At 40.9% G+C, this 116,783-nt stretch overlaps 5 protein-coding genes across 5 annotated transcripts; 4 read left to right on the plus strand and 1 right to left on the minus strand.

Moving 5' to 3' along the window:
• Positions 1-3,825: 3,825 nt before the first annotated feature.
• On the plus strand, positions 3,826-4,613 carry LOC125377851 (cuticle collagen 34-like). The gene has a single exon (XM_048391905.1). It carries the CDS (start codon positions 3,826-3,828, stop codon positions 4,237-4,239), a length of 414 nt encoding a protein of 137 aa, XP_048247862.1. The 3' UTR covers positions 4,240-4,613.
• A 1,870-nt stretch (positions 4,614-6,483) lies between these two features.
• On the plus strand, positions 6,484-8,527 carry LOC125377852 (collagen alpha-1(IV) chain-like). Its single transcript, XM_048391906.1, has 2 exons — positions 6,484-6,490; positions 7,320-8,527. The coding sequence occupies exons 1-2, from the start codon at positions 6,484-6,486 to the stop codon at positions 8,525-8,527; spliced, it is 1,215 nt and encodes a 404-aa protein (XP_048247863.1).
• A 23,091-nt stretch (positions 8,528-31,618) lies between these two features.
• LOC125377843 lies at positions 31,619-70,913 on the plus strand. Its single transcript, XM_048391886.1, has 3 exons — positions 31,619-31,761; positions 68,718-69,425; positions 70,361-70,913. The coding sequence occupies exons 1-3, from the start codon at positions 31,746-31,748 to the stop codon at positions 70,909-70,911; spliced, it is 1,275 nt and encodes a 424-aa protein (XP_048247843.1). The 5' UTR covers positions 31,619-31,745; the 3' UTR covers positions 70,912-70,913.
• A 4,601-nt stretch (positions 70,914-75,514) lies between these two features.
• On the plus strand, positions 75,515-83,481 carry LOC125377845 (carbonic anhydrase 13-like). Its single transcript, XM_048391888.1, has 7 exons — positions 75,515-75,806; positions 78,705-78,860; positions 79,680-79,843; positions 80,862-80,954; positions 81,181-81,250; positions 81,777-81,928; positions 82,775-83,481. The coding sequence occupies exons 1-7, from the start codon at positions 75,524-75,526 to the stop codon at positions 82,925-82,927; spliced, it is 1,071 nt and encodes a 356-aa protein (XP_048247845.1). The 5' UTR covers positions 75,515-75,523; the 3' UTR covers positions 82,928-83,481.
• Positions 83,482-83,596: 115 nt separating this feature from the next.
• LOC125377844 (L-lactate transporter-like) lies at positions 83,597-97,244 on the minus strand. The gene is made up of 11 exons (XM_048391887.1): positions 96,907-97,244; positions 94,229-94,418; positions 93,924-94,050; positions 92,437-92,576; positions 91,794-91,917; positions 91,291-91,421; positions 88,223-88,340; positions 87,967-88,089; positions 86,354-86,563; positions 85,735-85,834; positions 83,597-85,311 (listed from the first exon to the last, which is right to left on the minus strand). The coding sequence occupies exons 1-11, from the start codon at positions 97,130-97,132 to the stop codon at positions 85,256-85,258; spliced, it is 1,545 nt and encodes a 514-aa protein (XP_048247844.1). The 5' UTR covers positions 97,133-97,244; the 3' UTR covers positions 83,597-85,255.
• Between the last annotated feature and the right edge of the window lie 19,539 nt (positions 97,245-116,783).

Consider the following 116,783-nt stretch of genomic DNA (forward strand, 5'->3'; position numbering starts at 1 on the left):
GTTATCGTAATTCAGATGAAAGTCTCCTAATGTCTGCACATCTTCTGCATGACTAGCGTTAATCACAATCAAGTCATTTCTTAAACGTACATTCTGTTTTACAAGGGTCTCAACTGTTCGTTGGGTTTCATTAATCTGTGCGTGCACGTCAGCACTCTGTCGTATGGCGAGTAACACGTCATTTTTTACTAAACTCACATCCTTTTCAACATGGGTCACGTGATGGCGTGTCAGGTTCAACTCTGTCTTTAGTTCACTCACCTGCTGTTCACATGCATCTTTGTCTTTCACAGTGTCCAGTGGTTGTCTTGTTTTAGTCTGTCCGACCTCCCTCAACTGTCTAGTGAGACTCAGTGTCTGTCGCTTCATCTGCTGATATCCACGCTTGAGGTGTCTAATCTGGGACATTACGTGACTGTTTACCGTGTCATCCAACGACTCTATTTGACTACGCATATAGGAAGGTACAATCTTCTCCGTCAAATCCGATCTCAGCAGTAACTCCAAAATGTCCATCTTGTTGATGACTCTCGTCTCCATTCCTGGAACGTCAGATTTCAAGTGGTTCAATTCCACTTTCAGGTGGTTAATTTCTTTCTCAAGCAAACTCATCTGATTGACAACTGCTGCGATATTTTCGTGTCCATGAACCACAGATGAGGCTGCTACAAGCAGCACCAACACACACAAACTCGCCATGTCAGCTGGTAATTGTATAACTGTGTCAGAGTCGTGTAGTCCGGAGCTAATTGTCACGTGACTATCGCATTACATCTAACCTGGCAGCGGGCCAAACGGAAACACTTGAATCTAACATGGCAACAGTCTCAGAGCAGTGTTCACTTGAGTTTCCCATCACGTGACTACACGGGTAATATCCATGAAGTCAGCTCACTGCCATTTGATCAATCAGTGGTGGGTGTACAGGATGGATCGATCCAATAATACATTCATCTCAATGTGTGACCTGACAAATTTAAAGTTGATAATTTCAAAACTTAGAAATACCACATGTTCTACAAATATATATATATATATATATATATATATATATATATATATATATATATATATATATATATATATATATATATATGTACGGATTATTAGTTAAAGTATGCATACTATTACACAACTTCATGTGTTTAAAGTAATTTGTCAATTCCCATTATATCAGGAAAGATATAACTTCTAACACATGAGAGTGTGAGTTGTTTAATCTGCAATGTCACCATAGCACAGGTCAGCGAAACAGTTCAGTATCAATTACGAAATACGTGAGTACGTTTTCCTCTTTGCATAATTTCAGAGACATGTGTATTGACAAAACCAGCCACTTACTCACAGGTTGCATGGAAAACAATTCTTTGATCGAAACCTTAGAATTATACTATATTTTGTTTTAAAAACAAACTATTGTGACACGTTCCTCTTCCTTGTCACTGGCAGCTCACTAACACCGCAATCAATCAATCAATCAATCAATCAATCAATCAATCAATCAATCAATCACATTATTTCTTTAAACAACGGGGGCACAGGTGGCCACATCGTCTGAGGCGCCGCCATTCGCCGTGCACTGTTGCGTCACTTTGGTATGCCAGAAACCTATGAATGTGGGTTTAAATGCCTGTTCGCCCCATGTTTCTAGGTTTGATAGTTTCACCCAAGTGGTAAATGTCTGAGACCTGCATCACTTCGGTCTTCTTTCCTCCCACATTAAGCTGACACACTATAGCAATTATCTATTTCCAAAATTGACCCAAACCCCCAGACGTTTACCACTTCGGTGAAACCCACGAGCGCGGGTATGGTGCTGACAAACCTAGAAACCTAATCGGGGCGAACCTGGATTCGAACCCATAATCATAGGTTTCTGGCGGGCCTAAGGGACGCAAATCTGCACAGCGAATTGCGGTGCCTTACATGACTGAGCTCCCCCGTGCCCCCGTGCCCCCGTGCCCCCCAAAACGACTATATGTCCCCCATTACTTCGGGATTTCCTCCCACATTAAGCTAACAAGCTGTGATGCCAAAAACTACTGTTCAAACCGACGTTAAACCCAATTTACCATCCGACTAAGAATCGTCAGTCAGGTGACTGCAAGCGACTATATTTTGCAGCGTGTTCAGTGTACGTACATTACCAGCACGAAGTGTAAGAAAAGTGTGTGCAGATGTAGTATTTAAAAAAACCTCCGACCAAGATCACTGCTAAATATGACCGCTTGCAGTCACCTGACCATGGACCCTTACCCGGATTGTAACCACGTGATCAAAGGGATGTTTATCCCAACTTGGCTTGTTTCCATTTTATGAGCGGTAGACATCAATAGAAAGTTTCTGAGAACTGATTACAATTCATCTGCTTTGTTTATTTGTTGTTTAACGCCACACTCAGATATAAACATACTATATGACGCCGGTCTGTAAATAAATCAAGTCTGGACCAGACAATCCAGTGACTAACACCATGAACATCGACATGCATCAACCAAGTCAGCGAGTCTGACCACCCGAGTGGCCTCTTTCGACAAGCATGGGTTGTTGAAGGACTATTCTAACCCGCATCTTCAGCTGACCTACTTTATAAGTATCAGCACAAAGGCTTCCCTCATTGTCAATTAATCATCGCGATATTTCGTGATTCTAACATTCGGGATTCCTTAACATGGGCATCTTGTCTGTTATTTACGTGCAATATGTCATGATTGTTCAGAACAAATACCATAACCCCACAACAAAGTCCCCGTTGATCCTGGTCTCCGTGATATCCTGAAATGTCCAGAAGATGTGTCCCGTTACAAACGAACTGGACAGGTTTAAAACGTGGAAGGATCTCCGTTCTTTAATGAGGTCGATTTTTGGGTGCGGTTGGTTTAAACGCGGCTTTGAACAATATTTCAAATTTTGCCATTTCATTTTCAAGAAGGTAGGGTGTGTGGGGGGAGTTCTATTTTAATAATCAAGCCCTTATTTTACCCAAAATATGTTATGTGCCCATCTGTTGACGTATCGAGAAGTCAGTGTATTGGAAAGAGTACTTGAACTCCTAAACATTAAACAAAATGATGGTCGTTTATCGTTTCGTTCTCTCGCAATTTGCAAAATATCATTCTCATTCTGTATCAGCAATCATCCTCTTTTCCGGATCGCGTGCCGTGGCGCAGCAGGTTCAACCGCCATCTCAGAGAGACCAGGTTCCCCCGCCATCTCAAGGAGCATAGATTCCCCCGCCGCTCCAGGGACTGCAGGTTCCCCTGCGACCTCAGGGAGCCCAGGTTCCCCCGCGAAACTAGGGAGCCCATGTTCCCCGCCACCCAAGGGACCACCGATTCCAACGCCATCCCAGGGAGTCCAGATTCCCCCGCCACCCAAGGGAGCCAAGGTTCCCCCGCCATCTCAAGGAGCACAGATTCCCCCCGCCGCTCCAGGGACTGCAGGTTCCCCTGCGACCTCAGGGAGCCCAGGTTCCCCCGCCAAACTAGGGAGCCCATGTTCCCCGCCACCCAAGGGACCACCGATTCCAACGCCATCCCAGGGAGTCCAGATTCCCCCGCCACCCAAGGGAGCCAAGGTTCCCCCGCCATCTCAAGGAGCACAGATTCCCCCCGCCGCTCCAGGGACTGCAGGTTCCCCTCCGACCTCAACTAGGGAGTCCAGATTCCCCCGCCACCCAAGGGAGCCCATGTTGCCCCGCCTCCCGAGGGTGCCAAGGTTACCCAGCCTCCCCAGGGAGCCCAGGTTTTCCTCCCACCTCAGGGAACACAGGTTCCCCCACCATCCCAGGGAGTCCAGATTCTCCCGCCGACCCAGGAAGCCCAGATGACCCCGGCTCTCCAGGGAGCCCATGTTGCCCTGCCGCCTCAGGGAGCCCAAGTTCCACCACCGACCCTGTTAGCCGAAGTTTCCCCGCCGACCCAGGGAGCCCAGGTTCCCCAGGGAGCCAGGGAGCCCCTGTTGCCCCGCCGCTCCAGGGGCCCTGGTTACCCCACCTCCCCATGGAACCAATGTTCCCCAGGGAGAAGAGATTCTCCCGCTTCCCCATGGAGCCCAGGTTCCCCCGCCGTCCCATGGAGTCAAGGTTCCCCCGCCATCTCAAGGACCACAGATTCCTCCGCCGCTCCAGGCAGCCCAGGTTCCCCCGCCACCTCAGGGAAACCACGTTCACCTGCTACCCCAGGGAGCCAAGGTTCCCCCGCCATCCAAGGACCACAGATTCCCCCACCACCCCAGTAAGCCCAGGGTCCCCCACCAACCCAGGGACCACAGATTTACCCGCCGCTCCAGGGACCACAGATTCCAACGTCATCCCAATGGAGCCGAGGCCACCCGTAAAACCCTTAAAAACATATTATGTATATAATGTTGTTACAGCAGGTTACAAAAAGAATGTTCGTATTTAAAGCAATTAGATTAATCTTTGAAGAGATAAAAATCAGGTAAACATATATTAATGTTCAGGTCTCCATATTTCCTATAATCCCCGTCAGCATGTATTTACAACGTGTGGGCGATTGATAAAATGTTACTTTTGGAACCAACTTGACCCGTGAAGATCCGGGTAGAGAATAGGTCTTCAGCAACCAATGTTTGCGGTAAAAGACGACTTTCCTTGTCGCCGTCATGTAGCTGGAATATTGCTGAGTGCGGCGTTAAACAAAACACAAACAAACAAATAATTACGGTTAGGTAGTATTAAACTGAAAATGCCACTGAAAATATTGATATGTTATCTATCACCTGTATTTTCCATGTTTTTTACTTGTATTTTGCAAATTGTATTCATCAGCTATCAATAGGGATCGCGAAACAAGCCTTTATTAAAGTCTAGTAAACCATACAAGCTCTGTAAATATACTATTGCAAATTAGTAAATACTGAGAAGAGGATTCTTTGAAAAGCGGATAGTAATCTTTAATAACTGATAAGTAAACTGCACTAGTCTACGATAGACCACATGTACTAGTCTAGTTAGCAAATATTTACTTACTGATCGGTAAAATCTCGTAACAACCTTGAGTCTGATTGGGCAGTGAATTTCGCTAAGTAACTTGGTAACTGTTTCTGTCAGTGAGTAGTTATTTGGAGAACGTTCATTGACACTCACTACACAGCAGGGGCGGTTTAATGATGTGACGGTGGCCAAGCAGCAATTATTCCAGATTATTCATTTTATATCAACATTCTATCGCGAACAATTCGCCGAAGTGAAGAGATAATTCGTCTGGAATCAAAAGATTCAGGCGACTTCATGGGCGGTGGGGTAGCCTAGTAGGCCTTCACTCGTCATATCGAAGACCCGGGTTCGATTCCCCACATAGATACAATGTGTGAAGCCCATTCTGGTGTCCCCAGTCGTGATTTTGCTAAATATTGTTAAAAGCAGCGTAAATAGAGGTTATCACGCGAGTGTGTTTGGGGATGGTAAATATCCTGCATTAGGAATACATAGTGTTTATTCCTAATACAAGATATTTACCATCCCCAAACACACAAGCGTGATAACCTCTTTATCATATAATGTCATTCTTTAATTCTGCGCTTCAAAATCGCTTTCCCTCTCACAAACATTACCGAAACATTGCGAGTTTCCCTGGAATGCGCGCATTAATATGTATTACGTCACAGGGTAAGTGATGTGTCAGTCGGACAGTGACAGTAGCCAATATAGTTCCAACTGAAATCTGTTTCTTATACAGTGGCGAAGCAACATATACGCAAAACAACAATTGTTTTTAATTGCCTTTCGCGGCAATCCATCGGTCTGTCCGCTAGAGTAACTGCCCTTTGTCAAAGGGAAGCTACTCTAACCCTAGTCTATGAGACGTCACGGCCATGGTCAGACGTTGTTGGCAGTCGGTCTGTCCTGTCATAACGTTAAGAAGTGTAGTCAGATGTACACAGAGCGAAAAAACGAAACAAGGTAACAATTCAAACATATTTCGGCCAAATCCAACCATTTCAATTTGTGGAGAAGGTTTCAAGCCGCAGAGGTCTACCAGTCATGGCTACTGATCTCGCTTGGCTAGGCCTCGTGCCCTCGCAAAATTGTTTCGAAATTTATATCTCCGAAGTTGCCAAAACTTATAAAATGCCTTAGCTGCGTCACAGTAAGACACTGATTTTCAGTATATTAGACTGTCCTTTTGATAATGAAAGCAATTATCTCTGTAGTTTATCCAGATTCACGATGGTTAAATCTGACTCGATCGTCGAATGACGAGGGCGACGCCATGTTTGTTTATAAACAGGTAAAGTAGTCCCTACTTGACCTTTGATATTTGCATCTCTATCCGCATATGACCCCAACGGATATCGTTTTTATCCGTTGGCTTTATCCTGCCGAGAAACCTACCCATTATATGATAAAACCATATTCACTCACGCTCTGATTTAAACCATGTTTTGATTGAAACATAATTCCTCTATAATTTTGTATAAAGACATGTAGTTGCGTCAGTTTCAAAATGCACGTTCAGAATGACCCGTAAAAGCAGAATCAACTGCAAGAACAATGGCGTGATGTCATCATAATAGATTAAGGAAAGGGTTTGTCGTTTTTATTTACACTTGAGTCATCAAACACCGATAACCAATCACAGTTCTCGTCGGTATGTGTTTAAGTGAATGTTTATGGTCATGTATGCTGCAGTGGCATCACAGTTTTCCAAGGATCTCTGTGCCTTAATTAGGTCTGTTTTGGGTGCGGTCGGTTTTGACGCGGCTTTGAACAATATTTCAAATACAATGTATACCCATTTGATTTTCAATGAGGTGTGTGTGTGTTGGGGGGTTGGGGGTGGGGGTTGGGGGTTGGGGGGTGGTGGTTGGTGGCCGGGGAGAGTTCTAATATAATAATCAAGCCCTTATTTTGCCGAAAATATGTATTGTGCCCTTTTCTTGAATAATCGAGAAAGAAATCAAAATCCACCCACCCCTCTTTGAAAATCAAATGGTTGCTCTCTAATAACTCAATATAAATCAGGATACTTCCAAAGTAGTCACGAATGTCGTTTCTCGCAAATTATCATTCTCATTCTGTATTAGCAATTAATTCTCTTTTTTGGATCGCCTGTGTACAGTATTATTATGACCCTCGCCACCTTAGAGAGCCCAGCTTACCCCGCAACCTCAGGGAGCCCAGGTTCCCCCGCCACCTCAGGGAAGCCAAGGTTCCCCCGCCGCCCCAGCTTCCCCCGCTAACTCAGGGAGCCCAGGTTCACCCGCCACCCCAGGCACCCCAGTTTAACCCGCCTCCCTTGGTTCACCCGCCACCCAAGGTACCCCAGGCACCCCAGGTTCACCCGCCTGCTCAGGCACCCCAGGATCACCCGCCTCCCCAGGTTCACCCGCCACCCCAGGCACCCGAGGTTCACCCGCCACCTCAGGGAGCCCAGGTTCCCCCGTCTGCCCAGGTTCACCAGACACCCCAGACACCCCAGGTTCACCCACCACCCCAGGCACCCCAGGTTCACCCGCCTCCCCAGGTTCACCCGCCACCCCAGGCACCCCAGGTTCACCCGCCACCCCAGGAACCCCAGGTTCACCCGCCTCCCCAGGCGCCCCAGGCACCCTAGGTTCACCCGCCACCCCAGGCACCCTAGGCACCCCAGGTTCACCCGCCACCCCAGGTACCCCAGGTTCAGCCGCCTCCCCAGGCGCCCCAGGCACCCCAGGTTCACCCGCCACCCCAGGCACCCCAGGTTCACCCGCCACTTCAGGGAGCCCAGGTTCACCCGCCACCCCAGGTTCCTCCGCCACCCCAGGGAGCCCAGGTTCACCCGCCACCCCAGGTTCCTCCGCCACCCCAGGGAGCCCAGGTTCCCCCGCCTCCCCAGGTTCACCCGCCACCTCAGGGAACCCAGCTTTTCCCACATCCCAGGGAGCCCAGGATCCCACGCCACCTCAGGGACCCTTGGGTTCACCCGCCACCTTAGGGAGCCCATCTTTCCCCAAACCTCTTAGGGAGCCCAGCTTTCTCAGCCACCACAGGCACCCTTGGTTCACCCGCCACTTCAGGGAACCTAGGTTTTCCCACATCCCGGGGAGCCCAGGATCCCACGCCACCTCAGGGACCCTTGGGTTCCCCCGCCACCTCAGGGAGCAAAGCTTTCTCAGCCACCTCAGGGAGCCTAGGTTCCCCCGCCACCTCAGGGAGACCAGCTTCCTCAGCCGCCCAGGCACCCCAGGCTTCCCCGCCACCTCAGGGAGCCTATACTTCCCCCGCCACCTCAGGGGGCCCAGCTTTCTCAGCCACCTCAGGGAGACCAGATTTCTCCGCCACCCCAGATTTCCACGCCACTACAGGGAGCCCAGCTTTTTCTGCCACCCCAGCTTTCCCTGCCACCTCAGGGAGCCAAGCTTTGTCCGCCATCTCAGGGACACAAGGTTCACCCGCCACTTCAGGGTCCCTTGCTTTTGCCTCGCCACCCCAGGGAGCCCAGGTCCTGCAAGCTCCCCAGGCAAAACAGGTTCCCCCGCCACCTCAAGGATCCCAGCTTTTCCCGCCACCCCGGTTCCCTAACTATGGGTAATCATTCAGCAGAAGGAAATTCGGTAGACCAATACTACAACATGCATTACACATTACATTTCAATAATCATATGACATAGATACAAACTAAGACTAAAAGTAATTCGGTTCTGGTGGCAGCGGTGTTAAGGCTGCTAGGCACGAGCGCCCCCTGAAGTGTTCAACATACGTCCTACACTCTGTGTAACAGTATTATTATCAAAATAATGATCGCTCTATCTAAAAACTTGTGGCCATCTGTGTAACTGGTTGTGAGAATATTTCCATTTTCCTACGATGTCCCTGTGCTAAAGTATCGTGTAGGAGTCTCTTTTAAGACAGATGTGATCACGGAATCAAACACATTACATTGTAACTATACTTCATTGTCTTCAGGTTGAAATGTACGTCGTTTTCCAGGTATATGACATCAATATTCTTTCCACTTATGTACAGGCTGTTGTTGTAGTAGACAAGGCTTCTTATCCTATCACTGAATTCCAACATTTCCGTTGTAGTATTAGTTGATAAAGATCGCTTTATCACCTTCTTGTTGTCGCTGAAATATAGGACATCGTGAATAGTGTCAATAGTAGCAGCATAAACGTAACGTCTCATGTCTATCTGATGCAGCCTATTCCCATTATAATCAACAGACCACAATCCATCATCATCTTTACAGAAATAGATCATCTTCTTCCTGGAGTCTACAGCAATGCCACGGGGATTGTCTGTTCCGTGATTACGCAAGTCCACAATGCCCTGAAAGTTTCTCCCAAATGTTGACATACGACTGATTGTCTTCGTCGGATGGTATGTGGTAAGGAAGATGAGTCGTCTGTCAACATCGACTGTCATTCCGTACGACGTGATTCCCTCTCGTAGTGTTGTGACACCCGACACGTCCAGCCTTGAAGAGAAGATGCCATTTGGTGAATATCTACTGAATATCAGTCTCCTGGACACAGGCTCGTATGTTACAGCAACAACGTGTGATGTATGCAGATAAGGATACGTCTTCATGTCGTTTTTATCTATGGTAATCTGATGGGGATGCTGTAAGGAGCCAGATATATATTGTACAACCAATATTCTCGTCTTGTCTTGAAACTGTCGTGTTGTAGGTGTTGTGGCCACTGACGTGAAGGGACGTCCAGATGGAGTCGTGGGTGTGTAATGTTGGGTGGGTTGTGTACTGTCAGCATTGGTCTGAAGGTCACGTGTCTTGTTATCGTAATTCAGATGAAAGTCTCCCAATGTCTGCATATCTTCTGCATGACTAGCGTTAATCACAATCAAGTCATTTCTTAAACGTACATTCTGTTTTACAAGGGTCTCAACTGTTCGTTGGGTTTCATTAATCTGTGCGTGCACGTCAGCACTCTGTCGTATGGCGAGTAACACGTCATTTTTTACTAAACTCACATCCTTTTCAACATGGGTCACGTGATGGCGTGTCAGGTTCAACTCTGTCTTTAGTTCACTCACCTGCTGTTCACATGCATCTTTGTCTTTCACAGTGTCCAGTGGTTGTCTTGTTTTAGTCTGTCCGACCTCCCTCAACTGTCTAGTGAGACTCAGTGTCTGTCGCTTCATCTGCTGATATCCACGCTTGAGGTGTCTAATCTGGGACATCACGTGACTGTTTACCGTGGCATCAAACGACTCTATTTGACTACGTATATAGGAAGGTACAATCTTCTCTGTCAAATCCGATCTCAGCAGTAACTCCAAAATGTCCATCTTGTTTATGACTCTCGTCTCCATTCCTGGAACATCAGATTTCAAGTGGTTCAGTTCCACTTTCAGGTGGTTAATTTCTTTCTCAAGCAAACTCATCTGATTGACAACTGCTGCAATATTTTCGTGTCCATGAACCACAGGTGAGGCTGCTACAAGCAGCACCAACACACACAAACTCGCCGTGTCAGCTGGTAATTGTATAACTGTGTCACAGTCGTGTAGTCCGGAGCTAAGAGTCACGTGACTATCGCATTACATCTAACCTGGCAGCGGGCGAAACGGAAACACTTGAATCTAACATGGCAACAGTCTCAGAGCTGTGTTCACTTCAGGTTCCCATCACGTGACTACACGGGTAATATCCATGACGTCAGCTCACTGCCATTTGATCAATCGGTGGTGGGTGTACAGGATCGATCGATCCAATAATACATTCATCTCAATGTGTGACCTGACAAATTTAAAGTTGATTATTTCATAACTTTAAAGATACCATGTGTTCTACAAATGCATGTATGTACGGATTATTAGTTAAATGATACATAATATTACATAACTTCATTTGTTTAAAGTAATTAGTCATTTCACATTATATCAGGAAATATAGGACTTCGAACACATGAGTGTGTGAGTTGTTTAATCTACAATGTCACCACAGCACGGGTCAGCGAAACGGGTTCAGTGTCAATTCCGAAATAAGTGAGTACGCTAAGTTTTCATCTTCGCATAATTTCAGAGACATGTGTATTGACAAAACCAGCCACTTACTGACAGGTTGCATCGAAAACAATTCTTTGAGCGAAACTTTAGAATTAAACTATATTTTGTTTTAAAAACAAACTGTTATGACACGCTCCTTTTCAATGGTGCTACACCCTTCATTGGCAGCTCACTAACACCGCTACCAATCAATCAATCAATCAATCACATTATTTCTGAGGGACTGGTGGCCAAGTCGTGTAAGGCGCCGCGATTCGCCATGCAGAGTTGCGTCCCTTGGGCACACCAGAAACCTATGATTGTGGGTTCGAATCCCGGTTTGCCCCGATTATGTTTCTAAGCTTGTCAGCACCATACCCATACCCGTGCTCGTGGGTTTTACCGAAGTGGTAAACGTCTGAGACCTGGATCACTTCGGGCTTTCCTCCTACATTAAGCTGACACGCCGCGATATACCCGGAATACTGTTAAAAGCGGTGTTATACACTCATACCCAAAGGTAGTTTTTGCAAAGTATTTGATGATTTTTGCAAGGTTCTTGATTTCTTTAACATTTCTGGTACAAACCATTTGATCATGCTTGGAAATATATCTTTGAGATAAATTAGGATTTTGATTCAAGGAAAGCTTCATATTTATAACATATACGTAAAAAGTCAGAGACTGGTAGTGGTATATACTGCATAAAACTATATACCTTTCCTCACATGAAAGTTTAAAATCATCTACTGACGTATTAATGAATAAATCATTGATGCGCGATGGCGAGATAGCGTATGATAAACGGTTTGGGCAACGTTGAAACGTGTTTCAATTGCCATTATAAATCCGCATTTCTGTTATTAGTTAAACGATAGTATTTGTAAAACAAACAACATATTCAAGGTCAGAGGAATGCATGGGTGAGTGAGTGAGTTTGGTTTAACTCCGCTTTTAACAGTATTGCAGTCATATCGAGGCGTGTCAGCTTAATGTGGGAGAAAAGCCCAAAGTGATGCAGATCTCAGACGTTTACCACCGGTGAAACCCACGAGCACGGATATAGTGCTGACAAACCTAGAAACATAATCGGGGCGAACCGGGATTTTATTGTATGTATGTGCGTGTGTATACATATATATGTGAGTCAAGGCCGTGTTCGCAAGCCGGGAGGAGTGAAACAGATGACGCTGGGAGGAGGAACGACCGGGGAAGTTGACCGCAATGTGTGTTTTCATGTCACTGTGCCCTAGTTCCAACATTTAATAAGGGAGGTAATCAATACATCCTCCAAATCTACTGGGTAAGTCTAGTGTTTCACCCGCTGGCTTGTCACACACAACTTGTGTTACGTTATCCCATGCGTTGAACCCATTCTTGTCCCCCGCCCTGATATTGGTGGAATAATGTTATACATGCACAACACCCCAGTCACTTGTCCACATTTTGCCCAGTGAATATCCGGGTCAGAATTGGTCTCCAACGAACGGTACTCAGCAATATTCCAGCTGTGTGACTGCTGTAAATAATAAAGTCTGGACCAGACAATCCCGTGATTGACATCATGAGCATCGATCTACGCAATTGGGATACGATGGCAATCTTTCCGAGGCAAGGGAGTTAAATAAAATAAAACATGCAACTGTTATCAAATTTCATAAATAACAATGAGTAAACTTTCTATTGAAATTTATATTTTGTTTTCATTTAAATCCGTCTAAAAAATAATCTCATTATAACTAGACCCGTAAAGATCCGGGGTAGAATACGTCTTCAGCAACCTATGCTTGCCGTTAAAAGCTACTATGCTTAACGTAAGAGGCTACTAACAGGTTGATGCATGTCACCGTATCCCAATTGTGTGGATTGATGCTCATGATATCAATCACCGGATTGTCTGGTCCAGACTCGATTATTGTGAGACCGCCGTCATATAGATGGAATGCTGATGAGTGCGGCGTTAAACAACAAACAACAAACATACAAACAAACAAACAAACATATTAACTGACAATATATTAACAATATCCATGTTGCGAATAAAAAAATACGAGCGAAATGCTTTAAAAACTAGGTGACCTGTGCAATCCTGAAACGCAATACCATTACAATGGATGTCACGACTTGCTCATATGTAGCAGCGTCGCTCGTTTCCTGTTCTGGTGTTAGCGGAAGTGACAGCTTCCTCAACTGTCACTCCAAACACTTTACATGATTACATCAACACTCAGCCACGTGTATAGGTCAGGGATATGTCGCAGGTTCGTCCGACACTGAGCCTTGCTGATGTCCTGGGTAATGTCGCCAATGCAGGTTCGTCCGACACTGAGCCTTGCTGACGTCCTGGGTAATGTCGCCAATGCAGGTTCGTCCGACACTGAGCCTTGCTGACGTCCTGGGTAATGTCGCCAATGCAGGTTCGTCCGACAATGAATCTTGCTGACGTCATGGGTTGTGTCGCCAATGCAGGTTCGCCCGACACTGAGCCTTGCTGACGTCCTGGGTAATGTCGCCAATGCAGGTTCGTCCGACACTGAGCCTTGCTGACGTCCTGTGTTGTGTCACCGAGGCAGGGTCATCCGACACTGAGCCTTACTGACGTCCTTGGTTGTGTCCCCGATGCAGGTTTGTCCGACACTTAGCCTTGCTGACGTCCTGTGTTGTGTCACCGAGGCAGGATCGTCCGACACTGAGCCTTGCTGACGTCCTGGGTAATGTCGCCAATGCAGGTTCGTCCGACACTGAGCCTTGCTGACGTCCTGGGTAATGTCGCCAATGCAGGTTCATCCGACAATGAATCTTGCTGACGTCATGGGTTGTGTCGCCAATGCAGGTTCGTCCGACACTGAGCCTTGCTGACGTCCTGGGTAATGTCGCCAATGCTGGTTCGTCCGACACTGAGTCTTGCTGACGTCCTGGGTAATGTCGCCAATGCAGGTTCATCCGACAATGAATCTTGCTGACGTCATGGGTTGTGTCGCCAATGCAGGTTCGTCCGAGACTTAGCCTTGCTGATGTCCTGGGTAATGTCGCCAATGCAGGTTCGTCCGACACTGAGCCTTGCTGACGTCCTGGGTAATGTCGCCAATGCAGGTTCGTCCGACACTGAGCCTTGCTGACGTCCTGGGTAATGTCGCCAATGCAGGTTCGTCCGACAATGAATCTTGCTGACGTCATGGGTTGTGTCGCCAATGCAGGTTCGCCCGACACTGAGCCTTGCTGACGTCCTGGGTAATGTCGCCAATGCAGGTTCGTCCGACACTGAGCCTTGCTGACGTCCTGTGTTGTGTCACCGAGGCAGGGTCATCCGACACTGAGCCTTACTGACGTCCTTGGTTGTGTCCCCGATGCAGGTTCGTCCGACACTTAGCCTTGCTGACGTCCTGTGTTGTGTCACCGAGGCAGGATCGTCCGACACTGAGCCTTGCTGACGTCCTGGGTAATGTCGCCAATGCAGGTTCGTCCGACACTGAGCCTTGCTGACGTCCTGGGTAATGTCGCCAATGCAGGTTCATCCGACAATGAATCTTGCTGACGTCATGGGTTGTGTCGCCAATGCAGGTTCGCCCGACACTGAGCCTTGCTGACGTCCTGGGTAATGTCGCCAATGCAGGTTCGTCCGACACTGAGCCTTGCTGACGTCATGGGTAATGTCGCCAATGCAGGTTCGTCCGACACTGAGCCTTGCTGACGTCCTGGGTAATGTCGCCAATGCAGGTTCGTCCGACACTGAGCCTTGCTGACGTCCTGGGTAATGTCTCCAATGCAGGTTCGTCCGACACTGAGTCTTGCTGACGTCCTGGGTAATGTCGCCAATGCAGGTTTGTCCGACAATGAATCTTGCTGACGTCATGGGTTGTGTCGCCAATGCAGGTTCGCCCGACACTGAGCCTTGCTGACGTCCTGGGTAATGTCGCCAATGCAGGTTCGTCCGACACTGAGCCTTGCTGACGTCCTGTGTTGTGTCACCGAGGCAGGGTCATCCGACACTGAGCCTTACTGACGTCCTTGGTTGTGTCCCCGATGCAGGTTCGTCCGACACTTAGCCTTGCTGACGTCCTGTGTTGTGTCACCGAGGCAGGATCGTCCGACACTGAGCCTTGCTGACGTCCTGGGTAATGTCGCCAATGCAGGTTCGTCCGACACTGAGCCTTGCTGACGTCCTGGGTAATGTCGCCAATGCAGGTTCGTCCGACACTGAGCCTTGCTGACGTCCTGGGTGATGTCGCCAATGCAGGTTCGTACGACACTTAGCCTTACTGACGTCCTGGGTAATGTCGCCAATGCAGGTTCGTACGACACTGAATCTTGCTGACGTCCTGGGTAATGTCGCCAATGCAGGTTCGTCCGACACTGAGCCTTGCTGACGTCCTGGGTTGTGTCATGGATGCAGGTTCGTCCGACACTAAGCCTTGCTGACGGCCTGGGTTGTGTCATGGATGCAGGTTCGTCCGACACTTAGCCTTGCTGACGTCCTGGGTTGTGTCACCAATGCAGGTTCGTCCGACACTTAGCCTTGCTGACGTCCTGGTTTGTGTCATGGATGCAGGTTCGTCCGACACTTAGCCTTACTGACGTCCTGGAATGTGGCACCAATGCAGGCTCGTCCGTCACTGAGCCTTGCTGACGTCCTGGGTTGTGTCATGGATGCAGGTTCGTCCGACACTTAGCCTTGCTGACGTCCTGGGTTGTGTCACCGGTGCCGGTTCGTCCGACACTGAATCTTGCTGACGTCCTGGGTTGTGTCACCAATGCAGGTTCGTCCGACACTTAGCGTTACTGACGTCCTGGAATGTGTCACCAATGCAGGTTCGTCCGTCACTGAGCCTTGCTGACGTCCTGGGTTGTGTCACCACTACAGGTTCGTCCGACACTTAGCCTTGCTGACGTCCTGGGTGATGTCACCAATGCAGGATCGTCCGACACTTAGCCTTGCTGACGTCCTGGGTTGTGTCACCAATGCAGGATCGTCCGACACTTAGCCTTGCTGACGTCCTGGGTTGTGTCACCAATGCAGGATCGTCCGACACTGAGCCTTGCTGACGTCCTGGGTAATGTCACCATTGTTACTGAACCAAACTAATGCTTTCAGTGGGATTGTTACTGAACTAAACTAATGCCTTCAGTGGGATTGTTACTGAACTTAACTAATGAATTTAGTGGGATTGTTACTGAACTAAACTAATGCATTTAGTGGGATTGTTACTGAACTAAACTAATGCATTTAGTGGAATTGTTACTTAACTAAACTAATGCATTTAGTGGAATTGTTACTGAACCAAACTAATGCATTTAGTGGGATTGTTACTGATTTAAACTAATGCATTTAGTGGGATTGTTACTGAACTAAACTAATGCATTTAGTGGGATTGTTACTGAACTAAACTAATGCATTTAGTGGGATTGTTACTGAACTAAACTAATGCATTTAGTGGGATTGTTACTGAACTAAACTAATGCATTTAGTGGGATTGTTACTGGACCAAACTAATGCATTTAGTGGGATTGTTACTTCACTAAACTAATGCATTTAGTGGGATTGTTACTGAACCAAACTAATGCATTTAGTGGGATTATTACTGATCTAAACTAATGCATTGAGCAAGATTGTTACTGATCTAAACTTATGCATTTAGTGGGATTGTTACTTCACTAAACTAATGCATTTAGTTGGATTGTTACTGAACCAAACTAATGCTTTCAGTGGGATTGTTACTGAACTAATCTAATAAATTTAGTGGGATTGTTACTGAACTAAACTAAGGCATTTAGTGGGATTGTTACTGATTTAAACTAATGCATTTAGTGGGATTGTTACTGAACTAAACTAATGCATTTAGTGGGATTGTTACTGGTCTAAACTAATGCATTTAGTGGGATTGTTACTGAACTAAACTAATGCATTTAATGGGATTGTTACTTAACTAAACTAAGGCATTTAGTGGGATTGTTACTGAACTAAACTAATGCATTTAGTGGGATTGTTACTGAACTAAACTAATGCATTTAGTGGGATTGTTACTTCACTAAACTAATGCATTTAGTGGGATTGTTACTTAACTAAACTAATGCATTTAGTGGGATTGTTACTGATTTAAACTAATTCGTTTAGTGGGATTGTTACTGAACTTAACTAATGCATTTAGTGGGATTGTTACTGGTCTAAACTAATGCATTTAGTGGGATTGTTACTGAACTAAACTAATGCATTTAGTGGGATTGTTACTGAACTAAACTAATGCATTTAGTGGGATTGTTACTGAACTAAACTAATGCATTTAGTGAAATTGTTACTGAACCAAACTAAGGCATTTAGTGGGATTGTTACTTAACTAAACTAATGCATTTAGTGGGATTGTTACTGATTTAAACTAATGCATTTAGTGGGATTGTTACTGAACTAAACTAATGCATTTAGTGGGATTGTTACTGGTCTAAACTAATGCATTTAGTGGGATTGTTACTGAACTAAACTAAGGCATTTAGTGGGATTGTTACTGAACCAAACTAATGCATTTAGTGGGATTGTTACTTAACTAAACTAATGCATTTAGTGGGATTGTTACTGAACTAAACTAATGCATTTAGTGGGATTGTTACTTAACTAAACTAATGCATTTAGTGGGATTGTTACTGATTTAAACTAATTCATTTAGTGGGATTGTTACTGAACTTAACTAATGCATTTAGTGGGATTGTTACTGGTCTAAACTAATGCATTTAGTGGGATTGTTACTGAACTAAACTAATGCATTTAGTGGGATTGTTACTGAACTAAACTAATGCATTTAGTGGGATTGTTACTTCACTAAACTAATGCATTTAGTGGGATTGTTACTTAACTAAACTAATGCATTTAGTGGGATTGTTACTTAACTAAACTAATGCATTTAGTGGGATTGTTACTGATTTAAACTAATGCATTTAGTGGGATTGTTACTGAACTAAACTAATGCATTTAGTGGGATTGTTACTGAACCAAACTAATGCATTTAGTGGGATTGCTACTTCACTAAACTAATGCATTTAGTGGGATTGTTACTGAACCAAACTAATGCATTTAGTGGGATTATAACTGATCTAAACTAATGCATTGAGCGAGATTGTTACTGATCTAAACTAATGCATTTAGTGGGATTTTACTGAGCTAAACTAATGCATTTAGTGGGATTGTTACTGAACTAAACTAATGCATTTAGTGGGATTGTTACTGAACTAATTTAATGCATTTAGTGGGATTGTTACTGAACCAAACTAATGCATTTAGTGGGATTGTTACTAAAATAAACTAATGCATTTAGTGGGATTGTTGCTGAACCAAACTAATGCATTTAGTGAGATTGTTACTGAACTAAACTAATGCATTTAGAGGGATTGTTACTGAACTTAACTAATGCATGTAGTGGGATTGTTACTGAACTAAACTAATGCATTTTGTGGGATTGTTACTGAACCAAGCTAATGCATTTAGTGGGATTGTTACTGAACTAAACTAATGCATTTAGTGGGATTGTTACTGAACCAAACTTATGCATTTAGTGGGATTGTTACTGAACTAAAGTAATGCATTTAGCGAGATTGTTACTGATCTAAACTAATGCATTTAGCGAGATTGTTACTGATCTCAACTAATGCAATTTGTGGGATTGTTACTGAACTAAACTAATGCATTTAGTGGGATTGTTACTGAACCAAACTAATGCATTTAGCGAGATTGTTACTGATCTAAACTAATGCATTTAGTGGGATTGTTACTGATTGAAACTAATGCATTTAGTGGGATTGTTACTGAACTAAACTAATCCATTAAGTGGGATTGTTACTGAATCAAACTAATGCATTTAGCGAGATTGTTACTGATTTAAACTAATGCATTTAGTGGGATTGTTACTGATTTAAACTAATGCATTTAGTGGGATTGTTACTGAACTAAACTAATGCATTTAGTGGGATTGTTACTGAACTAAACTAATGCATTTAGTGGGATTGTTACTGAACTAAACTAATGCATTTAGTGGGATTGTTACTTCACTAAACTAATGCATTTAGTGGGATTGTTACTGATTTAAACTAATGCATTTAGTGGGATTGTTACTGAACTAAACTAATGCATTTAGTGGGATTTTACCAGGATAGATAGCAAATGTTCTGTTGTGGTGGTTTCTTTGTTACATATGCGCAGACAGATAAAGATAGAATGAAATCTTTTACTACTGTAGCTCAGCTGCCCTCATATCATTGGCCACAAAGACATTCTTAACATCTGAATCATGTGTAGTCAAATAAAGACTGTATCGATTGACATGCTTAAGAGGTTAATCTGGAATTAGGTTAAGGTCTAAAGCTGCAATGGAAAAAAAACTGGCTAGTTCAAGAAACACTGCCTTAATGATTTAAAAAAACATTCATTTCTTTATGGCCAACCAACTTGTTAATTAATATTAATGACCCACAATAATTAACACTCATCAGATATTGCAACAATCTGCATCTTTAGCCACAAGTCCAAACCTGACTGTGGTTTATTTGTTATTAAACGCATTCCAAAATTTCACGTATATGATGGGAGACAGTAATCATTGAGTCTGAACCAGACAATCAAGTGATTGATATTGTGAGCAAACGATCCACAGTGTCGTGGTACGATGACACAGAATCAATTAAGTCACTGAACCTAACCACCCGATCCTTTTGGTCGCCTCTTTGGCTAAAAAAATAATAGTATTGGTTCTCAGGCACCGCCTGCATCATCATAAAGTTTGCCCCAAGTTTTGTTTTTATTTCCATTTAATTTTTTTTTTAAAAAATCCTAAAATATTCCAAGACCAACGGCACTCAAACACTGTATTCCAGTATTTTACATCAAGGAATACATTTATGTAGAGAGGCCCTTTCCCTGCATGATTGTACACAATGTTTATTTGGTTACACAACTGTTTATTTGGTTACACAACTGTTTATTTGATTACATAACTGTTTATTTGGTTACATAATTGTTTATTTGGTTACATAACTGTTTATTTGGTTACACAATTGTTTATTTGGTTACATGACTGTTTATTTGGTTACACAATTGTTCATTTGGTTACACAACTGTTTATTTGGTTACATAACTGTTAATTTGGTTACACAATTGTTTATTTGGTTACACAACTGTTTATTTGGTTACATAACTGTTTATTTGGTTACACAAGTGTTTATTTGGTTACACAATTGTTTATTTGGCTTCATAACTGTTTATTTGGTTACACGACTGTTTATTTGGTTACATAACTGTTTATTTGGTTACACAACTGTTCATTTGGTTACATAACTGTTTATTTGGTTACACAATTGTTTATTTGGTTACACAACTGTTTATTTGGTTACATAACTGTTTATTTGGTTACACAATTGTTTATTTGGTTACACAACTGTTTATTTGGCTACATAATTGTTTATTTGGTTACACGACTGTTTATTTGGTTACATAACTGTTTATTTGGTTACACGACTGTTTATTTGGTTGCACAACTGTTTATTTGGTTGCACAACTGGTTATTTGGTTGCACAACTGTTTATTTGGTTACATAACTGTTTTTTTGGTTACACAACTGTTTATTTGGTTACACAACTGTTTATTTAGTTACATAACTGTTTATTTGGTTACACAATTGTTTATTTGGTAACATAAATGTTTATTTGGTTACACAATTGTTTATTTGGTTACACAACTGTTTATTTGGTTACACAATTGCTTTTTTGGTTACACAACTGTTTATTTGGTCACACAACTGTTTATTTGGTTACACGACTGTTTATTTGGTTACACAACTGTTTATTTGGTTACACAACTGTTTATTTGGTTACGCAACTGTTTATTTGGTTACATACTAATTTGAAAAAAAGGACAAAAAAAGACACTCTTTTATTTTTTTTTAGCCTTAGGACCAGCATTGGTTGATGTTGACCTTTCCTAACCCAGAACCTGCACGGGTACTTTTGGTTTGACAAGATCAGTTGATAAGAATCCATATGCTCAGACTAAAATCTACTGAACACAAAGCTAAGATGGAAGCTCGAACCAGAATATTCAAATATTCAAAAGTAAAGAACGATGACAACAGGTTACGTGTTTTATTCAGAAACACAAGACTTGTAGAATTTTTCCTATTCGGAATATTCTATAAGTAATACGTTACCACTGTTATACCGAGGCTGTTGTCTCCCACAACTGCTGGTATAGCGAAATCTACCACAGAGATCTCAATTACCTCATGCAGCACGTGCGTAGCCACCTAGCTGCCATGTGACACCCTTCACTCTTGTCTCGTGCGAGAGCAAGTGCTCGGGGGACGGACGGACGGACGGACGGGCGGGCAGCAGCCCAGTGGTAACGTATTACTTATAGAATATTCCGAATAGGAAAATTCTACAAATTACATTAAGTAATACGTTACCACTGTTATACCGAGGCTGACTACCACAGTAGGCGGTGGGGAGCACCTACAACCCGAATCCTGACTGCTAGCGTTCCTTCCGATCAGCGGAAGTAAACACCAATGCGGAAGCACTCGATGCGCATGCACCTAGCTAGGCGTTACCCTATAGGAATACCAAAGCACTGTATAGCGCATACCTTAAGGCTCAATCGTCATTGCCAAAACGATTGGTGACTCCAAACGGCCCCACTGGATAGGTATTTCATCGCCGCAGCGGATGAGAACACTGTATCCGCGTGAGCTAAATCTTAGATCAGGTTAAACAGTCGAAAAGAGGGAAATTAATTTCATTCAGGCCGTATATCCCAGAGCAAGCCTACTTCAAGTATGCATTAGGCGCGTGACCTAATTCCAGTATTTATAAGCATGCATCACAAGGTTGGGATACACGACAGACAATTAAATACATAATTGTCAAAATACAAATAAGGACAAAGCACACAAAAAGCCGCCCTCACCTGTGGTGTGAGTGCGCTGGTTTGCGGGACCCCAACTCCTGTACCCACGGCAGTGGGAACACTGGAGTCGACCCAGATTGACCACCGTGCAAGGTCTGACGCCTGAGGAGTTCGGAATTGCGCTGGGCACACCCCTTAGGTGACCGCTTGCGCCGCGATCAGCGGCCCAAGACGGTGCACACTCTCCACGTCGTCATCAGCGACCTGTTTGAGGTAATGATTGGCAAAAACCGAGTCAGAACGCCAGTAACAACCTCGTAATATTCTGCGAACAGAGATATTCGAGTGTATGGCAAATGTTGCCGCTAGCGCCCAGATCTCGTGCGGGTTTGACCCCGCTACCGGTAACCCCCGAGACCGGTACGCCAGATTGACGACAGAACGAAGCCATAACGCAATCGAGTTGCGAGTTATGTCAGCAGTGCGATTAGGGTTACACGATATGAACAGACGGTCACGCCCTTGTCTGCGTTCATTCGAAGCCTTAAGATAATACTTAAGGGCCCTAACCGGACACAGCGATCTGTCCTCAGTATCAGCAGGATGTAAGATTTCCTTGAGTGATCTTACAGTGAATTCTCTCTCCGTTTGGCCCATGTCAAAGGAGAGGAGAAATGCTGTTTACCAAGTCACATGCCGGAATGAAGCACTACTCAAGGGTTCATACGGAGCTTCCGTAAGTGATTTCAACACTAAGGAAAGATCCCAGGCCGGTGCCCGAAGGCGGCCTTTCTGAAGATCTTGCTGTTTGAAACCCTTGATAATACCCCGAATCACCGGCTCTTATGAGAGGCTGGTACCCATAGCAACGTCCCCTACCGTAGCAACGGAAGAGACATAGTTGGCAATGGAACCCCCGGAGAGTTTCCGGGTCACTCGCAAGTGAGACATGAAACGAGCAATATCCTGCACAGATACCTTATCTGGCGAATGAATGTGATGTTTACAACACCACTTCGTGAAAATAACCCAACGTGCATTATACACCTTCTGGGTAGAATCACGATGCATACTAACGTATGCCCGAGACGCCCGACGAGAAAAACCTTTACTTCTCAGACGCTCGGTGACAACATCCACGCGTGCAGATTGAACTGCCCTGCGTTTGGATGAAGCTGACGGGTGTGAGGGTGGATCAGGAGATCCGGTCTCACAGGCAGTGGGAGTGGCGACTGCGTGACCTTGGTCAGCAAGTCGGGATACCACGATCTGTTCGGCCACAAGGGCGCGATCAGTAACATTCGACAGCGAACTCCTCGGAGCCGGCTTAGAATGAGTGGTATCAACGCCGTCGGTGGGTAAGCATAAGCGTCCATGCCCGTCCAGTCTAACGCGAGAGCATCGTGATCGATGGCCCTCGGGTCCGGGACTGGTGATACAAACAACGGGAGTTGATTGTTGAACCCGGTTGCGAACAGGTCGACCATCGGACGACCAAAACGTTCGCACAGCCACTGAAACACTACTGGGTTGAGCATCCACTCTACATGTGGGGCTCGGATCCCGAGGCCTCGATAGAGCGTCGGCCAGTACGTTCCGCACACCTGGGATGTGACGGGCGCGTAGCTGGCACGGGACACTGTCCACCAGAGCGTAAAGCTCGAACGTGAGATCGAGTAGCGAGTGACAGTGGGTTCCCCCCAGTTTGTTCACATAGGACACTACCGTCGTGTTGTCGGTCGCCAGCATGAGCCGGGCGTCGACGAGACGATGCTTCCAGTGATTGACTGCGTTTATCACTGCCTTGAACTCGAGACAATTGATGTGAAGACCTAGTTCGTCTACGCACCACAGCCCCGAGTTCACCTCCCCCTCTAGAGGCGTCTGTATACAGGTTCAACCCTGCCCGGTAGGGCCGCATAGAGAATCCTGATAAGACATTGTAAGGGACCGTCCACCACTCCAGATGCGGGCGGAGCCGATCTACGAGGGCGACGGTCGCACTGTTCTCCTCCTGTGCTAACAACTGGATTGGAAACCGTTGCAGCGGGCGGAGTTGGAGACGACCCCGATCGGTGCAGTCCAGGGCGGACACAAGTAGCCCTAACAGCTGTTCCCAAAAGTGAACAGTCTGTGGCACTGCTAAGACTTTGGCAATCATCGCCTGAATCTTGTGCCACCGGTCTGGGGGGACAAAGAGGCGATGGGTCACCGTGTCGAACCGACCTCCGAAGAACTTCAAGTTCTGTGAGGGGGTTAACTCGCTCTTGGGGAGATTGACAATCCACCCCAATTGCTCCAAGAGCCAAAGTGCAAAATCGAGCTGACGAGACAGCACGTCCGTCATTCAATTTGCAACAAGCGAGTCGTCCAGTTACGCGAAGTACCTGACACCCCTCCTGTGGAGGAATCCCACTATGGGGGTGGCGAACCGGGTGAACAGCCAGGGAGCGGACGTGTGAATCATTCTGAGTTCGGCACTGTCCTACTTGGGAACGAGAAATATCCTGGAGTAAAACCCCGGTGTTATTTCTGGTAGAGCTAACTCCCGTACTGCCCCTTCTCCACCAACCTGCCGATGGCATCGGCGAGGATGGGAAGATCGGTTTCCGAATCGAAACCTGCCAACGGGGCAACGGTGAGCGGCGGATTCGCTTTGAGATCTAGCCGATAGCCAACCGAATCGTGTTGACCACCCACGGGTCGTCGAAGCGCCTTTGTCGTCTAAGGCGCTGGATTCGCTGTGCAAAGTTGCGTCGCTTGGACACGCCAGAAACCTATGATTGTGGGTTCGAATCCCGGTTCGCCCCGATTATGTGTCTAGGTTTGTCGGCACCATACCCGTGCTCGTGTGTTTCACCGAAGTGGTAAACGTCTGAGACCTGCATCACTTCGGGCTTTCCTCCCACATTAAGCTGACACGCCGCGATATAACTGGAATTCTGTTAAAAGCGGCGTTAAACCCAACTCACCTCATACCTAATTTCTTACCTCCCGGGCTGATGTCGATATTGGGATACGATGACATGAATCAACCAAGTCAGCGAGCCTGACCACCCGATCCCGTTAGACGCCCTTTACGACAAGCGTCGCCTGTTATGGCAAGCATGGGTTGCTGAAGATCTATTCTACCCCGGATCTTCACGGGCGATGGGCTGATATCAATTGCCCTTTCAAAGTGCACAGACAAGGCATACCAGTCCGACAGGGGGTGTAAATACAGGTCACGTTATGTACTCCCTGTGATATGACCGTCCTCGTGCTGGTTCTGTCACACAAACAAAATGCCTTACCGCCTCATATCATTGATTATTATATGATAGGACCCTTCTCATACCTCCATGTCAGAATAATAGGTGATAAATGTTCTTTAGCTCGCCATGAGCAATTCAGGCTTCGAGAGGCAGAATAAATCCTTCATACAACGATCTAAAGCAAACAGCTGCACGCTTTTTCCCCCCAGAGTCAGTGGAAGTCACGTGACATCAACCTCAACCTCAACCTCAGCTCAATCGAACAGCTGTTTTCTAACAATTTTGAATTACTTTGAATAGATTTACAATGTCATTAAATCATGTCGGAAAGATTAATTCGTTGTTGGAGGATCACTCGGTGTACAAAGGGTATTATGCGTCCCACTTTGAATAGTTTTACAATGTCATATTAAATCATGTCGGAAAGATTAATTCGTTGTAGGAGGATCACTCGGTGTACAAAGGGTATTATGCCTCCCACTATATACCACTCCGGCTCGTGGTTTAAAAACTACAGACTAACTGTTTGATTGGCATCCAGAAGTTGGCAAAAGAGTAAGAAAAACATACAACTTCTGGTTTACCCGCATCAAAGAACACAAGACTTCACCAGCCAAAGCAGACATCAAATCAGCCCTCTCAGACCACCAGCAATAATTCCCTAGCCTCCAAATTCAGTTTGACAAAGTCCAAAATCCTCTCAACAAAACATCAGGACTTCACCAAACGAAAACACTCAGAAGTGGTAGAAAACGGCCGTCACAACAGAGATCAAGGGTATTATATCTAGAATGCCTTCGAAGATCTAATTAAGCAATATTCTATTTTAATTAGGACCCAATCAGCTTGTCACAACTGTATATCCCTTTAATCCTTATCCTCACTGTATATCTGGCTTAACTACCCGTGTGCCAATTGTTATTCGTACTGTTCATAAGTCTTCTTTCAATCATGTGCTTGTGATCTATCACCGTTGTTGTCTATGTTAATCTGCTGCTTATCACAACATATCATGCATATATACCTCCCATCACATGGTTGGTGTCACTCCAGCTTGATAACGGTGTAAGAATGTACATCAAAACGTCGCTATATGCAGTAAACCAGAAGTTGTTATCCATAAAGAGTACGCTTTCCTTATTGAACATTAACATGAACGGTTTGATGTTTTAATTACAGTCGTGCCCCGCTTATACGGACTTCAGATATCCGGAAACCTCGGTTCCCGGACGATTTTCATTCAAAACGAAATAATTACTATACACTGTGTATACTTTCCAATAATATAATACCTTCTCTGTACCCCATATACGTCATGTCTCACCACGACGAGGCATTTTATGGATCGGGTGGTCAAGTTGGGTGACTTCCCTGTCGTGTACCCAGACGGCGTGGTTCGATGCTCATAATATCAATCACTAAATTTATTTACAGACCGACGCCATATTACTGGAGTATGGCTTTAAACAACACCGATCACCGTTTTACACGGCCACTGAGCTCGTTGTCTGAGTGGTACGTCTGATTTTTCTCCGAATTGAGCTGTGTTGACTAGAACATGTTATATAACAACGGATCATGGACTGGATAACAGAATATATAATAACTAAATGGATTTCAAATTGTATTGGCGCAGACCGAGCATAATCAATGTCACAAAGGAAAATGTATAATAAATAATTCAGAAGAGGTATTCCAATAGCATATTATCTCAGACACACACATCTCACAATGACACAGGCCTATCTCAGACGTTTACCACTTCGGTGAAACCCACGAGCACGGGTATGGTATTGACAAACCTAGAAACATAATGGGGATTCGAACCCACAAATAGGTTTCTGGCGTGCCTAAGGGACGCAACTCTGCATAGCGAATCACGACGCCTTAGACGACTGGGCCACCCGTGCCACCTGTGAATAATGAATAGAGGATATCTACGACAATCGCCACAAACCATTGCGTTAGATGTGTTGATTGTTAAACCAAGAAATCTTTAAAATGCACTCAAGGGAACCTTTTTGATATCATTGAAGTGTTGTAATCCCCATATTTCAGCACCGTACATTAAGATTGGGTTAATTTTAAATTAGAAATTCTAAAAGAATGACTTGTAACTTATATCTCCAAGAATGTTTATATGATTCATTATACCAAATAAAACTCTCTTGGCCTGGGTTGATATTTCTCTTGCATGACTGTGAAGACCAATTCAGATTGTTACTGACATAAACACCCAAAGATTTATAGTGTGTAGTTACATCCAAAGTTTCAGTTTTAAAGGACTATTTTCTTCTTTTTTGGTACGTTTACGGCTATTTTTTAACACAATCATGCTAGTTTTGACACTATAAGCAGCGAGTTTCCATTTTCCACAGTCATTTTCCAATACATATTTTTGCTTTTGCAAGTCAACAACTGTGCTTGAGAACACAGGTACCACAGATCCCTACTTCTCGTAATGACACGACTACGCCGGTGTCAAAAACGTTGTTAACACAAAGCAGTGATTATCGTATGTAAGTGTTGGTATTGATTCATGAATACGGAATATGGTGATACAACTGTATCTATTTATAACTAATAATTACCCACGCTAAACTTTACCAGGGAACTATAGGTAGCGTGTCTCCTTACTTACCGCGTATGGTAAAGAACGCAGTTGATTTGAATTCTGTATTTCAACTTCCTACTCCTATGGCAATCTGACTCCCAATTCGAGGTCCAGTCGGCCAAGGCGCTGCAATTGGCTGTGATTTGTGTTCCTTAGAAACCTATGATGATGGGTTTAAATCCCTTATCTTGTTTCTTGGTTAGTAAGCACCACATCCGTGCTTGTGCTTTTCACCAAAGTGGTAAACATGTATCACCTCAGACGTTCCTCTCATATCAAACCGTGATATAAGGGAAATACTTTTCAAAACACATTCTCTCACACACGCCCTATTCCTTGAGAAAACAGCCATGCCCTGAGGCAACGCTGAAGCGCTGCTTGAGGGCGAAAGCAAAAATATACTGAACAGCATTGAAAACGCACCACAATGAAAATGGATGTATGTTTATCCGGGCGTAAGTCATATGAAAATATATAAGTGAATGAGTTAAATACGACGTTCTGGACGAAGCATGAAGAAGAACAGATCGTCAAAACACATTCCTAATTTTTTTTGTGAGCGAAATCGCCAAAACGCTACAAATTGCGTGCACATCATTGAAAACGTGTTTTGTTTCACGGGAAGCATGCAGAATAGGGCTATAAAAGACAGACTTTTAAAAGCGACATCACTTGTTGCTGCAGACGTAAAGGGTACTGCCACAAGAAATGCCAAGATTAACAGAAAAGGAACGTGAACGTGCCTTGGGCATGCTTCAAGTTGATACGTCAAGTAGAGTCGTTGCAGAACGGTTTCAATGCCGTGGAGAACGTTACCACACTGACTGCGTTGTACAGACAGGTCGATGGGGGTGGGGGGTTGGGGTGGGGGGGGGGGGGGGGGGTGGGGGGGTGGGGGGGGTGGGGGGGGTAATGTCGTGGTGTGGGGCGGCATCAGTCATAACCATCGAACAGAGCTCCATGTTTGTCATGGAAGAGTTAATGCCCCTTACTACAGGAATAACATTGGCAAAGCACGTCTTCCCATTCTTTCATCAGCACCAGGATATGCACACCTTCCAGAAAGATAATGCAAGAGTGCCCACAGTACCTAGCGAACAATAATGTGCCTCTGCTTCCATGGCCAGCCCTCTCACCCGATCTATCGCCAATTGAACATCTGTGGGATTACCTGGGTCAACGCCTCTCACGTCGTCCGCAAGTACAGAACCTGAGAGAACTGGAAGATACACTACGTCAAGAGTGGAATGCCCCAGAACACTATTCGCAGACTAATTCGATCAATGAGAAGACGTTGCATGGCCTGTGTTGCTGTCAATGGCGGACATACCAGATATTGACTTTTCATTTTGACCCTATGTGTCTTCCTTACACTGATGACGTAATCGTAATTACTGTGTGGTATTCCTGTTTCCTTTGTCGTCTTTCTTAATAATCCGTCTATGTCTGTTCTAATCAAAATCGGTCATTGCTCAAGTTGTTTTTGTAATATTTCAAGATTTATTGCTGGTGCGTTTTCAATGCTGTTCAGTATATTGACGTTACTTTCAAGATAATGAAAGGACTTGGTCGCGCTTGTCCCAGGGGTCATGACATCACACTGGCATTACGACAATCATAAACACTACAGGCCATGTTCATGATCATAAGTCGGGTGTATTTAAAAGCCACGTTGACAGTTTCTTCAGTGATCCGTTCTCATTATTCTCACCACTATATTGACTTTTCAGCATAGTGGATTCTATTTCGGCGGATAGCATTGTGTGCTGTATAAAGTCGACCTTAATGCTGGTCCACCATTTTCCGGTCTAAGTAACTGCAGGTACTGCTGACAGATATGCTTCACATTTATGATGTGGTAGGTCTTTCTATTCAAAACTCTTTAGAATCTATGATAAAGATACTAATATGAATCTACACGCGATATCAACAATAGATCAACCATAACTAACTTGCAGCATCTAATACATTGGAATTGCAAAGGTATTATTATGATAATTATAATGACTATTTACCAACCATAAGCCATCAGCATTTTGTCTTAAAAATACATATAAAATATATAGATTCGGATTCAAAGTTTGAAATCAACACTGCTGCATGGGAACACAAGGCATCTCCAAACCCAAAGCAATACCTTCAACAAGAAATGTCCTTATTATTGTGTCAGTTTCTTAATGATAGATCCATTAATGTTTTCATTATGAAATATTAACCAAAGATGATTTCAGTTGTCCTTTCATTTTAAAAAAAAAAAAATTATATCTGAGTAAACAATACACTTGTATTACCTTCATAATTTTTTTTGCCATGGTGCCATTATATGTTACAATAAATTATCTGAAGGTTTAGCTTGACAATTGAAAGAGGCATATGTCAGTTGCCGCCATCATATACCTGTTAGAAGATATTATTCACTTTCTTTAAGATGTTTTCATAAACATGTCTTAATGATGTTTCTCTTCACTAAATGTATACAGAAAGAAAATGTAGTGTCACACATGCAGAGAATTGCTGCAAGAGATGCGCCGTGAGTTTTGTTAGCAGATAACTTGGAATGACTTTCAATCCAGATATAGCAATAACTGGGTTTTTATTCCAGTTGCTTTCCCATAGTGTTTGATTTACTGCTAACCTGTATTTGTGGGTTTCACCAAAACAAAACAAACTAAAACAATGGATTATTGAAGTACCATTAAAACACGATTAACTTATTGCAATCCTGAATGGACTCTAGGTTAGAACTAGTCCCTAGCAACCTATGCTTGACTTTATGGATGCTGGCCTATGTTGACATTGGATTGATCTAGACTTGCCCATTATGAGTATAGAATTAATTTACGTCCATGGACTTTTCTTTCAGTACATCCTTGGAGCAAGGCAAGAAGCCTGTATACAATACTTCGCATGCATACCAAAAATGCAAAACTCAATTCCAGCTTATTGATTAAAAAACATAATACTTTATCTGACCCTAACATGAACACCAAAACATAAACACTAGTTCCAACTGGGAAGACCTGCAAACAAAACTAAAACGAATTTAATTTATTTGTTATGGATTTACAAAACTTATATTGATCAATCATCTTGTGTGTGGGTGACACATAACTTTCTCTTCCTCTTTCATATGAGCATTACTGGCCTGGATTAGAATTTGAAATTTTGAATTTAATGTTGTACTGGATAATTTTTGAGAAAGTTATTGTGTCCATATTTACCCCATCTAAACACACCACAACAGAAAATGTTGAAGGAAACGGGCAGTGCATGACAAGTAGTTGATATGGATATGGATATATACGTTCCTATACGGGAGTTATGACATACTGCTAACGAGAAGGAATATTTCCTATTTTGATGCCCAATTCCCAGTATTTATTTTCCATGACACAATGGCAAAGTGGAAGGTGATACTGAGAATAAAATTCCTTAAAATACCACACTTGCTTACAAAATACACGAACGTTTTACAAACATTTTTAGATCATTTTTATTTTGTTATTGCATACATAAGCCACGCCCACTCATGAATATTGTGGACTTAAGACCATTGTAGGTTTAAGGGCACAACACACGTTCCTATAATTCAACCATCTGGATGAAATTAATTGTTTTCGTTTAGGAAACCATCAAGTGAGCAATCCACTGCTAAAACTTGATTTATCCCCCTCGCTAACCCCATCCCCACCCCCCACCCCCCACCCAACCCACCCCCCTCGCTACTTCCAACTTGTGTGCGACAGGTGTGGACGATGTTACAACACGTCAATGACACAAAAAAGCGACTAAATATATTTGTTGGTACATTCAAACTGACCATGTTGTAAATGTTAAACTGATTGAAGGTTTTCTAGGATATGTTAAACATCAGATTTCATTACAATTCCTCTGACTGATATGTGCTCACGGTGTCTTTTGTTTGACCTGCATTACACAGTAATAACACCCATTGTACAAGGAAGTGCAGATATTTGTCCAATGATAAGCTGATACTGCACACGTGGTCAGGATTCGTCTCAGGTATAGTCGCTCGACTGAATGTCTGGAGTTGAAGGTAGGTAGTTTGTGATTATTACAAGCGACAAGTCTGATGTCAGCATAATCCGCGTTGATATGTAGAGGATACATACATATTTGTCTCATTTAATGATCTGAGAGAGGTTATTGTGGGATACGTTTGACAAGCCGTTGCCACAATATGACACATCAAACTTCGGAATCCGCCATTGTGTTATTATAGTCACCTACTGAGTATTCTGCATTTACACAAAGGACTGCCTGATTATTATAAACGAGTCCATCCAGGACAATGATGATACAGAGAACCGAGTCTCCTCTGATAATATCATAATTTTGTGTCACTTGTTGGTATTAAATAGGCTGGAACAGTCTCAATTTATTAAATCACCTGACTGAAAATCATCTGAGTTTATCCGTTTGTCCAGTGATGCTGAATCTTCATTGATCCACTGAATTCAATTCATTGATTCAATTTGACCGCCATGGCAATCATATTAATAAATCTATGTATGACCACTATTCAGCCATTACTTGCCTTCAAAATGGAAAGTTGAACATGTATTCTTAACATATATTCTTCGTGTTCTGCAATATTTAAAAATTTAGCATTGATTTGACCTTTCACTTGACCACACTGAAAACAGAAACTTGATATGGCCATAGCTCAGCTATTTCTGCTCAATCCGTGAAGATTTCCAAATTTGACGCATCAGTGACAAAAATGATATCCGATACAATTCCATATTTCGAGTTGTGACATATATTCCCGTGTTTCAGGTGAACAATTACTTTTTCTTTGCATCTGTTTACGATGGGTGCTAGTGGTTGGGCAAGATACAATGTACGCTCACCTTTTCATGAAAACCTGATATCATCACTATTTGAAAGTGATTCATTAACACATGCTTATGACATGGTGGGAATCGTACAATGGACTCTGCTTTAGGTAGAGATATCTTCAGGTTATGGAAATGTTTTTTGTCGCCTTTTATTTAAGAAATTAGCAGAACCTTTTGACATCGTTCTGAAAGATGCTTTTAAATGAAATAGACAATGCTCATTTTAACACCTGCATGTATTTCGGACTATACTATGACAAACTAAATATATAAATAATTCTAAACGTGTCTGAAAAGGCTTTTTGGAAAGGCTTAACATTTGAACTTTAGCAAGTCAGTAGCTTAACGTTTCCAACTGTACAGTAAACTACGGTTATAACGAACTCGATGGGACCACTTATATTAGTTCGTAATAACCGTAGTTCCTTATGAGCAGACATACAGCATATATACAACAACTGGTCGGGACTAAAATATAAGTTCGTTGTATCGGTCAGTTCATTATAAGTGTGTTCGTTATAAACGTAGATTACTGTATTTGGATTACTTGCTTAGTAATTATCATTTGATTTCCATTTCCCTTTTATTCCTTAAGATAAACACCTGTACCTAAAATACAGAAAGCTGGACACTGGAACATGCTTCGAGTATTTATGTTCATGGTATTCCTGAAGTAATTACTATGTTTCAGTTCCGTCAGTATTGACTCAATATCTGTAAATGTAAGTATTTGCGTTCAAAGTAACTGCCCATGTACGGAAGTTCATGAAATCAGTAGTTCACCTCCTCCGATATATTATTTCAATTTTAACTGATTCAATAACTGATTGCAGAATAGTTCGGATACAAAATTAGATACAATCCTATTCAAAGGTAACCCCTACATTCGTTTATCGACAATACGGATATCACCCTAGCGATAATGGTATGTTCTTAGAATTTGTCAATCGATTCAGACACAAAGTACACAATGCAGTGTTCCCTTCGGTTTCAACGTGACCTCAAATGTTTGATAAGCCACAGACCTGTACAAACATTACAAGCCTTTTGCTGGGCGTTCTGGTTAAAGCGTTAAAACGGGGTGTTCTCACTTTGCCAGCAGCTATTGTTCTAGTTTAAAGATCAGTAGCCCGTGATAATCCCTACAACAATGTTTAGACTGTTTCACTTTCACTGACTAACTAATGCCAGACTACAGCCTGTCTAGGAAGATATAACACAAAAATGTTTGTAGTAGTATAGGTTTTTATTTATTATTAATTAAAAATTGCATTTATGTACACATGTACACATTTTCAGGACAATATAATACAGTAGTATTCATTATTAATTCAAAATTCCATTTATGTTCAGATGTGCAAATTTTCAAGACAATCTAATACAGTATAACTTGCAAAATTTATGTTTGGCTACAGCAAAATCACTTAGAGTCTGATAAGGTGAGATACAGTATCACCATACTCGATGTGAGATTTAAAACGTAGCTTGCCATGATTCCCAGGGTTTTCCAGAGTCCAACAGCCGGAATAACGCTAATTGTGACGCAAACCTCGACTTAATCACTCTGTCTAACCTGTATTGTATTGTCTTGAACGCACATACAATTCACAGGTAAAATTATTAAACGCGTCACTGGCTATTAGAAGCTGAGTGAAAGTTGCTTCATGTACCCCTCTTCACTTTACTTTAGAATATTGTCACATGTACAGATTGGGGTCTTGATAATAATTTCCATTCCTTCAAATGTCTATTGACTCTTTGCTCTGGCTACAACACCGAGTTGTGTGCAGCTTTTACAAGTGATGAGATAATTCAGATAGTCAGATTACCCAATGATAACACTGACAACGAATAACTGCTCATTATCGATCGTAACTGTATCAACACCAGTCACCTGTTTGAATCACGGGGTGGAATAGGTCCAAAGATCCCCATGCTTCTTGTACTAGTCGACAGATGAGGTACAGGTGGTTACAACGTGTGACCAGTCTGAACCTGGATAGTATACAGGCGAATGTGGTGCGACTGAAATGTTGCCACCTGCGCCCTAAAACATACTAAATTCAATTAGACTACATTATGAACTTAGGCAGATCTATCTACCACTATGTCGTTTTATAAACAGTGTAACTGTCACTGCAAACACGAAAACGTCGTTTTTTTCCGTATATGGTCATTGGACGGAAAAACGACTAAAAATTCATTAAAATTGATTAATTGGTGAGCGTCTAGAAAGTGTCCAGAAAAGGGTCGAGTTTTTCAAGCATAAAATGGACGGAAAAACGATGCTTTTTGCTCCGCCTCGTACAACTGATAACGGCCAATCAGATGGCGCTGGTCTCCCGACGCACGTGATTCCTAAGGCATCCTTTCGAAAGCTTTAGGTTTCGTATTTCTGGCATGCCTTGCTCTAGTATCTGTCGCGCGCAGTGCAGCGAGATTTGCTGATAAGCCAGTTTTAGGATATGTAACATGTTAATGGAATTCAGGCACGCGCCAAGAAGTCAAACCAAACAATGTTACCAAGTTTATTGTGGTAACATATCACTCGGCTATGAACAGTTACCCCTATCGGATAATGAGTTGTGTTTAATTTGGTTATAATAATAACTAATTTTTTAATGTGAAGTTATACGGCTAGGACGAGAGGTCGATCACATGACGTTCTTCACGTGACTGTATTCTTGAAATGGCGTAAACACTGACTAATTCGACATACAGAAGCGTGGTTGCACGCCCGTTTAAGGATACCCTCGCTTTGTTTTTTCTCTGGGATAGGTTGTAGCGAGGGTATCCTTAAACGGGCGTGCAACCACGCTTCTGTATGAATTCGTATTTGGGAATTCCAAGGGTTTTCCCCAGGAATGTAGAAGTAGCCATTTCAAGAATACAGTCACGTGAAGAACGTCATGTGACCGACCTCTCGTCCTAGCCGTATATCTTGTAAACTTCACATTAAAAAATTAGTTATTATTATAACCAAATGAAACACAACCCATTATCCGACTACTTACAGAATCGTGGTTGCACGCCCGTTTAAGGATACCCTCTCTACAACCCATCCCAGAGAAAAAACAAACGAAAAAACATCCAAACTATCGTAATAACAACCTACAGCAATCTATGAATTTACCTTAGTCTCTATTTGACACATCTTTACAATCACCTTTCAACGATCGGCCAGTTCATCAGTCATGACAAAGCCTTGAAATAGCCACAGGTTAATTAACAACTTCGGATATATCTTCCGTCACGTTTATCGTGTCAGCCATTTTGACGTATTGTACTTGATGTAAATGTATTACGACGCTCTGTCATTGTAATTGACTTACTGAGGTAATTCTGAAAAAGATCTTCTCATCTGATGAGGATATTGTTTGGAATATATTTCTTGTAAATATACTAAAACATGGGGGGGGGGGGGGGGGGGGGGGGGGGGGGGGACATTTTATTCCGGGATGGCCTATTAAAGCTAGCAGTAAGTCAAGGCACCATGCGTGTATATGATCTGTTATTATATGTGTTTAGATTACGGTTTGGGGCGTTTATAAAATACACTGACTCAAGTATATTCTATTCAAATCAATTTGATAATTGAATATGCTTTCTTTATATTACATAACAGCACTGCACAACATTTGAACAGTTGCAGTAACACACTACGGTAATCACATTAAACACCATTTTCAACTGTACAGTATTTCAATATTCCAGTTACATCACGATGTATCAGACTGATGTGGGATTAAAATCCGAATTGGTTCAGGCCATCCAACGAGTGTTCGGGAAAAGGTGAGCGTATCCTGCCACACAAGTGGCACCCGTCACAAACACATGCAAGGACAAGTCAATTGTTCACCTGAACAAAACACGGAAACACACAATGATGCCCGTCCTCACTTTTACCGAGCATGTAAATTATATTGTCCGTCAAAAACATGGACGAGTATAAACAATATGTTTATTCACGTAATACTCCGTAATACTCGAAGCATTATTGTTAATCACAACGTATAGTATCGGCATGCAGTTGAACTCATCACCCATCCCATTATTGATAATCCTTCTTGAAGATCTATGAAATCAGAAGCTGCAACACTTTATCTTTTAATTGGCATGTCAGATTTCTATTTCATAACTCAGATTTATTTGCACGGATCACTATGGAAGGGACATTGTCGCGTTGTCGCATTGGCGCATTGGCGCCCTTACAAAAACAAGCAAAACGTGTCAAAATTAACAAAATCACGACAATTGGCCATTTGTCGCATCGTCGCGTTTTTGCATTTTAGCTCTTTGAATAATCCTTTTCTTTATTTTACAAAAGGGCGACGATGCCGTAACGCGACATTTTAAAGGTCCAAATATGTCCCGTTGCCGCATTGTCGCAAATGTGTATAAAAGGCGTACCTCGTGTCCTCGTTGCAACCCTCATGAGGTGTTTGCCGAAGGGAGAGGGGAAGGAAATGTGTACTCCAGCCCAGCGCAGAGCTCGCGACACACTGTATACTGCATGTTGTATACAGTATATTGCAGTTGATATACTGTATACTGCATGTGATACTTATTAGCGGAAATGTTACAACTTTCAAGATTCAAGATTCAATTTGCATTTATTTCATATACAACAGACCGCCGTCATATATCACTGGAATACTGCTGAGAGCGGCGTTAAAACAATTTGCTTTCATAATGGAGCGCTGCAGTCATTTAAAATAGATCCGTAAACATATGTAGCACCAACTCACTCACTCTGTTTCGAATATTCAGCAGAAAATATATTATTAACTAGGTCTTTGGGAAGAGATATGAGATTTTTATAAGTAGTCACATAGGGATGATAAAGGACCCCTCGCTGATTAGGTTCTTGTTTACTTAAGAGCAGAGTTGGCCATGCTAGATGATATAACCAACATCCAGGAGCTCCGGCGGGGGGCAATCTGGTCTTGTTAGTGTATGGTATGAGCTGTGGCGTTGACCCAAGAGAATAATGTAAAAGATGAGACCAACTCAAGTCTATAATGATTGGGAAAGTCTAGATTTCATTAGCCCTTGCCTGAAATTAAGAACTGTTCTAGGCTCCATTTTAATTGTATTATGTTCATTTTGTAGATATGGATGGACCAACCAGGAGAGAAATTGATAGAATATTATTATCACATGTTACCACTGATCCAGTTAAATTCATCACACAATAATATACTAGTATTTGACATTACGGCATTTGATTATTAGGGCATGATCATGTACATGTTCACTGTAGTAATGTACACACCAGTCAACTTGATTATAATTTTTATTATAGTGTAGCGCGGCATCAACGATTACTTTATGATATCCTCACTTGTCATCGATGTATTGACATCGAACAATGGACGACAATTCGAAATTCTTATAAATAGCTTCAATAGGGACAGCGCCGGTGTCAGTACAATTTTCCTAGTTAAAAATATGTCTCTACAAAATATAATCTGAAGCAGACAAGAACAATATTTTTTTATTAATGCTTACTTTCATGGATAGAATTGAGGCAATCTAGGCTTGCCAAATCGTTTTAGACTTGAGCTGGATTCCTTTTAAATTTATTCTCTATGGTCTGGGAGACGAACGGGCGTCAGTATCGCATGGAGAACTGGGACAGCCTGAATCAGTGTAATCGGATATGTTGTGGAGTTTCGGTTTGGGGCTGTTTGCTGAATAGAACAAGGGCTCACGAACAAGGGCACAATGTAGAGATTAAATCATTACCACCTCTCTTTATATCAGATATGTTATTGTGATTTGAAATCTCTTTTGGAGAATTGCGAGTTATGTATACTCTGTATTCTTTCGTCATGGTAGCATATATATGTTCTATGTTGCTTTTTGAATCATCCACAAATAATGATAACTACAATGTAAACCTCTCTTTGAAGATATACAGTAATACTACTGTAGGACATATCTGAAAAATGGGACTTATTGACAAATATTTCTTTCTTAAATACTACCCGTTACAGGCATTCTGATCATTATATTATACTGTGTACTGTTTAAAAGTCAAATAATGGCAAATTGTATCTTTCTACATTTTGAATTAATTATAATTTCTGCAATAAAAACTTAGCATCAGATAGTGATATAAACGAATATGATCTATACTGTGATAAATGAATTATCAATTTCGTAGTATGAATTAGATAAACAGAAATATGACAGTAAAACAAATTATTTTAATCTGTTCGTGTGAGTAGATAACGAGAGATCTAGGCAACTTACTAACGTAGCCATTTGTGAAAAATGAAATATTAAAAGTTTAGGGGGTTGAACATGTACATTGAATGACAGGGAAGAAAGCAACGCAATAATTAAATTATGAATCAAATTATGTTATAAATATAACAAAATATATAGAAATATAAGTTTAATTTCTCATTGTTGGAAGGTGTTTAATAATAGATTTTGTTTGTTTGTTGTTTAACGCCGCACTCAGCAATATACCAGCTATATGACGGTGGGTCGTAAATAATCCAGTCTGGACCAGACAATCCAGTTATTATCACCAAGAGCACCGATCTACGCAATTGGGATACGATGACATGCATCAACCAAGTCAGCGAGCCTAACCACCCGATCATGTTAGTCGCCTTCGAACAAGCATGGGTTGTTGAAGGCCTATTCTAACCCGGATCTTCATGGGTAATCTTTTTAATAATAAGGTACGATGAAATGTCCATAATAGGTGTGTATAAGTAGATGGATAATATGTCCATACACGCCAATTAAATGGGTTAGACTGCATATGGTTCAATGATGAGTTCTTTCACAAGTCCATATCTCAAGACATGTATTTGATATTCATAATAAATCCACAAAAGCTACACAATGGCGACAAAACTGTACCAGCATCACAGATACCAATAAAACATGAGATCCATATAATTACTTGAAAGTTAGAACATCTAAATAGAAAATTGGAAGGATAAACTTCCGACATTTTTCGTATTGTGTTTTCGTTTGGAGAGAGAAGTTGTGATTGGTATCGGATGGGTGCAAACAGGTGTATCCTTCCGCCCAGGCCTTATGGCAATGCTATAGCCCAAAATGAAACAAGCCTAGATGTTCAACAGGTTCAGGCTGAAATTTCCATCTCACTTGGGCTCCTTTTAAATTTAGATATAGTTTCTCGTGTCGATATGTGTCAAAAGAAATGAAATGTTTGCGCATGTCAGCGTCGATCCTACAATATCCTTTTATGCAAAATACATATATACTGATGAATTAACGTAGTAATACTACGCAAATATATGTCTAGATGTATACACAATTTTCATCTCGTGATCTTTATTCGTGCTTTTAGCTCTTTTTCTACATTAGATTATGGGGTGTTACATCACACCAGAAGGCCAGGTCCAAATTCAAGTCATAATTTCATGGTCCGTCTTGTATGTTGGAAACCAATATCGCAATATGGCTGAATATTGCTAAACGTTGTATTAACCCGATTACTCACATAATTATTCCATTTTCTACAGTCATCTACGAACGCTATCTTAAAGGAGGTATATCTATATCATCCAAATGTCCATACATATATGTCCACATATATAATTATGTATAAAGCAAGTCGTCCTGCACTCTTCCTTAATAGTAGTTTTTGTTTGATTGTTTGTTGTTAAACGCTGCACTCAACAATATACCAGCGATATGACGGCGGTCTGTAAATAATCCAGTCTGGGCCAGACAATCGAGTTATTGACATCAAGAGCACCGATCTACGCAATTGGGATACGATGACATGCATCAACCAAGTCAGCGAGCCTGACCACCCGATTACGTTAGTCGCCTTAGTACAAGAATGGGTTGTTGAAGGGTATTTTTTCAATAATAAGGTACAATGAAATTCTGTATATGCCCATAATAAGTGTGTATAAGTAAATGGATAATATATCCATACCCGCCAATTAAATGGCTGCATATGGTTCTCTGATGAACTCTTTTACAAGTCTATATTTCAAGACATGTATTTGATATTTATAATAACTCCGCAATAGCTACACAATGGCGACAAAACGGTACCAGCATCACATATATCTATATAATTACTTTTAAGTTAAATCATGTATCTAAATAGTAAATTAGAAGGATTAAAAATATACACTGCCGACATTTTTCGGGGTTTTTTTTCGTGTGGAGATAGGAGTAGTGACAGTAGTGACTGGTATCTGATGGGTGCAAACAGGTGTCGAGTGGCTGTTTCAGATGGCTCTAATTTCGTAGCTCTAAAGATCACGACGGCGATACAGACCGTGAAGTAGTTTGTCTTACAGTCCCTGAACCATATTATTTTCCCTTCCGCCCCGGCCTAACTGCAATGCTATAGCCCCAAATGAAATAAGTCTAGATGTTCAACAGGTTCAGGCTGAAATTACCATCTCACTTGGGCTCCTTTTAAATTTAAATATGGTTTCTCGTTCTAACCAAAATAATATATTTTCAGAGACTAAGCGTTAGTCTAACCGTGAAATACAACTGTCCAAAAGATCCCATGCATGTCTATATTTCTTCAGACAGAGTCTCCATGCTCTTATTGATATGTATCAAAAGACAAATGACTTAAATGTTACAGCACTGGTGAATAGGTTATATGCGCATGTAAGCGTCGATCTACAATATCCTTTGCGCAAAATACATATATGCTGATGAATTAACGTAGTAATACTACGCAAATATATGCCCAGATGTATACATAAGTTTCATCTCGTGATCTTTATTCGTGCTTTTAGCTCTTTTTCTACATTAGATTATGGGGTGTTACATCACACCAGAAAGCCAGGTCCAAATTCAAGTCATAATTTCATGGTCCGTCTTGTATGTTGGAAACCAATATCGCAACATGACTGATTATTGCTAAACGTGGTATTTACCCAATTACTCACATAATTATTCCATTTTCTGCGTGCACGTTCTACAATCATCTACGATCACTATCTTTGAGGAGGTATATCTATATTCATCCAAATGTTGTTACGAGTGGAAGTGGAACGAAGGGATACACTCCAAATCCATTCGCACAATTAAAGGATCGCACAACAATTAAGACAGATATTTATTAACAATGCATGATAGATTACCAATACAGCTAAGTTTACTATGGGAGAATTAGGCTTCGGCTACCATGTACAATAATATCACCATCAAAGGGCTACAGCAAATTGCATACTTATATAGTCACCCTGATTTCCATGTTTGATTGTTCATTCCACTCCTTGTTCCACGAAAACACATATATCCATAGTTCCACATAAGTTCACAATGCAAGTTTTCCAAGGCACACATTTGCAAATATCAGCATGATTTCTAGTTCAGTTTCACAAGCCCCGACATGGGATACAATCTCTCACACAGTGTTCTGAACTTTAACGTTAAAAATGAGGAGGTTAAAATATAGGTCTGGCCAACACCCAAGAAACAGAAAAAAACTAACTATTTTTGAATCACCCCAACCTTATACTATAATGCTGATTAGCTACAAGCTTCACATATGACATAATTACTTAACCCGCTCAGGCAGCCAGCTCCCCAGGTGTACCATTCAAGCAAAATTACGCAAACCCAAGCCTTCTTGTTTCAATTCAAGTCTAAATTCATCTGATATACTAACAAACATATAAAAGCATACACCCATACACATAACAATGTACATACATATATGTCCGCATACATATGTATTAAGCAAGTCACACATTCTTCCTTAAAAGATAATGCTAAGCATTTCCTCTGTATGTATTTACATATGTAAAAATCGTTTTTATGTCAACGCTGATGCAGTGAACGTACCACAGATGTGATGCTAGAATAACATCTAATCTCTGAAATGAACATATTTTACAGAAAAAAACCAGTTGTTAAACAATAGTTATAAAATATAACAAGAAGGAGCCAAGAGACTTTCTTCATTTTGCCAAATTTTGGGCTGTATTGAACATATTTGTTTCGGGGTCTGTATGACAGACACACCTAAGTATAAAGATAAGTACATGTTAGTATAGATGTGGTATATATTCAAATATGTTTGTGATTAACCCGACCTTGAAAAATATTGAAGGGTGAGTGGTATCTATTTATGTCATTAACTATTCATGTCATTTATTTCGAATTAGAATGATAGCACATCAGAAAAGAATCGCACTTTAATATACGTATCTTGTTAGCCCAAGAGTGTTTTAAGTAAGAGCAACATGTATATCGAGAGTATAGGTTTGGTGCGTGACTTACCCCACATTACTGTCAGAAAGTGTGCATGCTCTGTTCATCGGGAATAAATGACATAAGGCGATTCATGCGGGTAAATACGATTTACTTCAGAACTAGTATAGATTACTTTAGGTTAGGAGAAAATGTATGCACGCTTCGTGCTCAGGGGGTTGTTTGGGCGGGTTTAAAGGATACGGGTCCTGGCTTGGTCTTTGTGTTGGACGTGTAGCTTGCATTTCCAGGTTTGACGTATCAATGACCAAAATGATGTCTGATGCAATTCTCTATTTTGACTTGTACCGTGTGTTTCCGTGCCTTTTTGGGTGAACAATTGGTTTGCCTTTGCATGTGTTTGTAGCGGGTGCCACTAGTGGACCGGGATGAGCTTGCCGTTTTGCGAGCACCCAGTGTCATCATTTTATAAGGTGAATAATGAAACATGCATGCTCCTGGTGTTGTCGGAATCGTGCAGTTGGCGCTACTTTTGGCAAGGGTTTCTTGTGATGATGGAACGGCTTATGTGGTTTTTGTCAACTGATATAATCAACTGTGATATGTCAGGGTATATGGTCATGTAATTAAGAAACAAACCGCGAGTGGGAGTTGTTTATTGTACGATAAACAACGACCACGACTCGTTTATTTCTTATATGAGATATCGACATTACGTACGACCGCGGCAATGCCAGATAAATCTATTTTATGAACAGGAGGGTTTGAATTGGGTCTTTCCCGCATATTCTCACAATTTTCTCGTCTGTACCTTTTCTCCCAATACCGATTAACATTTCGCTCTCACTTTCTGATGCGATTGTTCAGGCATTGCATTTATCTACCTTCCCCAGCTACATCTATTGGGAACAACTCACTGGACACTTCCCTCTCACTAATAACATCAAAGTTACGACGTTTTCAAGTTGCAAGTGCATGTTCGAATCTCCATAAATGACGTCATGATAGAACAAGGTTTTATCGTGAAATAAATATCGCTTCCTTCTTCTTTGTTCTTTGTGATTTATCGCGAAGCTGTCTTATATCATTAAATGTCAATTTCTCATTGCTTTATCATGACGTATACGTGTCATAACCAATCATGTAGCAATAGCAAACACAAATATAGTTGACCTCGACATAGAATAGTATCATGATATATAATTATCCTTTGGTGTGCAACATTTCCGGTTGATAAATCTAACATATGCTTACTTTTAAGAATAGCGACTATACATTTTTATATTACTTTATCAGGTCTCTGTAACATTTGCAAAAAAACCACAAATTTAATAATACAACTGAACCTAAATGTATGTTGTAATATCCTTAAGTTGCTGAGTGCGGCATTAGACCATAAACAAAACATAATATCTTTAAGAATTATGTTAATAATGTCGATGCTAAAAAACAATCTCCACAATATCCATACCTCTTTCTCTATGTTTCATGTGAAACATAATAACTCTTTTTAATGATCTGAAGGAATAATAATGACAATAATATCAAAATAATATCATCATTATTTATGTTATTTATCCTCAACTGAAGTAGTCCTCAACACTATACGTTCAGAGAAGAAACCCATGAACATATTATCAATGTAACATACATTAATGGAAATTAGATGAACAGTTGATTGAACAAATGATATTAATCGGCCGAACGTCTATCAGCCAATACTACATTATTGAATTGTGAGACTACAGTGATTTTTGCAAGGCTACTCTCATAAATGTCATGACGCATTTGAGGCCAGGGTTCTTCTATACTCTATGCTCCATGTGCTGACTTATTATTGCGTTAATTTCATGATTTACAGTATTCATGAAGGACATTTCACGTGGGACCAACAGAGGGAAATATGACTATCGACTATTTTTTTATATTTAGCTAGCTCAAACGATCTATTGGTTTGATTTATATTTATGGTATCCACAAAATAAGTAGGATCCATTTTTGTTGTTCTTTGTGTAACGCCGCACGTAGCAATATTCCAGTTATATGACGGGTTGTCTGTACATAATCGAGTCTGGACCAGACAATCCAGTGATTGATATCACGACCACCGATCCACGCAATTGAGATACAATGACATGCATCAACCAAATCAGCGAGCCTGACCACCCGATCCATTTAGTCGCCTCTTACGTCAAGCATAGTCGCCTATAACGGCAAGCATGGGTTGCTGTAAATCTATTCTTAACCGGATCTTCAAAGGTAAAGTGGGATTCAACTGATATGTTAAGATGAAATAAAACTGAATTATATGTGCTGTTTACATATCAAAGTTTGCCAAATTGTTACAAAATGTTTGGCCCCAGCAAGGCTACGTATTCACAACTTATTGTGGTAGGCACAGTATAACTCATGAGTATTGACTGAGGGAGGGCCGTATTCCTCCTTGTGGGTCACCTGCTTGGCAACATGGGACGGGAAAACTGCAGGGGGTGAGGGCAGTTAAGTTGATTGTACAGACAGATAACAGAGATCATTTTACAAATGTGAAACCTCATTCCACAAAGGAAGAGGCGAAAGCTGAAACCTGGTGAGATTTAGAGAACAAAGGCAGTTATTTCTAGTTTCTTACTGACTCTCGGAGATACGTTTAATAAAAATTCGTCTGTGCGACACGGCTACCAGTCACTAAATTTGGGTCACAATCTTTCTGTCTTCTTTCATTCGTCATCTGAAATACCACCCCTTCGTGCACTTGTGCTTCCTACTCAAGTTACCAAACACATCCTGTTTACGTACACCTGCAAGATATATATTACGCCGAGGAGAATTTACAATTATACCACTAGCAACGATACAATGGCGTACAAAGACTTACAATGAGTCAAGCATCCGTCACTCGATTTCTATTTTGATTGATTGTTTGATTGATAGATTGATAGATTTATAGATTGATAGATTGATACATTGATAGATTGATAGATTGATACATTGATACATTGATACATTGTGAATGAGTGAGTTAGTGAGTGAATGAGTGAGTGAGCGAGTGAGTGCCTGTTTCACTGATATGTCCGGATCTGGGTACGAGACACCGGCTTACCGTCACCGATCTAGATATATCTATGCAGGAATAGGTCATCCATGCGGATAGCGTAATCTCGATAAATGTATTCAGGAACCATTCGTAAACAACATTAATTGAAAATGCTACCGAAGAATCAAACAACTTTAAGATTTGGCTTCTGTGGTGGAATCATTCTAGTATTTCTCCTTCTTGAATGTTGTCACGCAGTTCATTCAGACAGATCTCGAAGATATGTTAATATCTATGCGAGGACAGCGGATTAGATATCGCGAGGCCGGTTCACAATCCGTAAAAGCCTGTGATATGCCATGAATAGCCCATTGCATCTCCTGTACAAAGACTTTCTTTTGTACGTGTTGTCACAGAGCCACAAACTTAGGTCAATGGATCAGATAAAAGCAGGACTGCTGGAATCGGTTGAGGTGAAGTTCCCATGACATAAACTCCTACTTGACAACCGCTTTAAGAAAGTGCCGCCATTCATGTACACAGTCCGGGCCTGTAATCTAACACGCGAGAACTGACCAATAAAATCTGAGAAGTAGGAATACCGGTCGATGCTGTTGCTTGATTGACAATGTCAATCAAGAAAGGGAGGAGCTAAATGATATCGTTCTCTCCCAGTAAATTCCGATGTCAAATAACGACGTCATTTGGACGGAAAAACGATGGTTTGAAAGCGTCCAAATAACGTCGTTTTTCCGTCCAATGACCTAAACGGAAAAAAAACGACGTTTTCGTGTTTGCAGTGTGTGTCATGAGATGATTTCAGCTGATTTTGTGTAAGGATGTCCACGGGTCTATATCAAGAGTATCTATCTTTTTCTATGATATATATTACTAAAATCGTTGCTTAATCAATTTGTCTAACTATTATAGAAAGAAGTGTGTTTGCGGGCATCTTTTTGCGCAAGGTGTACTTTTATACTCCCACGTCAAATTGACACTGTACAATCGAGACATATACGGAAATCACCCACCCTAAAGGTATAACGAATAAAATATTTAAATAACATATGGATAAAATGTTCATACACCATGTATATGTTAATGAGCACATTTTTAGCAAGTCAATATTAAAACGTGCACATTTACGTGCAGTGAGTGGTTAGAAAAGTATGAGATGTTGATCACAGAACAAACGTGCGCCTCAGTCATCAAAGAAAACATGAGCGAGGAAAATGCTAAAACACTGGAGTCGGAAGTAGTCATGTACGCAGAACAATGGAGGCGCAAATCCCCGGATACTATTCAAGTGAGGTCGTTCAACACTTACAGAGCTTTCCGTTTTCAAAAGACAAGCATGGTTTAGATTTAATTGTTTGATATAAATTTATACACAGGAACATGCTTCCTAAGTGATGTATTTCTGTAATGGTTTGTTGTTATGAACGTCTGTGTGAACACTGGCTATTTTCTGCTGGAATGCTAAACTAGTGTGTTCTTATTAATGGCTCTGGCTGCCACTGTATTGCCCCCTCCCCACACTTCCTGAACGTGTTGTGCACCGTATTGCCCCCTCCCCACACTTACTGAACGTGTTGTCCACCGTATTGCCCCTTCCCCACACTTCCTGAACGTGTTGTCCACCGTATTGCCCCCTCCCCACACTTCCTGAACGTGTTGTTCACCAGTAATTGGTTGCACAGGTAGACCCCAGTTTTTCTACCTCAGATAAAATTGCATGAATGTCACCAAATAAGAAGAATGCGTTAAAATAACTTTGCTTTAGAATTCTTTAGGAATGCCATTGAATTACTTAGGAATGTAGCAGGGGTAGATTCCTTTAGATACATGCTAGCATCTTGACCACGGAGGGAAAATCCGGATGGCGTCATGTCGTCTATCATTATCATTCTAGCAGGTTAAGGCAATACAGAACTCCCCAAAGAAACAAGCCGAAATATTCCTAGTACAACAGAGACACTGACATCGTATACACTCGACATAGTCTTATACATGAAGCTCTATTTTCCATAATATCTGTCTCTTACACGCTCGTTGTGTATTCGAATATGATCTTTATCAGATTTTAAAAAGTATAAACTTCTAACCAAAATGAAACTCTGAAATATATCATCATACAGGTTGAACAGGTAAGAGTCATTGATAGAAAAGTAATGAAACTATTATATACACCTGGAACTTAATTAAGCGCCACCCATATTTATATCAATGAGTCAACCTTGCTGCAACCTACCGAAAAATTCCTTTTACATACGTGTGTCTAGTGTTGTTCACTGCTTAAAAGGGACACTAATTACAGAGAAAACATGAGTTTGAAGCATACTGATGAATTTTATTTTCAAATGGTGACATTTTAGAAAAATACGTAATTTGCACCAAAAACAAAGTGAAAATTACTTTTGTCACACAGCGGTTACTGAAATGGTTACATCAAATTTGAATCAGTGCAATCCTGGAACAATGTCTAAAGAAGCCGTAAACACAGTTTATGTCAATATTTGGTGTATCCTCCTTGTGCACGAGTTACGTCAGTCAAACGCTTCCTCATTCCCTGAATCAAACGTTGAACTTGACGTTGAGGTATTCTAGCCCACTCCTCATGCAAAGCAGCATCGAGTTCACGTAAATTTTGGACAGGTGGGTCTCTTTCCCGAACTTGACGGCCTAAAATGTCCCAAAGATGCTCTTTGGGATTGAGATCAGGACTTCATGCTGGCCAATGAAATGTCTCAATCGCATTCTGACGTAAACATTCGCGGACAGCACGTGATCTGTGAGGTCGGGCGTTGTCATCCATGAATATCGGTCTTGTGGCCAATGGATGGTTATCAAAATGGGGAATAACTGCCGTCTCCAAGATGTCACGCTGATATCGAGGTCCGTTAAGAGTGCCATGCACACTGATCAAGTCCAGTTTACATGAGAAAGATACACAACCCCACACCATTACGGACCCACCACCAAAAGGAATGGTTTCAAGGATGTTCCGTTCGGCCATGGCTGTATTCGGCTGCCTCCAGACACGTGTACGCCCGTCCATCGTGTGCAGGCAGGAACAGGCTTTCATCAGAAAAATGAACTCTCCTCCATGATCGAATGTTCCAATTCCGACGTTGAGTTGACCAAGCCAAACGAGCTCGTCTGTGTTCCTGTGTTACAAGTGGACGTTTGATTGGTCTTCTGGCTCTATACCCCACTGCCTCCAAACGATTTCGGACGGTTCTGGTTGAAATTGCTCGGCCACCTAGCCACTGTGATCTTAAAACAGTAGCGTTGTCAAACGGACGTCGCCTAAAAAGCCGTAATAACGCTGCATCTTCCTGCCTGGATGTCTTTCGAGGCTGACCTGGCCGTGGTCTATCCTTAACTTCATTTGTTGCACGGTATTTTTGCACTAATCTTGCAATTACAGAATGGTGACGTCCAAGTTGCCGTCCAATTTCCCTAAAAGACAATCCTGCATTATTCATTCCAATAACCTGCCATCTTAATGCTTCTGGCAGTCTACGACGTGGCATGATGGTGTTTTACAACGATCAGACAGTCTTTGTCAAGAAATGTGAACCTTTCAAGGTGTGCAAAGGTAAAAACCCATACTTGATTTCAGAAAATTCAAGGGTATTGTGCTTCACGTGCAGTGCATGCAACAGCAATCGCGTTGATCGTGACATTGTCAGTGTGATGGTGTGGGGAAACGGCCATAATGTCTAATAAATAATCGTTGTTTGCTTATTTTCGGTATTCATAATTCTGTGTCATATTTGGTTCGGTGGCGCTTAATTAAGTTCCAGGTGTATATAATTCATTGCAGAACTGTTCCGTTCAGAACAGATGCAACATATTAAACAGTTTTTAACACCACAGTGAAGGCAAGATGGGCCTCATTAGCACAGAAGGGGAGAGGGTTCTCTCAACATTCACTGAAGTTGAAGGTTCTTCTTTCTATCGGTGTGACCATCCCTCTGTCGTTCCCACCCTGTATGTTTGGCGATCTCTGTATGTCGGCAGCTCTCAGGCCTAGGGTGTTCCTCTGTTTGTTGGAGCTGTATGGTGTTGCGCTACCTCCATCTCTGCTGCTGTGACTTTCCAAGGGAGTGGTAGAGTAAGGTGCTGGATGGTAGGGTGGATGTGGATAGTTGGGGGAATGCGGTGTGTATTCCACACGCAGATCATTCTCCTTCTTTTGTTCAAGTATTCGTCGTCCCATTCCCTTGCTTCTCCTTTCTACCACTGGTTCACCAGGCCTGTTCCCTGAAGTAGTTATGAGATACAATTGATTTGTGCTGCATTTATATTTTTTCATCTGTAAATAATAATATTAACACGATGAGCCTAACAGACCTGACTGGATCACACGAGCCCCCTCTGCTATATTTTAATTTTAAGCTGTTATAATAAAAGAGGGGGCAAGGGCCCTGAGCTGATGATGATCCTAACAAGCCTGACTGTGCCAGGATGACCCAAACCCGCTTTGCTGCATTTTTTATTTTAATCTGTACACAATAATACCAATAATATAGCTAAAGGGATACTGTGACAAGTGAGGTTCGAACCATATGCCGTTTATCCTTAACATATAATAATAGAAATGCCATAACTAAAAAAAAGTCATCTCTTTGATAGGGCTTCCGAGTCACTCCTACAATGTTCACTTCGTGGTGTCCGGAGAGCTATGGTGTTCCGTCACCTATTTATCTAATTTTCTTCTCTCTGCAATCATCTGTTTCCTCGATAATTTCTTGGATTTGCTTTCTTTTATCGAGGAGACAGTTGACAGCCTCACGTGCAGAGCTTATGCTCCTTCCCCCTCCATTAACGCGTCTCTTCTTTATGTGTACATACACCTTATTGGTGTTTGGATATATTGTCACATCTACGACATCTCTACATCAGTATCTAACTTCCAGGGTCACCATGATGCTGCAGAACATCGAGATCCAACTCCTCTAAATATACCTGATGTCTTTGCAAAACAATGATAGGTTCAATGTGTATGTATGTGAGAATAATTTAAGTTCGTAATTCTGTGAATTCATTATGAATTTCACATTGTATTAGACTATCATGATCTGAGTTAAGAATAGTAGGAAAATATCATTTTTAATTTAAAAGTTTAAATTCTTAAAGAACAAAAGCAAAAAATCGTGACAGGAGGGATCATTGATACGGTGTAAGTATTTGTGGAAGAGCTATTTTTAACTGAAACCAATCACATGGTGCAAGAAATTTCAAACATTCAGAATTTTTCAATCAATGATCAGTTATGTCGAAACTTAAATACATATGTTCTGAATGAAATGCCATCGTGGTATCACTTTTACTGTTTTTCCGTACTACATGAAGTCACTCTCCTTTATAGATAAGGTAAGTTTTTTTAAACACCTTATTTGCCATATATACAACAGAACTGATATACTTTCAGATTGTAAAAGTATAAATGTAGTGTACACATGCATATGGTTCAAAATATAATTTATTTCGTCGCCAGAAAATATCTTTCCTTTCTCCTGAATACAAATTTTCTTTTTATAAATGTCCAAAGAAATTTATGAGAAAAGATCATTTATTAAAGCACGTTTCTCGTCACCTTGTAGAGACGTTCAAATGTTCCTCCTATCTAAGACAGTTCAGTTTCAAAAGATATATTATTTACTTCTGTGTGACAGATTGAACTTTCTGATGTTGGGAAAAGTGATATTTTCATTGCAGTGAACATAACACTTGATATTTCACTCCCCGTCACTCGATGAGAGAAACGATACTTCGCTCGACACATGAAATATGCTCTATGTATTCAAATCCACGCAAGGACGTGCAATATTTCACTTATTAATTGTGACAAATGTGATCACTGAGAAGTACTTAACATGGCCCATTTTAAACGCTCCCTTCCCTCCCCCAGTTTTTGTTCTCTGTGTGCCTTACCCGGTTAAGTAACAGTAAGCGCTATCAACATGTAAAGTCATACCATTGTAACCAAACGGGAGGGGTAGAGGCAGGGGTCGACCCAGTGCTCGGTCGAGAGGTGAGTCAACCAGACAAGCAGTTATGCATGTCTCGACTGGCTGTTCACTAGACTAACATTTAATCTCTGAAATCTTATATTACACAATATCCTTCTTTATTCTATGCTGATTTCAGATAGTGCTCTCTTGGGCTGGCTAGACTTGCTTTTGTATGCATTTCTAGATTATTTTTTTATAAAATAAATTTATTCCACGGTCATGGTGCAGGACTAGCTGTTCACGTGAAGCTCTCAATGGAGAAACACGCGAATTAGAATACGAGAAAGGATTTGTAACATGGGGCCTCTGTGTTCAGGTCAAATTTTCTAGACTGGGTGAAGATGGACGAATTAACTTTGTTGAACCATATTTCCACACTTGCATGAGAATCGCTACTCGAACAGATGATTCAACAATGCAATACGATAATAGCATTGTGTGTAGATAAGACGAATACGAGGGAGATGTTCAAATTTGAACTTTGAAGAAGTTCTATTCGTATAACTCAATGTTGTCCATTTCGTCCTTTTTTTGTAGCCGGGTCGTCCTGTATTCCATTACCATTAGAATTAAGACATGTGTGCTCAATATCGAGAATACAGACAACCGATGTTTTTAATGTATTCAGTGATAGCTCATCAGAATATACCACCCCTACTTCTCATCGAGAGAGGGTCGATCACTACTTACCTCAAATTTCTACATTTAAATCTCAAAACAACCTGTCTATCAATGTGTTTGAACATGAGACACCTGATGACACCTCGGTTAAAGGGGTTATCTATCCTGTACGTAATAGCAAATCAATCAATCAATCTTTATTGTATGAAAGGCCATTGGCCCATATACACATACAGATAAACAATATCATTTACAGCTGTACAGCGCATTATATAATTATTGGATAACTAATATGATGCTTGACATGTAATAGAGGAATTGTAATAACAGTGGTAATAACCACAGTGGCAGTAGTAGTATAAAATACAAAAGGAATGGAATAGCATAGCACGACGTTCAATACAAAAGAATCTATCAGTAATATACTCATCATGTCATGACAATTTGACAATTTAAATGTATATGCATTTCTATTAGAAACAAACAGACAAAAATGAAATGTAGATACTCCTGATCTAGATGCGAAAGTTTCAAAACAACTATTTTTTTCTGGACATATCGGATTCACTAAGTAATTTACTACGCACTCGTAGACTTTGATAGATGTATTGTAATATCTTAGTTAATTTTTGACTAGGGATACCATTAAAAGATAGTATTTTGTTCATGGAATAGTGGTTCTTAGTGATATCAGGCATATATTTCAATCTTAGGTTGTCGTAAATTGGACATATAAACAAAAAGTGTAATTCGTTTTCAAAATGGTTTTCGCAGAATGGACAAAAACGCATATCCTTAGGAATAGAGGAGAAGCACATCAAATCATTTAACCCTAGCCTAAGTTTAATAAATGTGTCTCTAATTTTTCTCTCTGTTTTAGTATGCAGGTAAACCCCTGGTGTTAGACAATATTTAAAGGTATTATAGACGTCGTAGCGTGTACTGTTATCTAGTGACGACCTCCAGTTTTAAGTAAACATATCAATTGCTACCTGCTTAAAAGAGCTAAGAAAATACATTTTGTCTCCAACGCTTTGATTTAGCCAAACATATTCAAATCCGTGAGAGAAGAGTAAATGCTTAATGTTTGATGCCCAGGTTACGTAACCAACACTATCACGATAGACAAGCATTTCGTAGCATTTTCTTGGGATTCGTTCCCGCGACATCTCTGTTATTTTGAGCCAGTATCTGAGTAAACGTAAATATGAACAAATATATAACAGGTATCTACCACATTCGCCATAGACCATATGATTTGGAGCTGATTTAGAAACATTTAGAAATCTTTTACATGCAGTTAAGTGTACCTTTTCAATATTGTAATAGGTTTCAAAACCCCAGACCTCTGATCCATATAATAAGATTGGTTGAACTTGAGCATCACACATTTTGAAGAAAATAGTAGGTGAGATAACACGCAATTTATCTAGAACGACAAATAGATTTATTAGGGCCTTTTTTGCTCGTAGGGCGAGATCGTTAACTAGATGTTTAAGATTAAGGTTAAACGGTAAAACAACACCGAGGTATTTATACATGTTTGTAACATTTATAGGGTGGTTATTAAAGAACCATTTATCTCTCGATGCAAGAGGACCGCCTCTCCTAAATACGATAATATTAGTTTTTCCAAGTTAACAGATAGCTTCCATGTAACAGTGTAACTGTATAGTATATCAATTTGTTTCTGGAGTCCGATAATAGAGTCAGAGAAGGAATCACGTCATCGACAATAAGTTATATAAGTAATTCATAAAGGTCAGGGTATAATTGCACTCCGTGTTTACCGTTTTGTTGAACATCGAAGGAAAGCTCATTAATGAAGAATGAAAATAGGAGAGGACTCAAGATACAACCTTGTTTAACTCCCATGGGGCAATCAAAATAATCGGTGACTCCACTATTATGTCGTACACAAGATTTTACATTTTCATACATTGATTTTAAAATAGTAAACATTTTCCCACCAACACCAGCTGCCCTAAGACAATCCCAAAGTTTACATCGGTCAACAGTGTCGAAAGCTTTTTTAAAATCTACAAACGCAATATAGAGTTTTCATTTTCGGCATCCGAGATATCTCTGAACAATAGCATAAAGTGAGAAAATATTATCAGCAGGTGAATATGATTTTCTAAAGCCAGCTTGAGTTGGTGGGATTTTGTCAAAAACATTAGCCCAGGTAGTAAGACGATTGTTTAGAATTATAGCAAACAGTTTACCTAAGATGCTTGTTAGAGGGGTTGGTCACGTCTCCCTTTTTAAATACAGGCACAATGACAGATCTAGACCATGCATTTGGGAATATACCCTTTCTGAATATTTCGTTAAAACATTTGTGCAAAAAGGGAGTGATGATATGTTTTGAACTTTTTAACATTTCAGCTAGGACATCATCGGGGCCTGGAGATTTACCTGGTTTAAGTGTATTAATGGCATTGTGTATTTCAGCGACTTCAATTTCCGATTCTAAAATATCTCGCTCAACATCAGATAAATTTACATCATTAACAACATCATGGATGTTATCGTCGAAAATATGGTTATTTCCAAAAACCTGTTTGAAATGGAGAAGCCATTCAGGACCTGTAATATTATTACGTGCAATGACTGGATTACGTAGAGATTTTATCTCTTTCCAAAAATGCTTTGAGTTCTTTAATGAGTTGCTTAATTTATTCAATTTCAGATGTCTTAAAGAGTTAAGGTGTTGTCTGCATTCTGTTTTATATTTGTTTCTTAGTTTACAATAATTTCTTCCATTTAGTTCTGATCTATTTCGACGAAACTCGCGAAGGGCTCTTCTGGCTGATCTCTTGTGTTCTTTACATTTACCCTTTAAACTGAACAGTTTTTTAGGAACTAAATTTGAACACGAGCGTAGTTTCATACATTTGCCGGACTCCAAAAGAATGTTTATAAAGAGATCGACCGCATCATGCATATTTCTCCTCAAAGTATGAAACAGGGTGTCAGACACCTCATCAAAAGTATGGCTTAGACATCGTAAGAAGTCAGGTTTTTTAGATTCATTCCATCTAAAACTGTCAGAAAATATATCCTCTGATAATGGTTCCAATACAGGATTATAAAATGCACACTGTAGTTCTAAAGGAGAGTGTTCGGAGTCTGTGCTCTCCCCAACAGTTAGGCAATCAACAAATCTGAAGAATTCAGCTGACGCTATAAAATAGTCAACAATGCTACTGCCATTACTACTTACACATGTTAGTTCACCACTTCTGTCGCCATTCACTCTGCCATTCATGATATACAGGTTATATACATAACATAAATTAAGAAGAAAGCGACCAAATTTGTTAACCACATCATCAAGTGACGATCGTTTACTAATGTCACAAGGATCGTCTTCAGGAAAAAATATCTGGATCACCGTGATTTAATTCAGGTTCTGGAGGGTTATTTTCAGTACCTGTTCGAGAATTGAAATCCCCACACAGTAATATAAAGAAATCAGATAGGTACTCTGATAGGTCGAGAAGAAAGTTATCAATTTTATCAAATAAGCAAGCTTTTGGATTTTTCACGTAATACGTTGAGTTTTCAGGGGGAATATATAAACAGAAGATCAGAATATCTTTTGTTAAACCGAACGGAGTTTTCTTAATTTCTATGGTCAAAAGATTGTCAATATCATTGTGACGTAACTCACATATCATAATGTTCAATATCCACCTGCCACACCAAGCGTGGATAAACCTCACTGACGCAATTAAGCAAATAAATTTATTACTTGCCCGTGAAGAGATCACCCGTTTAATAAACATACAGCTGTATTACACATTGTGTAATACCAAAACGCGTGCTTATGTACTCTCGGAACACGTTTCACGAACAAATATTGAAAGCTCTCAACATCCCTTGGCTTATTCAACGACATTGCTTGTGGAGATGATAGATCACTGAGAGGAGCTTATGCACACTGGATGACCCCAGCAACCTTGTTGCTAGGTTGACGTCACATGGCATTGTTTCGCCGAAGGATCTTGCAACAAAATTCCACAAATTACGTCATCGGGTATTGTGACGTGATTGTAAACTTTGAGGCGCAAGGCCCCGTTCCACAAGGCGATCGTACGGTAGCGCGGCGACAGTCGTTGGTCTAAGTTAAAGTATATGGGTTGCGATAACCTTAACGCTACGATAATTTTGTGGAACGGACGCCTGAATTCTAAAGTTGGACCGTTGGATGGTATTAAATTCATACGTTTCAACTTTTGACGTATTTGAAGTATTACTGAAGTATTACTGTGTTAAACTCAGTTGGATTATGCCGTGGATCGTGTAGGTGTCAGCCTATTCACACTCAACAGTATAATTCTAAAAACGTTATAAATGGCCAGTAATAAATAAAATACTAAACTCGCTCCCGTGTAAAACCAATTTTATGAAACTCGTGAATAGTTATGGTATCTGACTCGCTTTCGCTCGTCAGATACCAGAACTATTCACTCGTTTCATAAAATTGGTATTACACGGGAGCTTGTTTAGTATTCTATATATGTGTTATGGGCAAATATTTAACTGTTTTATTGGCAAATACCAAGCTTGTATATATTTTTGTAGATATGAAACATTCTAATTAATTGTGGATAATTGAATCCAAGAATACAATATTGCATAGACACTACGAAGTTGGTTAAATATACTACCTGTGTAAAACATTATGAAGCTGAGAACTTAGGAGACAAGTGTTACTCGCATTACTTGCGCAGCTACCATGTAGTGTCTGTGATTGCTTTTCGCATCGCTGTGGAGTAACAAAAGAAGAAGTGTCCACAGGGTAAATAATATACATGTACATACATTTTTTAAAGTAATTTCAACACATTTATATGAACAATAAGCTGATTATTAAATCCATGGATATGTTGTGTTGCACGTTCATCGTTTTGTTTCCATGTTTACATTATAACCTGTTACAGAGTAAGAGAAGGTTTTGAAAATGGGATTCCTCCAGACAAGTACTAAAATAACAACTGTTGTTTATCAAACGGAGAGCTTCTTATGAAAAACATTGACTACTTATTTCTTCTCTCACTTTCCAACTTAATTCAGTTCCTATTTTTTCAGTTCTCCGAAACTGTTTAGAGTAACGTTAACATGATCACAAGGTAATGCGCCTGTGCGATCTGTCACATCCATCACTTGTTTGATGCTTTCTCCATGTTAAGTCAATTCCAACATTCTCCACTATTCAGAATGCAAATGGTTTGCTAACTGTTTCAATCTTAAGCAAAATGTATCCCATCTTTGTGAGATGTGTATGCAATCTATGCAATAAATTAATTCTCATTCATATATATATTGATGGGTGTGGAGAATTGACCCTCTATTCGTAGTGAATTGTTGGAAAATGTCTGTGTGGGGAGGTGTCCAATCTATAATTCATTCATAATGACAAGGTATTGAATTAAAAACAATTTTGGCTTGTTCATTTCATGGACTAGCAAATAGGTAATAACATAATGAAATGATAAAATCTTTCCCAGAGGTCGTACCAACGTTTATGTTCATAAAGAAAGAACGAGGGTATTTATTTGACATAAATAATTCAACGCTGACGAAGAGCCAACGCGCAAATACAACCAACTACACTACACTATCGAAATGAGTGAGTGAGTATGGTTTTACGCCGCTTTTAGCCATATTCCAGCAATATCACGGCGGGGGACACCAGAATTTGGGTTCACCCATTGTACCCATGTCGGGAATCGAACCCGGGTCTTCGGCGTGACGATCGAACGCTTTAACCACTAGGGTACCCGACCGCCCCCTATCGAAATGAAACAGGCGGTTGGATGTGCAGGGATGTCGTGACTACAAAACGTGACGTACAAGGGGAACAACTTCATGTTGATAGGGGGTAATGTAATGTAATTTCAGTAGTGATAAATACAAGATTAATACCCATTGTGTGACATGTTTCATTGTGTGTAATCGTCTCCTGAAACAAGGACATGCATTGTTGTTCATGCTGTCAACCACTTGTGCGAATGGGTATGCCTCGGTAATCTACAGGTCACTGAAATATAGCTGAAATATTGATGTCACATGCACACAATCACATCTTCAAAAATCAGGGCGTATGTGTGGAAGCAAAGTAAATTATTACAAACATTCTAATATTTTCCCAATTAAACCCTCTATTGGTGGATGAAACTATAGCTCTCAGCATCATATTTCTTCCTAATTACTTTATTCTTAATCTAAACATGTATCGTTCTTGTTCCAGCATTAAGTCGGTTTCTCTTTTCAATCATATTTGCAATTTATTTGTAAGATATGGTCCGATTCATTCTGACATATGTGGTTCTATTGTCAACAGGGGGGCACGGGTGGCCGAGTCGTCTAAGGCGCCGCGATTCGCTGTGCAGAGTCGCGTCCCTTGGACACGCCAGAAACCTATGATTGTGGGTTCGAAACCCGGTTCGCCCCGATTATGTTTCTAGGTTTGTCAGCACTATACCCGTGCTCGTGGGTTTCACCGAAGTGGTAAACGTCTGAGACCTGCATCACTTCGGGCTTTCCTCCCACATTAAGCTGACACGCCGCGATATAACTGGAATACTGTTAAAAGCGGCGTTAAACCCAACTCACTCACTCTATTGTCAACAGTAGGGAGATTCGGCATAATTTTATTTACACACGTCAAGTTGGAGTTTAAAATTGCTCCTGTTGCCCGTCTCCCAATCGCAAGCCTCTCCCCACTCTCTGTGGTCAGCCTTGCTCCAAGGCTGTACTGAATGATAAGTCCTACAATTAGTTCTATAGTTCTATTATTATAATAGGCAAGTCTAGATAAGCGTAATCATCACCTCGTGCATGTTTAGAGTTCTAAAAACTCTGCACTGCGATATTTTGTTCCATAATAAAAATTAGCGAATATGTCATAGTCGAGTGAACGTGAACTACCTGATGACTGGGTTTAAAACATTTCTTTCTTGTTAACGCAAACTATAATATCACAATTAAGTATATGTAATAATTTTGTGTTCTCTAACAGATAACCAGATAAACCGATTTTCTGTTGATTCCTGTATCAATCTGACAATTTTGTATCTGTTATTCGTCGAGAGCCTATGAATGCGTGTTGTAGTTAATCCCATATGCTGTGTGTACGTTTAATCTTTCCACGTTCACGGGTACATTATCGTTGTACATTATGTGGGCACTCTTATACATTCGTGTGAAACAACAAGTACAACACAAGGGACATTTTCGCCCTCATGCATGTTTGACATTACACACATTTTAAGGTTAAAAAAAAAGAAAAAAAAAAAGATACAGCTTAAAATATATCGGTATATCGGAATCGGAATTGGTCCCTAGCAAACTTAAACTAATAGTGCGAGGCAATTCATGACTGAAAGCAAGTAGTTGTGGGCGTGTCAACGTGCGCTGATGGCGTGAATTGTTGTTCTTAGTGCAGTTCTTATAAGACAACTGTCCTATAACGGGAATATTGCTGAGTGCAGCACACACACTTTTTCAAACTGTTGCCATTTCAAATAGAGGCCCCGTACATACGTCGTTCAAACCAGCTCACTCACTCTGTTTGGATTAGGGGGCACGGGTGGCCCAGTCGTCTGAGGCGCCGCGATTCGCTGTGCAGAGTTGCGTCCCTTGGGCACGCCAGAAACCTATGATCGTGGGTTCGAATCCCGGTTCGCCCCGATTATGTTTCTAGGTTTGGCAGCACCATACCCGTGCTCGTGGGTTTCACCGAAGTAGTAAACGTCTGAGACCTGCATCACTTCGGGCTTTCCTCCCACATTAAGCTGACACGCCGCGATATAACTGGAATACTGTTAAAAGCGGCAATAAACCCAACTCACTCACTCACTGTTTGGAATATTTAGCGCAAAATGAATATTAACCAGCTGTGAGTTGAGATATTAAGCAGTCGAATAAGTAAGATAAAGGACCCTTCACTGATTAGGTTCTTGTTCGCTTAGGACATGTATTAGCCTTGTTAGATGATATAACTAAAGGCCAGCTGCGACGGGCGGTGGGCGGTGGCTCCGACCGATCGAAGGGCCAAACCGGACTTGTGGCATGAGCGTACTGACTCACGGGAACGTTTTTCCATGAACACAACGAAACGCAGGCCCACAAGTAAACGATGGCAAATATATATCTTCTCTTGGAATGCCATTAAAACTATATATTTTGTATGAACTTGTATACTTTAGACTACATGATTCGATGAATTAAATAACAAATTGCTTTTGAATCAAACATGGATAGACCAACCAGGAAAGATATTGATGGAACCAGTTAAATTCACAGCACAATCGATAATACACAATTGATAATACTTGGTGCGTGATCATGAGCATGTACATGTCCATTGCAGTAATGTATATACAAGTTTTGAATATAGTAAATAAACGATAGTGTTAACTATGATATATCCTATCGAATTCAAATGGAGACCAGAACAATGCTTCATTTCACTGCCAGAACTGAGGCAATCTTGACTTGCCAAATCATTCTTGACTTTAGTTGGAGTCCCTTTCAAATTTATTCTCTTGGGTCTGGGGGACACACAACGCTGTGAGTACCGGTTGAGAAGTGACAAGTAGAGGGAATCCCCCTTAGTCAGACTTGGCCAATGTAATGATCGGTATCCCCCATTAGTTTCACGTCCCATTTGTCACACACCTTAAAACAACATAGGTCATGGCGGCAGGCACTGACTGGTCTACCCTATGTTACCTAAGTATTAGAATGGAGTGATGTAAGAAAAGTAGAAAAGTACTTTATGTAAATAATACTGTTGAAAAGTAAACTTGTACTTTATTTATGTGAAGTATATACACACAAAGACATAACCTGTTATAAACATATAAGCATTCTTTATTTGCACTGGTAGTAGCACTGATGCATTAATTGAATTTATTGTCTCTGAATAGTCTTTATGTACTCCAACCCTGCATTGAAGCCTACAGCAAAGTCGGTGGAGTACGTGTTCCCTTCAAACAAACACAGGCATATTGTGATAAATGAAACATCTTCGTGTGCATAAATAGGAATCCCAAATGTCTACTCCGTTTGCAGAAACGTTTCCAGATGGCAGTACTCTCTGTTAATGCGTTCAACATGTACATGTACAGATAATTACATAATGAGATATTGACATGGCCCCAGCTGGCAAACAAGAGCTTACTTCATCTATTCATATGAGGCAACAGCGTATTTTTGCGAACATCTGCAAAACAAATTTCAATGATCCATTAATATAGATTTCCACCTCTATTGTCAACGTTTACGTCAAAAGGTATTTGTTTCGTTGGAAAATTAAAACTGGTTATTCTCTACTATTGATTGTTGACATTTCTATGCTTGATTTCGACAAAAGTATCAGTTAATATTTTACAACATCTGGTGCCAGATGACACCAAAAAATAAGTTTATGCCGGAAGTGTGATACTGAGCGGGCCACACATTTCAGCACGAGGTAAACGAATGTGTTTTAAATAATATTTTATTCAGGAAACAATAGTTAGAATTAGTCACCCGAACAGACTAAATGTTTACATTTCCCGTTAAAATAACACATGTTTTAACCTAAAATTTGTTGATCAAACACATGTTTCTGTTTACCGTTATACTTGCCCATGTAACCTTAGTACACATGTAAAATGTATAAATGTTGTGTACAGTCATGTGTGGAATTGAATACAATATGGAAATAATTCACTTTTTCTATATCTGTCCAAAAACCATAATATCAGAAACACTATGTATTTCTACACACATGGGTATGATTTAAAAACGATATTACATGGCAGTAGTTTAGTTAGCAGTTCTACAAACATGACTATTCTTAAATCAGTTCACGATTTCATTGTCAAAAGCAAAAGATTCGAGTAGCTTAATTTTATGCATGTAGTAATGGAAAACTGCTATACCTTATTTCACAGACACCACTTGTATTGGCTTCACATATTTCATTTGTGCATTTAGTATGTTTATGTTAAGCACTATCTTACATATAATCTGATATATAACCAGCTGTTGTAAAGTTATTACCCGGAGAGGTATTTACATAAGCAAGTTTTGCTTGTTTACCGATCCAGATTTCTTTTGAAATAAAAATATGTTTAAACCATATGGAAATAAGACGAGACATTTCAAAACGATATACAATATAAGGTGTTGAAGATCTCCTATGGTTGACTATGAAATACAGTTTTTACACGTGCACATACCTTAGCTCCATAATAAATTATATGTTTCATATTATTTTGTTATCTTTAAATACCCATATTAAAATCAACCGACATCCCAGAAATACAATTGTCGTAGTTAAAATTATAAATCTACCCAATAGAATCCATATGGAGCCCAGAACAATGACTGATTTCAGGACCAGAACTTAGGCAATCTAGACTTGTCACATCATTCTTCACTTGTAGTCAGTTTCAAATTTATTCCCTAGGATCTGGGGACAGATAGACTAACATGCAGTCAATGGAAACATTTCTTTGAAATAAGCATATTCTTTTTCGAAAGAACCTTTCCTCTTCTACTGTTTTGGAATCAACTAAAGTTGACTTGCTTAGTTTCATCTAGACTTGCTTAGTCTTTTAGTAAAAAGAATACCTAAAAATGTAAATTCCAACGAACGATTCGTCTGTTTTCAAAAAGTGTTATTGTGATTTGATGTTCATAATATTGCTACGCTAGACAATGGCGACACAAAACACATGACAAGTAGTGCGGGTAGTGACTGGTATCTGATGGGAGCAAACAGGTGTGGAGTCACTGTCTCTGAATAAAATCCCCCCCCCCCCCCCTCCCCCCCCTCTCCCCGGCGAATTTATACCGGTACAGTTCCGCCCCTCTGGAAATAAACTCTCCCCCGCCCTGCGAAATAAAATCTCCCCTCAGAATATTCCCTCCCCCGGTCGTTTTATAAATACTTGTGTTTGGCTTGTGTTGGGTCCGACTTGTCTCGGACTGTCAAAATCCACTTAAAACACACAGATGTATCATCAAATGTGTTTACATCTATAGACAAGCCAAGCAAGCACTTCTGATAGAGACGATGTTGAGAATGTGGAGTGAAAAGGGCTTCACTTTGAGCACTGTGTTTTCTTTAACTAACTCAATATGAGACGATAAAGTGGTATATAGGTAGATATAATACTAGTCGTTAGGTATGAAGAATGTTTAGTACCTTTAGAAGTTCTAGGACAGTTATTAACACGTGTCGTGTCAGCCCTATGACATTCGCGATTGTCCACTTCGAGAAAACATCCTGTGTTGGTTTAACATGAATTTGTAAAGGTTAATTAGGGATGCCCAACACGTTAATTATTGAAAGACGAGTAGTCAAAACACTGTCATTTCCTGCCCAGGACATCACACTCCTACACGCTAATGTCGGTGAGAAACATTCTCATCGTTGAAGAAGTTTATGTTGTAAGCATTTAATTTTCTTTGATTTAATTTTTTAAATTATTTTGGAAGTAAAACCCATCATTTTACATTTGAGATATTTGAGCTGCTTTTAACTTACAGGTTTTATCAAATATTCTCGAGTCATTCAAGTTATCCTATGCACAGAACAGTGTCAGCTTTTTATAGCTGTTATCACTACAACGCAGAGTCTATTGGGCCAATAAACAGAATCTTCCATTGACTATGTTACCTTTCCAATATCTTGCCCAGAGTTTTGTCTCTCCCAATGTGTCAGCCAATAGCCCTGGCGTCTGTAGAGGTGTCACATCCTTCATGGCACATCTTCCCGATCCGTATTCGCTCTGCGTGGTCGGTGACAACTCTCAAGTCGCGAACTGAAAGTAGAAGACACTGTTATTAACTCTACTCTATTCTATTCTCATGACAGATTTTAGTGTACAGAGCCACTCATTTGTTCGGGAGAGACAGTTAAATAATATACTACTGCATAGCAAACATAACTTGCTGAATATACTGATTTGTAAAGATATGATTTCTGAATCGAGTTTCGTAGAATCAGTATGACATACAGAGTGTAATAATTTCTTTATTATCCATAATTTAAAAGCTATATTGTGGGGAATGAGTTACATATAGAGAGCCGCTGTCTTTCAACAAATGGGCAATGGTGGCATGGTCTTGCGTCATCATGTACTCCATATCACGCCATAATGCCCTGGCCGTGACTACAATACTATACACATGTCATTAATGGTAGACACGTCTGAAAGAACAATTTGTTTTTAAAATCGAAGCGGATGGAGCGAATCCAACGAAAAAGTTATTCATTTTGTGACCTTTAGCATTGAATAAAGCACATGGGAAGTTATCGACCTCACGCCAGATGTCGAGTGTAAGATAAGGGGAGGTAACTATCTCAACAACTAACGCAAAACTGGTGGAAATCCTACCTTCTGACGGGTTTCTAGCTATCTTGTGCTTATGCTTCGAATTTAGGATCTTGAAGTTAGAAGCCTTCCTTCTGAAGTTTGCCTTCAGTCATCTGATACCTGTACACCAACCTGGATATGTTCATGTGGAGAGGTAGGAACGGATCTCATACTTCATCTTATCAGAATATGCGTACAGCTCACTTATATTGGAGATTTAACGTGCGCTTTCCGACTGCAAGCGTATGTCGCACACAGGCCCGGCGAGGCCATTTAATGTGTTTCCAAAAAGGGGAAAAGTGAGTTTGTGCAACCCAGGAGGGGGCCTTAGGGGTTGCTTATATAGTAATTTTGAAATTTTGAGATTTGGAATGAATGCCAAGAGTGGGTGAAGGACGAACTAAGGGAGCTGTGTGTGTTGGCTGGTTGATAGTGGTAGTTTTTTTTTTTTTAGTACTTTTAGTACTTGATTTGGCTATTTGAGTTTGGGTATATATTTTGTCATTTTTTGTTGATTTTTTGTTTAGTGACACTTTTGATTTCGATTTTGAGCTGGGTAAGTTTAAGCTTATTTCTGGGAGTTTAAGGGATAACTTTGCTGCTTTATCTGCATTTTCATTTCCAAAGATTCCTACGTGGGCGGGGGTCCAAATGAACTCTATTTGTTTACCTGCCTTAGTTAAGTTGTTTGTGCTTTTGAGTATTTGATTTATTAGTTTGGGGCGGTTTTTAGTGTTTATATTTTTGAGGGCTTGTAGTCTAGTGAGTCGGTTAGGATGAGGATGTTTTGGTGTTTTTTAGATTGCTGATTGTGTAGTGCTGAGGCCATGCCCATGAGTTCGGCCATGAATATGGACTGGTTGTTTGGGAGTCGATAAGATAAGGGTAAGGGTGTTTTTGGTTGGTTGTGCGATGTGGACTCCAAAACCTGTTTGTTTTGAGATTGGATCTGAGGATCCGTCTGTGTATATGTGACACTAATTTGGCCAATTTTCGTGTATGTATGCTAGGTGGTGTGGTGGTTTAAGCGATGTTAGGATCGGTCTGTTTATTTAGCGTATCGGCTAGCGTTGTGTCTAGTTTTGGTATTTTAAGTTTTGGAGTGAAGATATTGGATGATTTATTGTTTTGTTTAAGATTATTTATTTTGTGTTCATTTAGGTAATTGGTTATTCTTTGGGAAATTGGAGTAAGTAGTCGATTTTTCCGGGCTAGGGCTTGGTTTGTAGGGCTAATATTATTTTTTATTAAGTTTTCGATTAGAGGGTTTGATTTGGACGTCAAAGTTTAGAAGTTTAGGGTAAGTTGTTCCATCCGTAGTTTAAGTGGCATTTCTCCTGTTAAGGCCTAGAGTGAGGTTGAGGAGGTGCCATGTTGAGTTCGTGTAATAAGTTTTAGGGCCTGATACTGGACTGAGTCTAGTTTTGTGATGAGAGAGTTGTTTAGGGTGTCGTAAATGGCACTGCCATAGTCTAGTTTGGATCTAATTAGTGAAATATAGAGTGAGAGGAACTACAAACAGGCCACACCAAACTAAATAATCACCGTAAAATAGCTAATCTACACACAACAGGAAACTGCCCACATTGCAAACAACAAGAAACACCAGAACACGTACTCATTCACTGCACACACTACCAAACACATCCAACAACACTACAGACCACCCTAAATCTTAAAACCGCACTTACACTAGAATCAATCCTTAATCAACAAAATTATTAGAAAAATTCAAAGCCTTAGGCAAATACATAATTAAAACAGGACTAATTAGTCGCATTTAAACCCCAAATGGTTGAAAAATGTATATATCTAATACAAGGTGATTATGTCCCTCTGCTAGTCAAACTCTCAAACTATATTTAAAACTCTCTGAGTTTATTTTGACTTGCATTTATTATGTGGTCATATATGTTGAAATGATTGTACTTGCATCACCCTTGCGAGCTACAAGTCGGATAACCCAGAACCTCTTCCATTCAAGAAATGATGGTACAAGTGTCATCAGACTTGAAGGTGTTTATTCTGTAGATGGAGGTTCTCATAAAGGGTAAAAGGCTGTAGCAAATGCAAACACAAATGATTACTTAACCTGGTTGCTAGTATATAATATCATGTGTTTAACAAAAAGTGTCCTCATTTTAGGATAATTATGGTAGTTTGCTTTACAAAAATAAATAAATCTCTGGATAAGATTCTTCATGCTACCGGTAGGGCAGGACATGCTCACCCTTTTCGCGAACACCTCGTGTCATCACTGATTTTCAGTGATCCATTCATACACATGTAATTTTCACCGCTGTTTTTGCCTTTTACGCCCATTGGAAACTCTTTTGGCATATAATCGTTGACATTTTATATTTATATTTACACATTGTGTGATAATTTGTCTTTTGAATACAAGCAGTTATTTGAAACCTGAAATATTTTGAAATGGCCGTTTGTGTTTTTGTTTTTTTTGTTATTATTTAATGCCGCTCTCAGCAATATTCCAGCTATACGACTGCAGTATGTAAATAATGAAGTCCTGTCTTGACAATCCAGTGATAGACATCATGAGCATCGATCCATGCAATTGGGATCGATGACATACATCAAGCAAGGCAGCGAGCCTGACCACCCGATCCCGTTAGTCACTCTTTACGGCATGCTTGAGTTGCTGAAGACATATTCTACCACGGATCTTCACGGGTCGACCGTTTGTGCAACGTGGGCTAATTGTTTGGGAGGAATATAAAAACATCAGATCCGTTAACAAGATGACAGAATGTCTTGTACTAATGACTGTCACCAATAGAACAAAATGCAATTTTTAATGCATAACTTGTATATTGAGAAATACCATGTAGTTTGGGCCACGGTTTTATTCCGAAAATTGTGAATATCAGTATTTCGAAGTATTTTATCTTCTTCGGTGATTCAGCCGTCAAATGATGCTGTTTCAATTAGAGGTTGGTATTGTGATTTGAAACCTCTGAAAATTCTTGATGTGCATTGGTCAAAGTCAGAGTAAGAATACCACAAAATACACGAAGCATGTCGTATAAAGTTAATGATTAGTTTTACACAGTTAATGGTCTTTTATGTTTGCATATAAGGCAATAAGCAAACAATCGGTTTTGTCAGTCATGAGAGTATCTTTTCTACTAGGCATTCTGTTTTGCGTATACATTGCACTTCGTCTCTTGCTCAAAAGTTGTTTGACCAGGGTTACACCATCCAGGACCGTAGTATAGCTTTCACAATAGTTACAACCTTGTGTGTCTACATTGCACTTTGTGTCTTGCTCAAAAGTTGTTTGACCAGGGTTACACCATCCAGGGCCGTAGTAAAGCTTTCACTATAGTTACAACCTTGTGTGTCTACATTGCACTTTGTGTCTTGCTCAAAAGTTGTTTGACAAGGGTTACACCATCCAGGGCCGTAGTAAAGCTTTCACAATAGTTACAGCCTTGTGTGTCTACATTGCACTTCGTTTCTTGCTCAAAAGTTGTTTGACCAGGGTTACACCATCCAGGGCCGTAGTAAAGCTTTCACTATAGTTACAACCTTTTGTGTCTACATTGCACTTCGTCTCCTGCTCAAAAGTTGTTTGACCAGGGTTACACCATCCAGGGCCGTAGTAAAGCTTTCACTATAGTTACAGCCTTGTGTGTCTACATTGCACTTCGTCTCTTGCTCAAAAGTTGTTTGACCAGGGTTACACCATCCAGGGCCGTAGTAAAGCTTTCACTATAGTTACAGCCTTTTGTGTCTACATTGCACCTCGTCTCTTGCTTCGTATCTTTTCTACTACGCATGCTGTTCAAACTATGTGCTATAAGAAAGCTGTTCAATGTTAATTTTCATATATAACATGTCAAAACAATGAATATAAGTTTCGTTTTGTTTTGTTTCAGCCATGGCTTCATACAAGAAGATATTCGTTATGATGTTATTGATAGCATCGTTTGTAACTCTTGTTACGTACATGGGCGGCCCTCGCGTTATGACTTTTGACATGCTCAGCAACATGTCAAGTCATATGTTCCAAATCTATCCGCCAGCAATCGGCATATCGGTTTATCCTTTACCTAAAAACATCACACCATTCGATCAACATTCGAGTATCTTATCGCATTTGTTGACAGGACACTGGAAAACACGTCCTTTGACAAAAAGGGAAGATGAAGATATTTTGAACTTTCTGTCTGACGTGAATGTCCGATACACCCTACCTAAGAATTATCAAAGGATTGATGGCCTCTGTGGAAATGTTACCCACACCGGATCTAAAACTGCTGAGTGGATAAGAGCCTTGTGTGATCCTAAAGGAACAACCCCGTGCTGCTTCAACAATAAATGTGCCATGAAGTCTGTGGAGGAATGTGTGTGTCCTGATTGCTACGACATGAGGCAGCAGAAACATGCTGAATATTCCACCTGGACTCCTTCAGAACCAAGACACGGCTACAAGGAACACAGCCCCCAAGAAGCTTGCAGCATCCTCACTGGTAGCACCTTTCTGTTTGTTGGGGATTCTCTGGTTCGTCATGTATATACTGCTATGGTGCTGCTTGTTACGGGGAATATGAAAGATGGAGCCATGAATGAAAATGTACCACAGAGTAAGTTCAAATGATTCATTGTGTGAGATCTTGAGGTTTGAACTTGCTTGGTTTTGTTTTATGTATATCTCCGCATTCAGCAATATACCAGCTATATGACGGTGGTCTATAAATATTCGAGTCTGGACCAGACAATCCAGTGATTGATATCTTGAGCATCAATCCACGCAAATGGGATCGATGGCATGCATCAACCAAGTCAGCGAGACTGACCACACGATCCCGTTAGTCTCGCATAAACATATACATGTACATAGCTCCCCGGCTGCGTCATACAAAAAGACGTTAAAAGATGGTACTTGTTGTTACCCTGTCTGGCGCTCGGCATTAGGGGCTTACAGAAGGACTGGTCGGCTCTGAGTATGTATACTGTGTCTGAGTGGAGTATTCATGTTAAACTGCGGCATGGTATCTCAGTGTGCTAGCACTATAAATCGGCATCAGTCCAGACTAGTACAAGCAGCCACACACACGTGCATGCACATCGCTATATAAGTGCAATAATCTTGGACGCGACGTTAAACCCCATTTCACCTCCCCTCACCCATAGCAAAGTTGAAGGAAAAGAAGGAAACATACGATTAGATGAAACTATATCACTAAGGATATCAATGAAACACGTCAGAGGAAAATGCTATTTTTCTGAATTTTCTGAATATATTATTTTCATACTCACACATCTATGAATACTTTCCTATATGCACATAGACGTCAAACGCTTAATGGATAAAATATGATTTGATCATTATTTGAAATAAACATATTCGAGATAATTCTTTTGGAATACCGTGCACGAAAACAAACGTATCAATGTCAGTTGTTTAACGACCGATTCAGTTGTGTTCAGAAGCAGCTGTTGTATTAACCGCTCCATTGATAATATAAACATTTTTAATGTTGATCCTTTGTCTTGACTTGTTGATCTTGTGTTTCAGATGTTAAAAAGGTGTGTAGCGGAATGTATATGTTCACAGAAAAATTGTGCCGACTGCATCTGAAGTATCAGCTTCGTGCCTGCAATGGCACAGCTAACCTGGAACTGAAGTACTTCTTCTCTGCAACATTCGGCCCGCACTTGAAACAAAGAGTCGCAAATATAAATAGCAAGTCATTACTTTTCGTAGGTATAGGTCCACACAATTTTTTTAACCATAAAGAAGTTCAAGAGAAGTTTCTGTTACCAACACTGTCCTACATGCGCAACAATACGAGACCTTGGCCAAAAGTACTGTGGGCAGCGAGTCATGCTCCGGGTGCATTGAAGTCCCCGAAAGTATTGGCCCAGTCGTACGACAGCGTTAAACGCTACAATGGCAACATGGAGAGTTTCCTGCGAGCTTGGAAAGTTCCTATTTTCGATACCTTTAACATGACGGATGGAATGACGAGCTTTGATGGTTCGCATTATGGACTTGGGATGAATGTAGTGAAAGCGAATGTAATATTGAGTTACCTAAATGAATTGAAAAATAAAGGATTGTGGTGAAACCTCTTGTTGGTGTCTATTATTTAGTTTTAGTTTTGTTCGGCCATAAAAAAGAATAAGAAGATCCTTGATATATTTTTATGGATTAAAGTCTAAAATCATATACATACCAGAGATCATAATTTCAGGCACTTGTTCCGTTAAACTTGTTCCATTAATATATTATATTTCAAGTAGATTCATGGTGCTGACAAACCTAGAATCAGGGCAAACTTGAATTAGAACCCACGATCATAAGTTTCTCAGGCGGGCCTGATGGCCGCAAGTCTGCACGGCGAATTCTGATACGTAACATGATAAATGATTCTCAACCTTTGGAACGTTAATTTCACATACATGTACTTATGAAAAAGTATATGATATGTTCGAATTCAAGTCGGCCCTGATTCTAAGTTTGACAGCACCATACTCATGCTTATGGGTTTACCTAGTGGTTAAAGCGTTCCCTCGTCATGGGAACAATGTGTGAAGCTAATTTCTGGTGTCACCCGCCATGATATTGCATGAATATTGTTTAAAGCGGCGTAAAATCACTCACTCACTCATGAGTTTCACCAAAGTAGTTAACCTCTAGGACCCGCTTCACCTCGGGACATTCGCCCACATCAAGACATGACGTGATTCAGGACATAACTGAAACTGTTCGAAGTGACGTTAAATCAAACTCGCCCACCATTGGTGAGCTGAGAAGAAAAGGTATGGAAAAAGACACTGAAAGAATGGCGTCTTTTGTCATCTGAAAGTATCCGATCGTTAAACCTCCAATCATTACGGATGTTGTCGAGGCATATGCAAAAGGGATATACCAAAAGAAAAGATGAATGTGTTGAATGTCTAGTGGTAGAGCGTCCGCCCGGAAAGTGGATGATGCGGGGTTGGGTCCCGGCCGCGTCATACCAAAAGATGTTAAAAGATAGTACTTGTTGTTACCCTGTCTGGCGCTTGGCATTAAGGTCGGCTCGGAGTCAGAATACTGTGTCTGAGTGGGATATTCATGTTATATGGGATATCTCAGTGGGCTAGCACTATAAAATCGGCAAAAGACAGACAGACAGACAGACAGACAGACAGCCACACACAAAAGCACGCACGCACGCACGCACGCACGCACGCACGCACGCACGCACACACACACACACACACACACACACACGCACACACACACAAATATATATATATATATACTGTCATTGTAACAGAATCTTTACCAGGGGTATGGGAGACAACTCTGCTTGTCTTGTTTACATAGTGATTTGAAGTTCGCTTCAATTGTGCTCAATGTTATAATTCTTCTCACTGTGATGTTTTCCACTGAAAATCCATTTGTTATAATTCATGTGTAATTTACTGGTATCTGTAATTGATAATAGTACACTCATTGTTCTGTAGTACATCTCCAAGTCTAACACTTGATATTTCAAGTACAGTTTCTGTTAAACTCATTTCCAAGCACGTGTTCCTTGAAGTAAAATTACTATTCGTGGATTGTAAATATGAATATTATATTTTAATGATAGGATTTATTATTTTCCTGTTCATCGAAAGTTAATACTGATCATGTGTCAGATAGATGTTGAGAACAGAGAGAATTTAACAGGTAAATAGATACCATATTGTAACGATTGAGCTGGACGTTATATCCGTAGCGCCACGCCAAGTTTTAAACTTGACAGCAATACATTTTTGCCAGCCATGTTTTTACGAATACGGAAATAATGACCCGAATTCCTCATTGTGTTTTCAGTCAATATAAGTTATTGATGAGCTGAGTAACATTTGGTTTAGTGTGCCAGGATCATAAGATCATAAGAGGAGCGGGCCCTATATTTGGACTGAGGCGGACTAAGGCGGATCCAACTGGTTGAAATTCTGGAAAGACTGGGAATTGCAGATATATAAACGGAAAACAAGGGTAAATTGTTGCCCACACCAGGGTCCGTCATCGCGCAATGTAAAGTAGAAACCAAGCCTGAGAGAGTGAGTGAGTATGGTTTAACGCCGCTTTTAGCAATATTCGAGCAATATCACGGCTGGGGACCCCAGAAATGGGCTTCACACATTGTACCCATGTCGGGAATCGAACCCGGGTCTTCAGCTTGACGAGAGAACGCTTTAACCATTAGGCTACCCGACCGCCCAAAACCAAGCCTGAAGTAACACAAACAGGTGCGCCAAATCCCCCACTTCAAGCTACCCTGAGAAAAAAATGTTAAGGCGCATTGCCTGATCAATGGAAAACTTGGTATACGTTTCATCAACCTTTTCCGATAGATTGACTCCGGAAAGAAACTCGGCTATTCAGGCCTTGAAATCATCGAAGGAGTAATCAGAGCTATCGGCACAACAGATTCATTCCGGGAGTACCTTGAAGGGAATAGTAATATTCCAGTAACATCAGAGCGGGGGACACCAGAAATGGGCTTCACACATTGTAGCCATGTGGGTAATGGAACCAGGTCTTCGGCACGACGGGCGAACGCTTTTACCACTAGGCTTTCCCACCGCCCCTAAAGTCACAGCAATAACCCGAATCTATTGATTCCAAAAGAATGAACTCGTCCCTTCGGCGAATTGTTTGTGATTGAATGTTGATATATACTGGATAATCGGATTGATTGCTGCTTGGACACTGTCCCATCATTACACTACCCCTGCTATGTTGTGTATGTCAAAGAACGAAATGCCCTCAAAAACTGCTCACTGACCGAAATAGTTTGCTTAGTTTACTTACGTAATTAGTGAATTGCACTGTCCACTCAGGCACTAACTTGTTACGATATTTCACTAATCAGTTAGTAAATATTTGCTAATTAGACTAGTACATGTGGCCTATCATTGACTAGGGCAGTTTACTAATCAGTTAGTAGACATTACTATTCAAATAATCTTCTTCTCATAATTTACTAACAGCAATAGTATATTTACAAAGCTTGTATGTTTTACTACACTTTAATAAAGGCTCGTTCCTTTGTCATTTTGCAATCCCTGTTGACACCTGCTGAATACAATTGGCAAACAAAACAGAAGAAAACATGAAAAATTCAGGTGAAAGATAACAAAAAACGATTTTTCAGTTGCATTTTACGTTTACTTATACAATGCTACGTAAACATTCTTCATTAAGTACATGCTGTAAAGTTTTTGTGATTTCATGAATAAAAACAAATTTATGGCGTCAATCGCTCCTTTCCTTAAAAATAATAGAGTTGAGACCTGGTACAAGGATATTCCCCTACTTAAAACACATCCCCACTTTCACACTTTGACCAAACATTGTCTCGTGGAAAATTATTTGCTTAATTCAACAGAACTCTTTGTCGGCTGTATTTATTCTGTGTGAGTCGCCCTTGCGTGATTTACGAGGAATACGTTTTCTGCCGCTGTTGCACGTGCACCAAGATCCCTCGTGAACTGATATTTAAAATGCATTATACACGGCTCATCATAATTTCGTGGGGTCCTTTTGTTTGTTTGTTGTATAACGCCGCACTCAGCAATATTCAAGCTGTATGACGGTTGTCTGTAAATAATCAAGTTGGGACCAGACAATCCAGTGATTAATATCATGAGCATCGATCCACTCAACTGAGAAGCGATGAAATGCATCACCCGAGTCAGCGAGCCTGACCACACGATCCCGTTAGTCTCATATAAACATATACATGTACATATATCCCCGGCTGCGTCATACAAAAAGACGTTAAAAGATGGTACTTGTTGTTACCCTGTCTGGCGCTCGGCATTAGGGGCTAACAGAAGGACTGGTCGGCTCGGAGTCTGTATACTGTGTCTGAGCGGAGTATTCCACATAGTCACCATTCCCGGCAAACATCGGTTGCTGAAGACCTATTCTTCCCCGGATCTTCCCGGGTCTCGTGGGGTCCTGAAGTAATATTTCATCAATCGCTTATAATTAAATGCTGACGGGGATTATAGGATAGATTGAGACCTGAATCTATTTGCTTTAAATATGATCATTGACGTAGTAGCCTGCTGTAACAACATTATAAACATAATATTTTTTGCTTTTAAGGCTTTTACGGGGGGCCTCTGCTCCATTATTTTTAGGGAATGGAGAGTTACTCGGACATTCCCCTTCTGCATGGGATACCCCTTCTCTCCACCACTGCCACGTGCAATCAACCAGGCAGGATATATTGTAAATAAGCTGTTTACGAACCATCTGCCCCTGTCACTCAATAACTTTGTACAATTCTCTGGACTGTTTTCTCATTTTGGCCGATTCACTTACTGTGTACCTTTGGTATAAAACCCAACTAAACGCTTATAGCTGTGTTCCCTATGTAGCAATGTTCCAGGTTACAACTCCCACCCACCAGATCATGTTTCATGTTGACAGTGCCTGACATGAATAACCGGTGTAGAGCCAGGAAAATATGTGTGGCTATTTTCGCTTGGTGATCTCGTCATATATCATTTTGTTGCTGCATGTGCATTAACACGGAACAGCATGTCACCACTTTGTCACGTCAGCGAAGTTGTAAGATGAATGGGACAGTAAACAACATTTACACCCTGATCTTTGATCCACAGATGTCCCGTCAAGTTTCAGGATCTAGAATTCAAAGTTGACGTAAACAATTCGTTGCACATGATGCAGAACGGTAACGTCATTTGTCATGACGCATATCCTATTTGCCAGGGATGTTTTTCTCCCCCGTTGAATTCTTTGCAAGCAGTAGAATGTTCTAGCTGCTGTGTGTCTTTTCAAATGGAAACGTTGAGTGTGTTGTTTGTGATTTTTCTCCGACCTTCTCATGGCTTTACATCGTACAGAAGTTCTTATACGTACAATGCAGAGCCGCGTTTGCGTCTGTGTACGGCGGGGTCGGTGTCGAAGTCGTCCTTCGGATACAACATGTACGCATCGAATGGTATGTAAACCGCAAGAGGTTCTTTTGACAATCTTTGATGTATTTTTAACCATTTATTTCACAAAAAGTAAATCGGTTTAGAAAGGAGTTTACAGTATCATTTATCCTTTGAATCTGTATGTTGTTACATTTATGAGTTTACAAACACTAAGGTGTCTTTACCGCTGTTGGGTAGGGCCCAGCCAAAGGTAAGGTTTGATGGTATTCCAAGGTAAGTATCTGGTTTGGGAACAAGGGGTATAAAAAAAATCCACTGTCGAAACATCTGACAGAGTTTAAGAAGGTCATGGCAGAATCAGCAATAGCCTTAAAAAGCATGTTATGAAGGCGTGAAACGTTGCTATGTATTTGTACCAAGTGGGGATTAGATAGTAAAAGAGGATATAGCATCACGTTCCCAGTTACCAACGTTGTCAGAGACGATGGGTCGGGTATCCAACTCGGCTTAGTTGATTCCGTGTCATTGTGTTCAGATGCTCTGGGACGATGCCCATGATTAGAATCACTGGTTTGTCTGGACCAGACTCCACTATTTACAGGCCGCCATGGTAGGCTAGATAGAATATTGCAATAGTACGGCTTCAAATAAGGCAACAAAAACAACATGTAGTAAAATATAGAGTTGATGGACATTATTTCATATAATACTTCATAGTTCAAAAGAAAGCTTGAGGTACCGGTAGACACTTTTGTAGAAATAAATAAAGTAAAAGGCAATAAATAGTACTTTCAAATGTCATATGAATGATCTCGGGACATAAGTCTGGCCAGTTCAGTTGAAATGTTGAACAAACACTAGACAAGATCCTAGTAGTTGACATAGAGAAACATATTCTCCATATATATTGGGTATTTTGGTAATCTAATTCGTTAAATCCATTTTATAAATCAAAATACCCTGTGTTTTAGCTGGTGACAAGGTAATATCAGTAATCGACTGAGTATGTTGAAATACCATGGATATATCTACAGACATTCAATATTCAATGACATCACTTTACTATAATGCCAACGTGGTTATTTTTCCATTTTGTCTAATGTACAAAAGGTGGCATTATCCCCGCGTTGTTCTGTATTGGTTGGTTTGTTTTGTTGTTTAACGCCGCACTCAGCAATATTCCAGCTATATGACGGCGGTCTGTAAATAATCGACCAGACAATCCAGTGATTAATATCATGAGCATCGATCCACGCAATTGGGATGGATGACATGCATCAACCAAGTCAGCGAGGCTGACCACCCGATCCCGTTAGTCGCCTTTTACGACAAGCATAGTCACCTTTTACTCGTTGTACTGTAAGTTATACTTACCAATGTTTATGTATCGCAGAATAGTCAGTTGATGGAACTATTGGCAGTGGACAACATACAACCCTGTTCACGTACCTTTTCTGCACGTAAAGTTGCACATGTAAATAAAAGCATAAGTATGAAATAAACAAATTCCAAAAGGGAGAGATTTCTCATTTCTTCTTTGTACTTATCTGACAATAGGATTGGCGCAAGAAGGATTGTTTGGATTAAACCGACATCAAAGGCGTGGTTGAATGATATTGTAAAGGAACTTTCCGCAGAGTGACCAGAGAATTCCGCAGAGTGACCAGAGAATTCCGCAGAGTGACCAGAGACAAGTTTTACTTCCTTTATCATAAGCTTTAAAGTCCTTATCCAAAGAGTCGTCATGTCAGTCAGGGCGTTAGGGTAGCCTTGTGGTTAAAGCGTTCGCTCGTCACGCCGAAGACCCGGATTCGATTCACCACATGGTAACAATGTGTGAAAAACATTTCTGGTGTCACCCGCCGTGATATTGCTGGAATAGTGCTAAAAGCGGCGTAAAACCATACTCGCTCACTCACTCAACACGTAAACCCGTGAAACAGAAAGATGAAGTTCATATAGCAATACATTTTGCTGGTTTCGCCTGCTGAGTCTCGGAATGTGGGAAACCTATTTTCACAAGTTTGCACAAGATGATCTTGTCGTCTTCCGAAACCTTAAATTGCTGTACACTATTTGATAATGATCCATAATACTGACGGATTCGCACACTCGACTGTGCTTTTGGCAGATACTATTCATGGATATGGAAAGGCTTTTGTCGCTTTTATTTCTCTAGCAGGCATTCTCAGTGAACCAATTTAATTCTCAAAGTGGATCATTTGTGGATAGACAAAGTTAAGAAAATTCAAGATATGAGACAAAGTTGAATTTAATGGAACAATTTGATATATAAATGTGAGAACACTATGACCAACGGAATATCAGCCGTAATACACCAATAAGTCTGATATCGCGACATGTTGTTGATATCGAAAGTGACCTTATCTATATTATATAATAAATTATTCATATCAGTTTTATTAAAACTTCATCCACGTCCACAGAGAAGGGAAAATAGAATCATGCGATTTATATAAATTCCCGATTAGTATGGGGTATTCACATATATGCCTTGTTCAAAGTATTGAATATATATCAGTTGTACATATTGACAGGTCCATGATGTCAATCACTGGATTGTCTGGTCCAAACTCGATTATGTACTGACCGCCGTCATACAGCAGGAATATTGCTAAGTACGGCTTTAAACAACAAACAGACACGCAAAAACATATTGACAGTCAAGCACTTATAATTATGCCTCGTTACTTGTTCATATAAAATCAGATTATGTAGTATTTACCTATGAAATTTGATGATGAACAATTTTGTTCCTTTTTTCAGAAGAGTCAGGTCAGAGTGACAGAGAAGGGACAGTTTTGTGTGTGTGTAAAGAGATTGCAGAAAGCAAATTCTGTCAAATGTTTTCGATATAAGTAATACCTATATCGACAAAAGCATGTATGAATAGTTATATGATACACACTCAAAATGGGCTAATTATGCTAATATTGCAGGTCCACTGCGGTGGCACCGGATCTCAACCTGCTGTGGGGGAGCGAAGCAGTCTCCCGTACCTCTGAGTACCCGAGGCGCAGCGTGTGGTCAGCCCTACACTCTCACATACAGTCAGTCTCAGGCTGCAAGTGTATCGTCAGTCACATATAACAATGGTAGGTTTTCAGTTTGGTGTTAGCTGAATATATAAGTTACCTCTAGCCATATAGATCGACACGTCCATACCACGAACAACATGCTGAACGTGTGTTTGCAATAAAATAGAATAACAGAATGTTAACGTTCAGGAATACAGATGCGCCGACCACAGACAATCTCCAGTCATACAAAACACCAGTGTGATTAACTGATGAGGACATCATATTTGATGTCAAATGACTTGTACTCATCTCAGATTGTTACGCCATCATTTCTGTAGGTTCCCCTGCAACAATGGTGTCCAAGACCAATATCAGAAACGTCTGCTGAGATCTGATGGTTGTTTTAAAATAAATACGAGTTAAGGTTAGCACAGATTAACACGACTGTGCAGCTTATGGTTTGTTATCAAGTACCAAAGGTTGGAACAAGTGACATTCATATTTGATGCGATAGAGAGCTGTGATTCGAACCGAGTGCGAAATCTTGAATAAGGACCAACATGGCATGTGTCATTCCTTGTCTATATGTATGGAGGGTGTGATTATTTTTTATACGGCTATATTGTGTTGTACACGCTATCATCGAGTTCATGTTCAAGACCATAAATCATGTTTAAGTGACAAGTGCACATTCGGATTTATATTTCTTGAAACTCGATTCGTCAGTGTTTCAGAAGAGCACATTTTATAGTGTTTTCAGGCTTATAAAAGGGATACGACCTATTTCGAACCAGGGACTATTTTGTGGCAGAAGTATTAGTACAAAGATACGGAACGCAAGACAGGGACATGTTCTCTTTCAATACCAATTCAATGTCTCCTACATATCCACAGGACAAACAGCTACAATGACCTTCCCGAAAAGGAGACTCTCTCTCAGTGACGTACCCCGTCGTCAGGGCTGCACGTTCCTCCTGGGGGAGATACACTACCATGCTGGCATCACAGGGGACACAGGCTCCGAACACTGGCTGGAACACACAGGATACGGGGCCGAGGTAGGTAGAGTGGGTGAACCTAGGTCAGAGATAGGCGAACGACAAAATCGGGCGGATGCAATGAGTCACATGTGGCATCAGGAACTACTTTACTAAAGGTTGCTTCTGGAGTGTTACAAGCTGGAAGTTCTTGTATACCTCGAGAATGAATATGGAGGAAAGGCCTAGGTATTGACATGGAATCTCAGTCTCTGAATTTAAAGTCCCAGGACCTGCCTAGTAACGGATTATTTTGATATACATTGAGGCCATTCTTTATAATGATGATATTCCCCTATTGGTGGAATTCACAAGGCTATCCCTAACTTAAACTTGATTTGTTTTTTGTGCAGCGTAAATCTGTTCAGAGAGGGCTTCCTAAGGTTGTATAACCTGTACATCTCTCCCGTTCACAATGTCAATAAACTATACAAAACAACGATGCCCAGAAACCCTTGCGGATGATGTCCTATGGCACATTCTTCCACACCCTTGCTCAAAACGATCGCCCAATTCAGCCAATGCTATGGGACCCATCCACTCTCTAATCATAAAACGGGACCTGAGCAGCGAGTAAACATTGTCCAGAAGCAGGTTGAATGCATCTAGTGAATTGTTACTTACCATGTTGGTGGAAGAAGGATACAGCCCATACTGCCTGTAAACAGCTATGGGGAACAAATAGAGAGACATAAATGTCAATAATTTAGTATTGACGTGGCAGATGAATGTTGAGATATGAGCAGGTAGGGCACATCAGGACACTATTCATATTAGCTGAAAACAGCTAAATGCTGAAGTGGATATGCTGTAGAGATCTATATATGTGAATTGTTAATGTAGACTGGAAAAACCCACTGAATTATTAAAAGAAAGATAATAATGTTAATGTGTACAGAAATTTAATATGTATTATGGAATAAATGTTATGTTAATGTATATGTAATAACCCTAAAACAAATGATCTAGTTGTTATAATAAAGAATTTATAGTTCCTTATTTTCGTGAGGATTACACTGCTATGTTGTCGCTGTTTCAGGTCCATCTGGTGCACTACAACAGGAAGTATAGCGGTATAGTGGAGGCGACGTCAAAACCGGATGGACTTGCCGTTATTGCTATCCTTATACAGGCGAGCAGCACGTTCCATGTTGTATTTTCATTTTGTAAACCACATTTTTTAGATTACTGTAAGAAAGTGGTGTAGTATCCCTGTCTCATGTTTTGGATGACATCATGCCTGATAACTGTAAAGATTGATCCACTCTATGGGGAAAAACAAGGAAAAGGTATATAAGGGTCCTTTTTGTGGTAATAGCCAGTACCTATTTGGCAAGTTATCGCGTTTGTTGTTTTAGAAAGCAAGAACATCACCAAACAGCGAGTTAAGAAGATATGTCCGCTTGGTGTCGAGGTTAAAGGCAAACGGTACAGTGTTTATGTTACGTGCGAACCAAACCAACTCAGAATATGAAATATCACTGTCTATAAGTGTATCAAAGAAGATATGCTTTACACTTTATTTGTTTGTCTGTTTGTTGTGTTACACCGCACTCAGCAATATTCCAGCAAAATGACGGTGATCTGTAAATGATAGAGGCTGGACCAGACAATACAGTGATTGTCATCACGAGCATCAATCCACGCAATTGCGATGCGATGACATACATTATGCAGCAAGCCTGATCACCCGATCCCATTAGTCGCATCTTACGACAAGCATAGTCGCTTTTTACGGCATGTTTGGGTTGCTGAAAACCTATTCTTCCCCGGATCTTCACAGGTCGCTTCCATTGTACTACACAAACTACTTGATATAACTGTATTGCCCAGCCCTATATTGTGTTTCATTGTAATTACCACATACAATATTGTTTACAACACATGTAATGTTTCTATGTTTGTAGCGTCCTATACATGGTATATGTGTTATGATGTATATTCCCTCCTACAGATGCGAAACTCAGGACAACTATAAGGCCCCTCCTGCTGCTCCCCCACAGTAAAGAGTTCTTCATATATGAGGGTTCGCTCACGTCTCCGCCATGCTCGGAGTCAGTTCTGTGGGTCGTTATGAGGCAACCATTACAGCTGAGTTCACGAGGGGTATGTCATGGAACGTCCGCCTATTGATCTGTATTTGATGTTCATAGCATACATGTAGAAACGAGAAGCTTTTTATATCGTAACCAAGAAATGATAAATGAGACATTTTCTCTTGATGTCCCTTATACCAAGCCGTGACTACTAAGAAATATTACTGGGCTTAAAATTCTTTGCAAGTATATATCCAGAGGTAATATGGAACAGTACTACAGATTCTGCTGTATGTATACCTGAGATGAAATACCTGCTTTCAGCAACTTTCAGGCTGTGTAGTCCGCTACTAGCATAACTAAAATTGTTCAAAGGAGCCATCTTTCCCTACGGATTCCGCTTCCAGTACATTCTTGCTATTTTATATGGATCATTTGTAGGATATCAGAATGAGAGAGTGAGTGATTTTTTTCTAACGCTGTCGTCAGCATTATTTTAGCTATATGACGACAGCCTGTAAATAACTGAGTCAGTGGCTGCAAGTAACGATCACTTATAAGACACGGTGACACCATCAAACTGGCGAGCCTGACCAGACTGTCTTCTTCAGGCAACACTTCCGACAAGCGTAGGGAACTGCGGACCTATCCTTCCCCGAAATCCTGACAGCTACATGTACCAAAATATTCATTTATGTACGGTAGCAGTTTGTAATCCATGGTATCTGTTCCACGGCGACGTGTGGAGCATCTACATGCTATGTAACGTATTAATAGTATTCATTATATCTGAAACGACTATGCAAGGCATATTCAATGTAAGAACACGAGACTATTATGTCTCATTATCGTGATTATTTCAGGCAGCAACTTCTTAACAGTACTACCTAACCCACCCTACCCCTTTTCTTTATAGCTGCAGATGCTGAGGAACCTTCCAAGAAAAGGTGGGCGGGTGTTGGCGACATATACAAACGTCCGCCCCGAACAAGAACTTAACAACAGGCTTGTGGAAACCAATTTCCCTTGTTCAGACAACCTCGATGCCTTTAATACACCGAACATATAACGGCTGTTTGTTTGACAGAACATGGAGGACATTTATAGAAGATTGGAAAATATCACGAATATGTGTGTGTTAAAGAGTTTTGCCGCTTTTATTTATGTATATATGTCTATACATTTGGTTGACATTTCCAAATTTGACGCCTCAGTGACACAAATTATATCCTTTGCAATTCCCTATGTGTACCTTATGTTCCTGTCTTTTGTAATTGAACAACTGACTTGCCTTTGCATGTATTTGTGACAGTTGCCTCCAGTGAGGAAGGATATGTTCACCTTCTCGTGAACACCATGAACATGTGTTTGTTGCTTTAATTTATGAAAAAAGTTGATTACATTACATTACATGAGATTGATTATGTTGTGTAAGTTTTACATCTATTTATATGTTTGAATAGGATATTGAAATACTTATATATATTCCATGCCATACATACTCTTAACTTCCCGTGAAGAACAGGGTCATCAGCAACCCATGCTTGTAAGAGACATCTAACGGGATCAGGTGGTCAGGCTCTCAAAACTTGGTTGATGCATCGTATCCCAATCGTGTAGATGGATGCTCAAAATATCATTCACTGGATTGCCTGGTCCAAACTCGATTACTGACAAAATCGCCATCATATTGCCGAGTGCAGCGTTAAACAACAAACAAACAACAAACATGATGAAATGATATATCAGGTATTTATGTTTTAATTGCTATTTAATATTTTTGTAGCTACAATGAAATCCCGTTATAGTTTTTGAACATTCAACGTAATAGTTTTGCTGAATGACACCTCAGTATGTTATGTGGTTTATAAGCCGGCTCCATTGTGAACAAAATGTCATCTTCAGTTGTTGAACCATAGCGTTAATCACTGTTTGATTGTCCACTGCTCTCAGTGGTGTTTTCTGTACTGTACACGTTTTCTTACTGATACCCAAGGGGATTCTAAAGAACAATCCTTGTAACCTGTTTTGTTTTCTTTCCTACCATGACGCACCGAAGACCCAATTTTTCCCTTAGCCGGATACAATGTGTAAAGTCCATATTTGGTGCCCCCTTGGGAACCCATGGAAGATAAGAATGTGTCCTCAGCACCCCATTGCTGGTCGTAAAAGACGACCGAATTGGGCAACCTGTTTAGAATCGAAACTGTGATACTCTAGTTATTATACTGTCCATCGCTGACAGGTTTTATTCCGTATAAATATTTATTATGTCTAAGTTCTCGTCACGATATGGCTGAAATATTGCCAATGTGACGTAAAATTCTAACTCACTCACTCACCATATTTGGTGTCCTCCGCCGTGCTATTGCTGGAATATTGCTACAATGCGGCGTCAAACCTTACACACTCGCAAAGTCACTTCTACCATGAAACCGTCGTATATAGGAAATTACTAAGGGTATAAACTACACGTACGTATGAAAACATCTTTCATGTGTAAGCGTGATCTAAACTTCTCACACATCATTCAAATCTAGCTTCAAAGTCACTGTTTAAATTGAAATACATGGCACTGTTTACATATGCATATATATTGTTGTGTTAATGGATGTACACCCAGCTAGTTTTGTTTTCTTTCCTACCATGACACGCCAAAGTCCCGGATCGTTCCCAGCTGCATTGGTACAATGTGTGAAGTCCACATTTGGTGTCCCCCGCTGTGATATTGCTGGAATATTGCTGAAAAGTGGTGTAAAACCACACTCACTCACTCACTCCTAGCAATAAAACAGTCGTATGTAGATAATTACTAAAAGTATGAATTACACATCCGTACGATTACATCTGTTACGTGTATCTAAACTGCTCATACATCGTTCAAATCAAGGTTCAAAGTCACTATTTATATAGGTATACATGCCTCACTTTATACATATTATTGTCTATAGACACATATGAAACTGTCCACATATGCATGAATATTTTTGTGTTTGATCGGAGAGAGATGTACACCCTGCTGGTCACAGATGCAATGTATATCGTTGTGTTTGATCGTATAGAGATTTACACCCAGCTGGTCACAGATGCTATGTATATCGTTGTGTTTGATCGTATAGAGATGTACACCCAGCTGGTCACAGATGCAATGTATATCGTTGTGTTTGATCGTATAGAGATGTACACCCAGCTGGTCACAGATGCAATGTATATCGTTGTGTTTGATCGTATAGAGATGTACACCCAGCTGGTCAAAGATGCAATGTATATCGTTGTGTTTGATCGTATAGAGATGTACACCCAGCTGGTCACAGATGCAATGTATATCGTTGTGTTTGATAGTATAGAGATGTACACCCAGCTGGTCACAGATGCAACAGTGGAAGTCTCATTCCCTTCAGAAATCATCCCCTGATGATGTTTTCGTTTTCAGGAAAAATATAACGATAAAACCTGAAAAGAAAAGGGGCTCAGGTTACGTGTCAGATACGAAGGATCTTTCTGTCTGATTAGTAGGCAATAGTTTGCAGTGTAAAAACTTTTGACTGTTTGATTGGCATTCCACAAGTTGCTGACTAAAGAAAACAACTTAATGCATAACAACTTCTGGTATATTGTATATAGCGAGGTTTACGATGTAGATTCTCACAACCCTATCAAACCAGAATGACTACACAAACCAAGCTAGCTTGGTAACGGTGTAAGAATCAACATTGAAAAGTCGATATATGCTATACACCAGAGGTTGTAAGATGTTCGAGATGGACAGCAGTTTGAGACAAGTTAAAATGAATTAAACATCGGGGAGTAAACTTTAATGTATAATGCTTTTACAGGTCATAATTTCGTATACATGGGGTTTTATTGATGTCTTACCGGCCGCGGTGAATCCAGTTGACAGAAAGAACAAGCCATGCCAGCCAATGGAATCTTTGAGGATTTGCCCAAGGAAGGCACTTGTGGCTCCAGTTATGATCTGATGAGACAGCAAGTCAAATAGTTGACATATTGGTCATCTAAGCACAACTAGAAGTATCAGATCCTGAGATCAACGTCAGATATATTACCACAGGGTAAGCAAGAGGGGTGTTTCACATTTTCACTGATGTGTGGAACCGAATTCGGGTTTACACTGTACAGCTTCAGCTTAAACCGTCGTTTAAAGAAGTGATAGTGTAGACTCTCAGTGCCAGCATAAATGTGCATCTATACAATTAATCCTTTAATCTCATACAAAGTAACAAAATAAATACTAATGTAACATGCATGTTGTATGACTTAGTATGACTTACTGGTGTTAGAAGCACCAACGTATGATTAAGGCTTTAAGTGTGACTAAAGGTTGCAGTCAGCAATGGTAGAGTGTTTATAATCAGAGACAGACAATTTACTCCTTTAGGCAGCTTGATTTGTCAGGTCACGTTTACCCGCATCTCACTGCAAGCATGGGGAACTGTGGATATATTTTGTCAACGAATCTATCATATTGCCTTACCTGGGATGTGAAAAGAAGTCCAAAGTTGACACCGACATACGTGTTCCCATACATCCTGGCAATGGCAGGTGGCATGATGGAGAAGATTCCGGAGAAAGCAAAAAAGATGAGGCACACCCAGATGAAGAACATCACCCTCCCAGCATACTCACACCCCAGAAACGAGGCTATGAGGCAGGCGAAGGCAATATATATACATCGGGCTGCAATCTGGTAATAAAAAACAGCACATGAAAAAGCCATGTATAACCGATCATATATCATAATGGAAATTAACAAAGGATAATGATAAAGGAAGACTTAAGGTCATGTCATTCAAAACAAAGCCAAATAAACAGTACAGGCGGTGTCTCCCTAGTTTGGATTCCTAAGAAATATTGTCATTTGTAAGTCTCACTTTTAAGCCGAAGCTCACACAAAAGGTGCAGTTCTCTTCTAGATTCTGCTAAGAAGTAGCACTCATTTTATATTCCCTTTTATAATTTTCACACCTCTTATTTGTTTTCCGATATCAAATATATTTTAATTGATTCCAGATTCACATTCTAATTATTTGATTTCCTGTTACCTTTCCTCTAATTTGCTCGAGATAATAAGATAATTAGATAAATAGCCTACTCATCAAAATCGATTATTTAAGATTACATACCTTTTCCTTGACTGACACTAAATAAAGCAGGTTATATAGAGGTTATCACGCAAGTGTGTTTGGGGATGGTAAATATCCTGCATTAGCAACAAACATTGTATTTAGCGAGCCTTGGCGATATCATATAATGTCATTCTTCAATTCTGTGCTTGAAAATCGCTTCCCCTCACTCACAAGCATTACCTAAACATTGCGAGTTTTCCTGGAATGCGCTCATTAATATTTATTACGTCACAGGGTAAGAGATGTGTCAGTCGGACAGTGACAGTAGCCAATATAGTTCCAATATAGCCAATATCTTATACATGTCGAAGCAACATATATTGTTTTTACTTGCCTTTCGCGGCAATCCATCGGTCTGTCCGCTAGAGTAACTGCCCTTTGTCAAAGGGAAGCTACTCTAACCCTAGTCTATGAGACGTCACGGCCACGTTCAGACTGTTGACAGTCGGTCTGTCCTGTCATAACGTTAAGCGCAGCCAGACGTACACACAGCGACAAAACGAAACAAGGTAACAATTCAAACATATTTCGGCCAAATCCAACTATTTTAATTTGTGGAAAAGATTTCAAGCACAGATATTGCTACTCATCCCGCTTGGCTGGGCCAGGTGCCCTCGCAAAATTGTTTTGAAATTTATATCTCCAAAGTTGCCAAAACTTATAAAATGCCTTAGCTACGTCACAGTTACACACTGATTTTCAGTATATTAGACTGTTCTTTTGATAATGATAGAATTATCCCAGGGCCTTTAGTTTATCCAGATTCCCGATGGTTAATTCTGACTCGATCGCCGAATGACAAGGGCGACGCCATGTTTGTTTATAAACACTGAAAGTAGTCCCTACGTGACCTTTGATATTTGCATCTCTATCCGCATATGACCCCAACGGATATCGTTTTTATCTGTTGGCTTTATCCTGCCGACCAACCTACCCATTATATGAAAAGAAGTGGTATTACCTTAAAGGAGAACCGATCCATGATATATCCCCAGAATATGCTGCCCCCAGCATTGAAGACTGATGACACAGACCCAACAATGGCCAGAAAGTGGTCATCATCAATGAATGTCTGTCCGTAATTCTGTATGAACATAAAAAGCGAAATTAAAGATTTTATCATTTTGAATAATGTGACAATGGATGGCTAAAACATCAGAATTATCAACAATTCAAGGCCGATGATTTTATAAACATTTGTTATGTAATAAATATACCTTATATTGTGATGAAACAAACACAATCCCTTCTCCCCCAAAGAGAAATATCAGCCACAGGAGGTAGAAGTTCTTGGACTTGAGGACCTTCTGTGGTGGAACATCTTCAGCAGCAGCACTGTTCAGGAATAGTGAGTGAGTTAAAATATAACATCAGGTCGTCATCAGACAAATAAATGTGTGCAAACGTGTACAATGCTATTCTATCATGAAGAGTCTCCACGTTAATCAAATCACGCCCTCACTCCATAATTGGTACATATAAGCGATTGAGGGAAGAGCGAGGGTGGTGGGGTCTATTGTCTGACACGATTCTTCTTCTTCTGAAAAGATCTTTTGATTATTTTAATAAACATTTAATTATTACAGCTATTGTTGTGAAGCCGATGATACCGCTATAGCATATTTGCATCGACAAACAGACCCATTGTCATACATGAAAGGCCTGTAAAGTTTACAGGTAATAACATCTGTATGCATTGAGATTTTATCTGGGACATGGGCCGTGAAATGGCTGTTTTTCACACGGTCGACCCAGACACAACTGCCGCGGTTGAATAAGTACAAAGTTATGCCATATAGTAGATCAAACCACAATGGATTACATGTGTCACTTGTTTGTACTTGAACGCTACAGTATAAACCAGGTCGCGATGTAGTGGATCAAAACACATTGAGTTACAGGTGTCACTTGTTTGTACTGGAACGCTACAGTATAAACCAGGTCTCCATGTAGTAGATCAAAACACATTGAGTTACAGGTGTCACCTGTTTATACTTGAACGCTACAGTATAAACCAGGTCTCCATGTAGTAGATCAAAACACATTGAGTTACAGGTGTTACTTGTTTATACTTGAACGCTACAGTATAAACCAGGTCGCAATGTAGAATATCAAAACACATTGAGTTACCGGTGTAACTTGTTTGTACTTGAACGCTACAGTATAAACCAGGTCTCCATGTAGTAGATCAAAACACATTGAGTTACAGGTGTTACTTGTTTGTACTGGAACGCTACAGTATAAACCAGGTCGCAATGTAGAATATCAAAACACATTGAGTTACAGGTGTTACTTGTTTGTAATTGAACGCTACAGTATAAACCAGGTCTCCATGTAGTAGATCAAAACACATTGAGTTACAGGTGTTACTTGTTTGTACTGGAACGCTACAGTATAAACCAGGTCGCAATGTAGAATATCAAAACACATTGAGTTACAGGTGTTACTTGTTTGTAATTGAACGCTACAGTATAAACCAGGTCGCAATGTAGAATATCAAAACACATTGAGTTACAGGTGTTACTTGTTTGTACTGGAACGCTACAGTATAAACCAGGTCGCAATGTGGAATATCAAAACACATTGAGTTACAGGTGTAACTTGTTTGTACTTGAACGCTACAGTATAAACCAGGTCGCAATGTAGAATATCAAAACACATTGAGTTACAGGTGTTACTTGTTTGTACTGGGACGCTACAGTATAAACCAGGTCTCCATGTAGTAGATCAAAACACAGTGAGTTACATGTGTCACTTGTTTGTACTGGGACGCTACAGTATAAACCAGGTCTCCATGTAGTAGATCAAAACACAGTGAGTTACAGGTGTCACTTGTTTGTACTTAGACGCTACAGTATAAACCAGGTCTCCATGTAGTAGATAAAAACAGTGAGTTACAGGTGTCACCTGTTTATACTTGAACGCTACAGCATAAACCAGGTCTCCATGTAGTAGATAAAAACACATTGAGTTACAGGTGTCACCTGTTTATACTTGAACGCTATAGTATAAACCAGGTCGCGATGTAGTAGATCAAAACACATTGAGTTACAGGTGTAACTTGTTTATACTTGAACGCTACAGTATAAACCAGGTCTCCATGTAGTGGATCAAAACACATTGAGTTACAGGTGTCATCTGTTTAAACTTGAACGCTACAGTATAAACCAGGTCTCCATGTAGTAGATCAAAACACATTGAGTTACAGGTGTCACTTGTTTATACTTGAACGCTACAGTATAAACCAGGTCTCCATGTAGTAGATAAAAACACATTGAGTTACAGGTGTCACTTGTTTGTACTTGAACGCCTATGCAATGGAGATACGTTTGAAGTAAGTCTTCACATGCATAAAGATAGGTTAATATATACCAAGGGACGACAGGTAGAAGGATTACGATCAAAGCGTGTCAGTGTTTATGGTGGCTCTAAATTGTCAATGTAATGCATTATGTGGTGAATATATTTTCACGACGTTTGAAGGCTACATTCATGGTAGCAAGATAACATAAACAGTGTTAGGTCTCAGTGACATGTGTTTCTTCTTATCAGCCAGGACAACAGGGTATACAATAGGGTCGACATGTAGTGCAGCTAGATGGAATGTGTTCATTGCACTGGGGTTTCGTGACCTATTACTCATTGCATAATATGTACCAGAAAAGGCAATGCATTATGCATGTTTATTCTGTTTGCAAAAAAACATATGTGCTATTCATATACAATACCCACTGTAAATAAAGTACCCCGGGATAAACATCAGCTGCAGAATGTTAGGGTCGACATACAAATGTATTTACATCCTACATACACGCATTCACCGTTTTAAATGAAGAAATGAATGACACCCCAAACTGTACAAGAAGATGCTTATCCATCGGGATATTGGAACATGTTCCTATAAACTTATTTCAAGAAACGTGTGATGTATGTGATGGAAAATAAATATAAAATATCAAGGCCAGAGAATAACCAGTCTCGATTATCCGCCGAAACAGATTGCATTGAGCGTAAAAGGCAAAGTAGCAGTGAAAAATATATGAAAGGATCACTGAGTGAGTGAGTGACTTGGGTTTAACACCGCTTTTGACAGTATTACAGTCATATTACAGCAGCTTAATATGGGAGGAAAGCCCGAAGTGATGCAGGTCTCAGACGATGAAACAATTTTAGAAACATAATTTACCAAATTTGGTTGAAGTTAAAAATGGTATTTTAATTTTGAATTACGTCTGTTGAGTACAAGTTCAGCGATTCTGTTGCTTATAGGTAAAGAATAACTCACTCTATGTCTTTTGTTTGAACGGCTGCAGCTTCAGGAGAAGCTGACTTCGTCATCTCCATGTCACCAGAGAATCCTTCGTTAATGTTACTCATTTCATCAACAGTCTTGTAGCTTGTTACCCCGACCTCATCCTGAAAAAATAGATGATGTCATTTGTCATTCAACAGTCGTTTTATCTAAATATTTCACAATTAAAAGGATTGTGATTTTTTGTTTGTTTGTTGTTTAACGCCGCACTGAGCAATTTTTCACTCTAAAGTCAGCGAGCCTGATACAATAACACCCCCTAAATATTCCAGCGATATCTGGGCGGGGAACACGAGGAAAGGTCTTCACACATTGTACCTGCGTGGGGAATCGAACGAGCCTTCGGCGTGACGAGCGAACGCTTCCACCACTAGGCTACCCCACCGCCCCACCGTGTCACATGAACTGAAGATGATCTCCCAAAGAGAACTCATGTACCGTTGTTAATGCTGATGTAATATTTCTCTGTGTGGTACCTGGCTGTCCTCGGGCGGGTCAACCAACATCAGACAGGAAAACAGCTGTACCACCGCGTATGTTCCCCCGAGCACCAGGAAGCAGTGGGGGACACGGTCCAACACCACGTCCTGAGAGAAGTAACTGAAGATGCAGAAGGTACACGCTGTAAGAAGGCCATATCAGTGTTGCAAACATTGCCTCTATGTCTATAGGTAAAACATTTGTGAGAGTCATATGCCCACCATGGCTACGTTTTTAAAAAGGTGAACTATATAGGGTAAGTTGGGGGTTGGTCAGGCACATGATCCAGTATGTTATTGATAAACATTGAGGGAAATCTCAATCTTTTAAATATCCAACCTTAAAAGCAAACAACAATCTCCTAATGATGTTCGGCACTTTGTAATAATATTAATTATACTACTACTACTACTACTACTACTACTACTACTGCTGCTGCTGCTGCTGCTGCTGCTGCTGCTGGTACGACTTCTACTATTACTACTACTGCTGCTGTGGTGGTCGGGTAGCCTAGTGGTTAAAAGCGGCGTAAAACCATACTCACCCACTCACTACTGCTGCTGCTACTACTACTATTGCTACTTCTTATAATAATTATTAAGACAGACAGACTGTAGCTATCAACACATGTTTTCTTACTTCTCTCCATCGTTGTTGTCATCAGGGCTGTAGTTTTCTGGGTTGACATAGGCAGTGATAACCTGGTTAAACACCAGAGCGCCAGCTCCAAACCCTGCTATGATGGAACCACTCACAAGCCCCCTCCAGTCCGGCAGCCACTGAGAACATAATTCATCCAGGTGGGGTGGAATGGGTTTAACTTAACTTAATGCTCTCATGTTTATTTCATGCACATGCAGGCAGGGTAACAACAAGTCCCATCTTTTGACGTATTTTAATATAACACTGCCAGGGGGTCAAACCACTGACATTCAGCTCCCCTAAAAGAGCTAAAGATGATGCGCTTTGGCCATTGGCCACCGGGGTCCCACGTATAACAAGCTGTCTAGGGAAGATATTCAGTGCTGGGGGATGGTTGAGTGCTTCTTACAGTATTCATGTTTCATCATGTTGGAATGAATGCGAGAAAATTATTTCAATTACCATAATAAATCTCCGTTGTACGATTCCGACTGTATCATAAGCATGTTTTAATGAAATACAGTCCCCCTGATGATAATACCAGGTGTTTTTGAACATGTGAGCATATCCTGAACAGTGGCACACGTCACAAACACATATAAAGGCAAGTCAATTGTTAACCTAAGAAAATACGGGAACATACAACTGTATAGTACAAGTCAACATAGGGAATTGCAAAAAGCATCATTGTGTACACTGATGCGTCAGATTTGGAAATGTCCTCAAAATGTAATTTTTTTTAAAACTTTACCGAAGCCTTGAATGTTGGCACTCGTATGACACTCTTTGAACACTTCGTAGGCAAAACGTTAGCCCCCGATTTTTGCCCAGACCTCGAAATGTAGACACCAAAGGCTGGAGCTGCTGGAATATTGCTCAACATGAAGGGAAAGCAGACTCTGGGAAAGTTAAGTCATCACTCATGTCATACAGTCCCGTGTGTATATACTTTCTTGTCCTGATGAATCTTTATACAACGATCTACGTATGAAATAGATTAGACGGTTTCACAGGTCTCTTATTTCCCAGTTCAAAAGAGAAGGCCTTTAGTGACATTTGTTGAAGCCTACGAGCACGGACAAGAAGCTGTATTATGAGGTCGGAGATAAAACACGTGTTCCACAGCTCAAACTGACAATAACATGTGTACAAGGCATATTTTCGGTCATTCGTGACCAACTCGTGGTATTCCGGGACAAGCTCCTTGCAGGTAACGGAAAGGGGCGAGTGGTGACGAATGATTTTCGGTGAACGGGTAACACACGGACAGGTCGCGTTTACGGATGGTGAGAAGCGGTCCGCAACACAATATTTTAAGATAGAAACACTTGTCTTCAATAATGTAGTTTGATCATACAGTATTTGATTTGGTGCGTAAAATATCATTGCACGTTTATCAAATCAAATATATGGATGAATACAAGACGGTACATTTTGCGATGCGTCATTGAAATAGTGAAATATTCATATAGTATTTGACCAACCTTCATGGCGCAGCCCAATGGTATAGGATATGCTATTCCTGTCCCCATACCAAACATCACGCCGTACGTAAAGACTGTAGCTATGTACGAATTCTGGATCGCGAAGTAGGACAGCATTACGCCAAGACTGCATGGATGAACAAGAGGACACATAATCATATAAATACATATTAATATTTTCACTAAGTCAAACTATTCAATGTTAAACTAAAGGTTAAATGATCGGTTGTATGTCTTATGCAGCTACAATGTATTTATACGTAATAACACTTCACATTAGTTTACAGTTCCGTGAATCTACTGACCTCATGATCCATGATCCTATGAGAGTCGTTATTCTTGGTCCAAGCTTCCTCTCAAGTAGCCCTCCTCCAAACATTGTGATTCCTTGACCAATCATCATACACGCCTGTACCCATATCCCATCTACATAGCGGAGATCACTGGGGGAGGACCGTCTCCGTATGTACGATATTATATATGGGCTGAAGTTGCCTGGAATTGGAAATACATATTCAGTTAAATAGTAGTTCAATGTAGTTAACAAATGTTCCCTAATTCAACGATATATTCCACATGTGGAGCTTTATGGAACAGATCGCGTCCTGGTCTGTATTTGAGAGTTTGCGGTTAATGTATTTGTGTTCTGTGTTATAACATTGTTTAAGCGTATATGGAATGTGGGGAGTTATATGACAAACATAACTTTGGTATAACAGAGAGATCGTAAAGGATCGAGAAGGAATGGAAGAATCGGAGTGCCATGTACTACAATAATGACAGGTGTTACATGGGTGAACAGACTCTATACTACCAACTTGTTCCGTGCATGTCGCATGTACAACAATTATGACACCAGGTGTTACATGGGTGAACAGACTCTATACTACCAACTTGTTCCGTGCATGTCGCATGTACAACAATTATGACACCAGGTGTTACATGGGTGAACAGACTCTATACTACCAACTTGTTCCGTGCATGTCGCATGTACAACAATTATGACACCAGGTGTTACATGGGTGAACAGACTCTATACTACCAACTTGTTCCGTGCATGTCGCATGTACAACAATTAGGACACCAGGTGTTACATGGGTGAACAGACTCTATACTACCAACTTGTTCCGTGCATGTCGCATGTACAACAATTATGACACCAGGTGTTACATGGGTGAACAGACTCTATACTACCAACTTGTTCCGTGCATGTCGCATGTACAACAATTATGACACCAGGTGTTACATGGGTGAACAGACTCTATACTACCAACTTGTTCCGTGCATGTCGCATGTACAACAATTATGACACCAGGTGTTACATGGGTCAACAGACTCTATACTACCAACTTGTTTCGTGCATGTCGCATGTACAACAATTATGACACCAGGTGTTACATGGGTGAACAGACTCTATACTACCAACTTGTTCCGTGCATGTCGCATGTACAACAATTATGACACCAGGTGTTACATGGGTGAACAGACTCTATACTACCAACTTGTTCCGTGCATGTCGCATGTACAACAATTATGACACCAGGTGTTACATGGGTGAACAGACTCTATACTACCAACTTGTTCCGTGCATGTCGCATGTACAACAATTATGACACCAGGTGTTACATGGGTCAACAAACTCTATACTACCAACTTGTTCCGTGCATGTCGCATGTACAACAATTATGACACCAGGTGTTACATGGGTGAACAGACTCTATACTACCAACTTGTTCCGTGCATGTCGCATGTACAACAATTATGACACCAGGTGTTACATGGGTCAACATACTCTATACTACCAACTTGTTCCGTGCATGTCGCATGTACAACAATTATGACACCAGGTGTTACATGGGTGAACAGACTCTATACTACCAACTTGTTCCGTGCATGTCGCATGTACAACAATTATGACACCAGGTGTTACATGGGTCAACAGACTCTATACTACCAACTTGTTTCGTGCATGTCCCATGTACAACAATTATGACACCAGGTGTTACATGGGTCAACAGACTCTATACTACCAACTTGTTCCGTGCATGTCGCATGTACAACAATTATGACACCAGGTGTTACATGGGTGAACAGACTCTGTACTACCAACTTGTTCCGTGCATGTCGCATGTACAACAATTATGACACCAGGTGTTACATGGGTGAACAGACTCTATACTACCAACTTGTTCCGTGCATGTCGCATGTACAACAATTATGACACCAGGTGTTACATAGGTGAACAGACTCTACACTACCAACTTGTTCCGTGCATGTCGCATGTACAACAATTATGACACCAGGTGTTACATGGGTGAACAGACTCTATACTACCAACTTGTTCCGTGCATTATGTAAATACAACAGTAGTGACACCAGGTATTACATGGGTCAACAGATTCTACACTACCAACTTGTTCCGTTCGTGTCGTATATACAACAGTGAAAACACTAGGTGTTACATGGGTCAAACGATTCTACACTACCAACTTGTTCCGTTCGTGTCGTATATACAACAGTGAAAACACTAGGTGTTACATGGGTCAAAAGATTCTACACTACCAACTTGTTCCGTTCGTGTCGTATATTCAACAGTGAAAATACCAGGTGTAACATGAGTGAACAGACTATACTACCAACTTTTTCCGTGCGTATCGTATATACAACAGTGATAACACCAGGTGTTGCAAGGGTGAACAAACTCTAAACTACCAACTTGTTCCGTGCGTGCGATGGATGTGTATCCCCGAATAAGTGACAATTATGTCAGCTACATGCACACGCCTGGGCCATACATCATACTCCTTGCAAAGTAACACATGTTACCTGACGGGTTTGACACTGATCTCACGACGGATTGCAAGGCATGCACGCATGTACATCTAGGTCACGGGCATTGATAACTAAAGTTATGACATTCGCAATAACAAATACAGCAACACGTGTATTTTTGTTCATAAAAGAATATTATCTTTATACTCACCGTATGAATAAAGTGTGCCGAGTGTGAGATGTATTAAACATCCTGCGACAATAATAACACACCCTCGAAGGTTACACTGTCTTCTCCGAACTATTGCGCCGGGAATGTTGGTTGGCTTTACAAATACGCCCTGGTTGTCTCCTCCCGCGTTCGCACTGTTATGTTCTTGCACGTGCATCGTGTTGTCCTCACTGACGTCCGTGTCGTTTTCTTTAATCATCTGCATGTCAGTATGGTTTATATTTTCATGTAGGACTTCCTTCTTCAACCACCGAGAGTCTATCTTACCTGCTGGCAACAGAGCAAAAATAACGTTGTTTACACTCAGCCCCGCAACACACCGGCCAGCTAGCGGAATAGGATTTAATTTGACATACATAGTGTGTTTTTAATATGTAAGTGGCGTGGTTAAAGCTTTGGCTCGTCACGCTGAAGACCGGGTTCGATTCCCCTCATGGGTACAATGTGTGAAGCCCATTTTCTGGTGTCCCCCGCCGTGATATTGCTGGAATATTGCTAAAAGTGGGATAAAACCAAACTCACACACCACAATTAACCCGTATTAACATTAACGCATATTTATGTAATCCTTATTGAATGTTAATGTACCTGATGTACCTGATATTTGCATCAAAGACTATTTGGATCTGTTTTTATCACTGAATTTTACGTTACATTTATATGAAATATAAAATATGAAAAAAAAAGAAGTCAAATCATTTGATCTAAGCATACTGTTTTATTTGAATTCATCATATTTCATATATTATGTTACAGTAAACAGTTTTCTAAATATAATCATTATCATTTCTCAAATATTCACAAAACATGTATCAATGATTCTTCACATTCGTAGCATTTCCATTATCAACATTTGACCCGTATTTATGTAAACATAGTAATCTGACCTTTTTATGTGCACACGTGACCTCACATCGAATTGCGTAGAAGAACAATTTCGATGACAATCATAATTTTGGGCATCAACCAAAATACTGTCAAAGTTGGGTAAGTGGTACTTTGTTTTAATCTGCTTCAGGTAAAGTGCTACTTCCCTAGAAACATAGCTCCATTAAGCTGGTTCTACCCTTCTGATCATTATAACCAGGATCAGAGTGTCCCGCAAGGGAGTATTTTGTCTCGCACTTTATTTAGTATAAAAAATATATAGTCTTTCAAAGGTTTTAAGTGATTCAGTAGATGGATCACTTTTCGTGTATGATTTTAATGTTTCTTGTCGTGGAAAAAATATGCATACAATAGAGAGGCAGTTACAAATCTGTCTCAATTTAATTCATCAATGGTCCCTTGAAAACGGGTTCAAATTTCCCAAATCAAAAACTAATTGTATACATTTCTGCAGAAAATATAATAAAAAGTCATAATACTTATTTTAAATAGACAAAATAGCAGTTCGTAATGCGGTTTTGTTTCCGTAGTACATATCTCAACAACAAGTGCGTTTAGTTTCGAATGTGGGCCCACCTCAAACTTTCGATTAGGCAAACGGAGTTAGCTCCCTTCTCGAACCACCCATAATGCGGTTTCGCCAATATATCAATGAATAGTATCTGTCAAAAGCACAGTCGAGTGTGCTAACCCGATTGTATCATTAGTATGTGCTTATGAATCATTATCAAATTGTGTACAGTAATTTAAGATTTCGGAAGACAAGATCATTTCAGACATCTCGTGCAAACTTCGAAACAGGTTTCCCACATTCCGAGACTCAGTAGACGAAACCAGCAAATGTTTTGCTACAGGAACCTCATCTTTCTGTTTCAGGGGTTCACGTGTTGAGTGAGTGAGTGAGTATGGTTTTACCTCCGCGTTAGCAATAGTTCAGCAATATCACGGCGGGTACCGGTGACACCAGAAATGGCTTTCACACATTGTACCCATGTAGTGAATCAAATCCTGGTCTTCGACGTGACACAAGGCTACCATAACGCCCTGACTGACGTGGTACGACTCTGTGGATAAGGACTTTAAAGCTCATGTTAAAGGAAGTAAAACTTTTCTCTGGTCACTCTGCAGTATTCTCTGGTCACTCTGCGGAATTCTCTGGTCACTCTGCAGGGAGGTCCTTTACAATATCTTAACCACGCCTTTGATGCCGGTTTAATCCAAACAATCCTGTCTTGTGCTAATCCTATTGTCAGATCAGTACAAAGAAAAAATGAGAAATCTCTCCCCTTTGGAATTAGTTGTCACCAAGTACAACGTCTCTAGTCTCATATTGCACATCATATTTATGCTTTTATTTACATGTGCACAGGGTTGTATGTTGTCCACTGCCAATAGTTCCATCAACTGACTATTCTACGATACATAAACATTGGTAGGTATAAATTACAGTACAACGCGGTGATAATGCCACCTTTTGTACATTGGACAAAATGGAATAATAACCACGTTGGCATTATAGTATAGTGTTGTCATTGAATATTGAATGTCTGTAGATAATTCATGGTATTTCAACATACACAGTCGACTCATGATATTACCTAGTCACCAGGTAAAACACAGGGTGTTTTGGTTTCTAAAAGGGATTTAACGAATTAAATTACAAAAATACCCAGTATAAATTGATGCACATGTTACTCTATGTATTTATCAACTACTACGATCTCGTTTACTGTTTGTTCAACATTTCAACTGAATTTGCCAGACTTCATGGCATTTGAAAGTACTAGTGCCTTTTACTTTATTTGTTTCTACAAAAGTGTCTGCCGGTATCTCAAAGCTTTCTGTTGAACTATGAAGTATTATTTGAAATAATGTCCATCAACTCTATATTTTACTACATGTTGTTTTTGTTGCCTTGTTTGAAGCCGTACTGTTGCAATATTCTAGCCTATCATGGCGGCCTGTAAATAGTGGAGTCTGGTCCAGACAAACCAGTGATTGTAATCAAGGGCATCGTCCCAGAGCTTCTGAACACAATGACACGCAATCAACCAAGCCGAGTTGGATACCCGACCCATCGTCTCTGACAACATTGGTAACTGGGAACGTGATGCAGAAACGTAGCTTTATCCTCTTTTACTGTCTAATCCCCACTGGGTACAAATACATCGCAACGTTCCACGCCTTCATAACATGCTTTTAAAGGCTAATGCTGATTTTGCCATGGCCTTCTTAAACTCTGTCAGATGTTTCGACAGTGGATTTTTTATACCCCTTGTTCCCAAACTAGTTACTTACCTTGGAATACCATCAAACCTTACCTTTGGCTAGGCCGTACCCAACAGCGGTAAAGACACCTTGGAATACCATCAAACCTTACCTTTAGCTGGGCCCTACCCAACAGCGGTAAAGACACCTTGGAATACCATCAAACCTTACCTTTGGCTGGGCCCTACCCAACAGCGGTAAAGACACCTTGGAATACCATCAAACCTTACCTTTGGCTGGGCCGTACCCAACAGCGGTAAAGACACCTTGGAATACCATCAAACCTTACCTTTAGCTGGGCCCTACCCAACAGCGGTAAAGACACCTTGGAATACCATCAAACCTTACCTTTAGCTGGGCCCTACCCAACAGCGGTAAAGACACCTTGGAATACCATCAAACCTTACCTTTAGCTGGGCCGTACCCAACAGCGGTAAAGACACCTTGGAATACCATCAAACCTTACCTTTGGCTGGTAACAGCGACGGGGACATAAAAAGACACCTTGGTGTTTGTAAACTCATAAATGTAATAACATACAGTTCCAGAGGGGAAATGATACTGTTAACTCCTTTCTAAACCGATTTACTTTTTGTGAAATAAATGTTTGAAAAAATACATAAAAGATTGTCAAAAGAACCTCTTGCGGATTACCATTCGATGCGTACATGTTGTATCCGAAGGACGACTTCGACACCGACCCTGCCGTACACAGACGCAAACGCGGCTCTGCATTGTACGTATAAGAACTTCTGTACGATGTAAAGCCATGAGAAGGTCGGAGGAGAATCATAAACAACACACTTATCGTTTCTATTTGAAAAGACACACAGCTGCTAGAACACTTTACTGCTTGCAAAGAATTCAACAGGGGAGAAAAACATCCTTGGCAAATAGGATATGCCTCATGACAAATGTCGTCACCGTTCTGCATCATGTGCAACGAATTGTTTACGTCAACTTTGAATTCTAGATCCTGAAACTTGACGGGACATCTGTGGATCAAAGATCAGGGTGTATATGTTGTTTACTGTCCCATTCATCTTACAACTTCGCTGACATGACAAAGTGGTGACATGCAATTCCGTGTTGATTTACATGCAGACACAAAATGATACAGGACAAGATCACCAAGCGAAAATAGCCACACATATTTTCCTGGCTCTACACAGATTATTCATGTCAGGCACTGTCGACATTAAACATGATCTGGTGGGTGAGAGTTGGGATGTCACCTGGAACAGTGCTACATAGGGGATACAGCTATTTGCATTTAGTTGGGTTTTATACAAAGGGTACACAATAAGTGAATCGACCAAAATGAGAGAACAGTCCAGAGAATTATACAAAGTTATTGAGTGACAGGAGCAGAAGGTTCGTAAACAGCTAATTTACTATACTCAAAAACAAAAGTTCCTGTGACACCAATATTTTGGTGTATTTTTCAAACAAGTAAAGTTTGGTTTCCAATTTTGTAGAACATGTATGGAATCAAGTCACAAAAACGCAACTGCTACAGAAAAGCATGCATTCCATGCAAAAGTTGACTTTTATGCAAGCCCCATGCATTTCACTACCCAAGAATGGCTATAAAAACATGTGCGTTAACGGGATTTCATAGGCATTGTTATGCATCGTGCTGACATCAACCACTCAGAAAAACAACAAAATTACGCAATTATTCAACATTACGAAATGCCACGCCTGTCCGAAAATGTGCGTCTGTGAGCCATTGGTATGCTTGAAGCAGGATCGAGTCAACGTGATGTTGCAAGACAATTTAACGTCCACAGAAACACCATTTGGTGTTTATGGCAACGTTGGCAACAGACGAATGCAGTCAGAGACCATCCTCGGAGTGGCAGGCCACGCGTAACCAATAATCGACAAGACAACTGGATTCGAACATGACACCTACGAAATCGATTCCAGCCAGCAACAGTGACTGCAAGATCTAGAAGCATCCCTGGCCTTCGACGAATATCTTCACAAACCGTACGTCGCCGCCTGAGATGTGCAGGCATTTTCGACAGAAGACCCGCCAGACTTCCAATTTTGACAGGAAACCACCGTCAAGCACGTCTACAGTGGTACAGACAGAGTCTACGCTGGACGGCCATGCAGTGGGGACAAGTTCTATTCACTGACGTGTCTCGTTTTCACCTCAGCCACAGCGATGGACGGATTCGAGTGTACCGACGTCGAGGTGAACGTTATGTCAATCATTGTGAAGAAGATCGGTTCGGGGGCGGCAGCGTTATGGTATGGGGTGGGATTACAGCAAGACAGAGGTCCCGTTTGATAGTGGTAGAGGGAAATCTGAATGGACAGCGTTACCGCGACGAGATCATCGGCCCTGTTGTTCTTTTTTTTTTGCGTCGTCATGGCCCAGGCAATACCTTTCAACATGACAACGCCCGGCCTCATATAGCTCGACTTGTTCAGGATTCCCTTCAACAAAACAACATGAATGTCATCCCCTGGCCGGCCCGCTCCCCTGATCTCTCACCAATCGAGCACATGTGGGATTAGATGGATCGGCGCCTTCGACGTCAACCACGACACTCCAGGAACTTCGAAAGAGGCGACTAACGGGATCGTGTGGTCAGGCTCAATGACTTGGTTGATGCATGTCATCGTTTCCCAGTTGAGGAGATCGATGCTCATGATATTAATCAATGGATTGTCTAGTCCAGACTTTGATTATTAACAGACCGCCTTCATGCAGCTGGAATATTGCTGAGTGCGGCGTTATACAACAAACAAACAAACAAAAGGACCCCACGAAATTATGATGAGCCGTGTACCATGCATTGTAAAGATCAGCTCGCGACGGAGCTTGGTGCACGTGCAACAGCGGCAGAGAACGTATTCCTCGTGCATCACGCAAGGGCGACTAACACAGAATAGATTCAGGCAACAAAGAGTTCTGGTGTATTTTGCAAATATTTTCCACACGACAAAGGTTCGTAAAAGTGTAAAAGCAGGGATGTGTTTTAAATATGGGAAAAAACTCGTCACTCAGGGCCTCGGGGCCATTATTTTTAAGGAATGGAGAGCATGACGTCACAAAATTGTTTTCATTTGTATTCGGGATTAAACACACTGAGTCTGAGTGTTAGCTATATAATGGCCTTGTAATGTGGTTAATGTAATTTATTTTATAATGACTGATAAAATTTAGAATGTAAATCATCTGGATCAACTTAAATTGCTACTAAAAATCATTATAGGTTATCTTTCACCTGAATTTTCATGTTTTTACTTGGTTTTTGAGACCTGTGAAGATCCGGGGTAGAATAGGTCTTCAGCAACCCATGCTTGCCGTAAAAGGCGACTATGCTTGTTGTAAGAGGCGACTTGGTTGACTGGATTGTCTGGTCCAGACTCTGATATTTACAGACCGCCGTCATATAGCTGGAATATTGCTGAGTGCGGCGTAAAACAACCAACCAAACAACAAACTTGCAGTTAGTAAATTATGAGAAGAAGAGTCTTTGAAAGATGGTTAGTAATCTCTGCTACCTGATTAGTTAACTGCACTAGTCTACGATCCACCTATACTAGTCTAATTAGCAAATATTTACTATCTCGTTAGTAAAATCTCATAACAAGTTTGTTTGTTTGTGTGTTGTTTGACGCCGCACTCAGCAATATTACATCCATATGAGGGCGATCTGTAAATAATGGCGTCTGGACCCTTGGTGGACATTGAAATTCGCTAAGTAACTGGGTAACTAATAACTTTTATGGTCAGTGAGCAGTTATTTGGAGCATTTCGTTCATTGACACTCACTAGACTGCAGGGGCGGTGTGATGATGTGACAGTGTCCAAGCAGCAATCACCCCGATTATCCATTTTATATCAACATTCTATCGCGAACAATTCGCCGAAGTGACGAGATAATTCGTCTGGAATCAAAATATCCAGATGACTTAAGGAGCGGTGGGGTAGCCTTGTGGTGAAAGGCGTTCGCTCGTCATGTAGAAGACCCGGTTTCGATTCCCCACATAGATACAATGTGTGAAGCTCATTCTGGTGTCCAAAAGCAGCGTAAAACCATACTCACTCACGCTCTGATTTAAACCATGTTGTGATTGAAACATAATTTCTCTTTAATTTTGCATAAAGACATATAGTTGCGTCAATTTCAAAGCACACGTTCATAATGGCCCGTAAACTCAGAATCTCAGAATCAACTACAAGAACAAAGGCGTGACGTCATCATAATAGATTAAAAAAGGTTTTGTCGTTTTTATTTACACTTGAGTCATCAAACACCGATAAACAATCATATTTCTCGTCGGTATGTCTCGGAATAACAAGGGTAAACACAAATGGCATCAATGCAGACAAGAGCTTGTATGAATTCCATCTTCGCACTTAATTTCACCGCAGCATGGCGATGACGAGGTAAAACACATTATCCAGTTGGTAAATTCATTTGGTGCCCATTCGGTCTTATACAGACTCCCTGCACAAACTAACACTGAGAACAACATATCCCTAAGAAGCAAGTATTTGGGTAACTATGGTATGGAACTATATACAGGAAAATTATCCGATATGTATCAAGAAAATATCTCCAGCAACACAAATACTATCACAATATTACCTTGATGTGTGCAGTTTAGGAGTATTGGAAAGTGACTGTTCGTGTTTTGTATTTACACATTAAAGAAAATTACTACATGAGTGTTTTTGTTTGTTTGTTTGTTTGTTGTTTAACGCCGCACTCAGCCATATGACGGCGGTCTGTAAATAATCGAATCTGGACCAGACAATCCAGTGATTGACACCATGAGCATTGATTCAGGCAATTGGGACACGATGACATGCATCAACCAAATCAGCGAGCCTGACCACACGATCCCGTTCGTCGCCTCTTACGACAAGCATAGTCGCCTTTTACCGCAAGCATGGGTTACCGAAGACCTATTCTGCCTCCTCAAGGAGCCCAGGTTCCCCGCCACCACAGGGAGCCCAAGGTTCTCCAGCCATCTCAAGGACCCCACATTTCCCCGCCATCTCAAGGAGCCCAGCTTTCCCCGTCATCTCAGGGACCCCAGCTTTCTCCGCCACCTCAGGGAGCCAAGACTCCCCCGCCACCCCAGGGAGCCCAGCTTTTCCCGCCGCCCCAGCTTTCCCCGCCACCTCAGGGACCCCAGCTTTCCCCGCCATCTCACGGACAGCAGCTTTAACCGCAACCACAGGGACCCCACGTTCCCCCGCCACCTCAGGCACCCCAGATTCCCTGGCTACGAGTATACACTCAGCAGAAGAATATTCCGTAGACCAATACCACAACATACAATGCGCATTACATTTCATTAAACATATGACAGATACAAACTAAGACTAAAAGTAAGTCGGTTCTGGTGGCAGCGGTGTTAAGGCTGCTAGGCGCGAGCGTCCCCGGAAGTGTATAACACACGTCCTAGTACACATCACTAAACTGTCCAAAACACTCTGTGTAACAGTTTTATTATGAAAGTAATGGTCGCTCGCATCTTAAAAGTTGTGGCCATCTGTGTAACTGGTTGTGAGAATATTTCCATTTTCCTACGCTGTTCATGGGCTCAAGTCTCGTGTCGGAGTCTCTCTTAAGACAGATGTGATCACGGAATGAAACACATTACATTCTCAATATACTTCATTGTCTTCAGGTTGAAATGTACGTTGTTTTCCAGGTATATGACATCAATATTCTTTCCACTTATGTACAGGCTGTTGTTGTAGTAGACAAGGCTTCTAATGCTATCCCTGAAATCCAACATTTCCGTTGTAGTATTAGTTGATAAAGATCGTTTTATCACCTTCTTGTTGTCGCTGAAATATAGGACATTGTGAATAGTGTCAATAGTAACAGCAGAAACGTAACGTGTCATATCTATCTGGTGCAGCCTATTCCCATTATAGTCAACAGATCACAACCCATCATCAGTTTTACAGAAATAGATCATCTTCTTCCTGGAGTCTACAGCAATGCCATTGGGAATGCCCGCTCCGCGATAATGCAAGTCCACAATGCCCCGAAAGTTTCTCCCAAATGTTGACATACGACTGATTGTCCACGTAGGATGGTATGTGGTAAGGAAGATGAGTCGTCTGTCAACATCGACTGTCATTCCGTACGATTGGATTCTCTCTCGTAGTGTTGTGACACCCGACACGTCCAGCCTTGAGGTGAAGATGCCTGGTGATGACATTCTACTGAATATCAGTCTCCTGGACACAGGCTCGTATGTTACAGCCTCAATGTATTTTGTGTAAAGATAAGGATACGTCTTTATGTCGTTTTTATCTATGGTAATCTGATGGGGATGTTGTGAGGAGACAGAGCCATATCTTACAACCAATATTCTCCTCTTGTCTTGAAACTGTCGTGTTGTAGGTGTTGTAGCCACTGACGTGAAGGGATGTCCAGATGGAGTCGTGGGTGAGTAATGTGGTATTGGTTGTGTACTGTCAGCAATGGTCTGAAGGTCACGTGTCTTGTTGACGTAATTCAGATGAAAGTCTCCCAATGTCTGCACATCTTCTGCATGACTAGCGTTTATCACAATTAAGTCATTTCTCAAACGTACGTTCTGTTTTACAAGGGTCTCAACTGTTCGTTGGGTTTCATTAATCTGTGCTTGCACGTCAGCACTCTGTCGTATGACGATTAACACGTCATCTTTAAGTAAACTCACATCCTTTTCAACATGGGTCACGTGATGACGTGTCAGGTTCAACTCTTTCTTTAGTTCACTCACCTGCTGTTCACATGCATCTTTGTCTTTCACAGTGTCCGGTGGTTGTCGTGTTTTAGTCTGTCCGACCTCCCTCAACTGTCTTGTGAGGCTCAGTGTCTGTCGCTTCATCTGCTGATATCCACGCTTGAGGTGTCTAATCTGGGACATCACGTGAATGTTTACCGTGTCATCCAACGACTCTATTTGACTACGTATATAGGAAGGTACAATCTTCTCCGTCAAATCCGATCTCAGCAGTAACTCCAAAATGTCCATCTTGTTTATGACTCTCGTCTCCATTCCTGGAACGTCAGATTTCAAGTGGTTCAATTCCACTTCCAGATGGTTAATTTCTTTCTCAAGCAAACTCATCTGATTGACAACTGCTGCGATATGTTCGTGTCCATGAACCACACATGAGGCTGCTACAAGCAGCACCAACACACACAAACTCGCCATGTCAGATGGTAATTGTATAACTGTGTCAGAGTCGTGTAATCCAGAGCTAGGCGTCACGTGACTATCGCATTACATCTAACCTGGCAGCGGGCCAAACGGAAACACTGGAATCTAACATGGCAACAGTCTCAGAGCAGTGTTCACTTGAGTTTCCCATCACGGGACCACACGGGTAGTATCCATGAAGTCAGCTCACTGCCATTTTATCAATCAGTGGTGGGTGTACGGGATCGATCGATCCAATAACATGTTCATCTCAATGTACCAAAAGACGTTAAAAGATGGTACTTGTTGTTACCCTGTCTGGCGCTCGGCATTAAGAGGCTAGAACAAGGACTGGTCGGTCGGAGTCAGTATACTGTGTCTGAGTGGGATATTCATGTTAAACTGCGGCATGGTATCTCAGTGTGCTAGCACTATAAATCGGCATCAGTCCGGACTAGTACAAGCAGCCACACACACACACACGTGTATGCACGTCGCTATATAAGCGCCATAATCTTGGACGCGACGTTAAACCCCATTTCACCTCACCTCATCTCAATGTGTGACCTGACAAATTTAAAGTTGATAATTTCATAACTTTAATGATACCACATGTTCTACAAATGCATGTATGTACGGATTTCAAGTTAAATAATACATAATATTACATAACTTCATTTGTTTAAAGTACTTAGTCATTTCACATTATATCAGGAAATATAAAACTTCTAACACATGAGTATGTGAGTTGTTTAATCTACAATGTCACCAGAGGACGGGCCAGCGAAACGGGTTCAGTGTCAATTCCGAAATACGTGAGTCCACTAAGTTTTCATCTTCGCATAATTTCAGAGACATGTGCATTTTCAAAACTAGCCTGTTACTGACAAGTTGCATGAAAAAAATTCTTGGAACAAAACCTTAGAATTAAACTATATTTTGTTTTAAAAACAAACTGTTATGACACGCTTCTTTTCAGTGGTGCTACATCCTTCATTGGCAGCTCACTAACACCGCTACCAATCAATCAATCAATCAATCAATCAATCAATCAATCAATCAATCACATTATTTCTTTTCAAAAACGGAGGCACGGGTGGCCAAGTCGTGTATGGCGCCGCGATTCGCCATGCAGAGTTGCGTCACTTGGGCACATCAGATACCTATGATTGTGGGTTCGAATCCCGGTTTGCCCCGATTATGTTTCTAAGCTTGTCAGCACCATACCCATACCCGTGCTCGTGGGTTTGACCGAAGTGGTAAACGTCTGAGACCTGCATCACTTCGGGCTTTCCTCCCACATTAAGCTAACATGCCGCGATATAACCGGAATACTGTTAAAAGCGACGTTAAACCCAATTCACTCACTCTTTGAGGTGGTACAGGAGAAAAGGTTCTTTACATGATAATAATTTATGTTTAACAAGATGTCGGTTATGCTGTACAATCATTAGGTAACAGATTCAGCACACACATTAATACACTCATATCCAAGGTACTTTTTGCAAAGTATTTGATGATTTTTGCAAGGTTCTTGATTTCTTTACATTTCTGGTACAAAACATTTCATGATGCTTGGAAATATATCTGAGATAAATTAGGATTTTGGTTCATGGAAAGCTTCATATTTATAACATAGACGTAAATAGTCAGAGACTGGTAGTGGTATATACTGTATAAAACTATATACCTTTCCTCACAGGAAAGTTAAAGATCATCTACTGACGTATTAATCAATAAACCATTAATGAGCGACGGCGACATAGCGTATGATAAACGGTTTGGGCAACGTTGAAACGTGTTTCAATTGCCATTATAAATCCGCATTTCTGTTATTAGTTAAACAATAGTATTTGTAAAACAAACAACATATTCAAGGTCAGAAGAATGCATGGGTGAGTGAGTGAGTTTGGTTTAACTCCGCTTTTAACAGTATTCCAGTCATATCGAGGCGTGTCAGCTTAATGTGGGAGGAAAGCCCGACGTGATACAGGTCTCAGACGTTAACCACTTCGGTCCAAAACCACGAGCACGGGTATGGTGCTGACAAACCTAAAAACATAATCGAGGCGAACCGGGATTTCTGGCGTGCCCAAGGGACGCAACTCTGCACAGCGAATAGCGACGCCTCAGACGACTGGGCCACCCGTGCCCTCAGAAGATTGCATGGAGAAACCTCGGTGAACGATAAAAACGATATACAAGATATGAATGAACACCCTTGTCTGTGTTATTCCATCAGTGACAAAGGCCAATTGTGGCAAGCGACTGGGGTGTGTAGTGAGTGAGTGAGTGAGTGAGTGAGTGAGTGAGTGAGTGAGTGAGTGAGTGTGGTTTTACGCCGCTTTTAGCAATATTCCAGCAATATCATGGCGGGGGACACCAGAAATGGGATTCACACATTGTACCCATGTCGTGAATCGAACCCGGGTCTTCGGCGTGACGAGCGAACGCTTGAACCACTCGGAGGCCTGTCAACAAACCAGAAATATAATTTTAATCAAAGATTTTAAAGATCACATTGAAGATATCATTACCTATTCATTTGTTCCTTCGTATAATGAAAATGCCTGGATAATTTACGAGGATAATTAAAAAAACCTTCCAAATACCTATTGATTGTAAGTATATGTAAAGCCCTTGTCTTATAAAACCATAATTCATCAGGTGAATATAGGGATCGATAAATCGATTCTGTCACGACAAAGACAGTCAACTCTCCATCGCGAATTGCTCGTGGGTTCCCCAAAGATTTAGTGAACACTGAGTTTGGTGTCAATTTAGGAAATGTATAATTGCCATAGTGAGTGAGTTAGTTGGGTTTAACGCCGTTATTATCAGTATTCCAGTTATATCACGGCGTGTCAGCTTAATGTCATCTTCCCGAGGCAAGGGAGTTAACTGACCATTAAAGTCCAGTTTCCATTTATGTGGGAGCAAAGCCCGAAGTGATGCAGGTCTTAGACGTTTACCACTTCGGTGAAACCCACGAGCACGGGTATGGTGTTGACAAACCTAAGAACGTAATCGGGGCGAACCGGGATTCGAACCCATAATCATAGGTTTCTGGCGTGTCCAAGGCTCGCAAATCGCGGCGCCTCAGACGACTGGGCCACCCGTGCCCCCCGGTTCCTCATAGAAGTAAACGACCATTATATTATGTCCCCAATTACTTCGGGCTTTTCTTCCACATTTAGCTTACAAGCTGTGATGCAAATAACTGTTTAAACCGGCGTTAAACCCAATATGCAATCCGACTAAGAATCGGCAGTCAGGTGACTACAAGCGACTATATTTTGGTTCACCCGCCACCTCCCCAGGCACCCCAGGTTCCTCCGCCACCCAAGGGAGTCCAGGTTCCCCCGCCTCCCCAGGTTCCCCCGCCACCTCTGGGAACCCAGCTTTTCCCACATCCCAGGGAGCCCAGGATCCCACGCCACCTCAGGGACCCTTGGGTTCACCCGCACCCTTAGAGAGCCCATCTTTCCCCCACCCTCTCAGGAAGCCCAGCTTTCTCAGCCACCACAGGCACCCTTGGTTCACCCGCCACCTCAGGGAACCCAGCTTTTCCCACATCCCAGGGAGCCCAGGATCCCACGCCACCTCAGGAAGCCCAGCTTTCTCAGCCACCTCAGGGAGCCTAGGTTCCCCCGCCACCTCAGGGAGACCAGCTTCCTCAGTCGCCCAGGCACCCCAGGTTTCCCCGCCACCCCAAGGAGCCCATCCTTCCTGCGCCACCTCAGGGGGCCCAGCTTTTCCTGCCACCCCCGGTTCCCTAACTATGGGTAATCATTCAGCAGAAGGAAATTCGGTAGACCAATACTACAACATACAATACACATTACATTTCAATAATCATATGACATAGATACAAACTAAGACTAAAAGTAATTCGGTACTGGTGGCAACGGTGTTAAGGCTGCTAGGCACGAGCGCCCCCTGAAGTGTTCAACATACGTCCTACACTCTGTTTAACAGTATTATTATGAAAATAATGGTCGGTCTATCTAAAACCTTGTGGCAATCTGTGAAACTGGTTGTGAGAATATTTCCATTTTCCTACGATGTCCCTGGGCTAAAGTATCGTGTAGGAGTCTCTTTTAAGACAGATGTGATCACGGAATCAAACACATATAATTGGAATAATGCTTCATTGTCTTCAGGTTGAAATGTACGTTGTTTTCTAGGTATATGACATCAATATTCTTTCCACTTATGTACAGGCTGTTGTTGTAGTAGACAAGGCTTTTAATCCTGTTACTGAATTCCAACATTTCCGTTGTAGTATTAGTTGATAAAGATCGCTTTATCACCTTCTTGTTCTCGCTGAAATATAGGACACCGTGTATAGTGTCAATAGTAGCAGCAAAAACGTCACGTCTCATGTCTATCTGATGCAGCCTATTCCCATCATAATCAACAGACCACAACCCATCATGATATTTACCGAAATAGATCATCTTCTTCCTGGAGTCTACAGCAATGCCACGGGGATCGTATGATCCGCGATAACGCAAGTTCACAATGCCCCGAAAGTGTTTCCCAAATGTGGACATACGACTGATTGTCTTCGTCGGATGGTATGTGGTAAGGAAGATAAGTCGCCTGTCAACATCGATTGTCATTCCGTACGACACGATTCCCTCTCGTAGTGTTGTGACACCCGACACGTCCAGCCTTGAGGAGAAGATGCCTGGTGGTGAATTTCTACTGAATATCAGTCTCCTGGACACAGGCTCGTATGTTACAGCCTCAACGTGAGATGTATGCAGATAAGGATACGTCTTCATGTCATTTTTATCTATGGTAATCTGATAGGGATGTTGTAAGGAGCCAGAGTAAAGTTGTACCACTAATATTCTCGTCTTGTCTTGAAACTGTCGTGTTGTAGGTGTTGTGGCCACTGAAGTGAAGGGACGTCCAGATGGAGTCGTGGGTGTGTAATGTTGGGTGGGTTGTGTACTGTCAGCATTGGTCTGAAGGTCACGTGTCTTGTTGACGTAATTCAGATGAAAGTTTCCCAACGTCTGCACATCTTCTGCATGACTAGCGTTAATCACAATTAAGTCATTTCTCAAACGTACATTCTGTTTTACAAGGGTCTCAACTGTTCGTTGGGTTTCATTAATCTGTGCTTGCACGTCAGCACTCTGTCGTATGACGATTAACACGTCATCTTTAAGTAAACTCACATCCTTTTCAACATGGGTCACGTGATGACGTGTCAGGTTGAACTCTGTCTTTAGTTCACGCACCTGCTGTTCACATGCATCTTTGTCTTTCACAGTGTCCAGTGGTTGTCGTGTTTTAGTCTGTCCGACCTCCCTCAACTGTCTTGTGAGGCTCAGTGTCTGTCGCTTCATCTGCTGATATCCACGCTTGAGGTGTCTAATCTGGGACATCACGTGAATGTTTACCGTGGCATCAAACGACTCTATTTGACTACGCATATAGGAAGGTACAATCTTCTCCGTCAAATCCGATCTCAGCAGTAACTCCAAAATGTCCATCTTATTTATGACTCTCGTCTCCATTCTTGGAACGTCAGATTTCAAGTGGTTCAGTTCCACTTTCAGATGGTTAATTTCTTTCTCAAGCAAACTCATCTGATTGACAACTGCTGCGATATGTTCGTGTCCATGAACCACAGATGAGGCTGCTACAAGCAGCAGCAACACACACAAACTCGCCATGTCAGCTGGTAATTGTATAACTGTGTCAGAGTCGTGTAGTCCGGAGCTAAGTGTCACGTGACTATCGCATTACATCTAACCTGGCAGCGGGCCAAACGGAAACACTTGAATCTAACATGGCAACAGTCTCAGAGCAGTGTTCACTTGAGTTTCCCATCACGTGACTACACGGGTAATATCCATGAAGTCAGCTCACTGCCATTTTATCAATCAGTGGTGGGTGTACGGGATCGATCGATCCAATAACATGTTCATCTCAATGTACCAAAATACGTTAAAAGATGGTACTTGTTGTTACCCTGTCTGGCGCTCGGCATTAAGAGGCTAAAACAAGGACTGGTCGGTCGGAGTCAGTATCCTGTGTCTGAGTAGGATATTCATGTTAAACTGCGGCATGGTATCTCAGTGGGCTAGCACTATAAATCGGCATCAGTCCGGACAAGTACAAGCAGCCACACAAACACACACACGTGCATGCACGTCGCTATATAAGTGCAATAATCTTGGACGCGACGTTAAACCCCATTTCACCTCACCTCATCTCAATGTGTGACCTGACAAATTTAAATTTGATAATTTCATAACTTTAAAGATACCATGTGTTCTACAAATGCATGCATGTACGGATTATTAGTTAAATGACACATAATATTACATAATTTCATTTGTTTATAGTACTTGGTCATTTCACATTATATCAGGAAATATATAACTTCTAACACATGAGTATGTGAGTTGTTTAATCTACAATGTCACCACAGCATGGGTCAGCGAAACGGGTTCAGTATCAATTCCGAAATACGTGAGTCCACTAAGTTTTCATCTTCGCATAATTTCAGAGACATGTGTATTGACAAAACCAGCCACTTACTGACAGGTTGCATGGAATACAATTTTTTGAACGAAACCTTAGAATTAAACTGTTATGACACGCTTCTATTCAGTGGCGCTACACCCTTCATTGGCAGCTCACTAACATCGCTACCAATCAATCAATCAATCAATCAATCAATCAATCAATCAATCAATCAATCAATCAATCAATCAATCAATCAATCAATCAATCAATCAATCAATCAATCAATCAATCAATCAATCAATCAATCAATCAATCAATCAATCAATCAATCAATCAATCAATCAATCAATCAATCAATCAATCAATCAATCAATCAATCAATCAATCAATCAATCAATCAATCAATCAATCAATCAATCAATCAATCAATCAATCAATCAATCAATCAATCAATCAATCAATCAATCAATCAATCAATCAATCAATCAATCAATCAATCAATCAATCAATCAATCAATCAATCAATCAATCAATCAATCAATCAATCAATCAATCAATCAATCAATCAATCAATCAATCAATCAATCAATCAATCAATCAATCTTTTTTTAAAACGGAGGCACGAGTGGCCAAGTCGTGTAAGGCGCCGCGATTCGCCATGCAGAGTTGCGTCATTTGGGCAGACCAGAAACCTATGATTGTGGGTTCGAATCCCGGTTTGCCCCGATTATGTTCCTAGGTTTGTCAGCACCATACCCATACCCGTGCTCGTTGGTTGCACCGAAGTGGTAAACGTCTGAGACCTGCATCACTTCGGGCTTTCCTCCCACATTAAGCTAATACGCCGTGATATAACCGGAATACTGTTAAAAGCGACGTTAAACCCAACTCACTCACTCTTTGAGGTGGTACAGGAGAAAAGGTTCTTTACATGATAATAATTTATGTTTAACAAGATGTCGGTTATGCTGTACAATCATTAGGTAACAGATTCAGCACACACATTTATACACTCATATCCAAGGTACTTTTTGCAAAGTATTTGATAATTTTTGCAAGGTTCTTGATTTCTTTTACATTTCTGGTACAAAACATTTGATGATGCTTGGAAATATATATCTGAGATCAATTAGGATTTTGATTCATGGAAAGCTTCATATCTATAACATAGACGTAAAGAGTCAGAGACTGGTAGTGGTATATACTGTATAAAACTATATACCTTTCCTCACAGGAAAGTTAAAAATCATCTACTGACGTATTAATCAATAAACCATTAATGCGCGACGGCGAGATAGCGTATGATAAACGGTTTGGGCAACGTTGAAACGTGTTTCAATTGCCATTATAAATCCGCATTTCTGTTATTAGTTAAACGATATTATTTGTAAAACAAACAACATATTCAAGGTCAGAAGAATGCATGGGTAAGTGAGTGAGTTTGGTTTAACTCCGCTTTTAACAGTATTCCAGTCATATCGAGGCGTGTCAGCTTAATGTGGGAGGAAAGCCCGACGTGATACAGGTCTCAGACGTTAACCACTTCGGTCCAAAACCACGAGCACGGGTATGGTGCTGACAAACCTAAAAACATAATCGAGGCGAACCGGGATTTCTGGCGTGCCAAAGGGACGCAACTCTGCACAGGGAATAGCGACGCCTTAGACGACTGGGCCACCCGTGCCCTCAGAAGATTGCATGGAGAAACCTCGGTGAACGATAAAAACGACATACAAGGCATGAATGAACACCCTTGTCTGTTTATTCCAACAGTGACAAAGGGCAATTGTGGCAAGCGACTGGGGTGTGTAGTGAGTGAGTGAGTGAGTGAGTGAGTGAGTGAGTGAGTGAGTGAGTGAGTGAGTGAGTGAGTGAGTGAGTGAGTGAGTGAGTGAGTGAGTGAGTGAGTGAGTGAGTATGGTTTTACGCCGCTTTTAGCAATATTCCAGCAATATCACGGCGGGGGACACCAGAAATGGGCTTCACACATTGTACCCATGTCGGGAATCGAACCCGGGTCTTCGGCGTGACGACCAAACGCTTGAACCACTCGGAGGCCTGTCAATAAACTAGGAATATAATTTTATCAAAGATTTTAAAGATCACATTGAAGATATCATTACCTATTCATTTGTTCCTTCGTATAATGAAAATGCCTGGATAATTTACGAGGAAAATAAAAAAAACCTTCCAAATACCTATTGATTGTAAGTATATTTAAAGCCCTTGTCTTATAAAACCATAATTCATCAGGTGAATATAGGGATCGATAAATCGATTCTGTCACGACAAAGACAGTCAACTCTCCATCGCGAATTGCTCGTGGGTTCCCCAAAGATTTAGTGAACACTGAGTTTGGTGTCAATTTAGGAAATGTATAATTGCCATAGTGAGTGAGTGAGTTGGGTTTAACGCCGTTATTATCAGTATTCCAGTTATATCACGGCGTGTCAGCTCAATGTCATCTTCCTGAGGCAAGGGAGTTAACTGACCCCCGGTTCCTCATAGAAGTAAACGACCATTATATTATGTCCCCAATTACTTCGGGCTTTTCTCCCACATTTAGCTTACAAGCTGTGATGCAAATAACTGTTTAAACCGGCGTTAAAACCAATATGCAATCCGACTAAGAATCGGCAGTCAGGTGACTACAAGCGACTATATTTTGCAGCGTGTTCAGTGTACGTACATTACCGGCACGAAGTGTAAGAAAAGTATGTGCAGATGTAGTATTTTAAAAACCTCCGACCAAGATCACTGCTAAATATGACCGCTTGCAGTCACCTGACCATGGACCCTTACCCGGATTGTAACCACGTGATCAAAAGGATGTTTATCCCGACTTGGCTTGTTTCCATTTTATGAGTTACAAATCAGAAGCCATCAGTAGAAAGTTCTGAGAACTGATGACAAATCATCTGCTTTGTTTATTTGTTGTTTAACGCCACACTCAGATATAAACATACCATATGACGCCGGTCTGTAAATAAATCAAGTCTGGACCAGACAATCCAGTGACTAACACC

This window comes from Haliotis rufescens, unplaced genomic scaffold, assembly GCF_023055435.1.
Source record: "Haliotis rufescens isolate VD_foot unplaced genomic scaffold, xgHalRufe1.0.p SCAF_101, whole genome shotgun sequence".
NCBI classification, from domain to species: domain Eukaryota; kingdom Metazoa; phylum Mollusca; class Gastropoda; order Lepetellida; family Haliotidae; genus Haliotis; species Haliotis rufescens.

Bases quoted from the DNA above. Each gene is read 5' to 3' on its own strand.
- LOC125377851 (XM_048391905.1), top strand. From the start codon at position 3,826: ATGACCCCGGCTCTCCAGGGAGCCCATGTTGCCCTGCCGCCTCAGGGA.
- LOC125377843 (XM_048391886.1), top strand. The intron at 69,426-70,360 runs GTAAGTTCAAAT...CTTGTGTTTCAG, and splicing joins GAATGAAAATGTACCACAGA to ATGTTAAAAAGGTGTGTAGC.
- LOC125377845 (XM_048391888.1), top strand. From the start codon at position 75,524: ATGATGCAGAACGGTAACGTCATTTGTCATGACGCATATCCTATTTGC. The intron at 78,861-79,679 runs GTAGGTTTTCAG...ACATATCCACAG, and splicing joins GTCAGTCACATATAACAATG to GACAAACAGCTACAATGACC. The intron at 79,844-80,861 runs GTAGGTAGAGTG...TCGCTGTTTCAG, and splicing joins ACACAGGATACGGGGCCGAG to GTCCATCTGGTGCACTACAA.
- LOC125377844 (XM_048391887.1), bottom strand. From the start codon at position 97,132: ATGCAGATGATTAAAGAAAACGACACGGACGTCAGTGAGGACAACACG. The intron at 91,918-92,436 runs GTAAGAAAACAT...CTGCATCTTCAG, and splicing joins GACAACAACGATGGAGAGAA to TTACTTCTCTCAGGACGTGG. The intron at 88,090-88,222 runs GTATATTTATTA...ATGTTCATACAG, and splicing joins TTGTTTCATCACAATATAAG to AATTACGGACAGACATTCAT.